The sequence below is a fragment of the Gigantopelta aegis genome, chromosome 14 (genome assembly GCF_016097555.1).
Source record: "Gigantopelta aegis isolate Gae_Host chromosome 14, Gae_host_genome, whole genome shotgun sequence".
In the NCBI taxonomy this organism is placed as follows: Eukaryota; Metazoa; Mollusca; class Gastropoda; order Neomphalida; family Peltospiridae; genus Gigantopelta; species Gigantopelta aegis.
In genome coordinates, this window is record NC_054712.1 from 21183605 (window position 1) to 21305500 (window position 121896).

General features: G+C 35.7%; 6 protein-coding genes across 13 annotated transcripts; 4 read left to right on the top strand and 2 right to left on the bottom strand.

The window, feature by feature from the left end:
* The first annotated feature begins 1714 nt into the window (after nucleotides 1-1714).
* LOC121389481 (pyruvate dehydrogenase [acetyl-transferring]-phosphatase 1, mitochondrial-like) lies at nucleotides 1715-5821 on the top strand. The gene has a single exon (XM_041521130.1). The coding sequence runs from the start codon at nucleotides 2058-2060 to the stop codon at nucleotides 3573-3575; it is 1518 nt and encodes a 505-aa protein (XP_041377064.1). The 5' UTR covers nucleotides 1715-2057; the 3' UTR covers nucleotides 3576-5821.
* An 18586-nt stretch (nucleotides 5822-24407) lies between these two features.
* On the top strand, nucleotides 24408-46639 carry LOC121388747 (RNA-binding protein 39-like). 7 transcript variants are annotated; one of them, XM_041520236.1, is made up of 14 exons: nucleotides 24424-24494; nucleotides 26905-26974; nucleotides 28500-28562; nucleotides 28925-28991; nucleotides 29974-30023; nucleotides 31009-32067; nucleotides 33425-33649; nucleotides 36083-36200; nucleotides 40052-40342; nucleotides 40743-40808; nucleotides 42418-42622; nucleotides 43041-43230; nucleotides 43739-43923; nucleotides 44412-46639. In XM_041520236.1, exons 6-14 carry the CDS (start codon nucleotides 32015-32017, stop codon nucleotides 44570-44572), a joined length of 1494 nt encoding a protein of 497 aa, XP_041376170.1. In that variant the 5' UTR covers nucleotides 24424-24494; nucleotides 26905-26974; nucleotides 28500-28562; nucleotides 28925-28991; nucleotides 29974-30023; nucleotides 31009-32014; the 3' UTR covers nucleotides 44573-46639. The 7 variants fall into 7 exon arrangements, with proteins under 7 accessions (XP_041376166.1, XP_041376168.1, XP_041376170.1 ...); XM_041520233.1 differs by having other exon boundaries at nucleotides 28925-30023; nucleotides 32026-32067; XM_041520237.1 differs by lacking the exon at nucleotides 28925-28991.
* Nucleotides 46640-49327: 2688 nt separating this feature from the next.
* On the bottom strand, nucleotides 49328-51777 carry LOC121388203 (probable 28S rRNA (cytosine(4447)-C(5))-methyltransferase). Its single transcript, XM_041519471.1, has one exon. It carries the CDS (start codon nucleotides 51699-51701, stop codon nucleotides 49698-49700), a length of 2004 nt encoding a protein of 667 aa, XP_041375405.1. The 5' UTR covers nucleotides 51702-51777; the 3' UTR covers nucleotides 49328-49697.
* Nucleotides 51778-56030: 4253 nt separating this feature from the next.
* LOC121388417 (NEDD8) lies at nucleotides 56031-67327 on the top strand. The gene is made up of 5 exons (XM_041519726.1): nucleotides 56031-56156; nucleotides 59297-59314; nucleotides 61086-61115; nucleotides 64734-64816; nucleotides 65800-67327. The coding sequence occupies exons 1-5, from the start codon at nucleotides 56139-56141 to the stop codon at nucleotides 65882-65884; spliced, it is 234 nt and encodes a 77-aa protein (XP_041375660.1). The 5' UTR covers nucleotides 56031-56138; the 3' UTR covers nucleotides 65885-67327.
* Nucleotides 67328-72945: 5618 nt separating this feature from the next.
* On the bottom strand, nucleotides 72946-88345 carry LOC121388653 (adenine phosphoribosyltransferase-like). Its single transcript, XM_041520092.1, has 4 exons — nucleotides 88037-88345; nucleotides 84962-85199; nucleotides 76776-76854; nucleotides 72946-73526 (listed from the first exon to the last, which is right to left on the bottom strand). The coding sequence occupies exons 1-4, from the start codon at nucleotides 88117-88119 to the stop codon at nucleotides 73387-73389; spliced, it is 540 nt and encodes a 179-aa protein (XP_041376026.1). The 5' UTR covers nucleotides 88120-88345; the 3' UTR covers nucleotides 72946-73386.
* An 8710-nt stretch (nucleotides 88346-97055) lies between these two features.
* LOC121388745 (coiled-coil domain-containing protein 102A-like) lies at nucleotides 97056-121216 on the top strand. Of its 2 annotated transcripts, XM_041520229.1 has the most exons (9): nucleotides 97056-97232; nucleotides 108831-110287; nucleotides 112222-112330; nucleotides 113540-113572; nucleotides 114855-114971; nucleotides 116038-116247; nucleotides 117418-117588; nucleotides 118472-118575; nucleotides 119024-121216. In XM_041520229.1, exons 2-9 carry the CDS (start codon nucleotides 109482-109484, stop codon nucleotides 119139-119141), a joined length of 1668 nt encoding a protein of 555 aa, XP_041376163.1. In that variant the 5' UTR covers nucleotides 97056-97232; nucleotides 108831-109481; the 3' UTR covers nucleotides 119142-121216. The 2 variants fall into 2 exon arrangements, with proteins under 2 accessions (XP_041376163.1, XP_041376164.1); XM_041520230.1 differs by lacking the exon at nucleotides 113540-113572.
* The last annotated feature ends 680 nt before the right edge of the window (nucleotides 121217-121896 follow it).

The window sequence follows — 121896 nt, forward strand, 5'->3', positions numbered from 1 at the left end:
CAAGGGCACTTCTAATGTAATCGCTGATGCCCTGTCCCGAAGTTGAACGTTATGATAATGTGTTGACATTCTTGATTTCTGTTTTGTTTTTATATATTTTATTTGTATACCAGGGACTCAGAGACTCAGTGTGATTACTGGTAGTCACCTTATTACTATGTGTTATAAATGCCCGGATGCGTCGGTTAACGCACGTTTTGTTTTAATGTAGTATATTTCCCTATTCCTAGAGTAGGGGAAATATCCTTTTTGAGGTGGGGGTGTATGACGGAACATACTCTTAATTTTGTTACTGTGGAAATATACACATCATAAGATTCGGTTCCGCGTCCTGTCTCCGGACCAGTCTGGGAATTTATAATAAATAGCTAGGGTTTTAGAGATATCGGGGAGAAACATAGGAAGGCCCCAGGGGATCGCTGTCCATCCGGACTGGTAAATATTATATTTTCTGCTCTGTGTATAACCTTGATGTGATTGATGTGACTTTAAATATTTTAATACTGTAATATACCAATATTATTTAGATGGTGCTGCCGGTCATCTGACGCAGTAATACTGTAGGCTCACTGTTCTATATATATAAAGCTTAGCCAGTCATCCTAGAGGACCTAGGTAAACTGTAGGTTAGTGTCTTTATTGTGATAGGTACCAGTATTAAGTCTGTATTACAAGGTTATTGAATGAGTAGTTAGGGTTAATTAAAAATTAACCAGTTAGGAATAGAGTTGTAATTCCTTTATTAATTAAGTTCCCCTGGAAGCGTTTCTCCATTATCACACGTGTGTGTGTGTTAGCTTTTCTCAATTATCACACGTGTGGGTGTTGTGTCACGGTGAAGTGATTAGTATATTGTGTAAACTAGACACCTAGAGATTAACTAATTAAGTGATCAGTTCTGGGTTGTTATTATTTGTTGTTGTTAATTAACTACTGCGGCAGTACATTTGTCAGCGTAGGTTAATATAGATTCCAAAGTGTATTGTGTTTTTGTTGTGTTTTCTAGTGAACTAAACGTGCTATAATAATATATACTTGATATAAGATCTTATCTCTGATCATACCTAGACGAGCCAGCGGGTATAACTGCCTGTTACAGAGAGATCTAATAGATATACAGTTAGGAGAGATATTTGGACAATCGTGTTTCATTCAGTTACGGGTATTATAGGATCCCCGTGACACATATATAATTTTTATTCAGAATATTTGGTAAAATTCAGCTTGGCTTGAACATACATGTACTTTCTTCACAGGTGGTAGTGTAGTAGTGTTGGTATAAAGTGTTCTATACTGGCAGTAGCTAGTAGAAATTTTCCTATTAACTTAGCAGGTAGAGCACTAGATTTTTATACTGAAAGCCTGTGGTTCAAATCCCCTTAGTTGAGGTTGATTTATCAGTAATTACATTTGGAGCCCGTGTAGGGAGTGGGATATGTTATCCTGATTGAGTTATAATTGTATTCTTGTATTAATAAATAATACAAGAATACAATTATTAAAAGGATATGAATGTATAAATCGCAAAGGATAGGTTTGGATGGGACAGTGGATGGGACGTTGGATGGGTGGGTGGTTTATTAGGTGGGTGTTTGGGTGGGTGGGCTTGGGTTATTGTGTGAGTGAGTTGGGTGGGTGATGGAGTGAGTGGGTAGTGAATGAATGGATGGGTGGTTGGATAGATGAATGGATAAATATTATAAACACACTCTTTTTTTTTCCTCTTTTTTTTTTTTAGTGTGTTCGTGTGTGTGTGTGTGTGTGTGTTTGTGTGTGTGTGTGTGTGTGTATATATTTATTTATTTATTTATTTATTTAATTACATTCGTTCAACATACCTAGCAAGTAACTTGTAACATTGTTATTTATAGTACTAACCTTTTTGGCAAGTGCTTCCGGTACATGCCTCTTTTCCGGTATTAGCAGACGCAAAGTGGTTTCTGTCAATGTCAAAATGAATAACTTCAGATCTGTGCAGTCGCGATGACGTTCCACCTTTAGTTGTTGATTCCGATTTGTTAGCAATGTTCAGCAAGACGTAACAGGTGACAGAACTAATGTATCTGCGTGCAAAATCCGGACTGTCATCTTTAGAAGCCTTTTCCACGTGGCTCTGTGTCAGAAATGGCTTGTCCGCGTGTGCCAGACCCAGAAACATAAAAAAATATGTTCCGCGTCGCAGTTTTTCCCTACGAAGTTTTCGTGGCCCAGATGCTGTTGAATATCCAAGACTTACACCACAATTAGTTACCACAATCTTGAGGCATCAAGATAATAGTGTGGACGAAAAGTATGGTGCGGTTAAAGGTTTTGAAACCAATCAGTTGCCCTCCAACAACCCCATTGAAGACAGGAGAGCAGAGGCCAAGCTTGTCCATAACATAAAGGAATCGAGTCACTTGGAACGATTCTTGTTTGGTGTTTTTGACGGACATGCAGGATGTGCCTGTGCACAAGCTGTGAGCGAGAGATTATTTAATTACATTGGGGTGTCACTGTCAACACCAGACATTTTGCAAAAAATTCGTGATGGACAGCTTGACTTGCAAAATAACCTGGTCAGCTTCTACAGGCGAGATGGATTTGATTATGTAAACAGCGAACTGAAAGACAAGTTTCAGAAAAGCTTGGGAAATTTTGCCAGTGAAACTTTGGCCGTTTACAATGAAGATGACACAGTGGCAGAAAATATTATTAATGCTTTTGTCAGACTTGATGAAGACATAAGTATGGAGGCTTTGCCTCATTCACAGTTAGACTTTGAAAGTCTCCAATGTGCCTTTTCTGGTGCTGTAGCTTGTGTGGTGTTTTTGGATGGAATAGACTTGTATGTCGCAAATGTGGGTGACTCTAAAGCTGTCCTTGGTGTTAATTCGCAAGAGGATCAATGGGAAGCTGTGGAAATGTCCCACGATCATAATGCAGAAAATGACACGGAAGTGCAACGCCTTTACAAGAACCATCCAAATGAATCTGCAAATATTATCAAGAATGGCCGTCTGTTTGGAGACCTTGCTCCCCTTAGAGCTTTTGGAGATGTTCGATACAAATGGCCAGCTAAAGACCTCAAGCATATTGTCAACACTGTGCGACATCCCCACTCATTTATCAGTATGTATGGCAACAGACTTATTCCTAGGAACTATCAAACGCCACCTTACCTCTCAGCTGAGCCTGAAATAATTCATCGCAAACTCACTCCAAAAGACAAATTTCTCATTATTGCTTCTGATGGTTTGTGGGACAATCTCACTCCGGAGAAAGTTGTAAAGCTCGTTGCAGGTCATCTTGATGGTCAGCAGGTGTTGGTCAACTTTCAGCTGCCCAGGGAGGATGTCACACTGAAGGAAGTGAATGAGTTACTAATTCGTCGGAAAACGAGCCTTGCCCAGAAAATCGTTGACACTAATGTTGCTACTCATTTGATCCGGAATGCGGTTGGCCCAGAACACGGTCAACTGTCGGCTCAGCTTACCTTGCCAGACAGCATCGTTAGGTTTTACAGAGATGATATTACTGTCACCGTGGTTTACTTTGATACAGATTATATCATAGAAAAACTTAAATTACAGTAGATTTTGATGTACAAAGTATGTAAAAAAAATTAAGATTGGTTTCAAATTTAAACTGTCATTATCACAGTGTGTCTTGATCGCTATGCTTCCAGTGATGTACTGATAGCTAGTGGGGGAAAGATAGCATTTACAGAGAAGATATTATAGTTATTTACTTTGATAAATACCTGTATTGTGTAAATAGTACTAAATACAGCTATTTGTGATACCAGATTTTGGCATATTTAGATTTGTTTTAGATTTAAACATTAGGTTATTCTCATATGATCGATGCTATCTGAGCCTGGCTGGCATCACTATATTGTAGAAGGCAACAACATTGTTTATGGATTATGTTATGGGGCGACAGGAAAAGATATAACGTGGTGGGTAGAAAAGATTGGGGGGGGGGGGGGGGCATGGTGCTGCACTTTTATTATTGTTGTTAGTGTAAAAACTATCCACTGCTTTTTTATCTCATCCAACGTGTTACAAAATACTCCCATTTTGGCAGCTTCCCGCTGTTTTACTATGTTCATCACCAACATCTTTTCTCAAGTATTTTCACCACTCTTAAATTTGCAGGCAGAATGCATGCACCATCCAAGAAATATCATTTGATCACTCCTTTTAGTGCTGTAGTAAATATAGTGTCCCAGTGGGTACTTAGATCTCCATCCTCCTTTTAAAAATATTTTTTAACTTACGTGTACATGCATGTTAATGTTTTCACAAGTTGCCACATAAAAATTGAAATTTAATCTGGCTATATTTTATTGTGAATCTGTGAAGAATGCAATCTCTGTGACATGTGATCTGTTTAGTTAAATGCTTGATCTATTTTATCATATTAAATGTATGTTTGCCTAAACAAAATCCATAATTTTGCTAATTATGAAACAAAATTGTAATGATTAATTCACAATAGTTTTGAATCAGCTTAAACCAAATCCAGTTTCTTCTGTTGGTGATAACGGCTCTCGAATATGAGCTTATATCGAGGCATAGCACGTTCTTGACCTGGGAGCTGGGGATAGTGGACTCTTTTATCTACATTGTCCATGGACACCTAAATGAATTGCTTAATATTACACTGTAAAAAGTATTTTAGCTTCAACCAATGCCCTGTTGTATGTCAGTTGCAAACAAAAATCAGTATTTTGATTCCTTCCCCACTGCACACTGTTTCCATACCTGCAGTGTGTGTGTATACATTTTGGGGTTGGGTGTAAACGACATGAAATTTATACACACACATTTTCCTCTCCTCTCCCCCCCCCCCCCCCCCCCCCACCAGTTTACAGGAACCTAAAGTGATGCATACATGTGTGAAACCTCATCAGGTTTACATGAATTATGTATAATGTGAAAGGTTAATATATTATGTATATAAAATAGTTAATATATATACAGTTGGTACATGGTTTGCATACATGTACATGTTTGTACGTGTATCTATTATTTCCCACCCACTCCAATGTGACATGCATGTACCATTATGCTTTAAAAAAAAGTATAATAATAATATTTACAGTTGTACATGTAATAAAATTGAAAATATGTTTTAAATAAAAATGACAGCTACTATTGAGAGGGGAGGATTATTTTATGCTTCAGACAAGAATCAAGAAAATTTATTAATACAAAATGGGGAGGGAGAAGTTGGCTTTACTATTACATGTATTTGCATTAACTACTTAGATATACCTTTTTAATTTTTTTTTTTTAAAGGCATTTGATAATGTTCCAAAATTAATTATAAGAGCATCTATGATTTAAAAGTATTTTTATTCATACCCACACAGTGTAACTATATATATAATATTATAGCTCGTGATCTTCTGTTATCAGTATTTAATCATTATTATGTATAGGACCTCACCCCAGTGTTTTTCCCAGGTCCAGGGATGACCAAATGATTTTTTTTTAAACCAGGACTATTAATTTTAATCAATTTGCTAAGTATTGTGTTGGGATGTTCAAGAAGAGACTGTACCATTTTCACAACCCTTTAGTATGTGACTTGCTTATTTGGATGTTTGTCATCCCAGTTAGCATAAATTGTCATGCCACTCATGGAAACTCGTTCATGCACTCATGGAAACTCATTCATAGTAACATATGTATCTATAGCTTCTGTTGCAATCTCGCAGTGCAGAGCAAAAAGACTTGCAAGGATGATGATGATAATAATAAATTCTTTATTTAGTGAGGGTAACGCAGTTAGCAAAAGGTAATCTTCCCTGAGGCCCTCAAGTACAAACAATACAGAATTACAATACATGTACATAAATTTATGAATAGAAAATACATACATGGCATAAAACATGTGTACAAATGATATTATTTGAACAAATTTATATTTCTTGAGTCTATATTTAAAAACAGCAGTATTTGTCAATGATTGCATAGCTTTAGGTAATTGATTCCAAAGTACTGGTCCAGAGTAACCGAAAGCATATATTTAAATAAAAACATTTTGATGCACTGTGGCTTAAGATAGTTTTGTGAATTGGGCCTCAGGGCCTTGTTTCACTCAATGATCTTACTGCTAAGATCACTGTAAGTGCATAAGGTAGTATTACTAGTAATGCACTATAGGTGATCTTAGTGCTAAGATTGCTTAATGGAATGGAGCCCTGGAATATGCATTTGTAATCAAAGGAATGTTTTATTTAACGACGCACTCAACACATTTTATTTACGGTTATATGGCATCAGACATATGGTTACAGACCACACAGATTTTGAGAGAAAACCCGCTATCGCCACTGTATGGGCTACTCTTCCGATTAGCAGCAAGGGATCTTTTATTTGCACTTCCCACAGGCAGGATAGCACAAACCATGGCCTTTGTTGAACCAATTATGGATCACTGGTCGGTGCAAGTGGTTTACACATACCCACTGAGCCTTGCGGAGCACTCACTCGGGGTTTGGAGTTGGTATCTGGATTAAAAATCCCATGTCTCGACTGGGATCCGAACCCAGTACCTACGAGCCTGTAGACCGATGGCCTACCACGAGGCCACCGAGGCCGGTGCATTTGTAATCATGTAAATAAGCCTCTTCATGATGTGGATAGTTGTTCACATTTGCCTCATACTTGCCACAAAAAAGAGAAGTGCATGCATGGTGAGTGTGTATTTGTGCAGCTTGCCGTTGATTGTTTTTGCTTTGATGTAAACTTATTTTGTAGATTTGTGGAATTGCTCAGTATTTAAAATTTATTTGTATCAGGGAGGTATGGATTTTTGTTTTTTACCAGTAGCTGTAGCTTATGTCGAAGTAAATGTATGCTAGAACCAAAATATCCATAGTTTAATTTCTTTTTTTCTTTTTTTTCTGACATCGAGCTTCACTAAACCTGTGTAAATGGCCAAAAATAAGATTGTATAATTAATTAGACTGACAATCACACTCATGAATGCACTGCTTATGGTTTGAAAATTGGTGATGAGCTCTCCTAAAATGATCTTGGAGAGCGATTGCTCTCAGTGTCAAATTGACAGTACAATAAAGTACTCCTATAACGAACCGCAAGGTGCCATGATAGTTAGTTCATTATAGCAGTAGTTTGTTGTACACCTTTGCATAAGTTGCTTATTAATGTATGGGGAAATAAGTGGGAACATTATGATCAGTTCATTCTATGCAGTAGTTTGTTCTAAGCATGTTCGTTATAAATGTACTTTACTGTATTTTAAAAATAAAATAAATTACTGTAGTGATATTGGCATTTAGGCGAGCAGTTTTTTGCACACACAGAAATTGTTTTGTGCTAGCACGTGCGAGTAAAAGCAATGGCGTACATAAGCCGTAAGGACTGCTCATGTCTGTACAGTGTTACTTTCATACATGTATATTAGTTGCGAGTTGTCAGTTTTTTCTCTCTGCCACACGTACCTATCATACAAGTAATATTGTTGTTTACTTTTTATTGTTAATACTTTGAAGTCGTATGTTTTACATATGGGTTTTTTCTGGAACTGTTACACACACTAAAAGGTGCATTTTTAACTAATATTTTACTGAACGTTACATGCATTTGTGTGCATTTCTGTTATGATGTACAGGTGTACATGTATAATAAATTAATATGCATTTTCTAAATGTTGAATTTAATCAAATGCCTGTTATTTTTCTCACTAACAATGTATTACATTTACTCCAATATTTTACATCCAGTGCATTCATGTTTATACATGTGATTTATGTATGTTTCACTAACAGTAATTGGATTGTGTAGTTTGAAACACATCACCAACTATGCAATTTTGGTATTTAATTCATTTGAAATAATAAACACACATATATATTACTATAAAAACATTTCTCTGCTTTAGGAATTAAAATATTTCATCTACATTCTTCTAGGGCTATAGCTAATAGGTCAGCAAGATATCCATAGTGTTCTTTTTGTGTAAAATAACAACCATTTAAGCTCCGATCTGACTGCACCCTACATTATATACATACCCTAAATATCTATTGTCACGCCAAATGCTTTGGGCTAGCTACATACATATGTTGCTGTATTATAGGTACATTATGTTTTTGCCTAGTGTAATAATTCAAAATTTCTCAGCCATTCCTTAAGATTGAACATATTATGTCATTCCACCACCTGAGTTTTGAAACATTCTAAAAAAAAATTAAATGGGTCCTGTGAAATATTTAAATGTACTAGGTGCATATAGAAATACATGTATACATATATACTTGATCCAGTGTTGAATTTGGTTTAAAGCATTTAAGTGTCATAAGGACTCCGTTTGCAAATCTTGAGAGCCCGCCACCAATCAAGCAAGCCCTGCCACTTGTCTCTAATAGAACAGAAGACACACTAAAGGTTATGCATGAAAAAGGGACGGATTATGGCAGGTTTCCCAGTTGCACGGACCGCCCCACACCTCACCCCCACCCCCGGTTAAAAAATTGCGCACTGTGATCTGGAGTGTAATTATTTGTTATGGTTTCATTTCTTGAACTTTGTTTTTAAAATATATTTTATTGTTAATTCAGTTTTATTTGTTGTATTATACTTGTAATGGGTGTATGTGATAAAATCTAATTCTTGACATAGCTAACAACATGTGCTATTTATTTAACTAACAAACCCCAACATATTAACATACCTAATTATATTATATGTAAATACATTGTTCCGTATTTTCACAGTATGGAACATACAAACCTAGTACAGTGAAACCCCTCTAAACCGGACATCCATGGGACCAAGTAAAATATCCGGTTTTCAGAGGTGTCCGGTTTTTAGGGGTCTGCATTTACGTAACTACCTTCCCTTGCCCACTAAATAGTTCAGCTTATCGTTTATTTCTGCTAATGATCTTTGCAAACTCTGCTTTATAAACCTCTCGCTTCTTGATAATGTCTCCAACTGCTGAATTTCCGACACTAGACTTTTGACCCAAAAATCTTAACGTTGGTTTAGGTTTACTTTCGAAACTTTTAATTATTTAAAGTTTATAATCGTGTGATAGTTCAACACGGCGACGTTTAGCTGATCGTTTTGTCATGTTGAAAATCGATATGAATATAAAATGTTACTAACATCTGTTCGACCATGTAAAGCCAACGTTACTTTTGTTTACTCTTTATTTGGCTAAATAAATGTCTTTAAAAGAGCAACAAATTTACACGATAGGAAGACAGTGAATTAAATTCATTGTTATTTTTGTCGATCTTTGAAGCAAATCATGTTACACGTTTGTGAAGGAATATATAGACCGTAAATCACCTTCGTGACGTAAAACATGTAACCCAAACCCGAACTCGGCTTATCGTAACCAACACAATGCTTGTGTAAATTAAATATCTACACGGGCGATGGGTCTTTGTTAAGTGTTTATTAACCTGTTGCCAACCTTGCCTACGTAGGGGCGTGTAACGGTGATTACATAGATAATAGCAAACCCGAGCATGTGCACATTATGTATTCGCAGACAGGTAATCCGGCTGGAGTGACATTAGGAGCAATTAGTGGTGCTACATTGAGTGGTAGCGGTTTGGTCATTCGGTTTTCATGGGGACGATTTACACTAAATTGACACATTGGGACCGAATTGTTTGTCCGGTGTTCAGTTTAGAGGGGTTTCCGGTTTAGAGGGGTACAATTTAGTGCTAAAAGTGGCGTAAATCACAGGACCGTGGAAAACGTCCCGTTTTGAGGGGGTCCGGTGTTGAGGGGTTTCACTGTACATGTATTAAGAGAATTATCCTGGCTGATAACATGCTGTAGAGAAATAGTTTTAATGGCAGTTTTGCTGTTAAAACTGTTTTACTATTCTCTATCGTAAGAGAAAGGTTAGGGTTTGTCCATGATTTTTAACATTTTCACAAGTGTACAAAAAGTACACTTTTGAGAACCCCCCCCCCCCCCCCCCTAAAAGTGTACATCTCCCAAATGAAAAATGTTGATCGATATTTTTCATTTTTAAAAAAAAGTGTATGCTGGCCCCTTAACCCCTTCCCCTGCGTACGGTTTGTACGCTCGTGAAAATGTTGAAAATTATGTACGGCCCCTGTCTGTTGCAATTCTCTGAAACTTAATTCTAAAAATTTATGTCCTGTCTTTTTTGTCTTTTTTTACAATTCACAAAGTATAGTTTATTCTGAATAATAAAATACACTGTATAATTATAATTCAAAAGTTGTCTGACAATTATAATGCCACTGATTACCAGGGTTGGCATAATACCTTTAACTTGTAAATAAAATATTTGATTATTTTTTATTCCATATTTAACTAATGGATTCCAACTTGCATTTAATGGCTGTTATTGCTACAATTTGTAGTTTGTTAAGAACCTGATGCACATATGCCTCACTGTGTATATATCAGTTGAATGTGAAAATGTAATTAGTGTTCTAATTGTTGAGGCTGACGGTCGGGGATCCTGTGATGTTGAATTGTTATTTCCTCCAGATGTACATGAAACATGAAAGGTGCAACAATCAGTGCTAGAGTTTTGTAAAAAAAAAAAAAAAAAAAAAAAAATTTGCTTTGGCTGTTGTGTGTGTACTGGTTTTGTGTGCAGTGTATATATGTAGGTATATATATCAAATAAAACTGTGGTTTTCAAGACCTGGATATATATATATATATGTACTTAATCCATTTATATTCTAATATTGGAAGTAACTGATCTGTTTATATTCATAATTTCAGAGTATTAGTGATAATTATATGTACAGCTATTGGTTGTTGGTTTTTTGGTTCAGCAGGTTTTATATTTGCACTAATTATTACCGGTGTGTTATTAGTCCTCTACCTGTCCAACTGGAGGGTTTTGTCTCTCTTTCCTTTTTTGTCTGTCTGTCTGTCTATCCATCTGTCCCACATACAGTTTTTCACACTTCTGTTTGCAATGCCTCAAGATATTATTGAGTTGAAATTTTGTGTATAGCTTAATCATGTAGAGTTACAGATCAAGTTTGACATTCATTGGGATTTGTCCATTTTTGATAGAGTTATGGCCCTTAAACTTAGGAGATATGAACATTTGTTGAACCCGGTAGTACACTGAGAATGCTTGTTTTATGTTATTTTGTTATTAGAACATCCATGTACATTGTAGGGGACCGAATGTAGCTCACTGGCAGAAAACTTCTGGGTTTTTTCACATTAATTGTAGCATCTATCCTCTGGGAGGGGAGAGGGTTATTATCTCAGTTGGTAGAGTATTTTGGCTGAGGTGCTATGGTCATAGGATCAAACCACGCAGTGGATCCCTTATGCTTCTCTCTCTACCCCCACCCATCCCATCCTAATCAGTGGCCCACAACTGGTACAGCAATGGCTATGGTATGTGCTATCCTATCTGTGGGAAAGTGCATATAAAAGATCTCTTGCTGCTAATGGGAAAATGTAGAGAGGTTCCTCTGAAGACTACGTGTCACAATTACCAAAAGTTTGACATCCAATAGCCGATGATTAATTAATTAATTAATCGATATGCTTTAATGGTGTGATTAAACAAAACAAACTTTAAACAGGTTTCTTGGTTGAGTCTTGGTTGAGGGACCTGGGACATACGTGCTCGAAACCTTAGTGGCTTTGAGCATGTAAAAAGAGTTCCGCTCCGCTCCTGGGTGAACCCTTTTCTTTCTCTCTCTGTTTCGACCACTGATATAGCAAAATGTTGATGTATGTACCATTCTGTCTGTGGGAAGGTGCATATTAAAACTCTCTTGCTTTTGTTTTAAAAAAATAGCTTATGGTTTCCTCTCATTCTCTAGAATGATGTGGAGAGGCATTTATATAGGCTTATCGCCTGTTTGCCGATCCACTTCATTTATTTGAATAAATATTGTTTAAATTTTTTTTAATAATAACAGTGAAACAATAGCATACATACTGAGAGAAAGAAATAAGGGAAGACTTGGTACTGCAGACCACATTTAATTTACTATTAGCAATGTAATGTCTGGATAAAATACAAAGATGTAATATGAGACAGAATGTAGGTACCCCCGGTAAGTAAATGTGGAATTGGCTATTGGTAACACAATTGATTTTTCTGACATCTGAGATGAATGCGAGTTATGAAAAGAAATCCTGAAATGTTAATACTGGTGATCAGGGCCCGTGCTTATAAAACTTAAAGTCTAGACTTCAATAAAGTCCAGACTTTTAACATCATGCTATTTGAATGGCGTTGCCATGACGTTAAAGTCTGGACTTTATTAAAGTATACACTTTAAGGTTTATAAGCACGGGGTCAGGTGCTGAGAGATTGACCGTGTGGTTAGGGTTGCATAATGGTAAAAAATGAGGCCCCCATTCACAATGTATGCAAAGAATCGGCCAAAACCATATTTAGGTTTTGTATGGAGAATATTGAAAATATTGGACAAATGGCAGAAAACATGGAAACACTGTCCAGACAATAAAAAATCCAGAATTTATTTATTTATTCATTTTATTTTATTTATATTTATTATCATGCTCCTATCCGGTGAAGGTTCAAGCATGCTGTCCTAGGCACACACCTCGGCTACCTCTGCTGTCTGTCCAGGACAGAGAGTTGGTGGTTAGTGAGAGAGAAGTCTGTGTATAGTGGTCTTACACCTACTCATTTAGTTGTTAAACTCGCTCTGGGTGGGAGCTTGTACTGGGATGCGAACCCAGTACCTACCAGCCTTAAGTCTGGTGGCTTAATTACCACTACACCACCGAGGCCGGTAATCCCGAATTCTGTATAAGTGCAGATAACACACCTCTGATGGATGTTGTGGTCACTCTTTGCTGTTAGTGTTGGTATGATCCCTTGTTTCCTTTCCGTCAGTATATATTGGATACCAAACAGCTGTACGGGCCTTGGCATTGTGGTTAGGCCATCGGTCTACAGGCTGGTAGGTACTGGGTTTAGATCCCTGTCGAGGCATGGGATTTTTAATCCAGATACTGACTCCAAACCCCGAGTGAGTGCTCCGCAAGGCTCAATGGGTAGGTGTAAACCACTTGCACCGACCGGTGATCCATAACCAGCAAAGGCCATGGTTTGTGCTATCCTGCCTGTGGGAAGCACAAATAAAAGATCCCTTGCTGCCTGTCATAAAAGAGTAGCCTATGTGGCAACAGTGGGTTTCCTCTAAAAAAAACAGTGTCAGAATGACCATATGTTTGACGTCCAATAGCCGATGATAAGATAAAAAATCAAAGTGCTCTAGTGGCGTTAAATAAAACAAACTTTACTTTTTTCCAAACAGCTGTATGGTGGCTTAATATGTACTACGGTATAGTTAATGGACATTCCTTTCTTTCTTTACATATATATCAGAGATTAGAATTACATGTATATCAACCGGGCAGTGTATATGCCAACGTGTTTATTTTCAATGTGCTTAACGATTTATGTATATGTGTGGTATGTATGCATATATGTAGGAGTAAAAACATTTTATATTTCAAGTGCTTTATCATGTTAATTACATTGATTGTTTTACTATTATACATCACTATGCTACTGCATAGATACATGTTTGTTATTGGTTGAAAATTATGTTTACGTCCCACTTTAGTACATAAAATGCAATATATGTGAATTTATTGATTTTTACCAGTCACAAATTTAGCGTTGAATCATTTCTCTATATATACAATTTGTCACTGTCACATATTGATAAATTCTCAAGAAACATTACAAACAGTTCTTATATAGTATGATCCTTGCATATAGGTACCTGAAGTACATGCTCTGTAGTACATAAGGACAAAAATGATGCTCGGTTGATATAATTAAGCTGATGTAAAATTAGGTAATTTTATAATTCATGGTAACGCCCATATGTTAAAATGCCACACTATCATTCCCTATGTTGTTACATACGCACACTCCAGATTAATATCTTATTTAGGATGTGAAATACAAAAATTCCTTTTAAAATTTTTCAAAAGGAGTTACTTTACTCTTTTTGAAGTTATTTAAATTTTATTAATAAATAATAATAATTGTGAACCAGGTATGCTGTCAATCAGAAATGCAGTTGGTAACTCAATAGGTCTGTGGTCAGTCTGTTTGATCTTTTGCATATCAGTTTCCTGGTAATTGTATTTTTTAGAATGACAGCAATGTACATGTAGTTGTCTTAACATTGAGACAAATGAATACAGAAATTATTTTCATATAATTAAAGTCTTCTTCTGCCTTCAGTTTCTTTGTGTATGGACATTAAAATGCAAGCAAAAGTGAATAGTGACGTGCAACCTTAAAATATTAAGATGGCTGCTTTGTTGGGCTGTTTTCATTAATTCCAGACTCATTCCTTGAAGTGGATCATTCTTTTAAAACAATAATTTTATATTATGTTATTAGTATGTGTAGTTTAAAAATCCTTTTATTGAATTTAGTGATTTGGGATCACATTTGTTCTGTTTTTATTTATACTCTTCTCTTTTTTTCTGTTATTTGTATGTGTATATGGCTGTAGGCCTAATTATATTATTTGCTGCACTCCAAAAGTATTCTGAAACAGCTGTTGTTGATGTTGTTAATGTGTTTTTAAAGTGTTACAAGTAGTGTTATTAAAATGTAAAATAAAATAACATATACTGATGGAAAGAAATAAAGGATCACACAGATAGCAACAAGAAATAATGACTGCATCAAAAATCAGTTCATATTGTCAGAAATTGACTGGGAACATATAGGCAGCTCATTCAACACTACATATATTCAATCCCACATTACAACTTGGTATGAAATATAGACATTACTACGCTAGTAGAGAATTACATTTGGTCTATAATTGCATGTGTTCCCTTATTTCTTTCCATCAGTATATTTGTAACATTGCTTGATCATCTCTGTGGATTTTTTAAAGGAGTTTGTTTTCACAATGACGTAGTACATTTTTATGGCAAATAAATCAGTCTTTAAGGGCAAGAAAGATAAATAAAGGTGTTCTTTGCACCATCTCCCTCTACCCCCAACACCCCAATCCACCCCCTTTTTTTTCACACCTGCATTATATGGTGGATACCAGTCAGTTTTAATATTTCTGTATCAAATATAGTTATGGTGAAATTATTAAAATTGCAAGGATCCAATACATAAATTTTACTTCCTTTTACATTTTAATAACAAGTGAAAGTACATATACTGGATTTGATACCTAGTGATTTTTTTGTTTTTTTAATCTGATTGTTCATATGGTGACAGGTTTTTATTTAAGAAGTTTGCAAGGAAAACTGACATTGTTTACACTGGTATTTAATGTTACACTTTACACTAATAGAGAATGAAGTATTTACCTTTTATGAGTAAGGCAAACAAATTTATTAAGGAGACTGTCCTATGTTTGTTGCCATTGTAACACTTTCCCTAACTTAAAGAGACTTTTAATAACTAAAATTATGTATTAAATACATTTTCTTTTTTTTAGATTATTCTGATTGTCCTAAAGCACAAATTAATGGGGGGGGGGGGGGGACGGGGGGGGGGGGGGGGGGGGGGGGGGGGGGGAATGGGGGGGGGGGGGGGGGGGGGGGGGGGGTTTGTGGTGTTTTGTTTTGTTTTGTTGTTTTTGGGGTGGGGGGGTTCAGGGGTGGGGCTAGTACAAGTTAAAAAAAAAGATTGGGAAATAAAATCCAGTTTGGGCTACTACAAACATTAGGACAACTACAAACATTGAATTATACAGACATTAATTTTCTAAGCAAGAAAATGTATTTCATTTTTATCACTCAGCTTTAATATTTATAGTTTTTACCTTAAATTTTATTCTTCATTATAGTAGGTTTGATCGATCTCGTTCAGTCAGCTAGATTAAATACCATTTGTAATTTGGGTACGTTCAAAAAATGAAAGTGTTGGACCACAATTAATATATAGCAGTGTTACATTTTAACAATGAATAAATTATATATTATAAAGTTGTGGATTTTGATATATTGTTATTCTGGTTTGTACTAGGTTACAATGAAATTGGCTCTTCCCCCCTTTTGTATTGTTTGGTTTTATTTGTGGGGGGAGTTGCACTCTGAATTATATGTACAAATAAATACTCTGAAATGACATACAGTGATTTCCATTCATAGAGGTGATATTTATTTTGTATTTAAGGTTTCTACAAGTCTCCAGCTTAGCTATATTTAACCAAGATGATATCATTATTTTGTTAATCACCTGCTTGTTACATGTAGTGAGAACTTCAAGAATAAACACCACCTTCTAAACTGACGAGATCCAGAACAGGTAAATGTAAAAGTAAGTTGAGTGTTATTATATAATATAATCTAACAATTATTTAATTATCAGTTTAATCGGAAAGAAATAATTGACAGAAATAATTTTTATTGTATTTTTAACACTATATAGTACCTATATATTTATCATTAGAGATTGTTTTAATACACTCATTACATTTATTTATTAGAAGAAAAATTATGTTCAGTTTAGACCAAGTTAGAATGTTATTTATTTTTGGGGGGGGGGGGGGGGGTGTTCCTCTTTATTATTTTTTTCCACTTATTTTTATGCTTATATCTAATTACGGTTTAAACATGCTGTCCTGGACACACACCTCAGCTGTCTGTCCAGGACAGTGGGTTAGTGATGTGGTGACCGTACACTTGCCGATTGAGTCATTAAACTACATGTATTTCCGCCTTAACTCTAGTGGCTTAACCACTACACCAATGACGTTGGTTACTTTTATATGTAAAAAGTATGTATTACTGGGTAATTCCAGTGTAACTGACACGGCATTCAGAAAATACATTCAAACTTTTGTTTGAATGGAAATAATGTTAAAACTGCTTTTAATACTGAAAGAATGGTCATAAATATTGTTGAACAAAAAATACTACTTCTCTAAACTCTAAAATATAATTCTGTATGTGATAACTGATTTTTGTTTAAATGTAACTAATGTAGCAAATTTGCTTATCTGGCTTTTAGTAAGAACACTTAAAATAATAAATTTCGATGAACTTTAAAATTAAGTTGTCAGGCAACATCATATTTAATGACATCACTTCATAATGACGTCATATTGGTACTTTGTCTTACTGAACGTTATTGTTCATGAACCAAAAAATAATTCAAAATAAAATAAGATATTTTTATTTTATAATACGTATTAGTATCTTTCAAATTTAATTATAACTATTGTCTTTTTGTTAACGGAACTGGAGGAAAATGCATCTATCATATTGATGTCTCCATTTAAAAAAAAAAAAAAAATCTTGGGCACACAAGATGGCCGTTTATTTGTTTGTTAGTTAGATACACCTTGTGATACCTAATTTTTGTAATAAATATCCATGATACATGGAAATGAATGTTGCTAATATATCAACTTAGTGATAAAGTATTTACACTGAAGATGTGTGTTTTGCATTACCATGGTGATAAATGAACTTTTCCACAAAAAATATAGTGTTTTGAATTTTGTTATATATAACATGTTTGCTTGCTCATGATAAAATATTAAATATCTAGTTGTGTTGATAATCTCACAGAGATGATTTTGTGTGTGTATAAAGAATTTTGCAATATTTATTCTAGTTTGCTGTATTATGACGTTCCTATAGAATACCACAAGATGCTATGCTTCAGTCATTTATGGATGTACCAATATATACTTAGACAAGTGATTAAATTTCTCTTTTAAATACCGGTACCGATTACTACATAGATTCAAATAGGCCTGGCCCAATTCCAACTTTGAAAGCTGCTGGCTGTCGTAACAATATATTGTAAAACTTTATAACTGCCACAAGTAACAGTGGTCTGCATTTTTGGCTCTCTAAACCTCATGCTCCCCTGTTTTGTTTTTTCTCTCTCTCCATCCCTACATCTTGTTAAAATATACTATATAATTGATTACATTTTGAACATTAAATTGTGCATTGATAACTTTTAGCTTGAAGTGGTCTTGAGAATTGGATAAAAAGGTGTGACTAGTATTATAAAGACATTTCATTGTTACAGTTTACTTTATAATTGGATTAATATATTAAATTTTGGTTAAGCTGAAATGTTGGCAAGTAGTCGTGACAAAAAATTATTAAAATGTAAAATTCTAATGATATAGAGTGTAGTTAACTCTGACCTTTTTCAGGGGTGCCAAAATGTACAGCCCGGTACTATAACAACTTTTTAAGATCAGTGATTACAAGTCATGAAATTAATCAATTGTTGTTTCTAAAGTAAAGAGTCACTTCTGGTTGCATTTCAGACCAAAATGTTAACAGTCCAGGGCCCAATTTCACAAACCATAGTAAGCCTAGTTTTCCACGTAAACGTAAATTTACGGCTAAACTACAATTCGTATTACTATACTGAAGGCCAAAAGAAACTTTACCATTTTCAATTTGGAATTTAAGAAAAAATGAATTGTTTTTAAAAAGTAACTCAATCCAAAACACATAGCCCAAACACAACAATAATGTATGCAGAAAATTATACCCGCCCACTGCGCGTTTTGGGTGGAACACAGAAAAGTGAAAAACTCGTGCACTACGAACAACAGCAATTGCACGTGCAATAAGGGTATAACAACGGTTTAGACGGCATGTCAGACATCCATACAGATAAAAAAAAAAAACCCACCATAGGAATGCCACAACTGACACCAGAACAACGAGAGAGCCCTGGGTATGATACAGATGGGAGCCACTCATGCCCACATTGCCAGAACCTTCAGTTGTTCCCGTGTTACCGTTACAAACTTGATGCAACGCTACAGGCAAACGGGGCAGACATCAGACAGGCCAAGAACAGGCAGACCCAGTGTGACTTCGCCCCGTGATGACCGGTACTTGCGTACCTTGCATCTACGAAATCGCTTCCTGATAGTGACGTCATCAGCAATGAATGCCTTAGGTCACAGGGTTAGGTCTCACTACACAGATCACTTCCGGGTGACAGTTCATTCATCACGGTCCACCATAGTTCCTAATTGGGACACATGTTATGGGTCACATATTCACTTCTAGCAAATGGTGAAGAATTAAAACAATATGTATGTTTAATGGTAAGCCTTCTGGCTGTATTTTGCCCATGTTATTTTGTAATATTGTGCATCGACCTTTTGGGACATGGGTATATAGCGCAAGTGACAGCCGGAGTGAATCGGTTAATGAACCACCTATTCGGACCGGTACTACAGCCAGATGCGGTCATATAGCAAAAAACTGAGACGGAAATGTTCTGAATTTTGGAGTGAAAATAAATGCTTATATAATGTATGTTTGCAATGGTGTATGTTGTTAGTGCCAACGAGAACCCGTTCTATGGGCAATCTTCGCTTGAAGTTGGGCAGTTTAACATGGGTTTCAATGGCAGATGACATCTGTGTAGTGAGACCTTAGTAGACAGACAGTGGCCAGGCGACTCAGGACTCATGGAATAAGGGCTTACAGACCATATAGAGGACACTTACTGACACCACAACATCGTCGTTTGAGATTGACATGGGCTAGGACTGTACGATGTTGGCAGCGACGTGATTGCCTGCGGGTTCTTTTCACTGATGAAAGCCGGTTCTGTTTGTTGGAAGACAGCGTGTGTACCGCCGTAGGGGAGAACGAGTGGCGGCTTGATGCGTTCAGGAGGTCGTGCCATATGGTGGAGGGAGTGTCATGGTGTGGGGAGGTATCTGTGCACATGAAAGGACACCATTGGTCATCGTTCACAGAAACTTGACAGCTCAACGTTACAGGGATGACATTCTTCGTCCAACTGCAATACCATTTCTCCAACGGCAGCCACGTGTAGTAATTGTTCAGCAAGACAACGCTAGGCCTCATACAGCCAGAATCGTACAGAACTTCCTTAGAGCCAACAACGTAAACGTATTGCCGTGGCCTGCACGCTCCCCAGACATGTCCCCCATAGAACACCTCTGGGATGTTTTGGATCGCCATGTTCGACAACGACCACACCCTCCAGCCAACCAACAGGAACTGATCCAGGCCCTTCAAGAAGAATGGTAACGTGTCCCACGTGACGTCATCAGACGACTGATTTTTTTCTATGCGTCGGAGAATGATTGCTTGTATTGGGGCAAGGGGTGGTCACACACGCTATTAATGTGACTTGTTATTGGACTTGAGTGATTGTCTATATGCTTTGCATGTCGTCCATGAAGTTGAACGCTCGATTTGTGTACACCACCTGGCTTTGGGAAAATGTGACGTCATTATCAGATGCTGAATGACACTCATTTTTAGTTATGTTAATGTTGACATATTGATCTAGTCAATATATTTACCTCATGCGACTATCTTTTGTTGTTTTTACACCAGAGTGATTTAAAACTATGGTAAAGTTTCTTTTGGCCGTCAGTATATTATAGTACATCAAGTATAGTTTGAAGTACACATATTTCATGTTCCTGTGTCCTTAAAATGCTCCATTTTCCGTAATGCTGTAATTTCAAGTGTGAAATAGATGTCAAACACATGTAAATGAATGCCCGGTATAATTGCTAGTTGCAGACGTAAACTTACCATGTTTAGTGAAATAGGCTCTTGGGGCCCCGTTTAATGAAGTGATCTTGTGGATAAAAATCACGTCAGTTACGTTCGATAGTAGAATTTAGTGGCTTAATGTGATTTTAGCATTACGATTGTTTCGTAAAAAAGGGCCCAGCTGGTTAGACGCGTAACAGAATATCCTGGGAACACTTACACAGAACAAACTGCGATGGCCCATGTTCGGTGCGGCCGTGCTTTTAGAGGTGAAAAATTATACAGTTGTAACTGAGGAATGGAATTGCATCACGAGTCTGTCTGATTTTTTAAATGGTGAACAGTGAAGATGCTCTATCATTAACAAGGTGGCTTCAAACATTATCTGACATTGTCACTCATATGATGGCATATTGCGTGTGTACTTAGATTGTTATCCATAATTACATGTATGGTTGATGATATCATGTAAATATAACATCACCAACGTCATTAATATTAAATTAGTTGACTTCATTTTCATATATTGTACCATGATTTGATGTTTTTCTCTTTGATGTCAACTGGGGTGTAACTGCAATACCATGGTATAACTGAAACTGTGCGGGTAACTGAAGTTAACTGCACAGTTTTTAGGCCACGCCCCTCACAGACGCGTCAATCATGGTACAAAACAGTTATATCATTGGTTTTGATTCGTTAACTGTATTTAGACGGCGGGCACTCGACTCCGTCTCGTGCCCGCCGTCTAAATACAGTAACTCGTCAAAACCCATCTTCATAAATCAAGGCTAATATTCGTTCCTCGTATTCAGCCTTCCTCCCGCCCCGGAGGCTAGATCCGGGGCGGGCGTGCCTGAACCCTTGTGGATAGGGGCACGTTAATATAGTTGCCCCCCCCCCCCCCCCCCCCCCCCCCCCCTATTCAGCCTTGATACATGTAGTCAAGATTACTGATATCCACTACTAGCGCCCTCTATTGGAAGAAAATTTGTAACACCGATTATGTCCCTTACACGATGACATGTGACAATCTTGAAAGCAATATCAAAAATTGGTCTCAGATTACAGTTATCTTCCCATTTGGTTGTCGAAAATCCGGAAATTTGACCGCGCAAGTAGTCTGCTGTTTGACTGTGATTATTTCATGGCAGACAGCTATGAAGTGGCAACTGTTTGACTGAAGTGACAGGGTATAGCATGTAGTTTGTAAACCTGTGTAACTTGTTGACATTGAAGACTTATTTGTGGTAATTCCGGCCCATGCAAAAAGTAGTACTTTTTGTGTAAAATGGTTGTACTCCGGCCTGGTTTAGAGGGTGTGTCTGTTTAAACCAATATGCTGGGAGAAAGAGCTGGACAACAGGGGTTGTCCTTTTCAGGGTATGTGTCCCCCATGCAGGCAAAGGTACATACAAAACTTCACGGGCCTGCTGATATTAATAAAAATGTTATAGCCACTAAGGCTATATAGAAACATATAGCGAAATTAATTGTGGTCTGAGGCCAATTAACCGCCGGACGCTGACGCTGCCATCTTTGTTTACAATAACAAGGGAATCTATAAGGAGCGTTGCGATTCGTTGCAATCAGAACTCATCGCATCCAATGAAATTTAAGCATTTTGTGGCACGATTTCTTGACGACATGTATCAAGGCTGAATACGAGGAACGAATATTAGCCTTGATTTATGAAGATGTTCAAAACCATGATATAACTATTACATGTACGTCTTTCTTTATCTGCGGTTTCTGACAATGATCCAGCTAAAGCGGATCATGTCAGAGGTTCAGAATCCAGCCATTTCGATATTTTAAGATTGTAATAAGCCACATTAGAAAAATGTGCAAATTTTGAGGCTCCCATTTGAGTTTGAGAGGTGTGGTTACGCGAAATTAGACGTGCAATTTTCAGAGGCCTGGGTTTAAAATGCATTGTATAGTTAGTATTCAAAATGTCTGCAGCCGATGTAAGTACTTATAGTTGGGTAATGTTTATGTTTTCATTGTAATATCACTGAAGATACGTAGGAAAATCAGACCACTTGAGAGTTGTGAGTTAACTCAATCCCAAACAACAACAGCGCCATTTTAATAAGTGAAACCACCTCTCGCTCATGGACCGCCAACACGACGTCAACGAATGCTGTTGATCAAATATCAAAACAACTGCATGGGTATAGCCTGCCACTCTGCCACGAAGAATTATCCCAATTCTTATACATTTCCAGATTCAGGGTTTCTAGAATTGTTTATATAAAATTCACTAGCCATGGAATCAGTGATTTACCAAATTTACTAGCCACGATTAAAAATTCACTAGCCCTACTTTACTTTAAGTTAATACAATTTTACTAAATAATGATTATAATCAGATATGTCACCTAAAGAGAGAGAGAGAGAGAGAGAGAGAGAGAGAGAGAGAGAGAGAGAGAGTTTTTAAAAACACTAACACATTGTGTGGTTGGAAAAGGAATTCATGTTTACAAAATAGACTAAACTGCAACATTTTACCAAAACAAATTCACTAGCCGTCGGGCATGGCAATAGTAGTTATTTACTAGCCCAACATTGAATATCACTTGCCATGGGAGTGGAGCTACCATAATCTAGAAGCCCTGCCAGATTGCCTATGATTGTCTCTCAATCGTCTGCTCAACTTGTCTTAAAAATCTTCAACAGGTGACAAATGTGGTGAGAATGCGGGTCAATCCATACGCTGGACACCATTAATTTTGCGCGAAGAAATCTGTTCAAACCCTTTTCTTGCAAAAGACCGTCAGTAGTAATTTTCCGAAGTCACGAAAGGACCAATGGCGCAAAATCTCGTCCCCAAACATGATATAGATGAATCCTATAATGCACAGGTATCCTACTCCACACTATCAACGTGACGCTGTCCGACGTTGCCATGATGTTACTATCTCAGACTATTAAGTCTCGAGTCTAGACTATAAAAGTTTTATAAGCACTAGGCCGGGACCCTGTTTTACGAAGTAATCCTAGCCCTAAGATCATCTACTACCTTATGTATTTACGGTGATCTTAGCACTAAGATCGCTTCGTAAAACATGGTCCTGGCGACAAAAGACTGGTATTCTGATAGTCCGAGTAGACCCTACTCTGACGGTAAGAGAGCTAGACGGACATTTGGACCGTTATCACGCTCTCTAACCGTCAGAGACCAATTTATATCAATATTACGCAATCTCTGCCTACCAAACGGTTGTCAAAGATTCCCGCTCTAATACAACAACAACAACCCTATATTGTATGTTTGACGTTGAATACCTGTAATCGATAATTTTTTAGTGCCCTGATTAAAAAAAAAAATAATAATAAAAATTCACATATTAATCACAAATACACACATTACAGGAAGAAACTCGTCAGCAGATACATATTTAACCGGAACAGAGAAAGGGGGTGCTGTTGGGTTTCTTCCTGCAGTGTGTGTATTGCAAACATAGGATATACCAGGGGCGGAACGTAGCCCCGTGGTAAAGCGTTCGCTTGGTGCGCGGTCGGTCTAGGATCGACCCCCGTCAGTTTGCCCATTGGCTATTTCTCGTTTCAGCCACTTCACCACGACTTGTATATCAAAGGCCGTAGTATGTGCTATCCTGTCTGGGATGGTGCATATAAAAGATCCCTTGCTACTTATGGAAAATGTAGCGGGTTTCCTCTCTAAGACTATATGTCAAAATTACCAAATGTTTGACATCAAATAGCCGATGATTAATAAATCAATGTGCTCTAGTGGTGTCATTAAACTAACAAACTTTAATGCCTCGTACGCTTATGCCACGCATTAAACACTAGGTTCACATGGAGTGCTCGCTTTAGTCGCAAACATATTTGAAATCCGCGTTTTAGATGATCTCTAAATACTGCCCGTTATTTACAAAAGGAAACCCCAGAGAAACGCCAGTAAGGTCGTTTGGTCATCTTTCAGCAGATCTAGATTTTTATTTTGTGTAACCTCACAAAATACTTGTTAGTCCCTTTTTATATTTATATATTTCTTTTGTTATTAAAATAGTCGGGAATTGCTTGAAAATTCAGTTCTATAATTAGTTTACGAACTTTGTAATATTTTGTTAAATGTTTTGATTACGTTCCATTTAAGGCAGCCATTTTGCATGTTACAGATTCTTTTATTGACCAATTTAATGTCTGACAAATATTTAATTATTCTACCTAATACAGCTTAATAATGATTACAAATCATACACTATATAAAACCACCTGTTACAGAAGAAATTATCATGATCAGGCATCGAAATAACCATTGTTTGGTAACCCATTTACAGGTTACCACAAAATATAGCCTGGTAACCTATAGGTTACCACAACTACATGAAAGTTAGAATTGATTTTCTGTTCTGCGCGCGAACATTGGTACGAGAAACGAACTCCAGAAGTAAATTTATCTAGTGGGCACTACTTAAACGCAATTTGACTATAATTGCTTGCCATTGCACAAGTGTGCACGAACATTGATGCACTTTCGTACGAGAAAATGAAACGCGGAAGTAAATCCATATAGTGGACGCTGCTTAAACGCGGAATGCCTATAATTGCTTGCAATTGCACAAGTGCGCGCGAACATTGATGCAATTCCTTACGAGAAAATGAAACGCGGAAGTCCGGAATGCATAGCCTGGTATACGTTCAGAAACGAAACTACCGTTACGTTGAAATTTTTGTCGAGAACGAAACACCGTTCTCGACTTTTCTTACATGTGATAACCTCCCGGTAACCTGAACGACCGTTATCGACTTATTTCGATGCCTGATGATGATGATTACTGGTTGCATTTTATTTCATCATTTATGAACATTGAAAAATAGATTTTATAATTTTTTATGAGACGAGTCACAGTTCGTGGCAATTATTTTGAAATAAGTTATGTTAACTCCACAAAGACATCCCAATAACATTTTGTAATATATCTTATGAAAGGTCCCCTTCCTCTAGAGCTTTACATAAATTGTTCGAGCAGCCCCCAATTTTTGTTTGAAAGTGTAGCCAAGTATTCTGCCATTTAAGAGCTAGACAGACATTTGGACTGTTATGATTGTTGTCTCAGCCAGTTGTTAACTATAGCGAATACATGGAATCGGAGGTCTTATTTATCGAGCTCAACCGAGAGCTACAGAGAGCAACTGATAACTACCGAGGGCAAGTGCAGAAATATTGAGAACTACTGAGCGCAAGTGATGAAGTGCAGAAATACCAAAATTTAATTTGTTCACGATTCAAGCACCACATTTTTGTAATGCGGCAGGCAAGAATCACTACGTGTTTTTACATTGTTCTCAGCTAAATTTGCTGGTAGAATGATTGAAATAAATTGTAAAAAGATTTAGGTTAACACATTTTGCCCGAATATTTATATTATTTTTGTGCGAATTTGTAGTTTTGCTACAGTACGGAGGGGTTATGGAGGGAAAATGTATTGATGACTCCAGTTGTCCACTCCACATATTTGTAACATCTAATGTAGCAGGTCTTTCCCCAGGTTTTTTTTAAGGCACCTACATTTTCAGCATCTGTTTTATAACTAACTCAAATCGAGCCAAAATATAAGTGGGTTTGGGGTAGTGGGTTTAAAACATTTTAGTGTTTTACTTCAAACCAGCAAATCATGTTTTTATTTAAAACATTTAAAATTATATTATTTTGTATTTCTTTAATTATTTTTATTTAATTTATATTATTTAATTTATTTTGTTATAAATATATATATTTTTCATTTCATTCTAAATCGATCGCTTTGATATCACTGGCTGATAAAAGTAGTTTCATTTTTATAAAGGCAGTGTAAATATTATTTGACACCCAAAATAGATAAAAAGTAAGTAAATAAATTTAATAATTTACGAGAAATTAAATGACAACTGATGACAAAATATCAGACGACAGTGATGGGCACAAAATACAAAATGGCCGTCCTGATCACGTGACACATTTGGTGCTGGGTAGTTTTATGCTAGCGCTCGGTAGTTCTACACTTGTGCTCGGTAATTGTTCAGAATTTTTACCTTCTACTGGGTAGGCACAAATTACAGCTCTAATACAACAATAACCCTGTTTGATGTAAATATCTCTATTCTGCTTCAGATGCATAGTATAGTATATACTTGTATAGTGAAATAACACTTTGCTATCTGGTCAAAATGCAGTCTGTATAACTTGTGTATTTTTATATTTTTAAGAAGTCCTCATTTGTGCATTATTCAGTTTTAAACCAAGCCCAGTTTTGTGCAGATATAATCATTGTTAGAAAAAACCTGAAAACTAAGCCAGAATATAACTTTAAGTACATGTAATGATGTATCTTTGTTGGATCCTTCTTTTTACTTTGGTTTTGAATTTTTATGTGGTCTTTTGTCTTTTCAGTTTAAAAACACAGAAAATGTCTGAAGAATTTGACATCGAGGCAATGCTAGAGGCACCCTACCGAAAAGAGGTGAATTGTCAGTTACACAGATAGTGTCATTTAGCATGTGTACCAACATTTAAAACATGTTACTGTTTGTATAGTACTTGGGGTATTTTTTTTGTGTGTTTTTTTTAATATAACATTACAATTGCAGTGATGCATTTAATATTTGGCTTTGCCCCTTATGTTATTTTACTTATTGTTCCATATTTGTGAATTGTTATTCAGAAAATGTACGTTAGTGGTAGGTAGTTTGCCAACTGCCTCTACATAGTTTGGTTACTTGAATGGGTAGTTTTACAATTTTTTTTTTTTTTTTTAATACAAGTAAAAATTAATGGAAATACAATCCATTTTGGTGCGTTTCTAGTGTTTCAAAAGTAGAAATGTTTTAAAGTAGTTACAGCCTAAAGAACTAAATATTTTAACTTGTAATTACAATTGTGTGAGCCACTGCACTTTCACAATAAAAAAAAAAAAAAAAAAATTGTTGCCAACATTGATTGATACATCTTAAAACAATTTTTTAAGGCATTCTTTTTTATATTATTTTTTTTTTTTTTTTTTAGCTTATCATAGTTCTAAAAAATAGAATAACCATGTCAGTCCACTTTTAATAGACTACAATAATCCATGTCCTCTTTAGATGGCCAGATTTGTATCTTCAAAAATGGCAAAAGATGTTTTTCACAGGATATATAAGCAGCGTGTGAAACCAATGGCTGTTTATGGTCATTTGCTCAATAACGTCTAGATAATGACTTCTTTTCTTCTTTTTTTGGTCTATTTCTCGTTCCAGCCAGTGTACCATGACTGGTATATCAAAGGCTGTGGTATGTACTACCCTGTCTGTGGGATGGTGCATATAAAAGATCCCTAGCTGCTAATCGAAAAGAGTAGCCCATGAAGTGACGACAGCGGGTTTCCTCTCAATTTCTGTGTGGTCCTTAACCATATGTCTGATGCCATATAACCGTAAATAAAATGTGTTGAATGCGTCGTTAAATAAAACATTTCTTTCTTTCTTTTTTTGGTAGGAAATAAACTTTGATGACAAGCTGAGAAATATTCATCTGAGTAATAAAACGTGGCTCCTAAACAATAATTTTGAAAGTGTCTCTTGCTGCACATTCATAATTGTTCTTTATTAATTTTGACATTTGGAAATAATGGGCAATTCCAGATTTATCCTCCATTTAAGGACCTTTAAAATGTGTAAAACTAAAATATTAGTGTTCAGAAATATTTCAAGTTACTGGCCCTTCAAGAAACAAAAGCCTGTAACCGATCTGAAATAGAATTTTTCTTAGCTTGTAACGAATCGACCAGCTAAAACGAATGTTGGTGAATTTATGTAACACCATTTCTTTGTAGATTATTCTATTAAAGTAGCAATAGATCAGTTTAATGGTGCATATAGAATTTTTTTTTATAAGGAAAATACCATTTAAAGACATTTTGAGCTTTCTTGGGTTTGGCATGCTTAAATTATTTTTAGTAAACATTTTGAGAATAAGATGTGCTTCTCAATGAGATTTTATTTTCATCATAGATTGAAGTTCTGTATCATGTTCACCTTGTTTCCTGAACTTGGCTTTCTTGATCCAACTTGAAGGTACAAATAAATGTTGACAGAATCAGTTGGTACATTATTTCAGCATAATTGTTCAAACAGACAAAATTTAACATTTTCAACAAAATTATTTGTCACATTGCTACATAATTCATATTTTAATATATTTTTTTACTCAATTACTTTTTTTTTAATTAACTTACATGAAAATGAAATGTATTTTAATTATTTTTATGTGTTTCAAATTTTAAAGTGCACACTAAATGGTAACATACATTTATAATAAGTGTTGGTCTTGAGATCCATGGTTTGGTTGAAAGAAGAAAATAGCTAATGTATCATGAGTTGTGTGCCTTGTGATGGTTTAGAAAGAGACTAGTAATTGCCCCTCCCTTTCGTCTCAGGGTACGCAAGAATGTTGAAGTGGTTGCTGCCTGCCTGCGGATCCTTGAGACCTCCACAAAGAAGAAAGTTAGCATCTGTTGGCTTCACTGAACCTAGTCCTGCATTACCGCTGGACCGGTTATTAATATAACTTAACAATTTTTGCTATCACTTAGAAAGTGCAATGTGTGTGTATAGCGGGACTTTAATAAGCTGAGGGCATTCTTTTAAGTTTTAGGTTTTTATTTTTGCTCATAGCTACAAAGTTTTTTATGATCGTCTTTCTTGAAACAATAAGAAAACAAATATCAAATTTAAAAAAAAAGTATTTTCTAAAAAAAAAATTTTGTTGTCAAAATCAATGTTAAAACATTTTTTGGATTTTGAATATATTATAAACCTTACAGGGTTACGGCAATGTTTATTCAAAATTGTTTGAAGAGAATGCCATCGGTTTTATTTTTGTCAATCTTGAATTACAGTGTTTTCTTTTCAGTCCAGAGAAGGTACAAATTAAAGATGTACAGGCTAAGACTTTGAAAAACCCTATTGATGGTGTTAAAAACAGTAATGCCTGGTTCTCTATTTTTATTTATTTATTTATTTTAATAAAATGAATACCGTAGTGTTTCTATGAAAGTTGAAAGATTTCTTTTGGAATTACATGTTAAAATATTAAGGATTAGTTTCAAAAGAGCAAGGTTACCACAACTGCAAGAATATTTTTTTATTATTATTGTTATTTGTTAAAACATTTTTAACAACTTTCTGTTCTTCCACAAAATGTTTGGCAGTTCATATTCTGGTTGTCCAAGTACAATAATGCAGCATTTAAGAAGAGTAAATAAATTTGTCGAAAAATGTGGTTTACATTGCAAGGAAACTGCTATTGAATATTATTCAAATACATCATTGTTACGGCCTGTGCATCTTTAATAATCATTTGAACAATTACAAAGTGCATGCACTTAATTCTAAAGTAACGATAAAAACTAATGTGTGTATGGTTATTTCTCTCTCTTTACCCTAACTGCTGTGCTGATTTCATCATATGCTGTTTTGGAAACAGGAAGAAGGCAAAGGTTCCAATGCTGCTAGCACCGATAGAGAACGCAGAAGGTAATTATATTTAGTAATTAATGTTTGTTGATCATTGTAGTGAGCAGATGTATATTCATGATGTTCAGTGAGAATTGGCCAGTCTACTATAGAATGATGATGATGTTGCATACAAGAAATACGTAGTCTAAAATAATGCACAGATTGGCTCATTACTGGATGAATTGCAGTTGGTACACTGAGGGATGAGCTTCCTTGATAATAATTGGTGGGGGGGGGGGGGGGGGGGGGGGAGAGAGAGAGAGAGACGACGCTTTGTAACCTCCCAACCCCTGGTCATCAAACTAAAATTGCTATCATATTTAAACAGTGTGCTTTACTTTTTAATTGATATATAAAATATAATATTCAAGCCACTTTAATATAATATATAAAAAAACAATTAGTAAAAAAAATATGGCTTCTGTGTAATGTACACAATTTCCCATTAAAGTAAAACAAAATAAAGGGTGCCCAAAGTCTACAAATGGTATACAGAGTAATGGGTTGTTTTTTTCCACCTGAATGTTTAATTGTGAGCTCGGTTTACTCAGAGTAAGTCTTTGAAAATGACTTATATTGACACCTTTTAAAAAACTGAAATTTCAGGAGTTCAAATAGAGAAATCATTCACAAACTTGTCATCTCATTAAGATTGATGACCTTGGCAGCACACTGTTGACTCCTCATCTCCATCCACAGTTTGTGTGGACAACACATTACACTCTGGGAATGAATCTATTTACAGCCTAATTCTCTAATAGGAATGGTTGATACTGAAAGAAGACAAGTTTTAGGAAGTGAAGCAAGAGACATACAAGCTTGGCCCGGGAACTAGAGAAGCAAACTTCACTTCAGTCAGAATCTTGTGCTGCAGACTTGTTAAATGCCTTTGCTTTCTCTTCTAGGCTGCTGATTGTCGCGAAGAATGCCAACCCCTAAAAACCAAAGCCCCGACAGTTATTGTTCTGTTGCTAACTATCATTCCTTATCATTGAACTTGTAGGTGTCTCTTTCGGTCAAATGGGGAGAGAGCATAGAAATAGATGTAACCTGACTAAGCACAAAATTTTAAAGGTATGTGAGCTGAGAATCAGTTACATGAGCTTTTGGGAGGTGTGGAACAAGTGCTCACGTGTGCTGTTCACATTGCAGCCACAGTGTTAGAATGGCATAGTAGAAACGGGATTCCAAAGCTGAGCTAATGGTGCCGACAGTTTGTTTGGTTTGTCAAACAGTTTAACAGCTGGGTTCTGCAGTCTTCAGAGGGTTCATATGTCTTGTATTGTTTGTCGGTTCATTCCATTTGCAAACAATGCATATCTTTTTTTAATTTTTTTTTTTTATTATTATTGTTCTATAACAGTTCCTGGTTGTGTTGAAAGGATGGCAGGCCACAATCTGGTAAAATAAGTCATATTATTTGTGATCACAATAGAAGTTGAAACCTTTGTGTTTTACAGAGTAGAAAACAAACAAATTTAAAATCCTTGAGCTACATAGAATTGATGCTACTATTTATTCATTTACTCTTGAAATTTATTAATACTGTTTTAGATGGTTTTATGTTTTTTTAAATATTTATCGCCGTCATGATCAGAGGTTTGACTATTATCATTATGTTGTATGATTGAACTAATTAGTTAAAAAAGAGATAGTAAGTTAGTTGCAAAAATACTGTTGAAATGGCATTGTGGATAATATAGTTTGTAAATCTATAAAATTTGTTTACACTATAAATATTTTGTTATCAAAGTTTACTATTTATTCATGTTTATCTGGTTTTAAAGATTTTAAAAGAAAATTCATCTCTTTTAAAGCTTTCAACTAACGTGAATAATATGTAGTAAAGAAACACTTTCAAAGTCATTAGTAAGTATATAATTAATCTTATGGATAAAATAAACATGACGGTTAAAGTCCAGACAAATAAAACTATAAATATAAATCTATTCACTACTGATGTTGAAAAAGGCTATTTTGACACTTTGTTTTGAGATTTGCTTCTCGGTATGTTTTCCAGAAGTCGAGATCGTGACAGGGATAGAGATCGAGATCGACACAGGTGAGGTTATATATATGTGTAGATGTATATATAGCACTCTCACAAATAACTCCTTGAGGTATAGCTTGTATACTTTCTTCTTAACCGTCTGACTACTGCAGGCGAGATATCTCGCCCAACGTCACGTCAGTCGATATACTGTACACTGTATACAGTGCATTCCCCAATTCATATTTCCCGCCGTTTTGCACACGACACTCACCGGAAACGGAAATATAATTAAAGAAAAAAGATTTTTTTTCAAAATGGTGGTTTTTGTTTTGATTTTTTCAATTGAAAATACCTTGAAATTTTGAGTTCAAAAAGTGGTTTTCGGCAAGTATTTTCACTTGACAACAATGGCGGCACGTCGCGGTAATTTTCAGGGATCGATAGCTGATTGTAACAGCTAATTTGATAATAAATTTGATCGTTTTACCAACAACGAAAATTACCAAATATTGCAATATGAATCGTAGTTCAGGTTTTAAAAAAAATTCTGGTCAGAAAACCACTGTTATCGGGAATAATGGACATAAATACTGGACAGCTGGCCACAAATGCCCGTAAGTAAACGCAACTTTTTCGATTTTTTGCCTAATTTTAATCACCATTAGCCGATCTAAAATAATAAAAATTACAAAAAAAAGACACGAAAATAATACTTACCGATTCATATATGAACTTTATTTCATGTATTTATGAAACATTTAAGTGAATATATGTGAGTAAAAATTATAAACTTGTACCCACTCAACGTGGTTTTTGTTAAAAATTAATCCAGTAGTCTAAAGGTTAAGAACAAATTATGATTGCGCTAACTAATGTTAGTACAAATGTTAAAACGACTTCGACACTGGCCAATTGGACTGGCCCATCAAGAGAATTTAAAGATACTATTGCAACTGTTGGGTTTATTCCATTAAAAGTGGTTTTGTTCTAGCTTCAAATTGCCTTTAAATAAAGAGCCATGTTTTTCTGGTTGTTTGTAAGAAAGTAAGAAAGCACATTCAACCAGCACAACTTCATTGTAGTTGTCATAGTTCACATAAAATAGCCATTTATTTTCTAGGTGCTTTTTAAGATGATAAATTAAAAAAATTATTGTAGAATATATATATAAATGTCAATTTTTTTTTTTTACTTTGTTGTCGTAATGGCTTAATATTTCTCAGAAATGGCAATCATGTCTGGATAACCCTATATCTAAGTGATGAAATCTCGAGGTTATTTGATATGTGCTGAACCTTCAACACCTGTACCATTTGGTAGAAAGAAACTATCGATGGTGAATGTTCCAGGCAAATATAGGATCAGTAATCAAGATTGTCTTTTATTTTGAACATTTGAAAATAAATTTCTTTACATATTTTTCCAGTGACCGTGATAGGAAACGACATGGCAGCAAAGACAGGGACCGAGACCGCGATCGGCATGATAGGAAAGACAAGAACAGAGATCGCGATAGGGATCGGGATCGCAGCAGGCGGGATAAAAGGCGTAGCAAGAGTCGGGACCGAGACCGAGGACGTGGGTGGCGCAGAAGTAAATCACCATACAAAAAAACACATCGGCCACGCAGCATCAGCAAGAGTCCAATTCGGTGAGTGAATGTTCTATATATAAACCAGTTGTCAGTGATAACTTCTGCTTGGTGTGCTACAGGACATAGAGCGAGGAACAAATTGATCTGTTGTTACTATTAAACCTGTAGTCACTGGCTTTTCAAAAACCATGGCGAGTGAAAAATTGCGCTCATCAAAATGCTCTGGCGAGTGAAAACCAAGCATTAGTAAATTATGCCATAATTGGTACATGTAAGTGTTGAGAACGTCACAACAAAAATTAACCAATAAACCAATAAAGTTTCCTTCATTAGTGCAGTCTTGACTTCTTTTCCCTTTCAGGAATAGAGTTATTAAAAATATTCTGGAGCAGTGCTATAGAAATATAATTATAATTGTGACATACACTGATTTTTTAATTACAATATGTACTATTCAGATAATTTGATGTACACAATTATAGATACCTTTTTTAGTGTTAGATGGTTTGATGAACGTGCAGCTAAACGTGTAGGAGATTAGGAATTAACTTGTCTTGAATTTCATTGTGTACAATGAATCTGATTAGGAAAGTTGGGATCAGAAAAATCCACTTGTTCCGTGGAGGTGGTTCAGTTAGAACTATTATCCAAGCATCTCAGGTGCACTACCGAATGAATTAGATCTCTCATATTATTTTATTTTTTAAATAACTTGTTAAACGTAGGCCTACAATTAGTGCAATTGATAGTGTTTGTTGGGGCATTGACATTCATGAGACATTCTTAATTCAACAATTAAGCAACCAGTCTCCATCCTTCAACATTTTTTAACACGTCATTTGACTTACACTACTAGTTGTGAACAGCTCTGACATCTATGTCAAGTCAGCGTTACGTTATTAAAGAAACAGAAATTAAATAGTCGTTTATGATTACTGTTACTATATTTTGTACATATATGCATATAAAAATAACAAATGTACATTCATTAATTTCTGACTGAAATACAAATATTTAAATGAAGTTTTAATTGATAAGATGAAGAAAGAAAAATAGACGTAAAGAAGAGACTTGTTTTTTTTGTAAACGATACCTAGGCGTATTTCTATATACCTATTATCATTTCTCTTCCTTCTTTTTTATTATTTCGTCTACTTTTGAATTGTCTTTGTCTAAATTTCATTTCTTTTTTAAAGAAAATAGAAAGTTACACACTTGCCATTTTCGGGATCTCACATACGCTTTTTAGGCTAACAATTTTACTGACTTAGCTCATTTCGGTAACAAGTTCATTTGTCAATGTGTAGGCTACAGAGCCACTAATTAATTAAATTCCTTCTTGTTTTTTAAACACTATATGAACTATAAATAAGTTAACCTTATCAGATGTGATATATTACCTTACAAAAGTGGACTGGTTGTAAGTAACAGTAAATTAAATAGCTAAAGGAATTTTAATCGGATTGGTACATCTTCAAGGATGCCTATTAAACCAGTGTTTTCCAATTTGTATAGCAAAGATAAGTATCAGTCGTATATCAAAAGGTTGCATGGACGCTACCATTCTCGTCACGTTTAAAAAAAAATCTTATTATTAAACAGGACTTTTTATCAGCTACATAAGGTTTTGTAAATAGTGGCAATCAACATACAAAATTATTTTACGTGCACTTTGTTCACTGAAACATGTTATTTTTCACACTCGACAAATTAAAATTACATGTGCTGTATGAACGCAATCGCACACCTAAAAACACAAAGTCTGCACCTGAAAGTGAGTAAGGGAAAAAATGGAACGTGAGAATTTTAAAACTTCTTCTTTTAATATTGCCCATGAATGTTTATAGCTATGAAAGCTCATTCAGATGAAGCATGCATGAATTTTATTTGATCTAATAAACAATAAATGTGTTGATTTCCATCTTCTCTGTATGTGAAATATCTTTATTTCCATCTGTCCTGTTTCTGTCTTGAAATTTAATTATTAACTATATGAGCTATGTGGTTTTAAATCTATTTTTCTGTGTACTTTGTATTCCCAATAATGGTAAAAAGTGTTATTCCTACTATGTTTTCATGTAAGTATCACAAATAATCTTAAATATCTAAATGTTCTAAACTTATAAAAACAAAAACAAGGGTGGCACAGTTATTCATTACATGACTTAATTTGTACATCATTAAATGGCTGTAGTGGTGGGGATTGCCTCACAAATGATTGCACTATTCTAGGGTAGTTTTTTCCTTCAAGCCAAAAAGCAATTTTAATGTAGGATTTTTTTATAAATTCAAAATCACCTTTATTAGAAATAAAAAATATGCATAATGTCCTTTAATATTTGACTACAACTTGGCAAAACATTTTGTTTGTTTGGTTTTAACTTTTATTTTATTATATTATTAACTATTAAAATGAACTGTTATATTTGAGGATGTAAAGTTATATTTATTCAGCTCTAAAGGCAAGCAGCTACTTGTTTGGTTTTGTAGAGAGGTTCTTCCAGAGTTGACCCCAGAAGAGAGGGATGCCCGGACAGTGTTTTGCATGCAGTTATCTGCAAGGATCAGACCAAGAGATTTGGAAGAATTCTTTTCTTCGGTTGGAAAGGTAATGAATTAAATTAGAGATGTCAGTTTGATTGTGTACACTATTTTGTCAACTCCCACTACTTTTAATTTAATATATTTTGTACTTTTCCCCCAATGTCCTCGTATAAGTAATGAGATGTATAACTCAGAGCGAGTGTGTGTTTCTAACTTTATGCATTTATTTATTTAAACACACCCCCTCCCCAAACCAGTGCCCCATGACTGGTATAACAAAGACTGCTATGTGTGCTGTGCTTTCTTTAAGAAATTGAGGTGGCACAATCTAGGTCAGTTGTTAGTGTGATCACTAGAGGTGCTTGAGTCATATGATCAAACCTCTCTAGTAGACCCATGGGGTTTTCCTGTCCAAACCCGGTTACCAGTGCCCCATGATCGGTATTTCAAAAGCTGTGCTCTTATCTGTTTGAAAGTGCATTATTTTGTTTTGTTTGTTTTGTTAAACGACACCACTAGAGCACGTTGATATATTAATCATCGGTTATTGGATGTCAAGAAAAAGTGCATTAGGTAGGATTAGTCTATATGGCAGCAGCATTTCTCTTTGATCATGGTCAGAGTTACAGGGATTTACCTTGTTTTTCTGAAATGGGGGTCCCTTGGACTCGCCTCTTTCTTTTCTGGGGGTCCCAACCTGATAACAAAGGGTCCCAAAACCACACAAACGACAGAGCTGCAGACAACAAATCACGTGTATACTATATGTTTCATTAAAGTAAATTTAACAAGCTGTGTTGTTGTTGTTTTTCCTACCTTTTATTGTAAATCAGTAAACTTGTGTCTTTCAACTTCATAGCATAATGGTTTTTTTGTGAATCAATGAACTCGGTCTTTCATGGCACTAAATACTTTCGCTGCTTTGACAAAGTTAAACTGTTCTATACTGGGACCCACCAGTTTAATAAACATCAACCTGTTGAGTCTTTCGGGGCTTAGTCTGTTTCTAACTTTGTCCTTTATTGAATTCTGGACTGAAAAGCCTCTCTCGCAAGGCACAGAAGACGCAGGTAAGATCAATGCTACTTTGGCAAGAAGTATGAAGTCTGGATACTGATCGTGGAAATCGCTGATTAAAAGCTTTAAGAAGTTTTCAAAAGTGATGCACTAGACTTGACACATCAGTATCTGGAAGGGTTGAAAACAACATCAAAACACTTGAGCAAGTTTAGAATGTCGGTTGGAAATCTATCGTCCAAATTGTTGATAATTTTGTCAATGTACATGTTCCTGATTTTGCAGAATCTCTGAGGGATTCATTGTCAGTGATATCTACATCTTTGTACTTCAATTTTTTCCCAGCTACAGTTGCACCTAGAATGGTCCAGACTTCATCCACTTTCGCTGAACCATGTTTCATAGCACTCTGGGTCTCTTTTGTACAACAAACACTACGTCTAATATGAGACAAATTTACATAATCTTTCTGAAAAGTCAGACTTAGCACACCAATAACTGTTACAATATCGATCAGTAATGCTGTAAGTAACAGGAAAAGGCTGCTGGCTATACATTTATGGTAACCTAATAGCTTTGGGTTTTTTGTCGCCTTCTAGGGATAGTATTATGGGGCAATAACTGGACATTATCATTTTTATTGCTGCTTCAACAGACAGCCATCGGACAGACGATGGCTCCGTTATTTGTTTTGATTTGCCATGTAGAATGGTTTGTAGCTCTCTAAGTTTGTCATACCTAACAGAAGAATCGGAGTAATATTTGTATAAGCTATGAATCGTACTGTGATAGTTTTCACAATAATCAACCTCTTTACCAGCTTGTGATACTGCTAGGTTTAACCTATGTGCAATACAATGCACTTGCACTAGATGCTTGTTCCTTTTCTTTAGCTTAGCACTCAAACCATTTAATCTGCCAGTCATGACCGATGCACCGTCAGTTCCTAGACCAAACACTTTACCTAACTTGTCATCACAAATGTTTTTGCGTTTGAGAAAGTGCACCCTTGTCGAGATAACGGACATATACTGCTAAATTTTTTCTCAACAGCTATGTCACAGGTTTCGTCTAGCATTATTCCAATGTAGTCACTGGCATTTAATTTTTCTATCGGGTCTTTTTCAATAACATCCTCAATGCATTTTTCAAATTCCATAATAACCTGTGGACATTTGTAATAGCTTTCAATTTCAACACCATTTTGAAATTATAGGTCCATTAAATCTGTAAAAACGTCTGCAGCTATGTCTCTTTTGGCCATAAAATAAACAGTTCTCGGCTGCTTTATATAGTTCTCAACTTTATTGGATTGTTCATCTCCAATTTTATCTTTTACTTTTTGATTAGCAGTGTCAAGGTCAGAACGTAATTGAAGAATTTTAATTGATTCAGTATGTACTTTAGACTCCTTGTGTCGGATCAGAGTAGAATTCTGAAAATTAGTACAACCTTCCTCGGTGGTAAAAGGATTTACTGCGTTTGTGCGATCACAAATTTCACAACGCATACCGCCATGCGACTCGGACTTCCGTAACCACGAGTATTTTCGTAACCACTCTGTATTGAAACTTCGGCATTTCTTTTTAACTGGTGATGAACATGCACTGGAATCGGGTTCGGTGCTTATATGATCCGTAGACCTACCCTCATTACAGTCATCATCAGATGACTTCTTTCTAAAGTTGCCACCAAAAAACTTCCGCAAGTCAACCTGTTTATTCATGGCTGTGTTTGCATGACAGGGTTTTTTCAATTCATACACCCCCCTCTAGAAAATAATGATCTCTTTCGGGAAATCAATGTCGGTATTCATCGTTTATTCTTTCAAAATCAACATTTCACTTTGATCGGTATAATTATTTGAACCATTTCCTGCAATCTAAATGACACTCACAACACCATGCGTTGTTTATGAATCGTGCTACTTGTTTGTTAATGCAAATCAGAACATTTAACCAATTTGTTTTATTTGCCCTGGAATTTCCGATTGTGTTCGGCCTGTTGATGAGAAGTTCCGAATGATCGCAAATCCGCGATCTCTTTCCGGAAATTACCAACTTTACCCGATTAAGCGCAGCAAAGGATAAAGACCCAGTGTTCCCAGAGATTAAAACTTTTTGTTTTCGATATGGGGAATCCCCATTTGAATACGCAGTTTATAGGTAGAAAAGAAATAGTGTGTTACACAGAATGATCGGTCTTTGATAGTGGACAGGGTTACTGAAAATGTCAAGATATTTTATGCGTCCCACGGGACGCAGTATCTCTATTTTTGCGGGTCCAGTTAAGTTTTAGTGCGTCCTATACGCAAGTTTTTTGCATCCGCTAAATCCCTGGAGTTACCATATGATTAAAAGGAACATTTTGTTTAGTATCGTGCAGCAAGTTTCAGAGATTGCTATGCAATTTTAAAACATTAAACTAGTTGCTAATCAATTTTCAATTTGACTAGAAATATCACTAATTAATATTTTGAAAACAAAATGTTCCCTGGACTGACACTAAAGAGCATGTTTATTATGTACAATTCTTTCGTTTTCTTTCATCGAAAAACTATAAGCACTTCACAGTTTGGTATTTTAAATTACATATCAGTGACATCTTTTGTTCAAATGATGGGTAATTCTTGGATTCTGGTGAATTATAAAGATCTTAACTGTATTTGGTAATATAGAGAAAATCAACCACATATTTTAATTTCAGATTGTAAAACTACTCGATAACTGTTCAGTCTTTGATCTTTGATAAGCTTAAAATGATTCTGTACTTTTCTAGATCCTACAAAGTTTCCAATGTAATTTGTATTTGTGTTGGTAGTAAAATATTGGATACACGGGCTACATTATTGATAGTTTTTCACACATACGAGAGTGTTTTTATTTTTGTTTGTTGTAGGTTAGAGATGTGAGACTGATTACAGACAATAAAACCAGGAGGTCAAAAGGCATTGCTTACGTGGAATTTGCAGAAACAGATTCTGTGCCACTTGCTATGGGATTGAATGGACAGAAGTTACTCGGAGTTCCAATAATAGTCCAGAATTCTCAAGCAGAAAAAAACAGAACTGCATTGACTACAGGAATAATGCAAAAAGGGAATGTCGGACCCATGCGGTTGTATGTTGGTTCTCTTCATTTTAACATAACCGAAGAGATGTTGAGAGGAATTTTCGAACCGTTTGGAAAGGTATGTAGTTTACCTTTCGTTTCCCATAAAACAACAAATTTCATGGTTGGGTACTTGGTGTTCAGCACATTTTATTGTTATAATGGTTTAGTAGCACAAATTTTTATAAAATGGGTAATATCCTTGTAACTGTCCATTCCAGAAAAAAAAAAAGAGTTACTTTGACACCACCAATACATATTCTTATATATAGATGCTACTATTTCTGTCTCTTAATTAAAATGAGTCTATCTAATTTGGGCATTCATCTCGTGAAATAGATACTTATTGATTAATCATAATTGTTGGTGGTTTTCTTGCTAAATCTTGTTTTTTAAATTGACAGATGTATGAAAGTTTAATGCTTTAAAAGTCTTTATTGAAATTCTATTGTAAATTTATTCTTGTGTTATGTTTTCAGATTGATGATGTGAAATTGATGCGGAATCACGAAAACAGCACTTCTCAGGGTTATGGATTTATTACAGTAAGTGGAAAATCCTCTTTATTGTTCTGTTTTTGATCCAGATCTTGCCATCATTCTTGCTCCCCATTACTCCTCTGAGACTAGTTCAAGGAGTAGATTTTAGCTCCCCACAACGTGAATTTATACAGTATCAATATGGTGATATCTAAAATGGCTCCCTGTAATCTACTGTATATTGCCGTGTATTAGCCGACTTTTGAAGTCTAGAAATACTTTCCAAAAGAAGAGAGTCGGCTTATACACGGGGGCAACAAATTGGAGTATAAAGTTCCGATCGAAAATACGCCTGACTGCGACTTATAAATTTTGATCAGACCCTTTGCCTTTCACAGATTATGTAACAATAATTTGTGCAGATTATGTAACAATAATTTGTGCAGTATAAATAAAACACCCCATCATGCAATATTATACAGTTTTTTGTTCTTGAATGCATTATAAGTTTAATTAATAATAATAATAATTACTTGTTTTATTGTCATTTCAATGGTAAAAAACGTATTCTTTCCAACTGTCCGCCATCTTTGTTTGACCTGTGTTGGGACCAGTCTTTCATATAGCAGATTTAAGATACAAAACGGTGTTTTTTCTTCAAACAAGTATTATATTTCTAATATTATTGTTTTGTTGGGAGGGTGCATTAAACTGTAAAGTAATGCCATAAATAAATTAAGCTCATTATTAACATTACCGACTGAAAAAAATAACATGAATTTCAGGACGATAATTACTCCCACAATTGTCACATGACCATACCACATACAGTGAACAGCTGCAGTCACGGACCGCTTGATCTTTTGTTTCTGTGTGGTGTGCCTCAATGATTTTACTTTTTGCTGTCCAGTGAATAAATTAATTACTTGTGTGCAGTGATATGTTGTTACAGCTTGAATTATTTATTTTTCTGTTATGCTTTATCAGTTCTAAATTATTTTTTCACGGCATGGTAGATGTCAGCATTGCCGCATTGATTGCGATCGTGATTACTGTTTTTGTAATAATTAAAGGGAAAACAAATATAATGAACAAGAAAAGCACAAGTCTATTTGTTGACAGTATTATTGAAATCGATGCAACATATACAACTGGACAAAAGATGACTTCGGCTTATACACAAGGCCGATGATTTTGTGCTAGATACCGTATTTAGGTTCAAACTAAGAGGTCGGCTTATCCAAGGAGTCGGCTAATACACGGCAATATACGGTAGGTATGGGGAGAAGTTGATCACTACCGTCATGTTTTTTCACATCGAGGTCTGATGATCCATGTTTTTGTTTACCAGTTCTGATAGCCTCTTGTTTTTCAACTTATTTTGCTATCCAACACGTCATCTCTGTTATTTCCAGTCACAACAGGTACTAATCTCGTGTGTCCCATTTCACACATCTGCCATTTTTATTAGCTGTGTTGTCTGCTTAGTTTTATCTGTTTTCCACATAGTGAGTTGTCATTAATATTAAGGACAATTATAAAATAACATGGATATGTCCCAACTCTTGATTCAAATATAAATGCTACATCTGATTGGTCATTTTGAAGGTTTGAGAGCAAGATGGGGTATTCCATCTTAATTAGATTTTTTATTATAATTTTGTTTTTATTATAGTTCCATGATTCAGAAGATGCTAAGAAGGCCTTAGAACAGTTGAATGGCTTTGAGCTAGCTGGCAGACCGATGAAGGTTGGTCACGTCACTGAGAGAACAGCTGAAAACCAAGGAGCGTCCCTTCTCGACAGTGACGAAATGGATCGGACAGGAATCGATCTTGGTGCCACTGGGCGGCTTCAGTTAATGGCAAAATTGGCTGAAGGTACAAAAGTTTTAAATCTTTTGATGATAATCCACAATAGAAAAATAAGATTGCTTTAGTGACTGATATTGCATTATTGCTATCTTGTATTTCCTGTTACTCAAGAAATACCTCGAGTGTTTTCTGTCAAATTTTTATAATGTGCAAAATACCTATATTGTTAATGAAATTGTTTGTCAATTATCTCCAAGGGTGGTCCTATTAAGAATTGCTGTACAATCACTGATGCTGCTTACAGATATTAAAAAAATGTTTTCAAGATTTTAGCACTACCAGAAAACTCGGGTCCTTGTTATTTTCAAAGCCTTGCAAAATGTCCATGGTCATTTTTATCCCTATTTTTATATTGCTCTGAATTGCCAGCAACAAGACACCATCAATAATAATGTTTCTGCATATTTTTCTTTGCTATTTTCAGGTACAGGATTTCAAATTCCCCAGTATGCAGCTAATGCGCTGAACCAGGCTGGAGCACCAGCAGGTGCCATCGTACCTGGACAGGTACCAGGTCAGGTGCTCAACCCTGCTTCCTCCCCTGGATTAGCTGGATCGGCTCCTCCTATAGCCACCCAATGTTTCATGTTGTCCAACATGTTTGACCCCACTTCGTAAGTATTCTGATTGATCTCGTTAAAAACCATAAAAGTAATCGGTGTTTGAACATAAATGTTAAATATATTTCAATATTTTGGGGGATTATGATTCAAGAGGGATAAAATTTTGTCTCCCTATCATTTATTGAAAGATTGTGGGCTGAATTTATGATCATCACATGTATGTTTTGGATGTGTACTAGTGATAAACAGAGACGAAATAAGATGTGATCATAGCTAAACAACCACTTTTAGCATAAATTATTAAATAAACGTGGCTGTTTAGGAAAGGTAACTGATCATCGGATAAATTTTGTTTTGTAAATTTGGCCCAAAATATTTGTGTTGATCTTAAAGATGAATGGAAGTGCATTCCTACTGACTTTCATGATGAGTTACATATGATTTAAAATATTTCTATTTAGCTGTATTTAAACAAATGAAAATTAACGAGAACAATTTCACTTAAAGAATGACATAATTGTTTATAAGCAATTCAAGAAGAATGGTTATTTTTCTCCAGAGAAACGAGAACAAATTGGGATCAGGAGGTGAGAGACGATGTTATTGAAGAATGCAACAAACATGGTGGCGTGCTTCATCTTTTCGTGGACAAGGCTTCGCCACAAGGCAACATCTATGTCAAGTGTCCCAGCATCGCTGCTGCTGTAGCATCCGTCAACAGTCTCCATGGTCGTTACTTTGCAGGTATGTTTAAAATGTACAATAACCAATCTACCTAAGATCTTGTTTGTTTTGTTTTTTATTAAACTTAATAGTGACATTCATTTATTAAATTTCGAACCTACATCTTTCAACGTCGAATTGTAAGAAAACAACTGTAACACTGTTGATGGGTGTAAATAAACATGATTGAAACATATGTGTATAGGAATAAACGTCTCTGCTCAGAATATTATGTGCGTGTCTTGAATACAGTCGAGAATGGAATGGGAGGGAAAGAATTAACCTGTGTTAAGTATTAAGAAGTGTGTAATTATTATTATGTGCATTCTTTCTCAACGTGGAAAATGCAAACTGGTTAATGGCGTGGAGATTAAAACTGGTTAGTGGTAAAGCATATCTTGTGTTTAAATACAGAAAATGCAATTAGTTGTTGTGATTATTGTGATGATATTGGTTACATCTGTGAATAAATGTTGAAGACAATTAAATGTCCACTTCTTTCTTTGCAGGGAGAGTCATTACTGCAGCATATGTTCCTTTGCCAAACTACCATTCACTTTTTCCAGAATCATTGCGCGCCAATCAGCTTTTACTTTCTTCATCTCAAAATCTTCAGGGAACTTTCACAACTGGATTTATGGCAGGAATGCAACCAACTATCATACGATGATGTAAATTAAAAAACAATAACTTCAACATTCATGCCATTAAGGAACTTTTATTTGGTTCTGATTGGTTAAACAAACTGTTTGAAATGGTGCAGTGCATAAGCAGTATCAACTGAGCGGTAAAGTTTGTCGGATGGAAGTCCAGTGTCGATCGACTATTGATGATCCAAGTGCAATAAACGGACAGAATCATGGCATGTGCAGGTGGCATTTTGTGTTTTAAAAGTATTTAAATACTTGAAGATATCAGTTTGTTGGTTGGTTGGTTGAAAAACATTGTATTCCAAACCTGAAATTTTTACAATATTACTGAATTGTTCTGTGTCAGACTCGCTTTCTATTAACATGATTTGTTGTGCGCGATTCCTTGCACAAACGTGCATTTCCATATCTTGTTTTTGCAAGCATATTTCTATATACATTGGGCGTACTTTGTTTCATTTGAGTTATCATTATTTATGACTTATTATATATATCAAATACCAACCAAGGCCTTCCATATCCTTTCTCTGAAAGTTTTCTTCGGTGTTGGTAATTATAATTTTATTTCTGTTATCCCTACCATGCATATAATTATAAGAAAGTTTATTGGCATGTTTGTTGCTAGATTCGTGACTTCCAATATTGTCGGTATTCCCATACAATTAGTTGGAATTAATTTGGATAATTTACTTTTATGTTTAAGCCACTAATATTGAAGAAGTACTGTGTACATATATTGATAAACATGTGTGAAATCGCGTTGATGGAAAGCTAGTTTGGATACTTTGCTACAAATCTTATTTGTGTGTATGTGTCTTCCATTTACAGATAGAAATTGTAAATTAAAAAACCCACCAGCTATATGATAAATTCCTTGAACAAATGCCTGTCCAGATACGAGCCTGGGCCCATATTTTCGAAGCCATCTTAGCACTACGAAATCGTAAAACTGTCGTAAGTTGTGACGTCACTATATCACACGCCATAGTAACGTCATAGCTTACGATGATTTTACGATTTCGTAGGCTAAGATAGTTTCGAAAATATGAGCCCAGGTGGTTTGGGATGCTCTTAATATCTTAAGTGTATTACTTGTTATCTAACCAAGTATTTGGGAGCAATCCTTGGCAGGGTGGGTTGAAGGGGAAGGGAAACATAAAATGGAACACATTGATTTCTTACAATATTATCTGGTGGCAAAAATAAAATAACCAGCATCTCTGTATAGGTCAGGTCCGTGTTCAACTTGCTCATTCAGAACAAGCTGTTGTAGCGGACACCTGTCCTGGGCACAGGTGCCAGCCTCTGCCGGCTCCTCAGTCCTGGACAGGAAATGGGTGGGGTGGAGGGGGTATCGTCTGCACTGGCAGGTGCAAGGGAGCACCAGCAGTCAAATCGTAGCCGGAAACAGGCAGAGGGTGGTATGGTGCTATGGAATTTGGAATGTCTCATAGGATTAAGCCAAAGAGAATGGGTGCACATTTTTTATGAAGGAAGTTCGGAGCAATTTTCAACAGTCTGCCAAAAGATAAAGATAGGGAGATAATCTTTATAAAATTACCAAGATCTTTTATAACAAAAGTATTGTTTTAGACTGGGCTGAAAAATGGTTAAGAAATTTGTCTATAACGATGATTTTTTTTGTTTTTTGTTCCGTTAACTACATCACAGCAACATGATCGTGATAACTGGAAGTTTTCTTTAGTTTTAGTACCTAACCAACTGTAGGAATTTTGCTAAACTTCTTTTCTTGTCTTTTTTTTTAATTAAGTGTAACGAACAAGATGATTTCTGACTGACCCACTTCGGAAGTGTCAGGTTTTAAGTAAAAGTGGATGGTTTTTAGTCTTGTGTAGTGAATTGGTTTCAACCACTGCTTTTAATTTGCTTTGAATATGGAGTTGTTAAAAAGACTTGACATCAACAAAAATTGGACTCAGTATTGTTTTGTTTAATGATTGATTTTGGTTTTGATATGTATATATACTAATGTTGATTTCATTATTTTAGAACAATTTCATTTAACGTACCATAAGCAGATATTCTTTTGTGCTTTTTAACTGTTATGTGAATAAAAATCAACATTTTCTATTTGTCTTTGTTTTATGTGATAAATAATTTTGTTCTATGCCTTGGGTAATTATCGCAAGTTATGATATGTATGCAGGGTTATTGAACACTTTTGATGTTTTTATTGACTGTTGATAGTTCTGCGTGTCAATCAAAAAGATCGAAATTGTGCAATAACAATGCTACCGTATGTTTATGCGATAGCCGACGTGTACCACACCACTGAGTGACATGTATGTTGCAATATTATAAGGAAATTTGACTTGGCAAGAGACTGGGTTTAAAATCATAACTGGCATATCAAAGGCTGTGGTATGTGTTATCCTGTGTGGGATGGTGCATAGAAAAGATGCTTGCTACTAATAGAAAAATGTGGGTTTCCTCTCGAGACTTGTCGCAAGTAATAAATGCTTAATATCCAATAGCTGATAATAAATGCTTTCTATCCAATAGCTGATGATTAATAAATCAATGTGCTCTAGTGGTGTTGAAACCAACTAATGAGCGTGGTTTAAAAGTGAACCATTATACAGATTTGTTGCACACTTGTCAGTGGGAAAGCAACTGATGTTTAACATATTCCCACTCTGGATATATACCATGATAGAAATGTTCTTGAAAGCAATCTGCCATGTGAATTCATTACAATGGCAACATCACTTGCCAATCTGGATGCAAAGATGAAAAATCTGAGGAATTCTAGATTTTAACATTACCCAAAAATGATTCACTTGTTATTTGGTAACTAGTTAATAGGAATAGCTTGTGAACTTTTATGTATTATTTTATCAAGCATCATTTTCATCTGAGCAGTGTCTGCCTAATCAAACCATGGGTATACAGAAATGGCTAAATTAAAGCTACATTTTATTAATCCCTTACCGGTCCTAAAGGACGGGACTTCAGGTTTCAACTCAGTATGTACATATTATATGCCCCACATAATAGTTATAAGACAGGTTTTCCCCCACAATTGTAGTTTTGTAGCTTTATCAAGTTCTAATTTCGTGGCAATATATACCCATGTTTGGCAGAGTTATGGCCCTTGAACTGGCGATAAGAAAATTAGTTGGAGGGACATATACCGGTATGTTTGTTGTTAGTTCCATTTCCAGTCATTTGTTGGTAGAACAAAAGAGTAGCCTATGTGGCGACAGTGGGTTTCCTCTTTAAAAAAAACAAAAACACTGTCAGAATGACCATATATTTGACGTCCAATAGCCGATGATAAGATAAAAAAAATCAATGTGCTCTAGTGGCGTCGTTAAATAAAACACTTTACTTTTGTTGGTAGACCATGTTTTTCTCACTAAGAAATACAAGTTGACTACATGTATTAAGCAGTGGTTGGCCTTGGCCGGTAGATATTCATTTTGTATAATAAGCAGATTAGTATGTTGGGACTACAGTACATCCTGTCTATGGGATGGTGCATATAAAATATCCCTTGCTGTTGATGAGCAGGTTTCCTCTCTAAGACTGTCAAAATTACAAAATGTTTGACATCCAATAGCTGATTAATAAATCAATGTGCTTTAGTGGTGTCGTTAAACAAAACAAACTTATTTATAAACTTCTGTTGTCCATGACTTTAATTTTAAGGCGATTGAGGTGGCCTCGTAAGTTGAATAACTTGTGCCCAATCCTTTTGTATATTATATGCAATAAAATAGGTTTCAAACAAACAATAAATAAATGTGCTCTAGTGGTGTCGTTGGCTATTGGATGTCAAACACTTGGTAATTTTGACTTGATCTTAGAGGAAACCCGCTACATTTTGTATATTAGTAGCAATGGAATTTGTATATGCACCATTCCCACAGGGTAGCACATACCACAGCCTTTGATATACCATTGTGCACTGGCTGGAATAAGAAATAGCCCAATGGGCCCACAGACTGCAATCGATTCTAGACAGAGCGCACATCAAGGGAGAGCTTTACAAAGTGCTGGGCCATGTCCTACTCACCCCTACTAGGTAAAGCACTGTATTTGGTTTTTAAATGAACATCACATTTCTGATTAAGTAGCTGCTGCTCAGTATATATGGCAGTTACAAAATATGATCTAGATACCAAAACCGATGGGATATGATTTATTAACAGCCATCAGGCATGTGTTACAGGATTGATGGTCTTCAGTGGCCTGGTTATTTTCCATTCCAACCCATGCCCCACATGGTACACCAAAGAATGTCATATATATATTGTCCTCTGTTAATGTACATGTATTGTATATAAAAGTATAGTTTTTTTTGTGTGCTAATAGCATGTGATGGCAGCTGGGTTTCATCACGCTCAACAAAATATCAAAATGAATATGTTACAACCCCAAATAGCCAATTAAAATTGTTTTGGATCAGGAATGAAATAGGAAAAATCTGTTGATCCAACATTATACACTTTTGTTGGCTCAGCTAAACCTATACATCTAGATCAATCACCCGTCGGTAGCCTGAGGTACAGTGTCTTAGGATCAAACCTCTTCAGCAGACCCATTACCCCCCCCCCCCCCCCCCACACACACACACACTGGCATATCAGCTATTAAATGATTGACATCCAATAACTGATGATTAAAAAATAAATGTGCTCTAGTGTTGTTGTTAAACAAAACAAAGTTAACGTGATGTGCCTATTTATTGTACATTAGTTAAATGTGCCTGTATAACAAACTCTAATAAAAAATAAAACTGACAATATGGAGATAGTTTATATATTTTATTATAAGAGATTACATTCTATAGGTCAGTTTAAGCTGCACTTGTAAACGAGCTCTGTTAGAAGGTTAAACAAAACAAAATAAGTTAACAGTCTATTAATTTACTTCTTGAACTGGGTTTTCTGTCAATTTTATTATAAAATAGACTTGTCATATTAAACTCAAACCAATTTGGAAACTTAAAGCCAAAACCCTTGAACATGTTACATATAAACATCTATGTAATATTTAATATACAAGAATTGTTTCATGACCTTTCATCACATACATTCATAGTGAAAATCAACAATATGAATGCTACACATGATCAAGTTGTTTTTTCCCCTGACATGTTCAGTGTTCAAAAGATTTTTTTCATTTCTGTTTGCTATTGGATTTCTTAAATTTTTTCTTTGATGGTGGGCCTCTGCCTTTTTTGAATGTGGATTTGAATTTTTTGTTTTTGCCAGGAATAAACTTCTTTTTTGAGACATTTTTCTCAGTCTTGGTTGCATCTTTGTCCTTTTCATCCTCCATTTCGACTCTGACTGACTTGCCTTTTTCACTCTTGGTTTCGGTTTTGTCGATGTCAAGATTAGTTTTCTTATCTTGACTGTCACTGGTAGGAATTTTGTTGGAGAACTTTTTCATTTTTGCAACAAAAAATCCATCAAGATTGTGCATATGTGGATAAAATCTTCTGGTCAGCTTCATCGATGGATGGAATCTTTGCTTCTGGAAATTTGTAAAGCCCTCTCTTCCGAAATCTAAACCAGTGTTGACAAGTTTGACATTTCGCATTTTCAAAGCATAATCTATCACCCATTCATTTTCTTCCATCATGACAGAACAAGTTGAATAGACGATATATCCACCACTTCCCGATTTTGCATCGCAGCAATCAATGGCAGCAAGAATCAATTCCTTTTGGAGGTGGGAACACCTCAAAATATCTTTTTCATCTTTGTTAATCTTTACTTCAGGATCTTTTGCAATGACGCCAGTTCCACTGCAAGGTGCATCCAGCAAGACACGATCGAAACCTTTCATCACCTTCGGAAATGTGCGACCATCGTGGTTACAGACAACAGTGTTTATTACACCCAATCTATGGAGGTTTCCTGTTATTGCCTTGGCTCGGTCACTGTTTGCGTCATTTGCAAACAAGTCTCCTGTATTTCTCATAAGAGATGCAATGTATGACGTCTTGCCACCTGGTGCAGCACACATGTCGAGTATGCGTTCATTTTCCTGGGGTGCCAGGGCCATCACTGGTAAAAAGCTTGAACCACCTTGTAGCATATAATGACCAGCTAGATATTCGGGTGTTGCTCCAAGTGGAACTTGCGAGTCGTAGACCACCAAGCCAACTTTCGACCACTTGCCGATGGGATCCAAATTAACGCCTCGATTGATCAGCGATTGTGCCAGATCTCGTCGTCTCGTTTTCAAGGTGTTCGTACGAATAGTGACCGGGCGCTGAACTTCATTGGCTTCAAGAAACTCAACAATTTCTTTTGGAAACAAATCGTATAATTTTTCTATTAAAAATTCATTGTAGCTGTAATACGCACACAGATCCTTTCGAAGCTGAATGACATATTCCTGCCGACTTGTGGAAGGGTCTCGTCTGTTCGTGAAGTCACCCAAAACATGAACAACATCTTTGATGTGTTGCTGAATAATGGCCAAATCTGGAGCTTCATTTGCCTCTTTCTCTACTTCCTGTCCACTTGGCAAGACATACTTTTCTGTTTCTGCGATATTAGTTTTCAGTTCTTCATCTGCAAGTTTAAGATCTTCTTTCTGTCTTTTCTTTAGTTTCTTTGCTGCTTTTTCTATTGGTAACAGGGTCTTTTCTTCATTGTCGGAATCCATTTCACTTCCAGATTCACCCGAAATCGATTCCTTATCGTCATCACTGTCATTTTCTGAATCATCATCATCGCTTTGGGATTCAGAATCATCATCATCATCGTTTTTACTCTTCTTTCGTTTCAGCCATCCCTTATTGTCGTCAGTATATTCCTTTGTTGCCTCCACTGCATCACTGTCGACACCTGAAAAATCATCTTCCAGCTCACTCCATTCAATATCAGACCCATCAGACACTTTTCTCTTTCGTGGCAGGGCTGCTGGCTGCTTTACACTCGACACTTTATCTTTTTTTTGCTTTTTCATAGCATCTTTCATCAGTTTCAGTTCCTGTTTTTGAGCTTTTCTCTCTGTTCTCTTTTTCAAACGTTTCTTCTGCCTACTGCCAAGTTTAGCATTTGAAACATCTGTAACCTGCGGTATGATCGGATTCGATTGTTTTCTGGATTTTCTCCCAGGTCCACTTTTCGGTCTTTCTTCGGTCAAATCTCTTTTCCTACCCATCTTCCTATTCAAATGACTTAAAAACGCTCAAACCACATGGGATAATTTTGTACCTGAAACACGTGTTTCTATTTCAACCATTAAAATTTAACCAATCACAAAGTGTGTTACGCTTACTAACATTTCCATTAGTATTTCACCATACTGTAGGTATCGGTGTAGTAAATGCACTGGTTTGTTTATCGGTTGCAAGTCATTGGTTTGCCAGTTCATTGACCGGTGAAGAAGTAAATGTCAACACGTAACAAAAATAATAGTACTGCACATTTAGTAAAATTACGCCTATTGTTTAATTTTAATGGTTTATTTAACGACGCACTCAACACATTTTATTTACGGTTATGTGGCGTCGAATATATGGTTAAGGACCACACAGATATTGAGGGAAGAAACCCGCTGTCGCCACTTCATGGGCTACTCTTTTCGATTAGCAGCAAGGGATCTTTTATATGCACCATCCCACAGACAGGATAGCACATACCACGGCCTTTGATGTACCAGTCGTGGTGCACTGGCTGGAGCGAGAAATAGCCCAATGAGCCTACTGACGGGGAACGATTCCAAACCGACCGCGCATCAAGCGAGCGCTTTACCACTGGCTACGTCCCGCCCTTTACGCCTATTGTTTCGACATTTGGTCAGAAATAAAGATATGAAACTCACATCCGCTACTCTAGTAATTTCGAACCATTGTCATTTCGTACCGATAAACAAACTAAAGTAGTGTCGGAAATAGAATAAAAATGATTTTTGTCAATTATTTCTTTCATATTAAACTGACAAGTAAATATTTTGTAAATATCTATTTAATGATACTATACCTAATTTAGCATTTACTTGTTTGAGCTGTCATTGATGTACAAGGTGGTGTTTACTCTTAAAATTAAAATAAAGATGTCGGTGAATAGGAGATATGTGACCTTTATTGGAACTGACTATAACACATTTTGGTCGATATGTCAATTTCATTTACCATTAAAGAAACTTTTAATTTAAAACTGCAAGTTAACTGATTATTTTGAATTGCAGCATAAATTATTAATTATGACCAGCATATTTAGTGAACATAAATTCAAAATTAGTACATTAGAAATTTACACAATCTTGCAACCATTTAAAGGTGATATATCAGAAGTTATATATGTGAGCATCTGTTTGTGATAAAGATTCTCCAGTAAAAATGTATTTTCTACTAGTAGATCAAATTATTTCCTATAATGATTTATGAGCATATAGTTAAAGGTGTAGTCTTTAAATGTTAAAGCAAAATTTAATAAAAACATGATTTGCAATAGCTGTCATTATGCAACTTTGAGATAGCACCTTTAATACCGGTATAATAGATCAGAAACTCAAAATGGTTCTCGACAGTTTTGCTCAAAAGTTACTTATAAATGTCTACAAATATTTAGTTTTGGAGAGGAATAGGGGTCAACTGTAATCAGAAACGATCCCTCACATATTGAAACAGCAATGAAATTGACACGTTGACCAAAATGTGTTATAGTCTGTTCCAATAAAGAGTACAAATCACTTGTTTACGGACATCTTTCTTTTAATTTCAAGAGTAAACACCACCATGAACATCAATGAGAGCCAAAACAAGTAAATGCTACATTAGGTAGACTATCCTTAAATAGATATTTACTAAATATTTACTTGTCAGTTTAATATGTAAGAAATAATCGACAAAAATAATTTTTATTTGATTTCCGACAGTACTATAGTGCTATATAGTCCTTCCCACATGAAGCTCCGTTTTCTTACTATATGCCATATTATGGTATTTGTATTACCGATTGTTCTCAAAATTGCACACAAAAATTGTACCACAAAAAAAAAATCTTTTCCCAAATAGTTTTACTTACGTCATCTTACGTCAAATCATACTAAAATTATTTACAAGAAATATTATTTATTGAGGCTTGGACTGACTACTAAGGTACACATTAGTTAAGAACCACCCACACTTTCTATGTCTGATCGGACTAGGTCCGGAATGGAATGGGGGGGGGGGTGAGTCCATTAAGAGTGATCGCACTCCATGCCAGCACTTTTGTACGCACATTTGTTATTAGAACATGAAACTTCGAGACATTTGTGTGTGTGTGTGTGTGGGGGGGGGGGGGGGGGGGTGTCAACTGCGTATTTCTTACCATAATTTGTTAATCTATGACCAGGCATTAAATATTATAATCCATCCCACAATAATAAATAATATACTTAAGTCTATATAGGAAAAGGACCTACAAATAAAGTAACGTAAAACAAAAGCTGCAGAACAAACTACTGGTCAAAGATTAAAAGTATGGTAACACTATGACTGAGGTAAAACGAAGTGTGGGTAGGGGGAATAACATAATAATTAAGGGTAAATAAAACAAAGAACAAAATAATAATGAACGAATGAATGCATAAATAAATAAATAAATAAATAAATAAATAAAAGGAATTTAGCCGGATAATTTACAAGTAATAAAGACGAAAAGTTACTTGAGTATATGTGTAAAATTAAATAAAAACCTTACTAATATTAGGCCTAAATATAACGTAACTTTAGATAAAAATAATTACTAAGCTAGCTCAACTAATAATAATATATATTTATTAAAATTTAACAAAATAATCTTAAAACATAAAAAAAAACCTTATTTTAAAACACAGCTAAAAGAAGTCAAACCATACTGCATGAAAAAATTAATGGAATAAATTAAATAAACCTAAAACAAACCATAAAGCTGAGAATGTAGGAGTGAGTACAACTGATGTAAAAACTGCATACTAAACTGCTGGTAGGAGATTAAAGGTCTTGTAAAACTAACAAAGGTCATATAATAGTGATGCAAAAGGGTGGGTGGGTGAATACTTAGTATGAGTGAATTAATTAACAAATATAAATGAGTGAATGAGTGAATAAATCAGAACAAACTAAATGAAATAAAATAAAATAAAGCTAATTAAATGAATGAAAGAGATGGATGGTGGTGGTGGGGGTGGTAAAACTGTAATGATAATAAAAATCACTTTAAAACAAACAGTTTATGCATGTATTCTCTTTCAGTCCAAATTACTTTTCGTAAGTGCAAGAGGAATTGAAATCTTTTCTGGAATTAAGTCCCTTGAAAATTGTTCCCAAATTACACATCCAGAATGTCTCTTTTTTTAAGTAGAAGTGTTTCATTGTCAACTGAGTCAACAGCGCAGCTATGTAGAAACGTTAGATTAGGATCTTTCGGATGGGTAACAGTATTCACGTGTTGGGATACGGTACATTTTGTTGTTTTCTTGAGATTACAATTTAATTTATGGTTTGCCCACCTCGCTTTTAGATTCTTTGTGGAGCCAATATACCAGCTGGTATCAGGGTGGATAGGAAAGATGTTTCCTAATCTTCCATATTCTTTTATCCCAAGGAGCCTGCTGTGAAGTAGTTTCTACAGAATGTGCCCACGTGTCACATCTCTTTGCACAACATTAAAAATACCCCCCTTTTTTGTTTGTAACGGGCCATGCTGAATAAAACGTTTGGGAACGGTTGGTATGTTCCGTCGGCGTCTGTCTGCAGAAATTATAGTTTTTCTTGGGAATATTACTTAGTTCTTTGGATATATATATATATATATATATATATATATATATATATATATATATATATATATATATATATATATATATATATATATATATATATATTTCTTTGGTAGGAGGATGGAACGGACTATAGTAGTTTAATCATATAGTAGTTTAATCATGTAACTCCCAGTGCTCAAGAAAATCCTCAAATTCGGGAACAAATGATATAAAGGTATTTCTATCGTTCTATCCATGGTGCAGTATTAATTAGTTGTAATCCATGTACAATGCGCAGTAATTAGTTTGCAACCCTATATAGCTGTTTGACAGTAATGCTAATATGAATAAATGTTGTTCTCCAGATTCGGACATTTTCGTTTAATCGGAAAAACCCCCAGACCCCCCACCCACCCCACCCACATCTTCCGCTACAAATATGGGAGCACGTAGGCCTATGCGCCTTTCCTGTCATGGACGGAGGAGCCGGCCAAGGCCGGCTCTTGTGCCCACGACAGGCGTGCGCTACAACAGCTTGTTCTGAATGTGCACGTAAAACCCTATGACATGACATGACATGACATGCCTGTGCGCCTATATGCCGACAGGACAGCACAAATCATGAAATACTGGTTGGAATAGGAAAAATCGAATGAATGAATTCGTCAACTTGCAGAAAGCATCCGATTTTGTAGTGTAAAGCTAGAAAGAAACAAAGGAAGAAAACAAATCTAAGAAAATATTCATAACGGGTAACATTTTAAGTCGTCACATTTGAAAAGCGGAAGTGAAGAAGTGCGACGAAGAAATTTCACAAGAACAGTGTATCTTTAGTTTTTTAGTAATTTTTGTCATAAAACGATCAAAATGCTTATTAAAGTAAAGGTAATAATCAATTTACTAGGTGTAGATAAATACATTTACCCACTTTTATTGTTTTTAAACCTTATATGTTTATACTATTTTAATACAACCAATGTGGACTGATAATGGATTTTTTTTACTATTTTGACTTTTTGTCAGAGTTGATATCATATAGGCCTACGTAGGCCTATAATCTTTTGATCTATGACCAGGCTTATTTTAATCATGATATAGTCCAATATGAAATCTACTTATTTGATCCTGTAGAGTTCATGCGGGTCATGGACATCTTTGGAAAGCCAGAATTTTACATCAGCTGATCAGGCCTTGGAAAGTCTCGAATCCATGATATTTTGAACTGGATTATTGAAAATTATGAAACATAAACATTAGTTAATAATTAATCTTTTTAAACATTTAAAATAATGCAAAAAGAGATTGGCAATTCTTAACAAATCATTGTATTAATATTAGATTATTTTGGTGATGACAAAAAATTCTGTAAAAGCTCGTAAAAACTATCTTTAAAAACTCATAGAATGTTGTGGAATTTGGTTAATATTAAAGTGTATGAATCCTGGTGCTTTTGTTAGTCAATATTACAGGAACTAGCGGTGTAACGATACACTCGAATATTCGGTGCACCGAACAGCGACCTGTATCGTAGTTGTATTCGTATTCGCGGCTGCTTGAAACGAATACACACAAATATTATAATGTAACTGCATGTCATATGTTTAAGCATACACCAGTCACGCTGTTTGAATTGAAATTCAACAGCAATTATTTTATATCAAAAACGCAGACATGTGGGCTTACAATATATACTATTAAGACCATCATGACAATTATTAGACTGGAGTCTGGACCACTGTTTCGCAAGTCTAAAATTGAACATACGTAGAGGGTTTATTGACAGTCTAGTTTAGACTTTGGCTGTTTTCGCTGCATTCGCACGGAAATGAGGTTATCGTTCTCTGACTTTCTGTGGCGTCCCATTTAATAATGTCCGAACTAGTGGGCATCGCTGATGCCCCTGCAAAATTCAAATCAATTGTATGGAAATATTTCGGTTTTCCCAAATATAAAAATGGCGAGACAACAATTGTAAAAGAGACAAGTACTGTATGCAGACAGTGTCAACACATCATATGGTTTGTTGCCTACATGTATGTTTTTTTCCTAAAACACGATAATGGCTCTGATACTTGTGGAATTAGTTTACTGTCCCAAATAAAATAATGATATATGGATCACACGATCAATTACGGTAACATATATTGTATATGTGTCCCCACAAAACGAACCACCGTTCTGCCGAAAATCACGTGTACAATTCACAGATCTAATTTTAGTAATTGATGGCTTTATTGGTTTATATTAAATTATTATAATTCAGGGCATCATCTTCGACAGCTAAGGTATACCATTCCATCTATTAATTGATTCCATTTTGAAATAACTCAAAGATAAATAAAAAATGGAATGATTAGCTGGCGAAGATACAGAAAGTCAAATTATACGCTGCTGGAAGTGAACTCGGTAGAGACATTCACGAAACGAAATCGATAGAGGTTTTCCCGAGGTACCCTCTAGTCTTTTTGAAGAAAAACATTGTAATTTATTAAAGAATAGACCCTTTTGCTTGACATTATCAAGATTATTTGTGATTGTTCACTGTTCAGTTTATTTTGTATTTTGATGTTTTAAGCACAGAGAACTGCACATTATTTTGAATAAATGTTGTTGTTTTTTTGTTTAGTTTTTTTTTTTTTTTGAAAAGATAAACTGTGTACATGCAACTGAATAAGCAAATGCATCATAACACCATGTTTTAATTATTATTTGTGAATTTCTGACTTGTCAGCACGTTTTTGCCTATATGCATTGTATTCATGAATAAATATACGTAGTTGTATTCGTCACCTTATGTTCGTGATACATATTGTATTCGCCACCCTGTGTATTCGTTACACCTCTAACAGGAACTGATATATAGCATACTTTCAGGGTTCAAAATCAGAAGTAAAATATAGCTTGCTGTTAAGTTTTCAAAATAGCAGGCTAAAAAGAAATATGTTTAGGAAAAAATATGTCCTGCTGGAAACAAGACAGCATGTTCAGGATAGTGTGTGAAAAAGTAGGACCTCTGTGATTTTATTTAGAACATTATGAAATTAAAATATATAATAACACAATCTTGAGCTAAATAGCAGATGAGATAATTGAATGTAAATCTTGAAAAATGATCTGTAATTTTTTTGTGGGTTTAACAAATTAATTTCTACTTCACCAGCTAGGCTTAAAAATGGACTGCTTTTTGCAGAATGCTATTTCGAGCACTGTACTTAATAAAGATAAAACCTTGACTGGTCGCAGTATATCTAGTTTCAGCATGCTGTAGCCCTACCGCATGTGTTTTTAAATAAAACTAACTTTTATATGTCAAATCAGCCAGGACGTGACATTATATATTTTGAAAAATAATTTAATATACTAATTATGGTATGAAAGAAGGGAAAGTAGTATTTTCATATGCAGTATATTTTAGATATGATGTCCTGATACCTAATTTTTAAATTTGACATTATTACCAAATATTACCAAAAAACAAATGTCACGTCCTGGCTTACAAAAATTATTTTTTCAAATAAAACTGTCATTAAAACCCATAAAACATAAGTAAATTGGCAATAAAAGTACATTTGTGCTTACGGGTGTTAACTTTAAGCTATAATAAGAACTTAGTTTAACAGATCATTTTGAAATTTTCACACCCATGGACCAAATACCAAGGAATGGCCCTATACATGTATACAACATGTAACATGTATCTGAATAAGGATAGTGTATTAATGCACTGTGTTTTAACATACCAGGTATGTCAACTGGAAAAATAATAAATTCAAATGATCAAATTGTTGCTAAATACTATCTGTGTCCAAAATTTACAGTTTCCTAAATTTGGTGACAGAAAAGCACCCCCCCCCCCCCCCAACCCCAGTACAAACCAAAGAATGAAAACTAATGATTCAAATGTAATTTAAGTAACTCATGAATTAAAGGTTAACGTTACACTTTAACAAACTTGATTAATTGACAGACATGAACATTCTTTTTATTGCTCATTTATAACTAATTGTTATCTACTTTATTTTCAGACACTGACTGGAAAAGAGGTAAGTAAACAAAGTGAAATACCTGGAGGTGGATGTAGTACATGATTCAGTGGTTGAACACTAATCAGGGCTTTGGATTGCATCGAAGTCGATACACGGTGTGCCCAAAATACAGATGCCCAAAATAATCTAGCCTAGATTAACTGCAAACATTTGTGAAATAATTTTCATTTGTCACTCACTAAAGCTCGTGCCAGCTGAAAATTATTTCACTCGGGACATAAATTTGATAATAACGGGTAACTCGTTTATTATCCTCTATTTATTTAAACATTTGTTTTAATTACTAAAAAAAAAAGGTGTATAAACTCTACTTCGGTACATACAATAATACCACATGCACCAATGCTCGAGCTACATTTAGGCCTTGAAGTAGTCGGAACCTGTCTTGGGTGATAGTACATGTTATATATTTTGAAGGGTAGTAGTTGAGGAGGAAAATGTGATAAACTACATATATATATATATATATATATATATATATTTTTTTTTATCTTTGGTGTGTCTTCTACCCTTTATCGGGGGGGGGGGGGGGGGGATGTAGCCCTGTGGTAAAGCGCTCGCTCGATGCACGGTCTGTCTGGGATCGATCCCTGTCGGTGGGCCCATTGGGCTATTTCTCATTCCAGCCAGTGCACCATGATTGGTAGATCAAAGGCCGTGGTATGTATTACCCTGTCTGTGGGATGGTGCATATAAAAGAACCCTTGCTGTTAATCGAAAAGAGTAGCCCATGAAGTGGCGACAGCAGGTTTCCTCTCTATATCTATGTGGTCCTTAACCATATGTCTGATGCCATATAACTCTAAATAAAATGTGTTGAGTGCATCATTAAATAAAACATTTCTTTCTTTCTTTCTTTTTTTCTACCCGTTGTCAGTATATGTATTTTGTATTAGGAACAAATTGTGCATTTAAAGGGCTTCTAGATTATGGTAGCTAGCCCCACTCCCATGGCTAGTGATATTCAATTTTGGGTTAGTAAATAACTACCATCTTAGGATTAGTAGGATTACTTTGTAAAACGGGGTCCAGGTGTGAGATTTGCAGACAACAACGTCGGACAGCGTCACGTTGATAGTGTGGAGTAAGATGTTTGTGCATTACAGGATTCATCTGCATCAAGTTTAGGGACGAGATTTTGCACCATTGATCCTTTCGTGACTTCGTCAAATTAGTAAGGACGGTCTTTTGAAAGAAAAGGGTTTGAACAGATTTCCTCGCGCAAAATTAATGGTGTCCAGCGTATGGATTGACCCGCATTCTCACCACATTTGTCACCTGTTGAAGATACTTAAAACAAGTTGAGCAGACGATTGAGAGACAGTCATAAGCAATCTGGCAAGACTTCTAGATTATGGTAGCTCCACTGCCATGGCTAGTGATATTCAGTGTTGGGCTAGTAAAAAACTAATATTGCCATGCCCGATGGCTAGTGAATTTGTTTTGGTCAAATGTTGCAGTTTAGTCTGTTTTGTAAATATGAATTCCTTTCCCAACTCCAACCACACAATGTGTTAGTGTTTTTAAGCTCTATCTCCCTCTTTAGGTGACATATCTGATTACAGCCATTATTTAGTAAAATGTTTATAAACTTGGGGCTGGTGAATATTTAATCATGGCTAGTAAATTAAAAAAAAATCACCGATCCCATGGCCAGTGTATTTTGCAAAAATTCTAGAAGCCGTGACATTTAACATTATTTCCATTGAGATCACAAAATCAACAAAGATGGATTATTCTTTAATATTTGTTTCTCATTCCATTTCAGATTGAGATCGACATTGAACCAACAGATAAGGTGAGAATGTGTTTTAATACAGAACAACAAAGGTCTACATTTCAAAAGTATTTGATTCATGCAAGGCCGTCAAGTATCCTACTTTTTCCTATTTATTCCTATTTTTTTTTTATGAGTCCCTATTTAGCCCTCTTTTTGATGAAAATTCCTATTTTCCCCCCTTTTTTTTCACTTTTGACCAGTTTCATATTTGTTTTTTAGTTTTTTTTAGCAACACCATATTTTTTCTCTTCACACCATTTGCTCCAGATGATTTGTTATGAGGCATATTGTGATATCTGTGGCATAGTCGTTGAAATCTGAATATGCAGATGGGATGCATGGTTACAGGCTTCCAGTTATTAATTTTCACAATGCAATATAAAGTCCTCTTATTTATAATTTCTGAATTTATGGATATGTTTCTGTTTTTTTGGTAATATCTGATCTTGTTGAATGCTCAAAACTAGAAGGTTGAAAGGATATGGCAACCCTTTCAGTCTAGGCCTAGTGACTTTGAGCTATATACTAATTATTTCTTTAGTTTATTATCTGCAGGTAATGGTGCTTTCGAGTTAGCTTGCATGCAGTTGCTCCAGTGAAGCCTGATAAATGCTCAGTTTAGCTTGCTAGCTGGTGGATCGTTGTGTTACCTTGTGTGATGGTTAACTATGCATTGAGCTTCATACTAATCAATTCTTGTTTTAAACATGTATAGCTTCTGGTGGTGGTCTGCATGTGATGCTGCTTCATAGTTAGTATAAAATCTATTGATGTAATTGCATTGTGTATATACATGTATGCTATTATTTAAAGTTTTCAGCTAACCCATTGCAGTAATTGGACTGATCTGTGATTGACAATGATCCTTTTTCAAATTAGGCATACTAAATCATTCAGTGTTTCATTATGGGTGGGCAGGGTGGGTATTAGGGGAGTGAGAAGGCCATTCAAAACTTCCAGCTTCGATCTCGGATGATATTAATATATATCACCAATGCAGTACAATACTTCTCATAACCATTAATACAACTGCTACACAATGTAGCCAGTTGATCATAAAACTGAATTTCCCTCTTGTTATCTACTTTCAATTTATAACGTAGTCATTAACTGTTTTAAAATGTATAAAACCATTGGAGGGATGGCTATGATAGGTTAATGTCTCCTTTAAACAAGGTTAAATAAAGCTGCTGTTAGGGTTACCTCTGATATACTGGTGCATGGTGTCTAAGGAAGTAGGACTTCAGTGCTCATTTGCAGGTTGTGCTTTGCTTACCTTAACAAGTATTCTATTAAATGTGCACACCTGCAGTATAATAATTATTTGACATATTTCTACCAATTCAGTTAGCACACAGCTACTAAATCCAGCTATATTATCCAGTTAATCTACCAAGAGAAAACTAATTTTAAAAATAGTGTCCATACCCACATTCAAACACACACACACACACACACACACACACACACACACACACACACACACACACACACACATACTGCCATTGCTGCTGTTTTTGATGGTGTCACTGGGTCAGCAATGCCTTGGTGGGTTTTTTTTTTAGTTAACACCCCTGTCATTTCAGAGTTAAAATTTGACCTTGTAACTTGTATTATTCAATAGCATAAAATGAATACTGCATTGTGTTGCTTTTTAAAAGTCTTACTCCAAAGAACCAAATTCAACCATTGCATTGTCTGAATAAAAAGTGGTGGATCGGGATGGCTATAAGGGGTGTTGGGAGGCCATCTTAAAACAAAATAAGTGCCCATTTTCTTCCTATGATATACACATTGTCTTATTTTCCTGTATTATTATTTTTTCAATGGTTTTCTATTTCCATATGTAGTTTTTTGAGATGGCTCACTCACTTGACCCCTGCAATATTATCTATTTTGGGACATTTACTTTTATACAAAATTCCTCTTTTCTTCCTACTTTGTGAGCAAAATTCCTATTTTAACCCTATTTTCAGACAACAAAAATTCCTGTTTTCCAATTTTTTTGACCCACCGCCTCACTTGACGGCCTGTTCATGTACAGTACACAACATACCAAAAAGGTCAATAAGTAGCCTGTGGTTACTTTTTCATGTTCAGGGGACAATATTTAAAAATCTTAAAGAAACAAAAGTGTTTTCACGTCATTAATGTCTACATTTAGGTACAATGTAAACTGATTTTTCAATTATGCGCATTGAAGTTACGGTTCTGTACCGTAATAATAGGGGTGGGATGTAGCCCTGTGGTAAAATGTTCGCTCGATGCACGGTCAGTCTGGGATCGATCCCCGTTGGTGGGCCAATTGGGCTATTTCTCGTTCCAGCCAGTGCACCACGACTGGTATATCAAAGGCTGTGGTATGTACTATCCTGTCTATGGGATGGTGCATATAAAAGATCCCTTGCTGCTAATCAAAAAGAGTAGTTCAGGAAGTGGCGACTGCGGATTTCCTCTCTCAATATCTGTGTGGTCCCTTAACCATATGTCTGACGCCATATAACCGTAAATAAAATGTGTTGAGTGTGTTGTTAAATAACAGTTTAACACATTTCTTTCTTTTTTTTGTACCGCATTGACATTCAAAATGTTACACTGTATTTTAAACAACTGATTTTGTAATGAGTGGTATTTTTTCATTTTGACCCCTACTGTATTACACATCAATTGTCCTGTATCAAGCAGCATAACTTTTACGGTTCTTAAAGTACAGTGTACATTTAATCAGTTATTAATCAACATCAATTTGCTGGTGATCGATCGTGAAATTTCATCCGATTTCCTACACAAGTTAATTGTTAACGAGAAAATTCCAAGATGTTGCGCTATTATATTTTTAAAGTATTCTTGAAAGCCAAGGCTAGCTCTGGCACTCACCAATTGCAAATTTTGAAAGTAGTTGGCAAATTTTATTTGAATTTGGAGAATAAATTTCATGTAATAATTGACATTTTTTTTAGAAAAAAACTGTCGATTTCTGCAATTTTTAAAGTTTAATAGACAATTTGGCGAAATGTTTTGCTCACCCTGAGCTAGCCCTGAAAGCCACTAGTGATGCAGGACACAAATATATCCACTCCTTTTCAACTAATAACTCTCAAATTTAAAGCCGAAATAATATAATTTATTTGTTAAAATAATTGTGTATATTTTACAGTACCAAACAAATGCATGTTAACTTACTGAAAAGTAAACCTGAAAACTAATAGTGATATGCATTAACACAACTACAAATCTAAGTGTTTAGGAGTTGAAAAGTAGTGGATATATTTTTGTACTGTGTCACTGGTGGCCTTCAAGAATACTTGAAAAATATAATGGAACATCTTGTAATTTTATACTGTTAAAATGTGTAAATAAAAGTTATATATCAGGGCTTCTTGATTATGGTAGCCCCACTCCCATGGCTAGTGATATTCAGTGTTGGGCTAGTAAATAACTACTATTGCCATGCCCGACGGCTATCTCCCTCTTTAGGTTACACTTCCAATTATTACTATTAATTAGTAAAATTGTATTAACTTAGAGTAAAGTAGGACTAGTGGATTTTATAAAAATTCTAGAAGGCCTGTATAGTATGCTGCCCTTAATTTTGTGTTATATATATGTATATGAATTATCTGTATCTTTGACCAGGTTGAAAGAATCAAGGAAAGAGTTGAGGAGAAAGAAGGAATTCCACCACCACAACAACGACTGATCTTTAGTGGAAAACAAATGTGAGTTGATGATCGTTTTCTCAACAGTGATAGGTCAGTAATGCTTGAACCTTTATACCCCATCTCCAAACGAGCTGACCTCTGACTTAATGTGTCATTATTTAATATTGTATCCTGATTTCAAGGCTCAAAGTTCCAGCCTGCACAAAGCAGTCCATTTGTTTTAGACCTAACAGGTTAAATAGAAATTCACATAAAACAACCAAAACATCTCAGGTCATTTTTCAAGAGAGATTTTTTACAGACGATCATTTCATCTTCTATTTAGGTCAATATTCTGCTATATTTTAATTCCATGATACTCTAAAATACATCTAAGTAGTCGTAATTTTTTTTACACACTATTCTAAACAACAAGTTGTATTTTTTCTAAGCAGGACATATTTCTGTTGGCCTGGTTGCCATTTTTGAAAACATAACAGCAGGCCACAGTTTACTTCATATTTTGAGCTCTGGATGTTAAAATCAAAGTGGCAATCTCTTTATTACTTAATCATTGTGGATTCACATTTTTATTTATGGTAAGATTACGGATTTCTGTTGAAAAAGCTCATACTGAAAGTTCTGGATTTTATATAAATTGGTGCTTCATATTCTCAACGCGGTCTGTCTACAATTGATCCCTGTCGGTGGACCCATTGGACTATTTCTCGTTCTTGCCAGTGCTCCACAACTGGTGTAACAAAGGCTGTGGTATGTATTATCCTGTCTGTGGGATGGTGCATATAAAAGATCCCTTGCTGCTAATCAAAAAGAGTAGCCCATGAAGTGGCGACAGCAGATTTCCTCTCTCAATATCTGTGTGGTCCTTAACCATGTTTGATGCCATATAACCATAAATAAAATGTGTTGAGTGCGTCGTTAAATAAAACATTTTCTTCCTTCCTTCATATTCTCAAGTTAGTGCCATCTATTGTTGGATATGTACATCACTTTGTTGTTTTTGATATAATTTTGTTTGATATTTTTCTGTTATGTTTCAGGAACGATGAGAAAACTGCGGCTGATTACAAAGTGAGTGGAGGATCTGTTCTCCACTTGGTGCTAGCTTTACGTGGAGGACTCTGACCGATGCCAAACACACACTTAGTCATTATGTGGATACTTGATAACGTCGACGGTAGTCATTTTGTCAGCATTTGACAGATGTCGACTTTTAAGTAATTTTGTGAATACTTGATGTGTCAGAATATTTTCCATGTTTGTGTTTTTGCAACAAGAACGGCCAGATGTAACAATGTGCTAGATAAAAACACTTGACTCTGCAGGATAAAAACACTCGACTGCAAGATAAAAACACTACACTGCAATAAAAAAATTCCCGTTTTTAAATCGGCTGACATATGACCTGTTTTACAGTTACTTGATCTGCATTTAACTGTACTTGTTGTCTATAATGGTATTTTCAGTTGCCTTGCACAACTGGCTCATTTCCACGTACAGTTCTAATGGTTTATGTCTTTAAGAAACACATTTCATTGTTTAAAAAATATTTCAAATAAAATGCCATGCCCCCCCCCCCCCCCCGAAAAACGAAAAAAAAACGCAGGCCAAATTAACTGAAATTAATTTAATCTGCTAGTGAAGAAGGTGGTTTATCAAGATTATTATTATAGAACTGTTACAAATGTAAACACTTTCAAATTAAATATTAAAAGTGTTTTATAGATATTTTGCACTTTGAATATGATAGTATCTTAACTCCGTTGTGATGGTAACATGTTTTTTTTAAATTAGTTATTATTTCAAGTCGTGATATTTACTCATGTCTTCTCAACAGATATTGGCAACTTGGATGTTAGTTTTCAGTAATTCATACTGCACTCTTTCAAAGGTTCAAAGGGATCTTTTCACTTTCATAATAAAAAAAGTGTGAAAAGTAAAATTAATAAAATAAAAAAATCATTTAGCAAATGCGAAAATGTAGCAATTGTCTCGAAGAGTGCTACTACACCCTCTAATTTGCTTTGTAAACAAAATAGAGAAAACATAGACTGTTTTCTCTTTTTATAATACTTAACCTGACCTCATACAATGGCATATTCCCCTACGGATAGTAGACTGGTCCAAACATCTCAACAGCCAGTGGGATGGCTAAAATCTTCCAATGAGTTTGAGGTCAGGTTAAGTAAAAAAAAACACCAAACAAACTTTCTTGATTTCAAAAACATCAAACGTTTAACCGTGTCTGTAGCTGTTTAGCACCTTTTTTTTCCAGATTACTTTCAAATCAGCCTTACAAACCAAGTATTTAATGTAACTGTCAAAATTAACATCTAAATGCAATTGTTAAAAAACAAAACAATCCACAATGCCTTTAAAAAACCCACCTAGTACCCAGTTTATTTACAAGGAGCCTTCAATTCGTTGTAATGTGTGGGGAAAAGGGTTTTTATTCCATCTAATAGAATTAAGATTGTTTTTGCCAACATGACGATGCCTTTATTTTCCATGTTTGTTAATATACATGTATGTACATCATTTGTATGGACAATAAATTATTAAAATATGTTTTTTGCTTCTTCTTGTTGCTGCTGTTGGGGCAGGTTGTAACTTAGCAGGCCTCGAATTTGGTAAATTAGATGGCAAGGCCATTTGGCATAGACCAATGCAAACTTTTTTGGGGGTATACTGTCAGAAAGCAGGGAAACAAGTCGACTTCAACAAGTGTCATAAGATTTTTTAAGTGTCTTACTGGTAATATAACGTAACGGCACACATTCAAAATAAAGAAGTGTGAACGGTTTCATCTTTTCATAATAAAACAACTTTCAGGAGTTGTGTTGAGTATGGTTACCAGTTAGTACCATGCAAAATAAGGCTCGGCCAGTTTGTCCATGAGACTCCCTTTAATTTTGAGGGGATGGAGGCATGTGGCCACTGACTAGGACATTGACAATTTGCTGCATGGCCGCCATTAAATTTGAGCCCTAACTTTGTACTGGGGTTTGAAGTGTCACGGGATCGATCACTAGATTATGTGAACCTATCGTGGAAAAATACATGTAAAAGATCCCTTGCTGCTGTTTGATAGTAACCTATGTGGTTTGGTTTCCTTTACTTGGCAAAATGACCCCCAAAAAAGTTTATTTAAAGTTTTATTTAGTTGAATGACACCACTAGAGCATATTAATTTATTAATCATCGGCTATTGGATGTAAAACATTGGTAATTCTGACATATAGTCTTAAGAGAGGAAACCCGCTACATTTTTCTATTGGAAGCAAAGGATCTTTTATATGCACCATCCCACAGGATAACACATACCACAGCCTTTAATATACCAGTACTACAAAATGACTAAATAGCTGTTTAAAATGTTGCCGTGATGGTGTTAAAAAAGCAACATTACTTTACCTTCCATATAATGACACTGCAGAAAATCGTCTGTCAGTGGTTGTTATTTTTGTGACAGTTGGTCTATATAATTAAAGCTGGTCTCATTTCTTTTAGATTCATCAAGGTGTACATGTGTAAACTGAATCGATGCAGTAACCTGTTGTTAAAGCATAGAATTAAATTTCAAACATATTTATTAATAAAAACACAAACGAGATCAATTCTCGCATACCGACTTCCAGAAAGGGTCTTCATATCTGTAGAGTGGTGGATACCTTGTGTGAATGGTCCCTATTTGTTATGTAATAAACACTATTTATGTGACTACTGATGACCAGTTGAGAAAAAATCCTATCAGTTTAATGGATTCATCAAGGTGGTTTGGTACTGCGACGCAAGCACCTTGGGAACAGAACAGAACAGAACTTTATTTCTCTCAGATCACCAATTCATTGAGGTGGTTTACAAACATATATATTGACAGCTGCAGTGTACTATTAACAATTTATGTTATATAATAATTATGGTATACAATAATAGCAATAATATATAAATGGGTATAATTACCATATAAAAATAATTTTAAAGAAGCAGTGTACTCAAGACGTATACATATGATATAATACACTGGATATAATTATAACATATACATGTTTTTAAAAAGTATTAATAACTTTGAGGAACATACATAATTTCTTTGTGGTTGATAGCTTTATAGTAGGTAGAATTAAATAGCCGATAAAATTTGAAAGTGTTAGGTCTGTTGTAGTAGTATTTGTTTAGATATGTTGATCTTTCATTTGTGAAATAAAGACATTGAAATAAATGATATTCATCACCCAAAGAAATTTTACAAAGGAAGGAAATGTTTTATATACGGTTATATGGTGTCATACATATGGTTAAGGACCACACAGATATATATAGAGAAAACCCGCTGTCGCCACTTTATGGGAAACTCTTTTTGATTAACAGCAAGGGATCTTTTATATGCATCATCCCACAGACTGGATAGTGCATACCACAGCCTTTGTTACACAAGTTGTGGAGCACTGGCTGAACGAGAAATAGCCCAATGGGGCCACCGACAGGGATTTATCCCACACCGACCCCACATCAAGCGAACGCTTTACCACTGGGCTACGTCCCACCCCCTTTTACAAAGAGGACATATTCTGTCTTGTCTTTCAATGTTTTGCCATCGGCCAGTTTCAATTGGTAAATAATAATTAATAGACTGTAGACTGTCCATAGTTTCTCCGGAAAGTGAAAAAGATAAATTTTGCAGGAATGTGTTGATTTGAATATTCTATAGGTAATACATTTTGGATAGATATTTAAATTATCATTCCATACCTGTATGTATTGATCTTGGGATAGCACTCAACCGACAGCTAAATCACACCCCATTATTTATTAATCATCAGCTATTGGATGTCAAACATTCGGTTATTTTGACGTCTAGCTTTAGAGAGGAAACCTGCTACAATTTTTTCATTAGAAGCAAGGGATCTTTTATATGCACCATCCAAGAGGCAGGATAGCACTTACCACGGCCTTTGATATACCCGGGGCGGGACGTAGCTCAGTGGTAAAGCGCTCGCTTGATCTGCGATTGGTCTGGGATAGATCCCAGTTGGTGGGCCCATTGGGCTATTTCTCAATCCAGCCAGTACACCACAACTGGTATATCAAAGGATGTGGTATGTGCTATCATGTCTAAGACTGTTAAAATTACCAAATGTTTGACATCCAATAGCCGATGATTAATAAATAATCGTGCACTGGCTCCAATGGGCCCATTGGCTAGGGATCAATCCCAGACCGACTGTGCATCAAGCAAACGCTTTACCACTGGACCATGTCCCGCCCATGGTATATCAAATGAATGTTTAATGACACCCAGCACAAAAATACACATCGGCTATTGGGTGCTGGTATATCTAATGCAATGGTATGTGCTGTCCTGTTGAAAATTATATACAAACGATTCCTTGCTATATGGTATGAAAGAGATGTAGCTTAATGGTAAAGTTCTCCGAGGTGTGATGGGTTGCTGGATTTTGGTGGAGTTCGTTTTTTTCTTGTCCACTACAGCCACTGGTCTATGACTGGCACATAAAAGACCCCGGTATGCATATAAAACATCCCATGCTGCTTTATTAGTACGTGTTTGAAATAACCGTATGTTAGACACCAAATACCAGTACCGGTAGTTTAAAATGTGCTTATACATGAGTGTGTTTAGGCCTAGGCCCCTATATATTATCCCAGACAAAAAAAAAACTATTTGTTTTACGAATGTGTCAAGGAAAGACAACCCATGCTTTTTTGTTTATTTGAAAAAAAGTAAAGTTTGTTTTATTTAACGACGCCACTAGAGCACATTGATTTTTTATCTTATCATCGGCTACTGGACGTCAAACATGGTCATTCTGACAGTTTTTTAGAGGAAACCCGCTGTCGCCACATAGGCTCCTCTTTTACAACAGGCAGCAAGGGATCTTTTATTTGCACTTCCCACAGGCAAGATAGCACAAACCATGGCCTTTGTTGAACCAGTTATGGATCACTGGTTAGTGCAAGTGGTTTACACCTACCCATTGAGCCTTGCGGAGCACTCGTTCAGGGTTTGGAGTCTGTATCTGGATTAAAAATCCCATGCCTTGACTGAGATCCGAACTCAGTACCTACCAGCCTGTAGACCAATGGCCTAACCACGACGCCGGTGTGTTTATTTGAAGGGAAGGATTTACCAAATGAGATACTGTATCTAATAATCACTCAAATACTCTTAAATGAAAACAAACAAATTATGTAAAAATTACGTTTATTAATAAAAGTAAAGGGTATACATAACAATACATATTTGAATAGAATTTATGACTACACTGGCCTAAAAGCATAGAAGTTAAACTGAAAAACTGTAGTGCGAATTGAGTGTAGAAAGTGTCAGTTCTTTTTGTATTTTGCACTAGAAGAACTGTTGAAATCATGAAATACATATATTTTGAATTAAATATGTACCATACTTACAATACGTGTAGTTACACATTTTTATTATTATTTTTTTTTAAAGCCAATTTTCATTTAACATAATAAACAAAGTTTCTTACACACCCATTGGTGAGAACATCATTCGTTATTTTTGATAACACATACTTGTTAACACATGTACGTTTGTTAACAATTTCATGACATATGACTGGCTGTTCCTAGGTGATGACCAGTTCCCAATGCCATACATCCAATAAAAAAACAGCACGATTGAAATTGTTTACACTTTGACGTATAGTTAATCTGATAATCATTTGTCTGTGAGGCTAAAATCGCAAGGGCTGTAAATAACTTTTTGTTGAAATGTTAAAATTTGCTTAAAACCTGATTTTTGAGGATATGTAAGAAATAAAATACTACATTTGTGTCTGTAAGATACCATTATTGTGTTAAAAATGTATCATCGTTTAAAAACATATCCAACTCGCTTTCGCTCGTTAAGATACATTTTAAAACAACTTGTAAGATAAATGGTATCTAACAGCCACTCATGTAGTATTCTCTATATAACAGCCAACTATACTTTAATATGCCAAATGACTGAGGTCAGTGTTGGTATGCTGAAGTCATAAGTAATTCCATCATTTTAAATCACAGAATGTGAGAAATGGGATCCAATACTGTGTAATAGCATCCATCTTCATCCTAAATATAAACAGTCTTTTAAAAAAAACACCCAAAAAACTGTATATATGTTCCGTGATTTTACCGATATGGAATGAATGAATGAATGTTTAATGACACCCCAGCACGAAAAATACATCAGCTATTGGGGGTCAAACTATTTACCGATACGGTACCGGAAACGATACTTCCTGTGAAGTGTGAGGGCCTGTACTCAGCATCAATACAGCCAGAGCTAGTTTAAGGATCCGAAGGGCCTGTAACAAATAATAGTGGGTCCCCCTTCCCAGGATTCTCCATTTACAAAGATTAAACCATACACGCCTAAACCAGGGTCATAGGTAGGATTTTTTAATAGTTAATAGTCTAAAACTCGAACGGTTAAGAAGAGAATTTTCTTTAGGTTTCTATAAAAAAAATTCTGGATTCCCCACCACCACTAGCTACAACCCTGTAAACTGGCATAAGAGGCACCTTATAAAACAACCACCTGTATATAACATCAAACATAAACTACCTGAGTATAGAAATCACTTCTGTATAAAGGACACTTCAGTGTTATCTACAATCATCTATTTGATTAAAACGTATGTCAATGGGGAATAACAAACAAGAAATTCAATAAATGAGATCTAAATTATTGAACATAATGCCTTATGCGTTATACTGTAACTACACATCACAAACATAACAAAGAATTGTATAATATTCATAGTTTAAGTATGGACTAACAAATATAATGAGCGAAGTGGATAATTTTGCCATGCTCATATACCACAAAGGTTTCGAGCATGTCTCTGGATATCTGACACACAAACATTAATTTGGAATATTTTAAATGCCATTAAATTTTCTCTTCATATCTTTGTAGATTTTTTTTCTATTAAAATAAACAGGTGCTTTGTTTTCATTTTAAAGTGTAGTCAAGGGGAATAACTTAACATTGGTGTAGGTGGCTCTGTACATCGCCACCATCAGTTCTTTACTTTACTTTCATTTCCTGGACAGAAAGTATAATGAAAGTAAAGTAAAGAACTGATGGTGGCAATGTACAGCGCCACCTACACCAATGTTAAGTTATTCCCCTTGACTACACTTTAAAATAAAAACAAAGCACCTGTTTATTTTAATAGAAAAAAAATCTACAACGATATGAAGAGAAAATTTAATGGCATTTAAAATATTCCAAATTAATGTTTGTGTGACAGATATTCACAACACTAATTCAAGCACTGGTTGATTATTAGAATATTTGGGGTTTACATTACTGTAGCCACCATGATGGTTCATGACTAAAGTTCTACGGTAATCCAAATCATAGCCATCTGTATTTTGCTGATTACACCATAATTCATGAACATTTCTAGACTAAAAATAGATTTGATTAGGACCTTGAAATTGCATACGTTAACATTTTGTTGCATCCATTGTAAAGTTATATATGACATTTTAAAAATACAAATGGAAGACGAAACATAGAAGCAAAAAGATGAGTTATTTCCTTTATGCACTGGCTGGGTTACAGCAAATACATTTTTCAAAAGTTCACCTTAGTCGTAGTGGATTAAGGAATGGATGGGTTTTGTGAGTTTGTCGCGGCCCTTGAGGAAGTCAAGTTCAATGACCACCAAACACTCTAGGATCTCTGCTTTTACCATGGTCATCAATTCACACGCAGCCTTCATCGTTCCTGAAATAACACAAATAACAGGCTTCATCAAGAGCACAGGTACCCCAAAACAGAAACCTCAAGTATTAATACTATAGTTACATATACAGAGAATAATACATGAGTGGCCGTTAGATACCATTTATCTCACAACGAGTTGTTTTAAAATGTATCTAACAAACGAAAGTGAGTATGATACGTTTTTAAACAATGAGTTGTGAGATAAATGGTATCTAACAGACACAAATGTATTATTCTATTTCTTACATATCCTAAAAAGCCAGGTTTTAAGCAAATTTTAACATCTTTCTTGACTAAAAGTTATTTACAGCCATTTCACTTGTAGCTGTCTTACACGTCACAGACACAAAATTGTCAGGTTAACTATACGCCACAGTGTAATCGATTTCCATTGCACTGGTTTTTTATTGGACATATGGCATTGGTGACCTGGTTATCACCTAGGAGCAGCCAGTTGTAGGTCTTGAAATTGTTAACACACATACATGTGTTAACAAGTATGAGTAATCATAAATAACACATAGTGTTCTCACCAATGGGTGTGTAAAAAAAAGAAAAGAAAGAGTATTGTATCACATAACTATAGCACACTCAGAGTTATTGGTTGGGGGTATTTGTGATTCGGAGCACCAGAAAAGTATGCTACCTGACTGTATCTAGTGAGGGAAGTTTGGCTAGCTCTGGGTGAGCAGAAAAGTTCGCCAAATTATCTATTAAACTTCCAATTTTGCAGAAACCAAGTTATTTTTTTTAAAAACAAAATAACAATTATTTTCTAAAATTAAAATAAAATTAGCAGTCGGTGAATTTGGTGAGTGCCAGGGCTAGCCCTGGGGATGGGTGGGGGGTGGGGGGTGGGTGCAGGTAAAGTATTTTAAAAGTGCCCGTTTCAGTTTAAAACAGATCTTGTTGTCTATCTGGAGAAGACTATACGATACTGAGCTCGTCCCCACAAAATTACCTTGGTAATGCTAACTAGTAGTCTGCTTCAGTTAAAATGCATTTTAGCCAGTGCACCATGACTGGTATATCAAAGGCCGTGGTATGTACTACCCTGTATGTGGGATGGTGCATATAAAAGATCCCTTGCTGCTAATCGAAAAGAGTAGCCCATGAAGTAGCAACAGCGGGTTTCCTCTCTCAATATCTGTGTGGTCCTTAACCATATGTTTGATGCCATATAACCGTAAATAAAATGTGTTGAGTGCATCGTTAAATAAATCATTTCTTTCTTTCTAAAATGCATTTTGCATCAGCATTTGAAAAAACATTACCTTGGTAATGATTAGTAGTTTGCTCAGATATTGATGATGAGACATTTTGACATATCATCTCTGTAAGTAAACGTGTTGGATTATTTACCATGGAAGTCCAAATCCGTATTCTATCACTGGTATACTAAAAACTTTGTTTTCTTTAACGACACCACTAGAGTCCACTGATTTATTAATAATTGTCTATTAGATGTCAAACATTTTGTAATTTTGACATGTGAGTTTTAAAGAGGAATCCCACTATATTTTTCCATTAGTAGCAAAGGATCTTTTAAATGCACCACCCCACAGACAGGATAGCACATAGCACAAGCCTTTGATATACCAGTCGTGGTGCACTGGCTGGAATGAGAAATAGCCCAATAAGCCTACCGACAGGGCATCTATCCGAGAGAGAACGCACATCAGGCGAGTGCTTTACTACTGGGCCACGTCCCGCCCTTAACGGATAAGACATTTTGACATATCATCTCTCTAAGTAAACACCGGCCACGGTGGCGTCATGGCAGGCCATCGGTCTACAGGCTGGTAGGTACTGGGTTTGGATCCCAGTCGAGGCATGGGATTTTTAATCCAGATACCGACTCCAAACCCTGAGTGAGTGCTCTGCAAGGCTCAATGGGTAGGTGTAAACCACTTGCACCGACCAGTGATCCATAACTGGTTCAACAAAGGCCATGGTTTGTGCTATCCTGCCTGTGGGAAGCGCAAATAAAAGATCCCTTGCTGCTAATCGGAAGAGTAGCCCATGTAGTGGCAACAGCGGGTTTCCTCTCAAAATCTGTGTGGTCCTTAACCATATGTCTGATGCCATATAACTGTAAATAAAATGTGTTGAGTGCGTCGTTAAATAAAACATTTCTTTCTTTCTTTCTTTCTTTCTCTAAGTAAACATGTTGGATTATTTACCATGCCAATCCAAATCTGTATTCCACCACTGGTATACTAAAAAGTTTGTTTTGTTTAATGACACTAGAGCACATTGATTTATTAATCATCGGCTATTGGATGTCAAACATTTGGTAATTTTGACATGGAGTCTTAGAGAGGAAACTCGCTACATTTTTCCATTAGAAGTTTGGTTTGGTTTGTTTAATGACACCACTATAGCACATTGATTTATTAACCATCGGCTATTGGACGTCTTTTTCCATTAGTAGCAAGGGACCTTTTATATGCACCATCCCACAAACAGGACAGCACACACCACAGCCTTTGATATACATGTACAAGTTATGGTGCACTGGCTGGAATGAGAAATGACCCAATAATTTTGTGATTTTGACATGGGAGTCTTAGGGAGGAAACCCGCGGTTTGGTTTGGTTTGTTTAACGAGACCACTAGAGCACACTGATTTATTAATCATCGGCTATTGGATGTTTTGGAATGTTGTATAATTAGTATTAGTATAATTAGAAAGAAAGAAATGTTTGATGTAACGATGCACTCAACACATTTCATTTATATGGCGTCAGACATATGGTTAAGGACCACACAAATATTGAGAGAGGAAACCCACGGTTGCCACTTCATGGGCTACTCTTTTCAATTAGCAGTAAGGGATCTTTTATATGCACTATTCCACAGACAGGGTAGTACATACCACAGTCTTTGATATACCAGTTGTGGTGCACTGGCTGGAATGAGAAATAGCCCAATGGGCCCACCGATGGGGATCGATCCTAGACAGACCATGCATCAGGCGAGCGCTTTACCACTGGATCACATCCCCCTCTCTACTGGTATACCAATGTCACATATTATACAAAAGTTTGTTTTGTATAACGACACCACTAGGGCACACTGATTAATTAATCATTGTCTATTGGATGTCAAACATTTGGTAATTCTGACACATTGTCATCAGAGGAAACCCGGTACATTTTTTCTAATGCTGCAAGGGAAAGGAAAGCACATACCACAGCCTTTGTCCAGCTGCAGTGCACTGGTTGGAACGAGACATATTATACATACCACCAGTGGCTAGGAGATCATCTACAATAACCACTTTTTGTCCTGGTTTAACAGAATTCTTCTGAATCTCAAACCTGTCCTGGAATGCAAAAAATAAACTATATATTAATTGAAATAGAATTCTTAAAAATTTTAAGTCTGTTTTAACCCCAAAATAAACAGTTTATCAAAAGACCATGTTTACCTGTGTGTAACAGAATCCTTACAAAAACTTCAAACATTAAGTACAACAAGCATTCTCAGAGTACTGCTAATACAATTCATGTTCCCTATTGGGTCCAAGCAAATTTCATATCCCTTAAGTTCAAGGGCTATAACTCTATGAAAAACAGATAACTTGCCAAACTTGATCTGTAACAGAACGATTAAGCTATACACACAATTTAAGTTCAATATCTTGAGGCATTGAAAAAACAAAAAGTTTGGAAAAGAAATTTAAGTTCAAGGGCCATAACTCTGTGAAAAATGGGTAAATCGCCATAAAATTTAAACTTGATCTGAAACAGTATGTGGTAAAGCTATACACAGAACTTCATCACAGTTTCTCAAGGCATTGTGAAAAACCCCACCCGGAAAACTAAATGTGGGACAGACAGAGGGATGGACAGACGCAATTGGACTGGTACAGGACTAGTAAAACTAGCTTATAAAGCATGTTCATGAAGATAAGTTGAATACAAAATAGATAATTTACATGTGCAGTGATCAAAATACTGGTTGGTCAAAATCATTACACCACAGGACATTTGTTTTGCTTGTCGTCCTCTCGGACCAGCAATTATTTTACATTAAGAGTCCATTGGTCCTGCAGGTTTTGATTCGGGCTGGCAAAATTTGTAGCTTGCAGTACCAAATTACCAGCAGAAGTTTCGAGCCCTGCATGTAAATGTTCAAATCAAATATAATCGCAGTCAAACCTGCTCTAGCAGCCACTTGTATAAAGCAGCCACCTGTCTTGCGATCCACATTTTCATTCTCCTAAATCATCTAATACACTATAAACTGACCTGTATTAAACAGCCACCTGAATTAATAGGCCATTTTTTAATATTCCCTTTGGCGGCAGCTTATCACAATTTTGACTATATTATAAAAGACAGATAACTAGCCATATGTTCTGTTCAATGAATAACATTTTATTTTATTAAAATCTCTAAGTAAAGGAATTTTTCAAGTCTAACCTACCCCGTCTACACAATGTAGCACACCCACATTCCACCTCCCCCATCTGTCTCTACAATGTAGCACACCCACACTCCACCTCCAGTCTGTCTCTACAATATAGCACACCCACACTCCACCTACCCCGTCTCTACATGTAGCACACCCACACTCCACCTCCAGTCTGTCTCTACAATGTAGCACACCCACACTCCACCTACCATGTCTCTACAATGTAGCACATCCACATTCCACCTTCCCCATCTGTCTCTACAGTGTAGCACACCCACACTCCACCTACCCTGTCTACACAAAGTACCACACCCACACTCCACCTACCATCTGTCTCTACAAAATAGCACACCCACACTCCACCTCCAGTCTGTCTCTACAATGTAGCACACCCACACTCCCCCTCCCCCATCTGTCTCTACAGTGTAGCACACCCACACTCCACCTACCCCGTCTTTACAATGTAGCACAATCACACTCCACCTCCAGTCTGTTTCTACAACGTAGCACACCCACACTCCACCTCCCATCTGTCTCTACAATGTAGTACACCCACTCCACTTCCCCCATCTCTACAATGTAGTACACCCACACTCCACTTCCCCCATCTCTACAATGTAGCACACCCACACTCCACCTACCCCGTCTACACAATGTAGCACACCCACACGTCCATGATTACAGTGTAGCACACCCACACTCCACCTACCATCTGTCTCTACAATGTAGCACACCCACACTCCACCTACCTCGTCTCTACAATGTAGCACACCCACACTCCACTTACCCCATCTCTACAATGTAGCACACACACACACACACACACACACATACATACACACACACAGACACACATACACACATACACACACAGACACATATACACACAGACATACACACAAACACAAACACACATACACACACACACAGACACACATACACACAGTCTCTCCTTCCCTCCATCACACACCCTACAATATACCCAAGGTAAAAATATTTAACAGTGTGCAAGCAAAAATGCAACAGTTTACTTCCAGATTTAAGTCACATTCTAAAGTACACTGGTCTCACATACTGAGGTTAAGTAAACAGCATTCATGGTCAATTCAGGGTTGTTATAACAACTAGAAACTAGATCTTTAGCTAGGGTTTTTCAATGTGCTATGTGCAATCAAACTTGTATTTTGTAGCCACCAAAAGGAGTATCAAGAAGTGGCCTTTTAAGATAGGTGCCTGCTTAATACAGGTGGTCACTAGAGCAGGCCTGACTATACATCGTTTATGCATGTAACCAACATTGGGGACATAGATCAGTAGTACATATACTTTATATGCATGAACAGCCCTGCCTTAACCGAGGACAAATTTTTTTATTTATGAAATGAAATAGAAAGGAAGGAAAATTTATATTTTATTTAATGATGTACTCAACATATTTTATATACTGTTATATCAGTGTTCTAGCTAGCAATAAATAGAGGGGTGCTGCGCTCTGCCCCCGTTTTGTGCCGCCCTGCCGTGTTTGTTGCCGCACCGCTCTTGATTATCGACGCCCTGCCCTAATTCATTGTCAAAATTTATAAAAAAAATCTTGCTTTCCTCTCAAAGCGTGTACAGTGATGTTACGAGTCTGAATTCCCAACTAAAAAACGTTTGACAATACATTGTTTGGCCACAGTTGTGAAAGCTGACAGCAGTAACATGTTATGTTGTTTTTTTTGATAAGTAAATTTTTGAAAGTAATTTTTACCTTTGCAAATACCCAGACCAAGATACATATAGTTTTAACTGATGTCAGTAGTCCTTATCAATGACATATTGGTTGCATCTTTATAATATGGCACAGAGTGAACTAGCAACACTGGTTATTTGGTCTATGTAGGCATCATATCCAGCACTTGCCTCAAAAATAAGATTTTCGCATTAAAAATGCCCTACAATTAAATTAGCGCCCTGCCCCATCAAAATCCTAGCTAGAACACTGGTTATATGGTGTCGGACATATGGTTAAGGACCACACAGATATCGAGATAGGAAACCCGCTGTCTGCACTTCATGAGTTACTCTTTTTGATTAGCAGCAAGGGATCTTTTATATGCACCATCCCACAGACAGGATAGTACATACCACAGCCTTTGTTACACCAGCTGAGGAGCACTGGCTGGATTGAGAAATAGCCCAATGGGCCCACTGATTGTACATCAGGCAAATACTGTACCACTGAGTTATGTCCCACCCACCCCGAAATGGAACAGAGAAAAATAGTTCATCAAATGCAGTCACATGGGCTAGGTAAAGTACAACCAACCCTGGTGGTGAAAATGTCAACTCTGGTGGTGAAAATGTCAACCCTGGTGGTGAAATTGTCGACCCTGTTGGTAAAAATGTCAACCCTGGTGATGAAAATGTCAACCCTGGTGATGAAAATGTCAACTCTGGTGAAAATGTCAACCCTGGGACTCAGCCAGCCTAATCTAAGGTGGACATTTCCACTATCAAGGGTGTAATATAACTTTTTATTTCATCGTTTCTTATGATCTTTACATTTGATCGTTTCTTATGATCTGCTTGAAACACCTTGAGACCTATCAGTCTGGCCCCTTCCCCCATCAAAATGGGAGCCCGTAAGCCTGTGAACCTCTTACAACCAAACACAACCCCATGAAATACAGGTAAATAAAATATTGAAGCAGAACAAACATCCCTATTCATCTTATCCCATCCATTTCTGAAACTGGGTGAATGCTCATGAGCTCCACCATGACCTGCTTACATAATCACCGAGGCTAAAATATGAGGTGTAAAGATTGCTGGCTTCAATGGTGCATTAACTCCTTTCATCCTTTATTCGAACCACTGACACCTACATAATACTAGTACTCGGATATTCATAGTCAACAGACAGTAACCAAGGTTGTTTTTAAGCAAAAATGATGCAATAACCTATGGTATCGTATGTAATAAGAGTACAGTGAAAGCCGAATAAATGGGACATCCACAGAATAAAGTCAAAAGTCAGGGCCCAATTGTTCAAGGCCCAGTTAAATTAACCCTGGGTTAATGTAATATTTTCCTTTTAAAGATTTTTTGCACAAATACTAAATAGACTTTAGCTTAGATTATGTATGGATACCTTAGGTTCTAAACTCTAGTTTTAACATTATGTTTTCAGTTAATATTTGTATTAATTCACTCCTTGGTTTCGAACAATGCTGGTTAAGCTAATTAACGTTTGAACAACTGGCCCCTGGTATTAAGGACTATTTGGTTTAGAAAGGTTCTGTTCTGTACTTAAATTTAAAAAGTTTGTTTCGTTTAACGACACCACTAGAGCACATTAATTGTAATTTTGACATATAGTCTTAAGAGAGAAAACCCAGTTAATTTTTTACATTAGTAGCTAAGGAACTTTCATATGCATCATCCCACAGACAGTATAGCATATACCACAGCCTTTGATATACCAGTCATGGTGTACTGGGTAGAATGAGAAATAGCCTAATGGGTCCACCGATGAGGATTGATCCCAAACTGACCATGCATCAAGTGAGCACTTTACTACTGAGCTATGTCCCACCCCTGATATTTAAAAAGGGACTGTAAAAAACCCATCTGGATTTGAGCGAATTCCAGTTTCTGAGTGTCCAGTTTTGAGGGACTTCACTGGACATGAACAGGTGCATGTGTTTACACACAGCAGATATTCAGTAATCTTGGCCAAAAAAATCTAAAGATCTGAAACACATTGTTAACAACAATGATAAATTACTCTCCTGCTTTTAATTACATCATCATGTACCAATAGATTTTCCCCCACAAACTGTCCAGACACAAATTGTGAAAAACCCATTGCAATGACACAGATTCAACATACCAAGGTCGATGACAGTCACTTTTCACACCCTTGTTTTCGCTTCATAACACAATAAATATAACATATCTTACTGTAATTTCACTTAAATCCATATTTCATAAACAGTACAATTTTTTAATTGTAAAACTTTCTTCAAACATAGCCAGGTACTTTAGTAATTCTCAAAAACAAATTTCAATAGCAATTTCGCACCGGAATTTTCCAGCATCCTGAAAATGGAAACGTTATGTACCCAGTTTATTGTTTATATAAAGGGATGCAAAGGGATGTCATTGGAAAACTGATGTCATTCAAACTGAAAATTAGCTATATTAAAATAAAAACCAGTTTACAAAATTTATGTACTGGTACTTACTTTGACCCGTCTAAATTATTCCAAGTTCTATATTGAGAAGACAATGCCATTTACAGGTTAGTATGTTTTTATTTTTTCAATTTTAGAAAAAATATTAAGTTTAAGTTTTAAAATACAACAGAAATATAAAGTACCTTTCGTCAAACATATATATATATATATCTAAAAATTATCATTGGATATGTTATATTTATTGTGTACCAAGCTAAAACAGGGTGCGGAAAGTGACTGTTGTTGTCCTTAGATTGTAATCATGTCACCTACATGTATATCAACTTCACTGAGATCACCTAGAACAACAAGCACACCTGCTATGTTTTTTTAATGGACTATTCTTCAAGTGGGGTGGAAGTATGTGCCATAATCTAATAACATCCCACTATGCACCGAGGTATGTAAACAAGACATCAGTGTTATAGATGTCAAAATCAACATACATTTCTTTGCACCCGTCTTGAAAATTGGGGCGGGATATAGCCCAGTGGTAAAATGCTCACCCGTCTAGCATCAATCGTTGTCAGTGGGCCCACTGGGCTATTTCTCATTCCAGCCAGTGCACCATGACTGGTATAACAAAGGCCGCGGTATGTGCTATCCTATCCATGGGATGCTGCATATAAAAGATTCCTTGCTACTAATGGAAACAACCCCCAGCCTGTTACCAACTCTGGTCGGGCTGATGGTGCTCTCTTGCACCTGCCAGTACAGGCGTCTCTTCTCCCCCCCCCCCCCACCCCCGAACCCTTTCCTGGATGGAGTGTGCCCATGACAGACGTGCACTACAACAGCTTGCTCTGAATGCGTACGTAAAACCCTCTGACCTGACCTGACTAATGGAAAAATGTTACCAGGTTCCTCTCTAAGACTGTCAAAATTACAAAATGTTTGACATCCAATAACTGATGATCAATAAATCAATGTGCTCTAGTGGTGTTGTTAAACAAAAAACAAAGTGTAACCCTCTTGAAGAATATTCCATATCACATGCAACTGTTTTTTTTTTAAAAGGGTGAGGTGTTGCACGGCCACCTCCTTTAATTTTCACCTAGTGAGAACACTGTTGCAAGAGCGATAGTTTCGTTTGCGTGTCACTGGCATAAGTATAATTTGCATAACCCATTTTTTCGTTTGCACATTGAATTTATGACATCATTTATGTGGCCATGACAGGTTACACAAAAATAAAATAGGTTACACAAATTTGTTTTTGTGTAACCCATAAATGGTTTACAAAAATTTCCAATTCTCACACGAGTCACAGCCTTTGCAGAGCTAGCTCTGGGTGTGTAGAACATTTCGCCAAATTATCTAAATTTTAGAAACCCACCATTATTATCTTCCACAAAATGTCAATTATTACATAAAATTCTTTCGCCAGAGCTATCCCTGAAAGGCCTGATACTCATATGATAACTGCTCAATGTATGGTATAATTAAACTAAACTGACGATCAAAAGAAAGTATACCAATTATTTTTTCAAAGTATTAAAAACAACACAAAACACAAGTTGATGCAAATGTTATATTTTGAAAGTATAATAATTTGGCGATAAATAAACACAAGTATACTCAATAAAACCCATAAAATGATAATATCACAGTTCACAACAGCACTAGGGGTGAAATGTGCGATTTCATAAAGGACCACTCTTAACAAAGGTGAATAAATTTGACCACAAAGAACATGTTTCAATAGCGTGTATGTCCACCATGTGCAAGTATGGACCCGACGTCGGATAGATTTCCATCAGTGACAATAAGGTCTGTCCGCTGTTGGCCACAGATACCGCCCCAAACCATCAAAGATCCACCACCAAACGGTTCAGTCTCCTGAACACAGCACGAAGCTGTTCTCTCTCCTGCACATTGATATATACGAGTCATGCCATCAGCTCTGAATAACTGGAACCTGCTCTCGTCAATGTCATCCCTCTGAATGGTCCATAGGCCCTGATACCATGCTGTCGTAGTCGACGACGTACAGTGTCATGACTGATGACATGCCCAAGGCCAGTTGCTGCAGATGACGTCATAGTGAGGAATCTATTACGTAAGTGTAAGATGCGGAGATGGCGGTCCTCATTGGCTGTTGTGACACGGGGTCTTCCACTTCATGGTCTGTCTGCAGTCCTGCCAGTCACCCTGTAACACTGTATCAACCTGGTGATCGTCAATTTTGTGCAATTCAGGATTCTTGCCACATGGGCATAACTCGCACCCAACTGCACCATACCAATAGCTCTCTCTCTTTCTTCAGCAGTTAGCCTTGCCATGTTCTCTGGTGTTTTACTGTTGACTGAGGCATGTTCTAAGCAATGGTACCCTTTTTTATACCCTTATGTGCACAGGTATCATGTTTCTCGTGCAGTATAAATTTGATGAATAAACTCATTTTGCACGTGTGGCATCGCCCAAACGCAGCAATGTGCGACTATTCGTCATTGATTGCATTATAACGAACAATACTGGCACCTATCTAACCTTCCATGAACGTGTATTGTGTTTATTTATAATAAAAATAATTGGTATACTTTCTTTTGATCGTCAGTTTATATACTCATATCATAACTGCTCAATGTATGGTATAATTAAACTATATACTCATATCATAACTGCTCAATGTATGGTATAATTAAACTATATACTCATATTATAACTGTTCAGTGTATGGTATAATTAAAATATATACTCATATCATAACTGCTCAATGTATGGTATAATTAAACTAACTGGGCTTTATAAATGTTACTCATTTCGACAATCATTAAACTTTTTTAGCCTTACCAAACCATATTCCAACTTGTACTCAACACCAAAGACTTCGCCAGGAAGTTTCCCCTTCTTGCGTATTGGCACAAAGCCGATGTTCAATTCTTGTGCCAGGTTTGGTCCGAACAGAAAGCCACGTGACTCTAGACCAATGATCAGCTGGACGCCAGGGCATTTTGTCTTGATGTGTTCCACTAACACGGCATTTAACAGACGAAATGTTGTGGGATCTAGGAGAACTGGAAAAATATCTCTGGAAAAAGACAAAAACTCAGCAATATTAAAATTAAGGCCTTAAACTGCATCAAACTTGTGGTGATAAATGCATTATGCCCCAAATAAACATGACCAGATTAAGTACAAACATGCTGACCTCCAAATATTTCACCTCCAAACCACTGAAATGTTAAATTTATATATAATTACATTAAAATAACTTGAAATACCTTTCTGAATATTAACAACTCTCCAGCAACTGTTAATAGCAGTACTAAAATGACATTCTTGCACTCAAAAAAGACAAAAGTCCCCACTGTGCCCAAATTAGTGAGATCTAAAGGCCGGAAAATATATCTACATTCACATAGTGTTTTTCCTAAACATTTGGCAAGGCACGGTAGACTAAAAACTTTTGGGGCATTTTCAGGGCACTGTTTTTTTCATTAAAGATAAAAAATTAATTGAAATAAAAACAAATGTAACTAATGTGCTTGCTTTAATGAATGAATGGCAAAATATATAACAGGGATAATTAATAATGCATTTCTGAGTGTTTTTTAAAGCCAATTTTAGAATTAATTATTGCAAATGGCTTGTTTAATCTCTGGGTAGCATGGTGTTGATTACGGCAAGACGGTGCCAGACTACTGAAGCATGGTGCCACACCATGCTGAAACAAGCTAGGGAAAACACTATGTACATACATGTATATATACTGTTGAATCCTGTTGGCTCGAAGCCTGTGGGTGCTCAAGAAAGTGTTTTACCCATCGGGTAGTTCAACTTAACCATTCGATCAACAATGTGTAAGTGTAACTCGGGACTTTGTTCTTGCTTGGTTCGAGCATTGCGGTGTATTTGTCAAATATTGACCCTTCCGAGTTCGACCCAACAAGATTCTACTGTATATGGTATATAGTTATCAAATTTTGTTTTGTTTAACAACATCACTGGAGCATACTGATTAATTAATCATCAGCTATTTGATCATCGATGTCAAACATTTGGTAATTCTGACTCATAGTCAACAGAAGAAACCTGCTACATTTTTTTTCTAATGCAGCAAGGGATCTTTTATATGCACTTCCCATAGACAGGATAGCACATACCACGACTTTTAATATAACAATCATGGTGCACTGGCTGGAACGAGAAATAGCCCAATGGGCCCGCTGACAAGGATCAAACCCAAACCGACCGTGCACCAAGCGAGTGCTTTACCACTGGGCTACATCCCGCCCCTATATAGTTATCATGTACACAGTTTGAACACTCAAATATAAACTGATGATCTATTTTAATGAAATGTTTAGATTTTTTTTTTTAAATATAAGAGACAGCAGCAATAAATTAAACAAAATTAAATTAAATTAAACCCACCCACGTACCCTACCCCCTTCAAAAAAAAAAAAAAAGTAGAAAAAAGATATTGTCAAATTTTTTAAAAATAAACAACAATACATCATTGCATTAATGCTGTCAACCAGGCTTCTAGATTATGGTAGCCCCACTCCCATGGCTAGTGATATTTAATGTTTGGCTAGTAAATAACTACTATTGCCATGCCCAACAGCTAGTGAATATTTTTGGTCAAATGTTGGTTTTAAAAGTCCATTTTGTAAATATGAATATCCTGCCCCCACCCCAACCACCTAATATTAGTGTTTTTAAGCTCTATCTCCAACTTTAGGTGACATATTTGATTATTACTAATATTATTTAGTAAAATTGTATTAACTTAAAGGAAAGTAGGGCTAGTGAATTTTTAATCGTGGCTAGTAAATGTGTTAAATCACTGATCCCATGGCTAGTGGATTTTATAAAAATTCTAGAAGCCCTGTGTCAATGATTGCTAGTTGATAGATTGTGAGACGAAACATTTTTTGTTGTTTAAATAACCACTATGGAGTGACTGCATGGGGCCCATTTTATTAGTATAGGATTGATCCATGTCGGTGGGCTTATTGGGCTATTTCTTGTTCCAGCCAGTGTACCTCAACAGATATCAAAGGCCGTGTTATGTTTTATCCTGTTCGATCGGACTACAGGCTGGTAGGTACAGGGTTCGCAGCCCGGTACCCGCTCCAACCCAGAGCGAGTTCTTAAAGAGACATTCCTGAGTTTGCTACATTGTAAGATGTTTCTGACTAATTTCTACGATTAAACTTACATATTAACTATATTTTCTTGTTTAGAATACCAGTGTCTCTATATTCAATGTGTTTCTGGTCATCTTAATATTTGTAAGAAGGCCAAACTGGATTTTGTCTTCAAATAATTTTGTATGTACGAAAAAATATTTTTTAGGAAATAAAATTAAATTTAACCTATTACAAATATTAGAACAATCAGAAACACGTTTAATATACAGCCACTAATATATTATGCAGAAAAATATATTTGATAAGTAATTACAATCGTTAAAAAGTCCGTTTGTCAATAACATCTTAAAAAGTGCAGCAAACTCAGGAATGTCCCTTTAAGGGCTCAATGGGTAGGTGTAAGGCCACTACACCCTCTTCTCTCTCATTAACCACTAACCAACTAACCCACTGTCCTGGAGACAGACCACATAGGTGAGGTGTGTGCCCAGGACAGCGTGCTTGAACCTTAATTGGATATAAGCACAAAAATAAGTTGAAATGAAATATCCTGTTTGATCCTTTAACTAATGTAGCAGGTTTCCTCTCTAAGACTATTCAGAATTACACATTCATTAGCATATGATTAATAAATCAATGTGCACTAGTGGTGTCGTTAAACAAAACATATTTGTTTTAGGTGTAAATTAAGTAATGATGCGACAACAAAATAAGTGATATGTGTGTAGAAAATATTAGGCTACTTGTGCATCTAGAATATTTATATTACCTGAAAAAAATTCCTGGTTTGGGAAAATCTGGATAGGCTCCAATTTTCTCTTTTATCTTCTCAATTCTGTCGTCTTTCGACATGATACTAGATAGAGAAAGAAATGACAGCACACGCCAGAAATTCTTGCAAAAATATGCCAACAAATCGGGACTTCTATTTGGATATTTCGGAATACCCCGTTCGATTCTCCGTGAGGTAGATCTACCGTACTCCGTATTCTCGACTTGTTCGCGTTACTGAAAAAGTGAGCAACGCTTCGCTATTAACAGTTTGGTATATACCGCTGAGCAAGAGCTACGCTCACAGTGATTTTGTGTTGAGCAACGCGATAATAGATTCCAACCGGTATTGGCCGATGAGTTCCGAATAAAATTTGGAGTGTTCGGAACGTGTCGGCTCCATCAGTTAGGAAAAAACCTACGCTATAGTTTGTTTCTGAATTTTTTGCAATCTTTTGATGTTTTAACCATAATCGATTTATCACCAGCGTTACAGCAAAGAGACCGATTTCACTGGAAGTAACAAAAGTGACACATATAATAATAAATTTGGAAAATACAAATTTAAATTATGTGGCAAAAGACCAAAGGACCATTGCACGGGCAGCTCAACACCGAATGAACAGCTTCGATTCAACCAACTTGAAAATTGTTGCTGGCCGTTTGCGGTGCTGCGTTTGACTCTACACGTTATTAAATTCAATGACCTCTTCGGGAACTAGTCAAAACAGTTTGCAAACGTTTAGCAAAAAATAAATAAAAATACTGGCTCAACATAGGCCCACTGTTAATAGGCGGCTGCTAGCTAGCCATTTTCCGTTAAACGTTTGCAAAGTATGTTGACTTCTTTCCGAAGTGGTTATTCGGTTTAATATGAGTCGTAAAAACAGTTTATCATGTATATTCCATGCTTCCTGTGACCCGATAACCCCTACATGATACTTTGGTGGGCAATTGCCCCCCCCCCCCCCCCAAATTCGGGCAAAACAGTGGGGAAAATTCGGGCAAATTTTATCTGGGTAAAATTTCGGGCAAATCAACCCCTCCAGCCCCCCCTAAATCAAAGAGTCCCCATACGCCCATGCTAGCAAGGGGTCCAACCTAAACGTATGACACGTGCTTGAACTTCGTATACCACTACCAAAATGGCGGTTAAAGCTCGCTTCGATACACAACAGTGAGTACATTTCGTCTTACAGCTGTATGCTAAATGCCTTTCTTTTTAAAATAATATTGCGATACGGCTCTAGAATGAATACTCTGCCCATCTGTTTACGTAATTCTCGATTTTGTTCAACCAGAAAAAAGCTATTGAAGAAAAACCTCGTTGTTTTGACAGTCAAAACAAACATGATCAAAAAAAAATATGTTATTTTAACGAAACAAGTTATATTTATATACTTTGAAAGTGTCATGATGAAAGCTTGTACACCCTGGGAGCTAAATTAAGCAAATACGTTTTGGAAAGTCATTTTATAATTGTTCATCCAAGACATTTCTTATAGTTTAGGCACAACTTCGTCTGCTCCCCCGGGTTTAAGTCAAGATTTCGTTTACTTCAAACAATTATATTTGAATTTGTACCCCTAAAATATCGTGATTATATATTTCAACTTAAGGTGGGTTTTTTTTTGTCAGTACTGGGGATATACAAAAAGAGGCCAGTAAGTTAGGCATTTACCATTCACGAAAGAAGAAAGTTGTTTCCCGTCTTGACACCTAGGATATCCAGTTCTGGCAAAAGGCTGTGTAATCGTCGTACCTCAGACTTTACAAATTGCACAAATAAATGTGTTTTATCAGTCCATTTAAGAAAGTATCTTCCATATCAACACCTATAGATGTAAATCCTACATTTCCAACACCACCACAGCAGAGATCATCACAAAAGAAAGGAGAAAAGCGATTTATGTAGAGGTTGTCATTCACATCTCAGAGTGTAAATGACGATGATAATCATACATTTTAAGTGTTAGATGAACCATCCCTTGATGCAGACATGTATACTGATGATATAACAAAAACTATGTCAATCTTCAGAAGCAGTGTTCAAAATAGCCTTTTCCCCCCACAAAAACCCCCCAAAACATTTCCTATGTATTATTTAAAGGTACGCTAAAATGGCACTGTCACAGTAATTCATCCTGTATGAGGTATTCTGACGCCAACAAGGACTTGTTTTGGACAGGGGAATTGTTTTTGGAGGTCAGTTTATCAGATTCATGAGAGGGTTTTCTCACCGGGATATATCCTTGACCACCCCAAGGAGTTCAACCTGCACGTTAAACTACAAGGTGGATGAAGGAAAGATACTTCCTTCATTATGACTTGGAATCAAGGACAATATGCTCATGTGTTCAGATGTTACATGCAATTAAATTGTACACATAAACTAAGTTTCAACTATTAAAATGCATTCTTATTTCTAAAACAAACTCACCCAAGTATTGTTCGAGACCTGTGAATGCTTATATATAATTGGTTATGATTTAATTTCAAGTATATTTATATTCAAAGGCAGCCTAAATAATCTATTTATCCTATAACTGCTCGTGTTACATCACTGACACTATGTGATACCACTGGCAGCAGAAATTAAACATTTAGGTTATCACACTCCATATGAGAAACATCTCAGAGGCTTTGGATTGTGATGCAGTATTTTTTAATGTGACGTCACAATAGTAATTCCTATTTTTTCTCTGTTCAGCTTGAAAAATTAAAAATGTTTTTAGCAGAATGGCAACAGAAATGTAATGTAAATGCCCTCATTTATGAAATAAGTTTCTCAATTCGTGAAGGTTGACTATCTTACTTATATCACTCACGTTAGTTAATTTTCTAAACGTCACCTAAGACAAAAGCCCATGTCTTAATTAACGAGGGTGAAATAAATACAATAATCAACCGTCACTCGTTGTGGAACCTTTATGTACACAATACAACTTACGTCATATTGTCACACTGGCGTAGGAAGCGGGGGTGGGGAGAAAGGGGGCATGTACCCTCCCCCCCCCCCCCACTTTTCAGATATTTTGCTTTATATTTTCTTTATAATGGTGTAAACGTGTGTAAATATAAAAGTGTGCACACACACACACACACACACACACACACACACACACACACTTTTTGGCACCTTCCTACGCCACTGTGTCATTAAAGTGTGTCTAAACACATCTGAAAACACCCAGATGTTGGTCAAGGGTTAGAGTCAAGGTCACTTTAGCCTATTCGAGATACACGGCATGTATCCATATACACATGTACTAGGATTGCTGTTTTAGGTATCCAGTGGGGGACTAATACTAATACTACACTGCATTATAATGTTGATTTATTAAATAATATATAAAAACTAGATCATTCATTCCAATGAATCTGGAAACGCGGTGACCTTGGAGATGACTCCTAGCTGAAAACACTCGTCCACAGTCAGTGCACTGGTGCCCGCCTGGTCTGCCGTGATGGACAACCACATGTCTGCGGACGGCAGACCTTCCAGAGTTTGGGTGGTGGTGGTGGTGGTTTAGAGTTGAAAATGGGCAGAATTTTGAAAAAAGCAATTAGTAAAACAGTTAAAAGAATAAATTTAAAAAAAAAGAGAAAAAATTACAAGCCAAAAAAAAAAAGAATTGACTGCTCGGCCGAATATTTATATAATTTGGAGCATTTTAGAAGGACAGTCCAAAATTAATTGAGAGAAAGAAGAGAGGATCGGACTATTTAATAATATAAAAAAAAAAGAAGTAATTTTGACATAAAATTTTGAACGCAGATCTAAAAGTTTAAAGTCCGATCGATATGTCCACGTGAGTGGCCTCGTTAAGGCCGTTTGGGTGCACAGCTTATAGGGGACGAGATGGGTTGCATCCCGTCAAGAAAACCCCTAGATTGACAGTCATTAGAGGTTGAAGGTGTAGTGTTGTGCTGAAATACAGATCTTGAGAAGCCGGATCCGTCTAAACGAGAGAGAGTATCAGACTAGGGTAGGCCTATAGTCCAGTCATCATGGGTTGGTATAGTGGTGCGGACGGGCCCGACTCCGGAGGATACGAGATGGTATCACTATAAAGCAAAGTAAAGTCTAGAAAAGAGTAGTAGGGGCCGACCCTGCTTCCTATTTCTTCTTAGAGTGGGGCGGTCAATCTTCCAGTGCTGCTAGGACAGGCTCGGACATGTAGATCTGTACTGATGGCTTGGAAGGTTTATCTGTCAAAAGACGATCCCAAAAACACACGATACGCAATGACAGTATAAGTAACAGTGGTTTTCTTCAATATAAAACAAAGCCACGCAGATGGAATGCGACTCTACAAAATAACTTCAAAGACGCTGTTGGCCAGACAGAGAGCGACACTATACTGAATACTTTATTGAACACTACTCACAACCCAAAGAATAATATTTTATCGGAATCCCAAGCTGGTTTCAGAAAAGGTTATTCCACTAATGATAACGTCTTCTTACTTTATGCAATAACTGAATTGTTAAAAAGAAAAAAAGAAAAATTATATTGTGCTTTTGTTGACCTAAAAAAAAGCTTTTGATACTATATGGTGAGTAGGACTTTGGTCCAAACTATTGAAATATAACATTGATGGAAAACATTTCAGAATAGTTCATAGTATGTTTAGTGGAATTAAATCATGTGTTAGAAAGAACGGTGAACTTTCTAAATATTTTACTTGTGACATTGGCGTGAGGCAAGGAGAAAACTTATCACCTCTTTTATTCTCCTTGTTTTTAAATGATTTGGAGGACTATTTGAAGTCTCAACAGTGCAAAGGAATTACAATTAGTGCTTTTGATTTTGATATATATCTTGACATTGGTCTAACACTTTTTATTATGTTATATGCTGATGATACAGCCCTATTGACAAGAAACGAAAGTGACCTTCAGCACATGTTAAATTCTTATGACACATATTGTAAAACATGGAAACTAACAGTAAACGTAACAAAAACAAAGATTGTTATATTCGGAGGTACAAAAAAGGACTATAAGAAAGTTTTCCACTTAGGTACTCTTGAGATTGAAAATGTAAGCGAATATAAATATTTAGGAATATGGTTCGAAAAAAACCACCCATTTAACATATGCAAAAAATATTTAGCACAGCAGGCTCGCAAAGCCATGTTTTATATTTTAAAGAAATCAAATGAATACTGTTTGTCCATTGAATATCGTTTAAAATTATTTGATGCAATTGTTGTTCCTATATTACTTTATGGTTGTGAAATCTGGGGATTTGATAACATTAATGTATTAGAAAATGTACATATCCAGTTTTTACGATACTTAGCAAATGCAAGAAAAAGTACCCATATTTATATGTTATATGGGGAGTTTGGAAGAAAACCACTGTTACTTATACTGTCATTGCGTATCGTGTGTTTTTGGGATCGTCTTTTGACAGATAAACCTTCCAAGCCATCAGTACAGATCTACAAACTATTATTTTATGACTATTTACAATGTGGAACAAACCATAAATGGATTATTAATGTTAGAGATATATTTTATAGGCTTTGATTAAACAATATTTGGGATAAGCAAACGTTTAGGTCAATTACGTGGTTAAAAACTTTAGTTAAACAAAGACTCTCGGACCAGTTTTTGCAGAACTGGCAAAGCGATCTTTCAAAATCTAATAAAGGTTTAACTTACAGAATATTTAAAGAGAACTTGAATTTTGAAAAGTATTTTAATATATTGGATAAAACTATGTGTAATGTATTTCTTAGATTTCGTATTGCTAATCACTTTTTACCTACTGAGACAGGAAGGTGGTCCAATATTTTATATGCAGAGAGAAAATGTATTTATTGTTCTACTGATGACGTTGGTCATGAATTTCATTATTTATTTGTTTGTACAAAATTTACTGAAGAAAGATGTAAATATATTCATAAATATTATACCATTAGACCAAATATTCATAAATTTAAGCAGCTTTTTAATTGTAAAAAAAATTGGCATCCTTAGAAAGCTATGTAAATTTATAACTATTATTAACAAAACTTTCTGTTCCTCCTAAGACTTCTAGTATGTACAGTATATGAATTATTTGTTTTATTGAAGCCTGTTATCTTGACGCTGATATGTATGTATATATGGTACCGGAAAATACAATATATATAATACAAGCAAATACATACATAAATAACATACAACGTGATCAATATGGAATAATTATCATTTATAATTCATGTACAATAATGGAGAAAAACAATTAACCTTTCTTAATAGCAGAGTCTATAATAGTTATGAATTTAAACAGGTTTTTTTTAGTTCCTTTACAGAAATATGTATAGTAGTAGAGGATTTGTGTCATTGTACAGAATATCTAATGTTGCTATTTTAAACTCTGCTTGTTGACACTTAAGAATAAGACCGGAGGGGCTAAAGACCTAACGGGCAAATGATCGGGAGGGCAAGTGACCGCCACCCTCATTGTACATGGTCTATAAGAGTATTCTTGACCAGTTTAATGTTTACACAATTCCAGGGTTACTCTGGCCACCCGGATATGACAGCATACTTGTTGGCGAGTGATATGGACAATAATGCAGTTTGGGCCACAGACATTGAGATTGTTGCCGTGGCTTCCATGTTAAATACACCAGTAGTCATACACACGGAAGATCGCCAAGGCCAGCGACGCTGGATGCGGTACGAACCCGTGTGCGTTGTACCCACCCCCCCCCCCCCCATGGACTCTAACTGTATGATATACCTCACAAATTACAATGAACACTTTAATCGTGTAATGTAGTCATATATGAATCTGAAATGTATGCTTTCTGACATGTTGACCTCATTGTCTATTTTCCATTACCTGTGTTCGTGAAAACATGGAAAATAACCCCACAAGTTAGTCTGTGTTAAGGCTAAAGGTAGTCTGTGTTATGGAAAATCTGCTCTCGTGAACCAACTTACATCCATGAGGACATAATTATAAAGCAAGTCGATTCAGACGTCATTCCTTATATTGACAGTCACACGTAACAACACAAATTGTTTTTCACCAAATTTAATCATCTGCAAAAAAACTATTCTCGGAAGATAACTATGACAATGTATAAATTGAGTTACAATGTAAACAATAAAAATGTCCTCCTTTGCTTATTATAAGTAACGGCTGGTATTTAATTGACAAACTAGTATTTATTTTGTTTACCTGAAACTGCTTACGATAAGCGATGTACTCAAATATGCAGTTACTTATTCCTAATAACTCACTAGTTACCACTAATTTAAGAATTGAAGACGCTATTATTAGAAGGACGTGTATTAAATAGTTATACTTGTAATTTAGATAGGGGAGTGATTTGAGCCTGGATTGGGAGTGAAATGAGCCTAGAAGATCATAAAAGTATTAAAAGATAATTAGTCCTTAAAAAAATACTATCCCTTTCATCCACAGCAGGCATGCAGTCAGTAAAATAGTTATCAAATAATACAAATAAAGTGTCTTAATGCAAGTGTATTCTTTTTCTTTATTCATTAATTGCAATGCCGATGTCATTCTAAATAATAGCTATACTCGTAATTTAAAGAGGGGAGTGATTTCAGCCTGGAGGGTAGTGATTTGAGCCTGGGCAGGGGAGTGATCTGAGCCTAGGCTCAAATCACTCTAGAGTGATCTCAGCCTAGGCCCAAATCACTCTAGAGTGAAATCTGAGGGGAGTGGTTTGAGCCTGCTACACCAGGACAGAAAACAATTAAGCGGACAGTTTTGAAATTTACATCCAAAATTAAATAGTGGGCCTTTAAAATTTTGATGCGCATCTCTAATATAGTTAATAAAGAAAATTCTACTCATTAAATTTGGTCGCTAGATTAGATCGGGTGGTCAATTGAAAATGGGCAGAATTTTGAAAATAGCAATTAGTAAAAAAGTTAATAGAATTTAAAAAAACAGAAGAAAAAAAAGTTACAAGCCAAAAATAAAAAGAATTGACTGCTCGGTCGATTATTTATATAATTTGGAGCATTTCAGGACAGTCCAAAATTAAATGAGAGAAAGAAGAGAGGATCGGACTATTTAATAATATTAAAAAAAAGAAAGTAATTTTGACATAAAATTTTGAACGCAGATCTAAAAGTTTAAAGTCAGATCTATATGTCCACGCGAAAAAAGAGCTGGGAATGGGTGATTTGAAAAGAATTTGAAAACATTCGTGATTATGCCGAGGTTAGCCTATACGAAATGATTCGGGTGAATTACGAAATATGCCGGAAACTAATTGCAATATAAAATTGGTTTCAAGACGAAAAAAAAAACCCGTGATGGTATAGCCATAAAATCTGTTTATACTAGAATACAATCCAGAGTTTATTACTGCACCTTTGCCCCTGTTTTTTCAATGTTGAAATAGACCAACAAGTTCGCCTATTGCATAAATAGTCTCGCCCGATATCTTTAGAATTTGTATGCTCCCGAATAGCGCTATAAAAGGCGAAGTGTAATTGGTCGATGAAAAAATCAAACTTGAACAGCCAACTAAAAAAACTAAAAATGTAGGACCAAGCGAGGCGCCCAAAACCGGTTCACAGCCAGATCCCCAAACTCCAGGGCCTTTTACAAGGAAATTCCAGTTAGAGCTGGGGGACCCAGACCTCAAATTAGCAGGGAACCACGCAGTGCTGTTAGATCTACTGGTAGACCCAGTAGAGCTAATTTTAATCAGATTGATAGGAAACCCGTTACATTTTCCCATTAGTATCAAGATATCTTTTTATTTCCACAGACAGCTAGGATAGCCCATACCACGGCCTTTGATATACCAGTTTTCGTGCGCTGGCTGGAACAAGAAATCAGCTCTACTGGTCTACCACAGGTAATCGTTATAGACCAGAGGGGCTTATTTTAATCAGCTTGGTGCGGGAGATTGTAAAACAAAGATTTTGCTTAAAACAAAAAAGAAACAAACTATAGTCCCGACGGTCTACTTTCAGTTTCTCAATTGGTCACGCAAATTCTCGCGAGATAGGACGCCATACTTGTTTTGACAATCAATTTTTATGAGGGGTTTAGTGATTTTTGTTTTATACTATGTAACGACAGTAATAAAATCCTCAGCTACTCGACGTTTGGTTAACAAGATTTGGAGTAAAATTCTGATCGTCATATTAACATTGTATTTTTCTGAACAAAGCGCATTATCTTGCTGGAATTCTGTAAGGTGAGTTAACATGATGATGATGTCAGGGCTTGAAATTATTTACCTGTCAGTGTAAACAGTAGTGCTTTTCAGTCTGAGTCAAATCTTTTGTATTTTAAATAAAGACATTTAGTGTAAATGTATGGAATACAATTCATTAACTTTCAATACACTGATGATTGACACTATAGTCTGTCCCATCCTACAATTTTTTATTTTGCAAAAATTTTGTTGTTGTTAATAACTTCAGTTTTGTAAAATTGTTTTACATAAGGAGAAAAGTAAAAATGTTTTGGAATTGAACAAAAAAAACAAACTATTTTTATGTGCATGTTACAAAACAATCAGCTCAGAAATAAATAATTTGTAGTAAATTTCATAGTATAAAATAGGTTGTTACCTGTGGGATGGACTATAGGAGAAGCCATGTGTTTAGGGAAGTGACGTCACGTATCAGCATGCGCGCGCATCTGGTAGGCAGAAGTCTATCATAATGGCCATTAGTAACAAAGCGAACTAGCGTAGCGTGAATAGCAAAGAATGGCCAACACGTGCTTAAATTACCGCTTGTAGCACGGGAACGCTATTCTACATAGCTCCTGTATGGAGGAGATACATGTACTCTTTCCACCCATAAAATTTGACGATTGACCGAGTTCAAAAATATAGCAAACTTCCTTTTTTTTTTTTTTTTTTTCACCTGAATAAATATTTTTAGTCCATGTATTTTTAAAGCGTCTGGTCCATATTTCAAGTAAAGCATTACAAACGAGCGCGCGCGCACACAAATAAAAATAATAAAATAAAACGAGTAGCCTATATTTTTTATTTAAAACTGTTTAAAAGAAATAATTGGCCTACACTTTGTTAAAGGAAATTATTTCTTTAAACAATTTTAAATAACCCATATATATATATATATATATATATATATATATATATATATGCATATATATATATATATATATATATATATATATGCATATATATATATATACATATATATATATGTACATATAGATACATATATATGTACATATAGATACACATACATATACATATATATATATATATATATATGCATATATGTATATATACATATACATATATATGTACATATAGATACATATATATGTACATATAGATACACATACATATATATATATATATATATATATGAACATTTGTTACAAATGAACAACCAGTAGACAATATATAGACAGTAGTTATATATATATATAACACATCAGACTTGTCTACTAGTTCATTTGTAAGGCTTTTCATCAACAATAAATTTAAGCAAGTATCTTATTAGAAAACTTTACAAAAACTTTTAAAACTATTAATTTTATCAAGTCCTTTTTTATTCCTTAAACTTGTTGATATCGGATACATATTAACACATTGTATTAAAATGGAGGAACCTAAATTTAGTTTCCATACATGTTCCATGACCACACATACATTGCTCCCTCTAGCTACAGCGTCCCTTTTTAAATATTAGTACAGAACTTAGCCTTTTAAACCGGATACATCTCAAATTTACTTGGTCCCTCACCTTTGTGCTTTACATCTTCAGAACATTTTGTAGCATTATTTTTTATATATATATACATAAAAATTGCCATTAATATTTTAATCGCCTAATCCCATGCAGGCCAGGACATAGTTTAATACACAGTCGATCTAGGATTGATTCCTGTTGGTGGTCCTATAGGGCTATTTCTCATTCCAGCCAGTGCTCTACAACTGGTGTAACAAAGGCTACACTATTTATTATCCTGTCTGTGGGCTGATGCATATAAAAGATCCCTTATTGTTAATCGGAAAGAGTAATCCATTGTGTGACAGCAGCAGGTTTCCTCCCTAATATTATCTGTGTGATCCCTAAACATGTCCGACTCTATATATCCGTAATTAAAATGACTTGAGTGCATTGTTAAATAAAAAGATTCCTTCCTTTCAAATCTAAAACAGTGTCAGTTACCTTTGACAAGAGGCACAGTTTCAAAGGCTATCACTTTCAACCTGATTAATAAACCAGTTAAAAACAACAAATTACTGTAAATGGTAACAATACAATGTTTTAATGTAAGACACACATTAACACAATGCAAATATCATTTGATCATTGGTTTATAATGATAATAGAAAAAGAAAATAATAAATATGTGTTGTCTATTGTTTCTCGATATAATTTTATTGATTTTGTAAAGTCTGTTTTTATTAGAAAATAGAGATCCTGGTAAAAAAAGATTAAATCCAAGTGTTATCAATGTCATCATCACATACTGAATAGCCCCAATAATATTGCACATGGTAGTTTGGAAAGTCAGTGAAAAAGGTTCTGGTATCCTTCTTATGCACAGAAACATGAGCTACTGTAGAAAAGAATCGCTGAATCTGATACCAGTGTTCTCCTTAGCATCCCTTAATTCACCCTAAAACTTGAACGCCCTTAATTCATCGTGAAAGGCCCATTTTTCATCCAAGAGTTGCCGGTTCTCTTTTTGTCCATAAACAGGGATCACTGATACCTAGAAAAAAATAAGAAAGTTGGTAAATTTCTATGATATATAAGTATGAAAGTTTTATATTGTGTATATTGAATATTATTGAAATATTTGAATACACATAAATGTATTTGTGAAGACATATTGACATCTGTCACTGATGACAATAATACTTGTAAATACAATCAGCTCCCCTTTTCTTTCTTTATTTGCTGCAAACAAATTCAGATAACTTATATAATAAATGCATGTGACATAATTTATGTTTTTAATAAAATATGGTGGCTATCACCAACTTGTGGATCAATATCCAGTTTTATTATTAGTATTTATTTATTTTTAATCCCAAACAAATGATTTAATACATCTGATATCCCACCCTGAAATGTTTATACCTTTTTTTTTATTATTAAAAAATCAACTTACACATTACAAATACACATGTGGATCACTTCTTCAATAAAAAAAGTAAAACATTATAATTAACATATAATATAATTAATAAATGGAAATATTTCAGAACCATTTTCATATGAAACAATATATATATGCTTGATTGCACACACACACACACACACACACACTCCCTGTTATTTAATTAAAAATATAAATACTCCAGCCACCTACATATTTTATGGCATAATACAATATAAAATATATTCAGATTTTTGTTTTACCCACTATAATGGATCTGTCAATACAAACAAAAAGTTACATAAAACGTTCTTTGTCGATTGACTGGGTAGGCCTACTGTTCACAGGGCATCTTTGTTTCCATGTCAGTTTGGTGGGGGCTTTTATTATTATTATTTTTTATTTTATTATCTTTTCAATTTTCATTTCAATAAAGGAAAAATATCCGCCCGGTCCCCCCTTCCCCTAACCCTAACCCTAGCCCTAACCCCAGCCATAATCCCAACCCTAACCCTAACCCTAACCCTAACCCTAACCCTAACCCTAACCCTCAACCCTAACTAAAAATAATAATGGAGGGGACCGGGCGGATATTATACCCGTTGTGGGATGGGCAAAGTTGATTGTTGTCAGCTTTAACTGTTCAACGTTTCGCTTCCACTGTATTTGATGAAACTAATTTCATAATCCTTACTACAGTGACTTGTGCATCTAACAACAACGTATGAAATTACCATGACAAAATACCATTCATCAAAACTAGTCTACACTGATTTAATTGACGGAAAAACATTCGATTGTTCATTACTACTGCCTACCAGCGCTCACGCGGTACCACATAATCAAAACATGTGACGTCACCGTGGCTTCTCCTATAGGCCCCTGCTATTGGCAGGACTTCAGTCCTACTTCTAGCATCTCTTAGTGTATCAACTACAGCCATTTTATTTTGGTTTTAGTTGTTATTTTTTCAAAAATGTATCATTTACATTATTGCAGACAAATCTGTTTAGTTAACGACAGCATAGACCTTATAAGTCAAACAACATATTCAGGCTGGCAAGGATCCAGGGGAAGGATTCTGGGAGGATGTGTGCACCCCCCCCCCCCCCCCCATTGAATAACAAAGTACCCTGAAAAATCCAGTTTGGGCAAGAGTATCTTATTTTCCCTAATAACAATTAAAAAACATGAACACATGATTTGCAGCCTTTCGGTCATTTTACATGGAAGTGGAAAATGTTATTCTGTTGAATTGAATTGTATATTTGGAATATTATTTTCAAGATATCTTTCAAATGTGAAAGCTGGTGAACCATTGTTCCATGTATGGATGTACAAAAGCTGCAGTTAAAGGCAAAAGAAGTTTGCATAGCGACATTGTTTGCACAGAAGCAGTTAAACCGAATACGTGTGTATTGGAAAGGACTGTCAAGATGGGATTCGATTTGCAATGACCACTTCACACCTGGGGATTACAACAATTATCTAAGATGGTTGATGGGAATGGCACCAAAACTTTTTTTAAAGAACTTGTCTGTTCCAAACCTGTATCCCCCCTGTTCAGCCTATTTGCAGCCCGGAGACAAAAACAAAGCCCGAATGTTAATGCCGAGGTGTACATTGTTCATATTTGGCACAAAAATACACCTCAACACGATGCATTTATATATATATGTTAAAAAAATTAATGTAGGAAAAATATTTTTTTAGAAAAAAATTCACATTTTCAGTGTTCGAGATTAACGGTATCCCGATATCCCGGGGATACCAGATTTTAATTTTGGATACCAAACTTCAAGAAACCAGTATCCCACCGGGATACCATATAATGTTGTTGGATTTTTTTAATCCTGAGTTTTTCTTTTTCTTTTAAACTATAAAGTCGTTATTTGCCAGTGAAGTTAAGTAACAGTATTTTCAAGCTCGTACCCTGTCTAATGCTACGCCGTAACAACATTTTCCCCAACTCGTACTCAGTCTAATGTCACACTGGAGCAATAGCGGTGAAACAAAAGACTGGGAACCGTAAAATTGCTCTTGTTTTTGTTGGATGTTGCCTCCCTTCAAATATTATTTAAGATATTGATTCCACGTCTGCAGACAGTTTATACAGGTAGGCTTATCATTAGTAATGTTGAGAACACTTATAGATTACTGCTAAATAGGCCTACTAATTTATGTCAGTATTACACCAAAATGGATGAAGCAAATCTGTTTGCCGATTTCGTTCGATTTGAATTCTGCGATTTCGAACAGTGTCGTCCAAGTTTGTTACGATGTAATTTATGAAGTTCATTTAAGTGGGATACTAAATTCTCAGGTGGGATACCAGATTTTGAAATGTTAGTATCCAACTGGGATACTGCCCAGAACGTTTAATCTCGAACACTGCATTTTTCATGTTCAGGCTGTACATAATGATATCCCAAACATCGCCCGAAGACAAAAACAGATAGGTCTACCGAATGTTAATGTGATTTTTTCTTTAAAAATATTTTTCCTACATTTACTGTTTTAACATATATGGTGTCCTGTCTACATATAGGAATACGTTTGGTGTTTAAACATCAGATTTATTCATATTGAATAAAAACGTAAACATGGAGGCAACGCTACTTGGGCGGATGTTTGTTTTGTTTTCCCCTACGCATTCGTATCTCATAGGAGTACCGGGACAGACCACAATGTTCACTATAAGTTCCAAGACACTACAACATATACAGTCAGACTTCGTTACAACGACCGTCGATACTGCAACATTTACACTATCCGACCACAAATTGTCGGGAACAAACATACATCAGTATTATTCTGTTCATTACAACAGAATTCACACCTTCCGACACCAACAGAGCAAATTAGGAACAAACGTGCATCTGACGTCTGAAAACACCTCTTTACAACACCTCTTTACAACGACATTACATAATCACAGATACCGTAGCATATTGGCAGTACACACACAACCACTTAGATTCCTTGATCTCGTAGTGAGCCGACTATGTCACATGCTGTCCGAGCTACCGATGTCTGCGAAATCTGTAGACATGTATTGCTTTTGCAAATAAGCCTTTAGTTAACCAATTAAAGGATTAACTTCGAACAATAAACTCTATTTTCATATTTTGTAAACGAAACAGGTACCAATCGTAGATGACTGTAACCAAGTAATGATTAGACTGACGATGAATGCGCCTTGTTTAATATATTTAATGATGTTTTTTTAAAAACATATTTAATGTATGTACGTGTATTTGTTGTTTTTAATAATAATTGCAATACATTAATTAATTAAATTCTATCCAGTCATCAGTTAATATTAATTAGTATTTTTTCTAACAAATATTTTTCCTACATTTATTTTTTTAACATATATAAATGCATCGTGTTGAGGTGTATCTTTGTGCCAAATATGAACAATGTACACCTCAGCATTAACATTCGGGCTTTGTTTTTGTCTCCGGACGACATCTGGCTGACCGCATTTAGCTCGACAGATGATTGTCAGTGTACTACGGTTCAAACTGATAGGGAAGTACCCCTAACTTATTTTCTCCTTCTTCCTCACCAATCGAGGTAGCATTAGAATAAATAGACAAATGTGACAAGTCCGAAATGTCCAAACTAACGTCCGATAAGAATGAGCTGTTTTCCGAATAATCATTACATGCTGTCGCCATGCTAACCTACTAATGAATGAGTGGAATTCACCTGATGTTACGTCACAGGTCAGATGCGGGTATAAAATCGACTGGATCAGTGTTTTTTCCCCCGAGCGTTTTACAAAAAGTCGCCATATTAATAATTGGGGTGGTATTTTTGTTTTTTATGGTTAATAATGTAATCTTTATGTATATTTTTATATACTGTGTATTAATAATGTGCCATGATTGTGGACCTTTAATGTTATGGTGAAAAGGAATCATATTTAATCAATTTATATTATTCTGGGGCAAAATCAAAATCTATCTTGTAGTTTTAACTCACACTAATGTGAGTACATGCACACATATAAAATAACAATGAAATTTTCCATTACTACAGGGTTTATTCCAAAGGTCAGTTAATTGATTGCCATTGTCGGTATTGTTTTAAGTTTAAATGATGTGCATGAAATAAGAATAGATAAGATGTAAAGTTACACAAAGACTTACATTATAACATAACCATTCAAATATTAATGTAATAAACCATTCAAATATTAATGTAATAAACCATTCAAATATTAATGTAATAAACAATAAGTATATGTTTTTTATGCTTTGTAATTTTATATTTTGGTAAAATGTTTTTTGTTTTGTTTTCACAGATTTATTTTTCTTTCGAAGTTTATTTTATTAGTAGCCTACTACTGTAGCATTTACAGTATCCAAATTAAACGCACACATGTGCATATATGCCTCTTCTATAGGAGGACAGCCACTCCTGAGGAAATTCTTTACTGGCGATTTTACCTCATTGCATCACCACGTAGAGGACTGCCACCCCAGACTACAGCACGTGCAGTTCTACCTTTATTCTCTTTGTACTGCATAATTTTTTTACTTCAGAGACAATGCAAGTCAAACTGCATACCTTAGCTGTTTAGCATTTTGTCTTCACCTCAGTATTAAAAATGAGATTTAAAGGGACATTCCCGAGTTTGCTGCATTGTAAGATGTTTCCGACTAATAAAATATTTCTACGATTAAACTTACATATAAATATATTTTCTTGTTTAGAATATCAGTGTCTGTATATTCAATGTGTTTCTGGTCGTCTTAATATTTGTATGAAGCCCAAACTGGATTTTGTCTTCAAATAATTTCGTACGCACGAAAATAATAATTTTTAGGAAATAAAATGAAATTTAACCTAGTACAAATATTAGAACGATCAAACACACGTTTAATATACAGCCACTAATGTTTTATGCAGAAAGATATATTTGATATGCAATTACAGTCGTCAAAAAGTCTCTGTTAGTCGATAACATGTTAAAAATTGCAGCAAACTCGGGAATGTCCCTTTAATCTGTATAATTTAATGGTAATTTGTAAAGAATGTCCCTTTAATCTGTATAATTTAATGGTAATTTGTAAAGAATGTCCCTTTAATCTGTATAATTTAATGGTAATTTGTAAAGATTTTTTTATATTTCTAATGGATTTTTTTGTTCTTTAGAAAAATGTTATTTGAGTTGGCATTGATTTTAAACTTAAGAATTTTTTTTATATGAATTTTAACTTTATTTATTATGAAGTTACATGCCAGTTCATCAGTTTCCTTTTTAAGCAAACAGACTATATATATTGTGAACCAATGGTTATTACTCAACAAAGAACATTCTAGTTTTTATTTTGGCTGTGCAGATAATTCCAATGTGATAATTGGAGGGCTAGTTGAATTTGGGAAGTGCTAGAAAGATTTTTTTTCAACTGGTCCTGCTGGCAACCATGGTTTTCATGTTAATTTTCAACCCTGTTTTATTAGTAAAATATACAAATTCATTCATTCATTCATTCATTTCACATTAGACAAATGACTACAAAGCCTCTGGTTATAAATTATTGGTTAAAAAGTTTGTTTTGCTTAACGACTCCACTAGTGCACATTGATTTATTAAGCATCGGCTATTGGATACATTGCAAACATTTGATAATTTTTTACTCTTAGAAAACCACTACATTTTTCCATTAGCAGCAAGGGATCTTATATGCACTTTCCCCACAGACAAGACAGTACATACCATGCCTTTGATATACCAGTTGTGGTGCACTGGTTAGGATGGGGGAAAAAAACCAATCAGAGAATGGGGCCACTGAGGTGGTTTTGATTAAAATGACGATGCAAGCACCTCAGCCTAGTGTTCTACTGACTGAGCTAAATTCCGCCCCTTCTGGTTATAATTAATAAAAACAAAAATAAAAGCATTGCATCTACCAAGGGATGTTGATCCTATAAACCATTTATGAATCAAATACCTACATTTATCATATAATATCTTACATTTTCAGTGCAATCAAAGTACAACCGTGTATGTGATATTTTTCAGATCACATACTTTAAGAATTTGATAACTTTGCAAATTAGATATAAATAAGTCGAGGTCTCGGCACTAGGTTTATTGACATTTAAGCAAACGTACTTGGGTGACACTCCATTATTCACGTATGCATTCATAGTCATCAAATAAAAACATTTCAATGGCAATTTGACACTGAAAGCTGTCCAGTGTTCAGAAAACAAAAAACGTTAGGCATAACTTTATTTTGATGTAAGGACATCTAAAATGACGTCATTTCCATTCAAAAATACACCGCGCCACATATTCTTACGTCATTTGAATATCTAGTAATGGCGGACTGGAATTAAAGCTGCGTGTACAGTTTACAAAAAGATGTTGTATTAAGCTTGAGCTTATATGATAAAGAGATTATTACCCTCGTGTATTTCAGTATTGTCAATATCATATATTAGGAATAAAAATAATGTATTATGCTCGCCAGAGGCTCGCCCGGAGGCTTGCCCTGAGGCTCGCATAATACAATTTTTATTCCTAATATATGATATTGACGATACCGAAAAACACTGGTAATAACCTATTTATTACCCACGTATGGTTCAAAATACCTTGGTTCAAATCAGTGTGTTATGTTCAACTACAGGGCTAGAACTTAATGAAGGCACCGACGGCAGCAATTGCCGTCGTTGAGATACAAATTGCCGTAGGTAGAGACCATCACCGGTGGCACTTTTTTGCCATCAGTAAAGCTCCTCAACAATGGCAAAATATATACACCTGTACATTGTCTGCCAATATTTAAAGGGACATTCTTGAGTTTGCTGCATTGTAAGATGTTTCTGACTAATAAAACATTTCTACGATTAAACGTACATATTAAATATATTTTCTTGTTTAGAATATCAGTGTCTGTATATACAATGTGTTTCTGGTCGTCTTAATATTTATAAGAAGTCCAAACTGGATTTTGTCTTCAAATAATTTCGTACTTACGAAGAAATATTTTTAGGAAATAAAATGAAAATTAACCTAGTACAAATATTGCAACGACCAGAAACACTTTTAATATACAGCCGCTAATATTCTAAACAAGAAAATGTATTTAATATGTAAGTTTAATCGTAGAAATTTTTTATTAGTCGATAACATCTTAAAACATAATAGCAAACTCAGGAATGTCCCTTTAACATTTGCATATTTGAAATAAGTCTACATAGAGCAAAATAGCCTTTCAGTCATGTTTATTCGTCACTTTTTAAATTAAAAAAAAAAATTGCCATTGGCAAGCTCAAAATAGCCATCGGTGGGATGTTTCACCCATGGCAATTCTTTTAAAATTCTTAAGTTTGAGCCCTGCACTATATGTATAATATAAAGTGGGATGTTTACATAATACTTTGTCATACAATACTCTGTGCTAAATTATTAATTTTTTTAATGTTTTTGTACTGGACGAACTGGATGTAATGCCTACAGATGCCAAAAAGAAAATATATGTTATATGAATGTAAATTGATAATAACAGGTATTGAAATAGGCAATGTGTTTAATAACTGACTGAGCTTATATATTAATCCTGCCCCTGTACATAATGTATTCCCATCCCATTCAGTGTCCCATGACTGGTATATCAAAGACTGTGGTATGTGCTGTTCTGACTGGGTAAGTGCATATAAAAGGTGCCTTGTTTCTAATAGGAAAATACAATGTGTTTCTTTCTTCTATGAGTAAGGCTACATAATGTACGTGTCAAAATTGTTAAATGTTTGACATCCAATAGTTGATTAATACATTTATCTCCTCTAGTGGTGGTTTTATGTAAAACTGGCTTTAACTTTGTTCACCTGTAATTCAGTAAATGTCTTTATTTTCCATGTTCAGCCATTGTTCTGACAGTAAAACATTTAATGGGCTTATTTGCATTATTTGTTCTAATTGATCAGAGTCGCCAAGTGCATGTGATATGATCCACTTGGCCTTTGTGATTGCTTTGTCGTCGTCAGTTGTATGGGTACAATTTTGTGTACAAAGGGCTTCGAAGTAAATGTCCTAGGTAAGGTTTGAGGATTAAATAAATGTTTATTGACAAAATTCCACACCAGATCATGAGAAGTGTGTTAAACATGTCAACTGGGTAAGTGTTAGTACTGTCAGTTTGTTCAGAATGTGTTGGTTTGAGATGACAGTTCTTCTCGCCCCCTCCACCATCCATTTTTGTGAGTTGAAAGGAAAACTGTTTACTATTTAATATTGTGTTCATGTGAAAAATCACCATCCATCCAACAATCTTAGTTTGTTAACTTCATCCCACCATCCATCCATCCATCCATGCATCCATATCCATGCATCCATATCCATCCATCCATTCTTCCATCCATCCTTCCATCCATCCTAGACCTGTAACTTTTTCTGTCCATCCATCCATTTAATAATCATAGACCTGTAACTCCATCTATCTGTCCATCCATATCCTTCCATCAGATAATCCTGGATCATTAGATTAATTCATCCCTTTATCCATCTTTCCTTCCATCCATGCACCAACCCATCTGACAATCCTGGACATATACAAATGTAACTTTTAAAATAATATGTCAAACATTTAATAAATACATGTATGTAGCTTTTCATTTCCAGTAACATTCATTGAATGGTCTAATGTCAAATTGCTTCTTTTTGTTTTAGGTTGGATATGAGCTCCCACAGAAATGTGCTAATGTGTCTTTCATTGATGTGAATGATGGCTGGAAGTTTGCAGACTCCTGAACCACTGTGTGAACAAAATACTGAATAGCAGCTGATACGCTACACCACCCAGCAATGTTTATTATTTGTCTTCATATATATCACAGCAGCATTAGGATCATTTAACCTTTTTTTCATTTTACATCGAAGAAAAATGTAATCATTTATAAATTTGAAAGTGTATTTATCCCAGTAAAATCTGTACATTGAAGAAAACTACCCACACACACCCCAGTGTAATCATTTCAGAATGAGAAAAAGAAAGTGAAATTATACTGCTAGATAAAATATGTTAGACACATACATTTATACTGTTATATATTGCTAAGCATATTGTTCAACATTCTGATGTTAAATTTAAAGTAACTAATTTAACATCATTGTTTATATATATATATATATATACACTGTAACACCATGGACAATGAGAAAAAGAAAGTGAAATTATACCGCTAGGTAATATACATTAGACACCATACATTTCTATGTATTTCTATTGCTGATTATAGTATATTGCTGTACATTCTAGTGATTAAATTTAAATAACAAAATTTAACATCCTTGTTTAAATAAATATATAATTAAACAGCCATGAGTCAGAAAATTAACACGGGGACGGGAAGCAAGGGGGACGTGTCATACATCCGGGCGACTCCGACCGGTTCCCTGCCACCGATGTCGCCGCCCCTGGGCCGCGACAAGAACCATGCCCCACAGATGATCGCCATGGATTTCGAGGTGAACCAGCGTGAGGAGCTCCTCATGAAGGAAGTGGAGGAGGCGAGGATCCGCGCCAGTCAGATGGAGAAGACGATGCGGTGGTGGTCGGACTGCACGTCCAACTGGCGGGAGAAGTGGAACAAGGCTCGCAACGAGCGCAACAAGGCGCGCGAGGAGAACCGACAGCTGCGGGCGAAGATCGAATCGGTCGTCAAGGAGTGTTCGGCGGTGAAGCGCGAGAAGCACGAACTGGCCTTGGAGAACGAGCAGCTGAAAAAGAGGCTCGGGATCTACGACGAGAAGGATAAAGTCAGCGAGGCCAGTGGGGACAGCGTCAAGTCGGGGATGACCAATGAGGATAATTTCGATTCGTTCGCGAAGGACGGGAGCGTGAAGTCTGGAACGACGGATGAAGATAACTGTCAGGTGAAGGATGCTGATGGTGGTGGTGTTGGTGGTGTGGATGATGGAGAGAAGGACAAGGATGAAGCCGATGTTGACGATTTGACGGTTTCAGTTCACGATGAGGAGAACGCAAAGGACAACCGGATGGAGCGTGAACACAAACGTAAGGTGGGGAAGAATGTGCAGTCACAGAATTCCATGGCAGAGGAGAAGGTGGTTCTTCTACAGATGAAGCTGGATGAAGCTCAGAAGACCGTTGTAGCAGAAAGACAGTCAGTGACTTTTCTCTTTCATTACGATTCTTAGGTCTTGAATAAAGCGATAAGGAATATTTATAATTAGAAACAAAGAATTTAAGAAATTTAAGAAAAATTAATTAAAAAAAAAAAACCCAGTTAATTTTGTGTATTTGGGTAATGGTGAATGACATGTACTGTAAACCGTATTAATATTGCGACGTGTTTTTTTCGCGAATGTATACCTTAGTGCATGTTCGTGACATGTAAATTTCACGAACGACCGTTGACAGCTCCAAAACAAAAGTGGATAAAGACAGCTCACTGTAATTGTTATAAAGTTACTGTCTGTAAATCAATATTCTGTTATCCTACATCAAGCAATTGTGCCTGGTACAGAGTCTATAGAGGGGATTAGGCCCTACCCACCTCACCTGTATTAGAATCACAACTCACAGCTTCAGTTGTTAACTGTTAACACCCTTTGATAGATAAAACAATAAACGATTAGTCGCCATTGATTGAAGTTACATAAAACAATTAACGATTAGTCGCCATCAAGGAGAGCTCGTGTATAGGCTGTGCCTGTTGAGTGAAACTTTTTGTGAATTTTATTCTCAATAAAATATTTCAAAACAAAACAAATTACTTTAAGCACACTTCAAACTGGAAAATAGTGTGTGCGTATTAATTTCGCGACATAAGGTTGGACACGAACGACGCGAAATTTATACGCACGCATTTTTTTCACGGCTTACAGTATATATATCTTAACATCTATAGGTCCATTTTACAATTTTTGATAAATCACGTTCCGGTATAGGTTTTGGTTGTTGGAGTTGTACAATACTTTCAATTTAAAATGGTCTTCTTTACCTAGTAGGATCGATCAATGTTGGTGGGCCCATTGAGCTATTTCTCGTCCCAGCCAATGCACCAACAACTGATGTATCAAAGGCCATGGTATGTGCTACCCTGTCTTTTGGATGGTGCATATAAAAGATCCCTTGGTACTAATAGAAAAATGTGGCTGGTTTCCTCTCTAAGGCTATATGTCAAAATTGCCAAATGTTTGACATCCAATAGCCTATGATTAGTAAATCAATATGCTCTAGTGGTTTCATTAAAAAAAAAACCCTTCAACTTTCAATTACTGAGTAAACATATATTAAATATTTGAACAAAGTAAAAGTCAGACAAATGTTTTCTGTGGATAATGACCATACATAATATTTTTGATCCTCAATGGTTTAGTTATGTGTTACATGATCATTCACCTTAATTGGACTCTGGGTTTTCATTGCCATCCCAACCAGTGCCCCCACGCCTGGTACATCAAATGCTCTGGTATGTACTATCCTGTCTGGAAAAATGCATAATAAAGATGCCATGCTGCTTTATTGTAAGGAATAGCATATAGGTAGCAGCCAGCAGGTTTCCTCTTTTTACAGTGGTTAGGCCATCGGTCTACAGGCTGGTAGGTACTGGGTTCGGATCCCAGTCGAGGCATGGGATTTTTAATCCAGATACCGACTCCAAACCCTGAGTGAGTGCTCCGCAAGGCTCAATGGGTAGGTGTAAACCACTTGCACTGACCAGTGATCCATAACTGGTTCAACAAAGGCCATGGTTTGTGCTATCCTGCCTGTGGGAAGCGCAAATAAAAGATCCCTTGCTGCCTGTTGTAAAAGAGTAGCCTATGTGGCGACAGAGGGTTTCCTCTAAAAATCTGTGTGGTCCTTAACCATATGTCTGACGCCATATAACCGTAAATAAAATGTGTTGAGTGCGTCGTTAAATAAAACACTTCTTTCTTTCTTTCTTTTCCTCTTTTTACCTATTGACCAAAGGTCAAAATAACCATATGTTACAGTTAGACACCAAATAGCCATGGTTTAAAATGTGCTGAGGCATATTGTTAAACAAATATTCCTTTCCTTTCCGTAACTTGTTTATTTGTTTAATTTTAGAGAAAAATGTGGTCTTGTGAAGTCCATGGACAAGTTACAAGCTGAGCTGACTGCTATGAAATCCAAGTATGAAGAATTAAGACAGTCGAGACAAGAGGCAGCTGCAGAGGTACGATATTAACACATATAGCTTGGTAATCGGTGCCAGCCTTGTTGGTGTAGTGGTTGAACCATTGGCCTTTGTCCTGGTAGGTATTGGGTTCACAACCCAGTACCAGCATCAGGTCTTCGGATTTCACGGAAACAATAATTTCCGATAACGTGTCGGTAAAATCATGGAACCGAAAGTTGTTTCCCTTGATTATTATATGAGTATGACTATTTAATGAAAATAATATACAGTAGCGTTGTGCTTGAAACATGTATTGGGTACCTGTAAAAAAAAAGGACTAAAATTTTGTGCGAAACTTGAGTAGTCATAGACGCTACCGATTATCTCTGAACTGAGCAGCTTAACCCTCAATTTTTTCTGATTCACTTTAAGAGTGAAGGGTTGTAGTATATATTTCTGTGCAGGGTTCGTACGCGCCTGGAAAACCCTTGAAAACCCTTGAAAATAAACTAATGTATTCCAGTGCTTGAATACCCTTGATAATCATCTTGCGGTCTGGAAAACCCTTGAAAATTATGATTTGATGTCAAATAAAATATAAACGCCTAAAACGGAGGCTGTATTTACTTTATTTAACATCTGCGGCACAATCAAATGCCAATCATCCGGCCAATCGATGTTTACCGGCTCAGTTGACGTGTGAATGTTTGTTGTTGTTTTTTATCTCGCGATGCGAGAATCACTCGGCCACGAGATCCAAGCGACAGCGTTGCCATATTGAAAAAGAAAGTTTGTCACTTTTTGCCGCTGGGTATTTAGCAAGTTTAGGGAGCGTGTCAAGTTTATGAATCTATTGTAAACCCACAAAGATGGTTGGCACTTGCGTGTTTAATGACCTGTGGAAACTCGGTACGGTCCTGGAATTTTGGTAAAGTTGACCTGGAAAGTGCTTGAAAAACCCTTGAATTTTGACTTCCTTTAAGTGTATGAACCCTCTCTGTGGCGTTTATGTCGATTGATACACTGCAGGTAGGAATTTTAGCCACATGTGTTACTATTGTCGTCTATGGGATTCAGTTTGTTAGTATACACCCAGTAAAGAATTTACGGCTTGGGATATCGTTTTCATTAAAATATATTTGATTGAATGTATTACTGTCAGTTTCTCCTATGTAAAGATTTTATTATCTACATTTACTTATCTACCTTACTGATTAAAAATTTCAAAACAGAAACCTACTGATAATGATTCTGACTGATTTTCAGGAATTACTGAGCATTTCCCAAGAGGAATTGGTGGTAAGGGGAAACTACTCTTGTCACATTAGCAGTACATTTACAGATGTCTGCTACATATTTTGTCTATGTGGTGTGCATGTGATGTTGTCCAATTTGTAAGATTTGTTTGTCAAATTTTATATTTCTTTGATCTCTTAAGTACTGTGTATGTGTTTCTCAGGCTTATCTTTATAGTTTATATTTATGTGACCCTTTCATTTTATCAGTATCACAACCTATTTTCTTGACTTCTTTTTTCTCTTCCAACATGACTATATCTGTGTGTTTGGCATTCCTTTTTCATAACTTTCTTAGTTTGTATAGTGGGTTTTGTTAGCAGGAATAGCTGGAAATAGTAATGCTACAAATTATCAACCTGTCAAATATATCTTTATACACTGTAGCCCATACAGATTATGAAAACATGTTTAATTAATACTTTAATTGATAGTTTATAGCAATATTACTTATAAAGAGTATCTATATTAACATGACAGTTGGACAAAAATTTGGAATAAAGATTTAAAATAATTGGGCCAAAGTTCATTCCAAATGTATTTATCTGTATAATGGTTCATATTTAAAACATATTATGGTAAGATAGCAGAATATATTTTTAAAAATTTTAATATTATTTTCTGATTTTTGTGTGTAAAAAATTAATTGATGTATAACAACAAGTAACAGTCAAACATTTTGAAAAATCATGTACCATAGCAAGGCAGTTTTGTATGTGAATATCACTACATACAAATTAGAGTGTAAAAAATATACTGAACAAAAGACACGTAAATATTAATTTACTTTTCGTTAATGTTAAACAGTTATTTAAAATTATTCAGTTTGAATTCCATTAGTTTTTCTATCTATTAAAAACCATCAATCTTCTGACCATTTTAGGCCCATTTTGACAGCCTGTCTTCCGAGATAATTGTATCATGAAAAAAAAATAATACATATAAAAAAATATCTGTTTGATGTTCCATATACTAACGTCTAGTCGGCAAGCATTTATTTTCTGGAATTTGTTACCTCGCAAGCATTTGTTAAATAGGCTGCGAGGAACATCATGTTAATGACATCCATGATGTATGATACCGTAAAACCTAATCACGCCGAGACCTAATATTTATCCCATTTAGATACAGGTGTTTAGAGGGTCGAGTTTTAGATTTTAGAAAATTCCAGACCATGAAGGTTAGCACTGGTTATAACAGAATTCCATTTTTTTCAGGTTCTGGTTTAGACAGGTTTCGCTGTATTTACAGTTTTTGATTTATGCGTAATTTATTGTTGTTTTTAGCTTTCGAAGCTTCGAGACGATCACAAGGACGAAATAGGCCGACTCACACAAGAGATGGAGGAAGACACAAACAATCGGTCGTCCATGGACCGTCGCGTTGGGGAACTTCGTCGCGAGGTCCGTATTGTTTTCTCACTAACGTCGTTGTTATTATCATTGTTAAATAGTTTATTGTCTTGCCTTTATGAAGTAAAAAAGCGAGATAAAGATATGTGTTTTTTTTATGTTGATGACAGCATCAACTTGCATGTTAAAGTTTGGCATTTAGATCAGTTTCTTACAAACTAAAAACTTTGTTTTGTTTAACGACACCACTAGAGCACATTGATTAATTAATCGTCTGTTGGATGTCAACAGTAAACCCGCTACATTTTCCTAATGCAGCAAGGGATCTTTTATATGCTCTTCCTACAGACAGGAAAGCACATACCACGGCCTTTGACTAGTTGTGGTGCACTGGTTGGAACGAGAGAGAAAAAACCGATAATCTGAACTGATCCACTGAGGTGGTTCGATTCTGCGACACAGGCACATCAAGCGAGCACAAACTACGTCGTCTGTTAATACTTTGATGTTGTAGATTAATCAATGGGCAAAGCCTGTGTTAAGATATGAAATTGTGCACATTTTATGGTTTACAGATTGTATTTGCTTGACAGTGACAAATCTGGTATATAAGTGTGGTATTTAAACATGTATCCACATGTAAGTTGTAAGGAGAGGTCTTAATATAGGCTAAGCCTTTTGACCAATCCCAGTATGTTTGTCTTTTTAAATAAATATTGTTTAAACCAATTAGCTAGAGAGTTCTTGAAATGAGAAAGCAAACAACCCTTGCAATTACCCACGGCAGTTGGAAATGACTTGAAGATCGACACAGATATTTTTAATTCTCTGTTTTTGCTATTCAATTTTTTATCAATGACATGTTTCTTTGCTTTGGACATTTTCTTAATTGCGGGGTTTGACAATGGAGTGTGAATTACTCAGTGAGTGAGTAAATTAATTTCCTTTTGGGGAATAAATGTATATTCCATTTTCTCATGGAAATTATTAAAGCTCTTGAAGAAAAATTTCACATGATAAATATTTGAGGGTAATTTATGTTTTATCTCAATTACTTGCACATTTCCATATTTTGAGGATGATTTATTTGTCATTTTAATTTGTATTTATTTCTCAGTTGGAGCGCCTACAGACTGAAAATGCTTCCGAGTGGGGGAAACGCGAGCGACTAGAAACGGAGAAGTTGGCACTGGAGCGTGACAACAAGAAGATGCGTAACCAGATAGAAGACCTGGAGGAGCAACTGGAGCGTAAACACCAGCAGACGTCGGCCATGGTCGACTGCGACCTCCGAACTCTGCAGTTTGAACTCTCGGAGAAAAATAAGGTTGGCAGTTTAAATTTAATATAATTGTAAATTGGAGTTAGATGAATGCTAACAAATTCTGTGTGTCACTCCAGGAATTAGATGACTGCTAATAATTTCCAGGTGTCACTCCAGGAATTAGATGACTGCTAATAATTTCCGTCTTTTCACTCCAGGAATTAGATGACTTTTATTTTAATTTGACAAAAACATGTCATGTAATAATTTACATTTTGTTAGAAAATAACTTGGCTTTTAAATGTTTCTTATGTTTAATAGATGATTTGGAGAAATTTTCTGCTCATCCAGTGCTAGCCCTGAATAATTTCTGTGTGTCATTCCAGGAGTTAGATGACAATTAATAATTTCTGTGTGTCATTCCAGGAGTTAGATGACAATTAATAATTTCTGTGTGTCATTCCAGGAGTTAGATGACAATTAATAATTTCTGTGTCTCTTCAGGAGTTGATTGACAATTAATAATTTCCATGTGTCATTCCAGGAGTTAGATGACATTTAATAATTTCCATTTCACTTCAGGAGTTGGATGATAATTAATAATTTCCATTTCTCTTCAGGAGTTTTATGACAGTTAATAATTTCCCTTTCACTTCAGGATTTGGATGACAATTAATAATTTCCATGTCACTTCATGAGTTAGATGACAATAGTTTCCATTTCACTTTAGGAGTTGGATGACAATTAATAATTTCCATATCACATCAGGAGTTAGATGACAATTAATCATTTCTGTCACTCCAGGAGTTATATGGCAATTACAGGGATCAAACTTAACGACGGCACCGGCTGCAGTTGACATCGTTGTGATATAAATTGCCGTAGGCAGGGAACATCACTTTTGTGCCATCGGTAAAGTTCCTCAACAGTGACAAAATGTATACACCTGGTGTACATTGTACATTATCTGCCAGTATTTAACATTTGCACATTTGAAATATGTCTTCATACAACAAAATAACCTGTTAGTCAAGTTTATTTGTTGCAAAAGTCGCTTTAAAACAAATTGCCATATGCAGGCTCAAAATTTCCGTTAGTGGGCCTTTTTGACCACAGCAATTCTTTTTAAAATCGCCATGGGAGACAAATTCTTAAGTTTGGGCCCTGCAGTTAATAATTTCTGTATCACTTTAGGAGTTGAATGAAATTAATAATTTCCTTTTGTCACTTCAGGAGTTGAATGACCTGCGTCACACTCACGCGAAGACAAAGAAGGCTCTACATGACCGACTGACAGAACTGGACCATACGAAGCGCCGTGCAGAGCAGTACGAACTCGAAGTGAAGAAGTTGAGAGGCCGAGTTGAAGAACTCAAGAAAGATCTTGCCACGGCCGAGGACGAAGTGAGTAGTAGTTGGAGTTATCTCCACTTTGAGAATAAAATAATTGAATGTTATTATTTTATTTATATTTCTTCACTGCTTAGTACTAAGGGTATGTTGTATAACAAAAATTGGTGTTCAGCTTAATGGTCTGTAAAATACTGTCAACAGCAGAGTGTTGTTTAGGGACTGCTCACTTAGTGCTAAGTTGTACTGAGCTTGTACAACATGCCCCTGGTGAAGTGAGTACCTAGAGTTGTCTCCTCTTAGAGTATAAAAGAATGAAATATTTGTATTTTGTTGCTAAGTACGGGCGGTCCCTTCTCCCACCCCCTCAACCCCTTTCCTGTCCTGGTCGAAGGAGCCGGCGTAAGTTGATACCTGTGCCCATGACAGGCGTGCGCTACAACAGCTTGCTCTGAATGTGCATGTTAAGCCCTATGACCTGACCTGACCTGACCTGACCTGACCTGACCTGTCCTGTGTTTTGTTTAAACTTCATCATTGTTTAGTGAGTACTTGTAGCCTACACAGTGCAATTTGTGAAAAAAGTTTATTTTGTTTAACGACACCACTAGAGCACATTGATTATTAATCATCGGCTTTTAGATGTCAAATTTTTTTTAATTTACACATATAGTCTTAGATAGGAAACCTGCTACATTTTTCCATTAGTAGCAAGGGATCTTTTATATGCACTATCCCACAGACAGGATAGCACATACCACAGCCTTTGATATACCAGTTGTGGTGCACTGGCTGGCTGGAACGAGAAATAGCCCAATGAACCAACCGACGAGGATCGATCCTAGACTGACCGTGCATCAACTGAGCACTTTACCACTGGGCTGGTTCTCGCCCTGTGATTTATAAAATCCTATTGTGTGTTTGTCTCTTCACCTAGGTTGACACTGAGGGAAACATGGTGCGTAAACTACAGCGGTCGAATGACGAACTACAGGAACAAGTAGAAAACTTGCAGGTTCAGGTGGAACACCTTCAGTCACGGTTAGTAACACTCTTCATCCAAATATTCATTTGTATTTCAAGCCAAATTTAGTTTAACATTAATACATAAGTAAGGAAAATGGAGAGAAAAAAACAGAGAAGAAATAGGTAAGGGTATTAGTAAATATGCTTTTGGGATCAAATTAATATGTTCTCAGTGTTTCTTCCAGAAAGAAGTTTTTGGGTATGGTACTATGGAATTGAATGCAAGCACGGTCAACAGGGGTTATGGGGATCTCCCCCAGAAAATAAATGGGTTCAGTTTAGGGTTAGGGTTAAGAAAATCATACAGTAATGATAAAGAGTAATTAATTTTGTCAAAAGGTTAACCTTAAAAAAAAAAATCCAAAAATATTAGGGTATGTTGCCATACCCATTTTACCCTCTGGCAGAAACCCTGATTCCATTTTGTGTGTTGTATAGTAAACAAAACCTATTTTTATTATAGATTACGAAGATCCAGTCAACCGTTAAGCACGGTTAGGGCTTCCAGCTTGAAATCGTTCACCCTTGACGACTCAGGGGAGGCAGCGGACAGTGACGATGACCTTGATGATGACACGTGACCTGCTGTTGCTAACGGCGATAAAATAATCAGTCTCCATATTTTACTGTTGAGTGGTAATGCTGAAATGCTGGGACCTAAACACACACATAGTCTCAGTGTGACTAAATGCTGTGTTATTGTATATGATACTGAAATGAATGGTGTAACATTGGTTGTATGCGATACTGAAAGGTTAATATGAAAAACACCTGAGTTTTAACTAGTTTGGAATTGGATAAAAAAATTATCAGTCATCAGTTTGCATTAACCGTCAGTGATAAATGGCTCACCATGTACATGGCCAAATTAAACAACTGCTAATTTTTATTCAAAGCGGCTACAGCATTTAGTTCTTGGCTAATGAAATGTTCCTTAAATTGACCACATTTTAAATAATTTTCAAGGAAATACTCGACATACATGTAAATATCTGAAAATTAGCTAAACGAAACTGCTAAAATTTATTAAAAGTTGCTACAACATTTAGTTCTTGGCTAATAAAATATTCCTTAAATTAACCACATTTAAAAATAAATTTCAAGGAAATACTCCGTATACATGTAAATATCTGAAAATTGGCTAAATATAACTGTTCCAGTGTGAGCCCTGGATACTAAATCTTGTTTCTTAATAACAAACAGGTTGGAAGTGTGAGGGTTTTTTTCCATATTGACACTTTTTAATAACTTCTGTGGGACAAAATGGCATAGCTGTTTGTCTCTTTCAAATAGTATTTAATTTTGTTGTGTATGATTTGGTACACTGAGAACCACACAATTAACAGGGAAATATGCTGACTCCACTGAAAAATGCACCAGCCAGTTTTCTGATAACGGTAATCAGTTTTACAGGCACGTTTCACTTTCCATCTTATTTTTGACTATTCCATATTTGTTGAGAATTCTTAATTTTTAGGAGTGACAGTACATATCTTATGCTTTCATCCACATTGGTCTCAAGTCATTCATAATGCTGTTAAAAAAAATTACTCTACAAATCTAAATTAGGAGTTACATTTTAAGACAAATTTTGAGTCTATGCTTCTAACTCTAGCACAGATTGCTTCGCACTCAAACTGAAATGAATTTCGAAAGGTCAAAAGTGCGATTGGGCTTGTTGGAAAGGATCGATCTTAGGGTTGTTGGAAATGACGTGAGGTGTAGAATACTGACAGTAGAATTACATGAGTTAAAATAAAAATCATATTTCAGTGTTCGAGATTAACGGTATCTCAATATCCTGGAGATACCAGAATTTAATTTTGGATACTAGACTTCATTCAAGAACCCAGTATCCAACCGGGATACCATATAATATTGTTTCGTTTTTTTAATCCTGCATTTTATTTTTCGCTGAAACAATGAAAATCGTCATTTACTGGTGAGGTTAAGTAACAGTACACATGTATTTTCGAGCTTGTTATGCCGTAACAATATCTCCTCCAACTCGTACACAGTCTAATGCTACACTGGAGCAGTAATGGCATAGCGATTTTGATTGCGGTGTAGCAATAGACTGGGAATGAAAACAGTGTCGTCCAAGTTTGTTGCGATGTTATTTATGAATTTCATTTAAGTGGGATACTAAATTCTCAACTGGGATACTTCCCAATTTTTTTTATCTCGAACACTATTTATGGCTAGAAGTTGTGGCCTATGATCCTATATTTTGTTTTGTTTATTGGTGTATGCTACTGAACATAGTATGCAGTGGTATTGATATGAGAGCGATATTAACCAGACAGAAAACATTTGGCTCTAATGTTAACATGGTACATGTAATGTGAGGTGTTAGATCTATCTGCGATATGTCTTGTTTAGTCGTGTTATCGAAATGGTGATACATTTCTTCTGGAGGTAATATTAAAATTGCAATACATTTTGTATTACAAATAAAAAACCCACCCAAAAAATAGATATATGTTGTAGTAATGTTAAAGAGATAGTACATCTTGTATGGTCGTGTTATCGAAATGGTGATCTGGGGCGGATCCAGCTTTTCTGATGAGGGGGGTCCAAGACAAAAAGGGCACCATAACATTATGAAAAGGCACTATTGAAAAATTACACACGGTTCACATGGACCATAATATAATAGTGCTACAACAGGGATGCTGGCAGACGTATTCTACAGTGTTCTATACATTGACAGAATAAATAAATTTGTAAAAAACCTAAAAATCCTAAATAAAAGAGGCACTTCTCAAATTTTTGGGGGGGGGGGGGGTCCGGACACCTTGGACCCCCCCTCTAGATCCGCCCCAGGTGATACATTTCTTCTGGAGGTAATATTAATATTGCAATATGTTTTGTATTACAAATAAAAACCCCACCGAAAAATAGATATATGTTGTGGTAATGTTAAAGAGATAGTACATCTGGTATGTGGTAATATCCAACTAATGATATATGTTAAGAGGTTTTTTTTTGGACAATATTGTAGTATTAAGGTATGTTAATATTAAATTTAGGATACATGTGATTTTGTGATGATATTGAAATGGCAGTAATTGATATATTGTGGTTAGAGTGAAATGTTGTTATGTCTTTGTTTGTGATAAGGTTGAAATAATTATATATTTTAAGGTTTTTTCTTTCATTTTGCTTTTTCTGCTTTTTTCAATAATGTTAAAAAACCAGTATATCTTGTTTGGGGAAAATAAGAAATGATTATGTGTGTGGTAATATTAAAATGATGATACACATTATTTTGAGGTGATATCTGGTAATATGATTGATTATACAAGCTGTTTTATGATAATATTGAAATGGCAA

Bases quoted from the DNA above. Each gene is read 5' to 3' on its own strand.
- LOC121388417 (XM_041519726.1), top strand. The intron at 61,116-64,733 runs GTGAGAATGTGT...ATCTTTGACCAG, and splicing joins ACATTGAACCAACAGATAAG to GTTGAAAGAATCAAGGAAAG. The intron at 64,817-65,799 runs GTGAGTTGATGA...GTTATGTTTCAG, and splicing joins ATCTTTAGTGGAAAACAAAT to GAACGATGAGAAAACTGCGG.
- LOC121388203 (XM_041519471.1), bottom strand. From the start codon at position 51,701: ATGGGTAGGAAAAGAGATTTGACCGAAGAAAGACCGAAAAGTGGACCT.
- LOC121388653 (XM_041520092.1), bottom strand. From the start codon at position 88,119: ATGTCGAAAGACGACAGAATTGAGAAGATAAAAGAGAAAATTGGAGCC. The intron at 85,200-88,036 runs GTAATATAAATA...GTCTTTTTCCAG, and splicing joins AAACCAGGAATTTTTTTCAG to AGATATTTTTCCAGTTCTCC. The intron at 76,855-84,961 runs GTAAGGCTAAAA...TTTGCATTCCAG, and splicing joins ACAAGTTGGAATATGGTTTG to GACAGGTTTGAGATTCAGAA.
- LOC121389481 (XM_041521130.1), top strand. From the start codon at position 2,058: ATGTATCTGCGTGCAAAATCCGGACTGTCATCTTTAGAAGCCTTTTCC.
- LOC121388745 (XM_041520229.1), top strand. From the start codon at position 109,482: ATGAGTCAGAAAATTAACACGGGGACGGGAAGCAAGGGGGACGTGTCA. The intron at 110,288-112,221 runs GTCAGTGACTTT...GTTTAATTTTAG, and splicing joins ACCGTTGTAGCAGAAAGACA to AGAAAAATGTGGTCTTGTGA. The intron at 113,573-114,854 runs GTAAGGGGAAAC...TGTTGTTTTTAG, and splicing joins TTTCCCAAGAGGAATTGGTG to CTTTCGAAGCTTCGAGACGA.
- LOC121388747 (XM_041520232.1), top strand. From the start codon at position 26,921: ATGTCTGAAGAATTTGACATCGAGGCAATGCTAGAGGCACCCTACCGA. The intron at 32,068-33,424 runs GTGAGGTTATAT...ATATTTTTCCAG, and splicing joins AGAGATCGAGATCGACACAG to TGACCGTGATAGGAAACGAC. The intron at 36,201-40,051 runs GTAATGAATTAA...TGTTTGTTGTAG, and splicing joins TCTTTTCTTCGGTTGGAAAG to GTTAGAGATGTGAGACTGAT.